At 40.6% G+C, this 120505-nt stretch overlaps 4 protein-coding genes and 2 pseudogenes across 4 annotated transcripts; 5 read left to right on the top strand and 1 right to left on the bottom strand.

The window, feature by feature from the left end:
* Positions 1 to 1227: 1227 nt before the first annotated feature.
* On the bottom strand, positions 1228 to 22997 carry SOCS4 (suppressor of cytokine signaling 4). Its single transcript, XM_008139025.3, has 2 exons — positions 22717 to 22997; positions 1228 to 3070 (listed from the first exon to the last, which is right to left on the bottom strand). The coding sequence occupies exon 2, from the start codon at positions 2976 to 2978 to the stop codon at positions 1653 to 1655; it is 1326 nt and encodes a 441-aa protein (XP_008137247.2). The 5' UTR covers positions 2979 to 3070; positions 22717 to 22997; the 3' UTR covers positions 1228 to 1652.
* LOC103283717 (ubiquitin-conjugating enzyme E2 L3) lies at positions 7107 to 7753 on the top strand. Its single transcript, XM_008139022.3, has one exon. It carries the CDS (start codon positions 7111 to 7113, stop codon positions 7573 to 7575), a length of 465 nt encoding a protein of 154 aa, XP_008137244.1. The 5' UTR covers positions 7107 to 7110; the 3' UTR covers positions 7576 to 7753.
* Positions 15817 to 16611, top strand: LOC103283932 (ATP synthase F(0) complex subunit C2, mitochondrial-like; annotated as a pseudogene).
* Positions 22998 to 23103: 106 nt separating the features above from the next.
* On the top strand, positions 23104 to 78140 carry WDHD1 (WD repeat and HMG-box DNA binding protein 1). Its single transcript, XM_054716051.1, has 26 exons — positions 23104 to 23159; positions 23380 to 23472; positions 32297 to 32408; positions 34983 to 35134; positions 36033 to 36144; positions 36316 to 36366; positions 38960 to 39055; positions 43671 to 43763; positions 44527 to 44633; positions 45128 to 45269; positions 49740 to 49947; positions 52348 to 52535; positions 53838 to 54022; positions 54659 to 54900; positions 55869 to 56006; positions 57517 to 57673; positions 63096 to 63210; positions 63866 to 63997; positions 67376 to 67596; positions 67699 to 67817; positions 69175 to 69231; positions 69946 to 69989; positions 70388 to 70555; positions 72809 to 72930; positions 75285 to 75423; positions 77691 to 78140. Exons 2-26 carry the CDS (start codon positions 23396 to 23398, stop codon positions 77889 to 77891), a joined length of 3378 nt encoding a protein of 1125 aa, XP_054572026.1. The 5' UTR covers positions 23104 to 23159; positions 23380 to 23395; the 3' UTR covers positions 77892 to 78140.
* On the top strand, positions 59875 to 60371 carry LOC103283719 (60S ribosomal protein L18a-like). Its single transcript, XM_054716052.1, has one exon. The coding sequence runs from the start codon at positions 59875 to 59877 to the stop codon at positions 60304 to 60306; it is 432 nt and encodes a 143-aa protein (XP_054572027.1). The 3' UTR covers positions 60307 to 60371.
* A 29615-nt stretch (positions 78141 to 107755) lies between the features above and the next one.
* LOC103283933 (keratin, type I cytoskeletal 18-like) lies at positions 107756 to 109891 on the top strand (annotated as a pseudogene).
* Positions 109892 to 120505: the final 10614 nt, after the last annotated feature.

Below are 120505 nucleotides of genomic sequence, written 5' to 3' on the forward strand. Positions count from 1 at the left end.
AATCCTGAGCCTCATCTGCTAAGAGAGGCGCTATTCTCATAGCTACCCTTCACTGGAACCAAGACAATCTTGAGATCACCGAGAAAAAGAAAATGGTAGAAGATAATGGGAGCAGATTTTCTTGGTTTAATTTTGTGGTAATTACTAAAAATTTATTTTAACACTATTATTGAAAAATGCTATATTTATATTAGCAGCAGAACTGCAGGAAATAGAAATGCTACTTCAACATAAAAGCAATGATATTTAAGAAACATTGTAACTTGGAAATTTGAGTAAAAATTTTTTCAACCTAGGTAGAAAGTTTCCTATTATGGCTAAACTAGCATCAAGAAATTAATTACTATATATAAACAGCTCATCAGAAGAAACAATTGTCTAGGAAATTTATTGTTCATTGATTCTTTAAAAAGAGGGGATAGATAGGATATCACTTCATTTATCTTACATAGGGATAATGGTGTTTCTAAAAATGCTTTCCTGTTCTTGGGATAGTAAATTTAAAATATTACACCTGTTGCCTAGTACTGTTCAGTATGACCATGTAGCTCTTTCTTGAAGCTACAATAAAGACATGTTAATTCTGAAGATAGGAATAATTATTTGAAACTTGAAGATTAAAAATAATATTAAGCTTTCTGAATACTAAGCTCTATGTTCATTCACTTCTTGAATCTTTATTCAAGCTCAATTTAAAATAATGAAAACTTATTTAGGGACCAATGAAAATGTGTGGCTGTTTATAAACTGTAGTATCTCCCCAAGTAACAGACTGAGTTTTTATAAATGAGCTAAGTAGAAGCAACAGTTCATACGTAAACACAGAAAACCCCCCACTATTGTTTTAGTACTTTAGTAACTACTAGTTACTAACAGTGTATCATTATTTTTAAAGCTCCCAGTGAGAAAGGAACAATATTTATGTTTCAGGTTTTAAGAGAGACCTATTAAAGGAATAACAAATGACCATTCCACATTGTAGAAGAATACATTCACCTCCAAAAATGTTATGCTCTCATTTGATTCTTACTGATGAGATTAATCAAATTTAGTAATCCTGCTTTAGAGTTAATATTTAAAATACTGTAAAAACACATCAAGTTAGATTTTAAGCTATGTTGTTACCTTTAACATCCCTATTAGTAAATTACAAGTCAATTACATTAGTATGGATTGTGAATTACAACACTCAGCTTTACTGAAGAATTTGAAAACAACTCTGGAAAGGGGGATGTGGAAACCATATTTTATGTATAGGAATGCCAATGGCATAGGTTAACAAAGCATTTTACATGTAGGAAAGGATGTAGGATTATTTTTAAAGAAAATAACAAAATACAAATTATTAACCGTTTTTACAGTGTCTACCAATTTTCAAATATCTCCGGTTCTTATGCAAATTACAATTAAGAAAAGAAAAAAAAATTAAGTATATACTCTACAGAATAAAAACAAAAACCACTTGGTCAAAAATACCCATTAACCCTTAGTGTGTAACCTTAAACAATTAGTGTATTTTAAGAAAAATAAACAGATCTGGAAGCAAAATTTAGGGCAGAGGCTTATTTCGGACTCTTAACTGCCCTTGTAGAAAAATTCAAAGTAGTATTAAGAAAAATAAGATATTAAATTCCCATGTTCCTACCCTTTACCTAGAATTGTTGTTTTGGTGCATCAATCCTGAGTACTCTAACTTTTGATTTATAGTGATATTCCTTCAGATATAATTTCATAGAAGAAGGAATTGGAAGGGCATCAATGCCATCATAAGTTGTACAGTTACAAATAACTGTTCTGCATATATGCTGTAGGGGAAATGGGAAAGTCCGAATTAAGGGAGTGGATAAAAGTGGTTCAAAGAACATACAGGCACTTGGGTCCTTATAATGTTCTAGGAGCCCAGTAATATCAGGAGAATGGAAGACACAAGGATCATGTGCATCAAAGCTAAAGTTGTGATTCCACTGTTCAATCCTAGCATGAAGAGAACGACTATAGCGTCTGAAACTAACAGAGAATAAATAGTCTTCCTGTGCTGAGTCTCGAAGTAAAAAGGTACCCTCTGGTTTTCCTTCTAGGAGAGCTTCAGCTGCATATTTATCCATAACTCCCCAGTAACATGGATTGTTATTGATCTGAAGGAGGTCTGGTACAAGACAGTGGACATAATCAATCTGGGTGTGGTACTTAGGAGTTGTTCCCAACTGAAGGATTTCTTCATCCATTTCCCATTTGGGTTTGTTTCTTTTCCGGGAACTTGTGCAAAGTGTTGTAATTTCATCATCTGAATCCATATCGCTATCTTCTATACTATTATTTGAAACCAGGTTCATCAAAGAGCCAGCCGTAGGACCACCTCCACATGAAGCACTGTTGGTGGTTATAACACAGGGCTGAACATTGGGATGTGAGAAGCAGTTCACCTCTTCTTCCATGTTTCTCCTTTGGTTTAGCTGACCATCCCTCAATTCACTCTGAGACAAATCTGTGCTTATCAATTCATCTGGTTTGGGGTTTATAGGTGCAGTGTGTCGTTTAATAAAATGCCACCTAAAGGCTAAATCTGATCGAGGTGGGAAAGGACACTTATCTAACATGAGTTCACTGATATGAATTTTTCTTTTAGATGGAAGCCCCGAAGAGTGCCGACTACTACAATTCTTTATTGGGAAGCATTGCCCCACAGCATCTTGCAGTTTCTGTTTAAGAGATCGGCCTAAAAATCTATGCCCACAAGAATGATCTAAATCCAACTCGATGGATGAACAGCTGTGCTTTCTTTCTTGGCTCTGTAAAGGAACTTCAGTTTTCTCTATAACATTTACTGTTTCAGCATCTGAAAAATTTTCACTCTTTTTTGACCAAGATAACTTCTTTCCACTCCACACATAACCATCCTTTCTGTCAGCACTTCTACTCCGACTAGTTTTGGGCCTGACATCTAAATTTTTACTATTACTTTCACTATTTTCTGCCATTTTAATAAATTATCCAAAAATTCCAGTGTTATAAATACTGCTTTTTCAATTTTTCTGGCAGGAAGTTTCTTCTGGGCACTTTCTGGATGTACCTAAGGGGAGAAAAAAAATCATTAATCATTTGTCATTCACATTATATAGTTTACATATTAAGACCCAATTATACCCAAGATGAAAAAGCATAATTAGTACACGAAAAAGATGCCAAGCCTCCTCTATTAGCCAAAACATATGCTCAAAATGGCTATAATTTCTAGTCTTGAGGTACATCTTATGCCAATCTCTTTTCCCCTTATTTTTTTATTTCACAGCAGACCAGTGAATAGGTTGTAAGAGACACTGAGAAATCTGTGAGCTGGTGTTTGAAGTCCACTACCCTGTATAGTTTCTTCACTTCCCTCCCCTTGTTTTTATTCCTATTTATTGAAAACATGAAGTCTTAAGTTATAAAGAAGTTATTAAATTATCACCACTGAATAGTACAAATGCCACATAGTATTCCCAATGCAGTTTTTTTTGGGGGGAGGGGGAGGAAAGTTTCCAATTTTTATTTACAAAAGACACAAATAATAGCCATCATGCTTCAGATCACTCTGAGATAACCAGTGCTATCAAGTTCCAGCACGCCCAAAAATATTTTTTTAGCTATTTTTCTCCCGGGAAATGAAGAATATCCACTGAAGTTATTATTTTTTTTAAAATATATATTTTATTGATTTTTTTTTACAGAGAGGAAGGGAGAGGGATAGAGAGTTAGAAACATTGATCAGCTGCCTCCTGCACACTACCCACTGGGGATTTGCCCGCAACCAAGGTACATGCCCTTGACTGGAATCAAACCTGGGACCCTTTAGTCTGCAGGCTGACTCTCTATTCACTGAGCCAAGCCAGTTAGGGCTCCATTGAAGTTTTGAAATGCTAAAAAACCCCAAAAAGAAATAAAAAAGGAAGGGAGTTAGGAAGGAAAAGAGGGAGGGAAGAAAAGAAAGAGAAGGAAATAGAAAAAGGAAGAAACTAAGGGAGGGAGAGAGGAAGAGAAGGAGGAAGTCTGACCCCCATTATGACTTCCCAGTTTCCTTGGGATTCAGAGGCCCTGGTTTTGAGAAACACTTATTTAAGTCAGAGGAGTCTAAGTATCTTCTCAGAGTAGGATAGTTATTTTCCTTTTCAAAATTGGACAGGCATATGCCCTTCTATAGAGCTTCTTAATCTATCCTTCTGATGGGGAAGGATTAAATATGTGCTGAAGAAATCTTCTAGCTCAGGCAAGCTCCTAACCACAGTCTTGGCTAAAGGTGAAGTTTTTTGGAGTTGGAGTGGTGGTATTTGGCATCAGCTGAATTTTAGCGTCTACCTGCATTTTGGTGCCACAAGCTTTCGGGGAGGAGACATCAGGCCAACTTGAGGCAAAACGAAGTTAATCACTAATCACCTTGACAAGGTTGTAATCTGCTTGAAGCCAGGGACTCTATATTCTATGTCAGTTTTTTCTCCAATATCACTACAGAAGCTGGCACACAGTATAAATGGATTGATGATAATGTATTAAAAACCATGAAGTACTATAAACCGCCTAATGAAAAAAAAAATCAAATTAAGGTACCTATGGAAATGGGCAATACACCCATTTAGATGATTCATGTTTAATGTTCAAGTAAAGACTTTAACAATTGACAAAACTCCAATAATCCCAATGAAGTTTTGTCAACTGATTTCAATAACTGGTCAACTTCACTATCAATCTAGGCAGTTTTTGGAAAATACAGAATCGGACAAAAATTTGTTATTACACACACACACACACACACACACACACACACACACACACACACACGTATTCTTCTTGATAATTTTGACAAACAAGCAGATACATTTCTATGGGGCAATGCCTTTCCTATGAAATTGGCTAGATATACTAAAATTTACAATGTAAAATATTGAATTTTATTAAGACTAATGCTAATGATTGGTCATAGATGAAATTTACTTAATTATTCTTAGGTGGAATAAGATTTAAGTCCAGAATTGGGGGGAAGGGTTCTATAATTTCAAATGTTTTGAAATTAAAGTTGAGTTTTGTGACTAAGAAAATCAATCACATTCAACATTCTGGTTGTGATTAAGTTTCTGATTATGTCAGAGGAACATCAATAATCCCAGCAGTTAAGTAAATGTTTAGAGCCACTTGAACCCCTTTAAAGCAATCGGGTTTGAAACAAGCATCTGCAGTGGCATATGATTGTCACAAGCTTAAAGTGTGAACTGATGACACAAATTTGCTATATAAAGTACTGCATTTCTAAACACTGAATAGCATCTAATAATTATACCTATTGTTTTGATTTAGTAAATTCACCGATATATAATCATTTAAAGTCCATAGGGGAAAATATTTAAAATCGATTGAAAGAAACATCATCACTTACATCACAAACACCAAAATTATACTCAACAGTATGCTTTGGCTGTTCATAGACTAAATTCCACTAAACAAAAATAAACAAGCAGAAGCAACAAAGTAAACTGAAGAAAATGAAGTCACTGGTTAGAAGAGACACTTCTGTCTGTTACTGCCTAGGAGCTTACACTCTAATATATTTTTTAAGATAAAAGATAATAAAGGAGGCCCATGAGCGGCAGAAATAAGAGACCAGCACCTGCACAGCCATTAAATTATGACTCAGGGCAAATAAATAAATAAATAAAGGAGTGCCACGCAGATATTTTTTGTTAATATTACATAATTTCAAATTTTTAACTCAGCACAAGAATGTGGAAAACATATCATTTAAGGTTTGAAATGCTTTTTTTTACTTACTAAAAAAGTACTAAAATAGTTTATTAAATAGATGACCATCTCTATTCCACTGGGTGTGAGCTCTGTCTTGCCTCCTTGCTACCTCAAAATTGTGTCAGTTCTACATCACAGCTAAGCTCTCTAACCTCTATTCTTTATTTTATTTTTATTTTAGAGGAAGGGAGAGAGAGAGGGGGGGGAAACATTAGCCAGTTGCCACCCACATGGGCTCCATCAGGAATATGAACTGCCACTTTTTGGTGTTATGGAACCATGCTCCAACCAACAGCCACACCAGCCAGGGCTAACCTCTATTCGTGATAACATTTCCCACCTTTACCTACTTCAATTTTTCTGTGCCTTTAAACACAACCAAGTTTTCTATAAAATCTTTTAGTGATTATAATGCTTCCTTTGGTTATAACTGCTGCTTTCCATTACTATATTTCTTAATGAGTAGTGTAACTTGATTTCCCCTCGAAATGAAAGCAGCTGCTCCCGCCCCCTATAAATGAGAAATAAAAACACAAATCTTGTTCAATTAAATTGAAAGATATCTGCTACAGAACGTGTGGGTAGAGAACAGGGTGGAAAATGGGGAACTAGGTTGAAAATCTGCATGACAGCAATTAGATCTCTATGGTTCTTACTCCGTCCCTTAGAGTAGATGAGATATTTGGAGAAACTGAACCAGAGAGGTGCGGGACTTTGGATATCAGACAGCAAGGGCAGAGGAGAGGCTTCGGACTGAAATTAGAATGAAAGTTCCTCGTTCCCTTAGCAGGGAGAAACAGAATGGCCAAAGAGAAAAGACCTATAGTGCTGCTATCTGGGAATACTCGAATAAAAAGCTAGGTGGCCAGCCAAACCTGCGGTGAACCTCACCAGTCCACAAGCCCCGCCTACTCGCATGCAGCTTTTCAGGCATTGCTGTGCTTCATTCACTCTAGAATGTGAATGCTCACAGGTTATCAGTTTTGAAGAAAGCCTGTAACATTAACAACGGAGACTAAAACATAAGGAACTTGGAGAAGACAGTAACCATAAAAGGAGCAGAAAATAAAGTTGATTACTTCCAAATTAAAAGAAGGTATTATTACACCTAAGAATGACTAAGAGAAGGTGCAGGATAATCAGAGAATAAAGGGTTGCAAATTAAAATCACGAATGCAGAAATAAAACACTCAATAGGAAAGTTAGAGGATGAGTTGAGAAAATAACAGAAAATAAGAAAATAGTGGTTAAGACAAGAAAGCTAAAATTAGATGATCAGAAAGTGCAGGGGCCTCAGCCGCCCGCAGTGCACACTGGGAAAGCAACAGCACCAGACCCAAGATGGCAGCCAGCAGGAGGCTGATGAAGGAGCTTGAAGAAATCCGCAAATGTGGGATGAAAAACTTCCGTAACATTCAGGTTGATGAAGCTAATTTACTGACTTGGCAAGGGCTTATTGTTCCTGACAACCCTCCATATGATAAGGGGGCCTTCAGAATCGAAATCAGCTTTCCAGCGGAGTACCCATTCAAACCACCGACGATCACATTTAAAACAAAGATCTATCACCCCAACATCGATGAAAAGGGGCAGGTCTGTCTGCCAGTAATTAGTGCTGAAAACTGGAAGCCAGCAACCAAAACCGACCAAGTAATCCAGTCCCTCATTGCACTGGTGAACGACCCCCAGACCGAACACCCGCTTCGGGCTGACCTGGCTGAAGAATACTCTAAGGACCGTAAAAAATTCTGTAAGAACGCCGAAGAGTTTACAAAGAAATATGGAGAAAAGCGACCTGTGGACTAAAATCTGCCGTGATTGATTCCAGGGAGTGTGAGCAGAGACCCTGGGCAGCGCATTCAGACACTCTGCCAAGCAGGACTCTGTGGAATATGGACACGGGCCACCACCTGGCGTTCGCTTGTGGCAGTTACTAACTTCCTACAGTTTTCTCAATCCAAAGTGGTCTAGGTAACCTGTAAAGAAAGGATTAAAATTTATTTAAGATGTTCTAGTTCTGCTTTCTTTGTTTAAAAATCACTGTTTTAATCTAAAAAAAAAAATTAGAGGATCAATACAGACATTTCATAGAAAATAACAAAATGTAGGGGGGAAATTATCAAAGAAACTGTATTAGAAGAACATAAGCCTCTATAATGAAAGAGCCCATTGAGCACTCAGTAATGCTGGGGAAAAATACATGTTAAGTTACATTATTCTAAAATGTTAGAATCCTTTACGTAAAGAGATACTAAAGCCTTCCTACCTTATAGGTAACAATACTGTACTGTATACTTAAAAATTTGTTAAAGAGGATAAACCTCATGCTAAGTGTTCTTACCACAATAAAATAAAATAATAAGTAAATAACTAAATAAAAGTAGCCTCCGCCCCAGTAAAGTCTTCATGAGGGAGAAAAGTCCTAGTCAAAGGACTAAATAAAATGGCCTTTGGTTTCTCAACAGCACCCCTGGCAGCTAGAGACTAGTTTCCAACCTTGAAGAGATAACCAGCCAAACAATCACATATGAGGATAAAATAAAAACATTTTCAGATGTGCAAAGTACCAAGAATTTTACCTCATATTGGATAATGTGCTCTTCTAAAATTAGGGTGTCAAGTCAAAACAAAGGAAGCAACACAGGACATTAGATATTTAACATAGGAGAGAGGAAGGTATTCAGAGCTGCTAGAGAGCAAGTCATTCATATATACACACAAGGACAATAAGGCTCCAAGGTGGAAAATCTTAAGTGAAAAAAATAGAATTGACTTTTGTAAAATTCAATTGAGAAGCAACAGAAAAAGAATTGGGTAATTACTGATTACAGAAAAATTAAAACATACAAGAAATAAAATAGAATTATCAAACATATGGCTCAGCAGTGAATGATATTTATAGTCACCAAAATTGTGATATAACTATAATAAAAGAATGGTAAGAGGAGACTAAAATAGAGATAAATCCTCATGTATCACAAGAACTCATAAGATAATGTCTAATAATTGATGAATCAAGAAAGCAAAGTATAAACATTTAGAAACATAAAATAAATAATCAGAAAAACAGTTAAATAATTTGAAAGTAAATGCCTTTGGGATGGGCAGGAGAGAAGTGCAGTGTTGAAAGCTTATCTAAGCCTTTCAGCTTAATTTAATTTTTAAGCTTGGTGCATATGTCATTTTGATGAAATAAATGTAAAGTAATTTATACTCACTGTGAAAAATCCAAGGTAGAGAAAATTGTAAAGAAAAATGTAAAAACTATCCATAATCCTACCATCCAGTAACAATTTTTAACATTTTCAGTATCTCTATCCATGTATATGACAAGGAAGCAGTTCTACAACACAGTGACAGCAGGCATTAAAAATATGGTTTGAGTCCAATTTATTTTATACTAGCCTTATGACCCTGAAACCTTAGTTTCTTTGTAAAGAAAAGGTACTGATGCTATCTATTTCACTGGGCTGCTGGGGATTAAATGAAATCCTACCTAATAAAAGAGTAATATGCAAATTGACTGCACCTTCGCTATGCCAAGACACACCCACCAGCCAATCAGGGCGAGTATGCAAATTAATCCAACCAAGATGGTGGTTAATTTGCATATCAAGACAGCGTAGGAAGAAGCCAAGCGCTGCAGAAGGGGGCGAAGATGTGGAGAAGCAAGCAGGCAGGGCTGGCCGGCGGAGAAGGGAGGCAAGCAGGCAGGGCCGGCAGCAGAGAAGGGAGGCAAGCAGGCGGGGCGGGGGAGAGCGGGGCGGGGAAGTCCCTGAATCTTCCTGCAACGGGCTACTAGTAATGTATATAAAGTACTAAGCTCAGATTCTAAATGTGTTATGTATTCAATAAATGTTAACATTTAAAGCATCTAGGCAAATTTTAGACTCATAATGAAGAAATCACACAATATCTGTCTCTAGCCCAATGCAAACCATAGTTTATGAGCAAATATAATTTTTGAAAGGATAACTATTCTTCAAAGTAAAAAACAGTCAATATGCCAGATACTGAAACTCAACAGACCATAAAGGCACAAAGCAATCTGACATTTTCTCCCAGATAACTACACATATTTACATGTTAACATTACAGGTTTACTTTGGCAAGGCTTACCAACTTGTATATAGTAGGTACCAATCAATCAAGTATCTCTGAATTTTAGGTTAACCATTCTTACATGTGCTAGTGCTGCAGGTGTCCATAAAATAAAGTGAAAAATATCATTACCTTAAATTTTCCACATATTTACCTGTACTTAAAGAGTTAATGCACAGAAAATCTTTTATCTTTTGCATCTAAGAATTATAGCCTTATATAAATTTTACAGGGCCATTCTTTTGCTAGAAAACTGAGTTCATGCTTCAGAAGTCCTACTTTTTAAAACTGTTATGGCAAAAAGTGATTTGACAAGACATAGCATATCAATACATGGGCTAAAATGTCACTTAATGTTGTAGTTTTCAAAGTGTGAATAACATTTATTTTCAATTTATATTTCTCTAAAAGTTAGACAAATTAAAATTTATAAATACTGGATATATGATTTGCAATGTTCCAATCACTCATTGTCAGATGATGCGCTGTTTCTGAGGTAAGATTTGGAGTTTCAAAAAGCTGAGGACTTGAGTTCATCCTCTCCATTTCTTTATTCACTTTTCAGTGTATCACAACTGCTTGCATGTTGCTGAATAGATTTATGGAATATGTAATCTTAAATAAGAGAATCTTTATAATACTTTGTAAATAAACATGATTATGGAAATTTTATAACACACAAGGTTTGCTAATTATCTCAGGGCAAAATATGTAAGTTTTGAATTTTTAAGACGAGTTATACAATTTTCTTTTACAAAATGACAAGTGTTCTAAATTTGATGAATTCTACTGGGATAACAGCTTTTAGAAGCTACTTAGCAGATCTATTAAGAAAGAAAGGCTAGCACAAGACTTCGAAGAGGACTCGCTCTAGTGACTAAGGAAGACCCAGAAACTTCCTGACCACCTGAACCACATGGCTGTATTGGAAGCACCTGAGAGGCTGAGGTAATGCTGGTGGCTTGCATCATCATGGGATAAACTTTGACAAATATCACCCAGGTTACTTTGGGAAAGTTGGTATGTGGCATTACTTAAAGAGGAACCAGAGCTTCTACCCAACTGTCAACCGTGGTACTGGTCAGTGAGCAGACACAGGTAAATGCTGGCAGAACAAGACAGTAGCTGCTCCTATCATCGATGTGGTGAGATCAGACTATGACAAGTTCTGGGAAGGGAAGGCTCCCAAAGCAGCCTGTCATCCTGAAGGCCAAGTTCTCCAGCTGTAGAGCCGAGGAGAAGATTAAAGGTGTTGGGGGCGAGGTGGTGGGGAAGTGTGTCCTAGTAGCTTGAAGCCACACTGAAGGAAATTCACTAAGTGCTCACAAGTGCTTTTCAAAAAATAAAAAAGGCAGAACAAAACAAAACTGATCACTTCATGGTACAGGAAACATCTTAATTACTGAGACAGTAACTGTTTTTTTTTTTTTATAATATATTTTCTTGATTTTTTACAGAGAGGAAGAGAGAGGGATAGAGAGTTAGAAACATCGATGAGAGAGAAACATCGATCAGCTGCCTCTTGCACAGCCCCTACTGGGGATGTGCCCGCAACCAAGGTACATGCCCTTGATCGGAATCGAGCCTGGGACCTTTCAGTCCTTCTAATTTGCAGATTCCCTCCTAAGTGGCTGGTGGGCATAGAGGAGTGATGGTTAATTTGCATGTTTCTTTTATTAGTGTAGATAATACAAACAAACCCATAGATATAAGTATTACTAACACCGGACATAAAAAATGAAAAGATGTTAAAAAAAATTCCTCTTTATTTACAGACTAGAGGCCCGGTGCACGAAATTCGTGCACAGAGGGGGGTTGTCCCTCAGCCCAGCCTGTACCCTCTCCAATATGGGACCCCTCAAGGGATGTCCCTCTCACAATCCAGGACTGCTGGCTCCCAACATCCCTCTCACAATCCAGGACTGCTGGCTCCCAACTGCTTGCCTGCCTGCCTTCCTGATTGCCCCTAACCACTTCTGCCTGCCAGCCTGATCACCCCCTAACCACTCTGCTGCCAGCCTGTTTGCCCCCAACTTCCCTCCTCTACCGGCCTCGTCACCCCTAACTGCCCTGTCCTGCAGGGTTGATCACCTCCAACTGCCCTCCCTTGCAGGCCTGGTCCTTCTCAACTGCCCTCCCTTGCAGGCCGGGTGCCTCCCAACTGCCCTCACCTGCTGGCCATCTTGTGCCGGCCATCTTGTGTCCACATGGGGGCAGGATCTTTGACCACATGGGGGCAGCTATATTGTGTGTTGCAGTGATGATCAATCTGCATATTACTCTTTTATTAGATAGGATAGAGGCCTGGTACAGGGGTGGGGGCCAGCTGGTTTGCCCTGAAGGGTGTCCCGGATCAGGATAAGGGTTCCCTTGGGGTGTGGGACGGCCTGAGCGAGGGGCCTGTGGTGGTTTGCAGGCCGGCCACGCCCCCTGGCAACCCAAGCGGAGGCCCTGGTATCTGGAATTTATTTTCCTTCTACAATCGAAACTTTGTAGCCTGGAGTGGAGCCAAGCCTGGGGCTCCCTCCAAGGCCGAGGCCGGCAGCCATTTGTGTTGGGGTTATAATTGAAACTTTGTTGCCTTAAGCGGGTGGGCCTGGCCAGGGTGTGCGGAAAGCTTTGCTTCCCCTGTTGCCGGCGGCAACCCTGGCCTGCTCTCTCAAGCTCCATTCTGCCGCCATTTGTTTGAATTTGTTTACCTTCTATAATTGAAACTTTGTAGCTTGAGTGGAGGCTTAGGCCTGGCAATGGCAGGCGGAAAGCTTGGCTTCCTCTGTTACCTAGGAAACCTTGCTGTCTGTGGCTGTAGCCATCTTGGTTTGGGTTAATTTGCATGCTCGCTCTGATTGGATGGTGGGCGTGGCTTGTGGGTATGTTGGGAGGTATGGTCAATTTGCATATTTGTCTATTATTAGGTAGGATATAATGATTCATGCACTGACAATGAAGAAGCAGCAATATGATCGCTTTATGGTAGTCTTGTGTAATTGATACCATTACTTCATGGTACCCTAGCCTATACACTAATGAATGAACTGTTATAAAATTTTTATGGCATACAGTATTACAGTCATATTCATAGTACAGTATTGGAAACATTGTTAGGTATATTTTAAAACCACTTATGATGATAGGCTGACAAACAGTTTCTCCAATTGTGAGAGAGGCATGCTGAACAGTAACGTGATTATTGGAAAGTAAGTTATAAAGCAGTTAGAAAACTAACGTATTATTAATGTTATGTTAAGTATCATTCATCTATGCCTATGTAAGGACAGGCTACCCCCTTCACAATACAAGTTTTGCACATGATGTTCTACACAATGAATATTTAGGTAATGATGATGCACAAAAACGCCTCAAACAGCCAAAACCGGTTTGGCTCAGTGGATAGAGCGTCAGCCTGCGGACTGGAGGGTCCCAGGTTCGGTTCCGGTCAAGGGCATGTGCCTTGGTTGCGGGCACATCCCCAGTGGGGGGTGTGCAGGAGGCAGCTGGTCGATGTTTCTCTCTCATCGACATTTCTAGCTCTCTATCCCTCTCCCTTCCTCCCTGTAAAAAATCAATAAAATATATAAAACAAAACAAAAAAAACGCCTCAAACAATTCTAGCCATACAGTAGAGTTTCACATGCATACACAACAGATAAGTTAATTAACTGTACAACATGATTATTTATTATTCATTAAGTGAAAGTGGAACATCTTAAAGATCTTCATCCTTGTCTTTAGGTTGAGTAGGCTGAGGAGGAGGAAGAGGAGGGGTTGGTCTTACTGTCTCAGGGATGGCAGAGGCAGAAGAAGTGGAGAAGGTGGAAGGGGAGACAAGAGAGGCAGGCACATTGAGTGTAAGTTTATGAAAATACATTGTAATTTCTGTCAGATATTTTTGCTTTTTAATTTCTCTAAAAATATTTCTATAAGGGACCAAACCTTCTCCCACCATTTGCTTTAGTTTCAGTGTCCGTATCATGAAGGGTCCACGTCATAAGAGGTCAAAAACCACTTTGAATAATCGAAACCCTCTTTCAGATTGTCTAATGTCCTTTTGTTTTCTCGTGTTGTTTCTTCTACATCTTCTTCCTCATCATCCGGTTCTGGTTTGAAAACACTCATCTCCATCAAGTCATCTTCTATTAATTTCTCTGCTGTGGTGTCTATTAGCTCTGCATTAAAAATATGTTCAGGCAGATATTCTTTCTCCTCAATTACTTTCTTAATGGCCTCTGGGAACTTGTCTGTCTCTTGGTTGGCAGAAGCTGCTTTTCCTGTTATCTTGACATTTATTAGGCCAAATCTCTTTCTAAAATCATCAAATTATTCTTTGCAGGCATGAAGTTCTCTAGCTTTAGATCCTTCACCTTCCTTTTGCTTTAAGTTATGACTGCCCTTTTTCTCAAATCATATTAGAATCTATAAGTATGTCTTTCTTATTGCAATACTACATAAAAGCTGCATTTTCAATACAAGATAAAAAGGTATCTCGCAAAAAGTGCAAGATTTTCATGCTTACTGGTGTAAGCAGCAGCTACAGCTTCAAAATTTCATTTTCTTTTTTTACAATGGTCCTTATACTGGATTCATTTCTTTTGAAATGGTAGGCAACCATAGCTGCAGACCTCAACCTATGATACATAGCAAGCAATTCAACTTTTTCTTATTTATTTATTTAATATATTTTATTGATTTTTTACAGAGAGGAAGGGAGAGAGATAGAGAGTTAGAAACATCGATGAGAGAGAAACATCCATCAGCTGCCTCCTGCACACCCCCGACTGGGGATGTGCCCACAACCAAGGTACATGGCCTTGACCGGAATCGAACCCGGGACCCTTCAGTCTGCAGGCCGACGCTCTATCCACTGAGCCAAACCGGTTTCGGCTCAACTTTTTCTTTTAATGTCATGACTTTTCTCTGCTTCTTTGGAGCACTTCCAAGATCACTAGTGTCACTTTATATGGGTCCATGTTGTTAAGGTTTATGGTATTCCACTAAATATGATGAAAAATATCAAGAACCATGAGAGATCAGTTCTTACTGTGATACAGAATTTACTGGAGAGACAAACTTATCACAGTGGGATGATTAGCATCACACAGCCTTTTAAGCAGTTATTCACAACAATTGACCTCACTACAATAGCAACAGAAAGTGGCTATGAAATTATTACAGTATGTACTGCAGTTAGTTTTATGCAATTATGACTTAATACTGCATCTTTGTTTGTTTATATTTCTCTCCATTGTGAATGGCATCATGTATAATCTGTAAATGTTTGTGAGTGAATGTTTTAATTAATTTTAGCTTTTTAAAATAGACATGTGTATATTTTATGGTAGTATATGTTAAAATAGACTATTATCTATATATATTTTATGCACTTATGACATCCCTAACTTTTTCTTAATTTTTCAATTTTTCTAGGCTACATGGTTCATCTGTGAGTTCTTCCAAATTGTTACAAATCTCCAAAAAATTATCCAATATATTTATACAAAAAAATCCACGTGTAAGTAGATCTGTGCAGTTCAAACCTGTGTTGTTCAAGGGTCAACTGTGTCTCCTTTTTTCATGCTACCAGGGCTCATGGGCATTAACTGGAGTTATTTTTGTTTATTTTTTATTTTAGAGAGGAAGGGGTAAGGGGGGGAGAGAGAGATAGAAATAGTTATTTGTTGTTTCATGGCTTCACTAGTTGCTTCTTGTATGTGCCCTGACTAGGAATCGAACTCACAACTTTGATGTATTGAGATGATGCTCTAACAAACTGAGCTATCCAGCCAAGGCAGGAGTTAACTGGATTTTTTTAAGAAAAGGACTCATTGATTAGTATTACTGTGCCCTCCTTCTCCCATTTTCTCACTTACTTTCCTAAAAACAGTTTGCTTTTATGCAAGGTTCCAAGAGGTCCTTCAGTTAAGAAACCTGCTTAAGAGGACACTCAAAATGGTGGCGGAGTAAGTAGATGCTACACTAACATGCCTCTAGGACGAAACTGGAATAACAACTAAAATACAGAAAAACCATGCTGAATACTAGCTGGAGAGAACCCTGATAACCAAGGATGGAAAGAGGAGATCACATAGAGACTGGTGGAAAGTGTGGAGGCACAAACGTGCTGAAGTTCTGGAGGGATATCTCAGCTGTGGGGACTTCCCACTGAGAATTCTGGGGTCTAAACCTCAAGGTGGGCTCCCCAGCCCAGAGCACCAGAACTGAAAAAGGTACCCACATAACATCTGGCTGTGAAAAGCAGCAGGGTTGCTCTGTCTTCTCTGCACTGGGAGCAGCTCCCCTCATCCACTGAAAATACATGCCTGCACCAAGTTTGTCTCCACCCCCTCCTTGGTCAGGAGCGCCTCTCAGCTGAGCAGGTCAATGTCTGCAGTGGTGCTGAAACGACCAGAGACACTGTGCCCTGACCTTGCTTATTTCTAGCCACAGCTTCCAAACCAGTGCCATTTCAAGGGACATTGACACAGCAGCCAAGTTCATTGGGGTTGGGGCTGCCACAGTAGGGGTGGCAGGCTCTGGGCCTGGAATTGGGGCTGTGTTTGGGAGCCTCATCATTGGTTATACCAGGAACCCTTCTCTGAAGCAACAGCTCTTCTCCTACGCTATTCTGGGCTTTGCCCTCTCAGAGGCCATGGGGCTCTTTTGCCTGGTGGTGGCCTTTCTCATCCTCTTCGCCATGTGAAAGAACTGTCTCCACCTCCCATAGTTCTTTTTCCCGTGTCTTGTCTTCCCTGTATGTTCCCTTTCCTATACCTCCCTAGGCAGCCTGGGGAAAGTGGTTGGCTCAGCGTTTGACAAAAGGAAGACAAATAAATACGGTATTAATAAGATGAGAAAAAAAAAAAAAGTAGCAGGGTTGCTGTCTGCCAGTCAGAGATAGCCTCTTAAAGGGCCAACACACAAAATTTCATGTGCAGCCACTCACCTTGGACTCCAGCAGAGGGAGAGAAGAATGGACTGGAGCTATGAGAACAGAAGCCAAGGATGGGGGTTCTGGGGTTAGACATCAGGAGGCAGACACACTGATTTCCTGTGCTGAGTCATTCTCTCATGCTGCAGAGGACATCTTTCTCCAGTGGACCTTTGTTATCTAGGTGGTTTTTGACTGGGAGTAAGGCAGTTGCCCCACCCTATTGGAAACTCCTTGCCCCATCTGTGGAGTTTCTGAGGCCCATTGTGAAACTAAGAATAACAATCAGCCTGCAGAAGGAAGCAATTACCCCACACTGTTGGAAAACCTCTCACCCCAACCAGTGGCCGATAGCCTGAGGCTAATCAAAACTGAATACAATCAGACTGCAGGCAGAGGAGGATCTCTGGAGGATTTGAGTCTTTGCCTGATCTCCTTCTGGGCCCGGGGCTAGGAAAAGCAGACCATGGTGTACATCTTGGTCCTTTCCAAAGGTAGCCAGCCCCAGCAGAGGGAGCCACAGCTGTGGATTGCTGATAGCTCCAAACAGGATACCCAGGGCCAGTCAGAAACAGCGTCCAACACTGACCTGCACTGGAGATTGGGAGGCGTAGCAGATCTACCCAGTACATCGTCACAAACCCAAATAGGCAGCCAAAATGGGGAGACAAAAAACAAGCCCCAAACAAAAGAACAAGATAATTTTCCAGAAGAACTAAATGAAATGGAGATAAAACATTTATCACACATAGTTCAAAAATAATGATGGCAAAGATGCTCAACAGCATAAGAAAAGATATAATAACTATGAAGAATGACACAGCAGTAATAAAGAATACAGTGGAAGGAATACACAGCAGATTAGGGGAAGCCAAGGATTGGATCAGTGAATTGGAAGACAGGGTAGAAAAAAATCGCTCAATCAGAGAACCAAAAAGGAAAAACAATAATAAAAAAAAAAGGGACAGTTTAGGGGAGCTGTGGGACAACATAAACTGTAACAATATTCACATAATAGGAGTACCGGAAGGGGAAGAAAGTGAGCAAGGGACAGAGAATGTGTTGGAAGAAATAATGGCAGAAAACTTCCCTAACCTGGTGAAGGAAATAGTGACATGAGTTTTGAAAGCACAGAGAGTCTCAAGCAAGAAGAACCCAATCAGGCCCAAGCCTAGACATATCATAATTAAAATGCCAAAAATTAAAGACAAAGAGAGAATCTTAAAAGCAGCAAGAGAAAAGCAACTTGTTACCTACAAAGAAGCTCCCATAAGGCTGTCAGCTGATTTTTCATCAGAAACCCTACAGGCCAGAAGGGAATGGCAAGAAGTATTCAAGGTAATGAAAAGCAAGGATTTAAAAACCAAAATTATTGTATCCAGCAAGGTTATCATTCAAAATAAATAGTGAATAAAGAGCTTCCCAGACAAAAAAAGGCTAAAGGAGTTTGTTGCCATCAAGCACTGCAAGAAATGCTAAAGGGACTACTGTAATGAGAAGAAATATATATAGAGAGAAACAAATGGGACTACATAAAATTAAAAAGCTTCTGCACAGTAAAAGAAACCATTAACAAAATGAAAAGGGAGCACACTGTATAGAACAGTAATGGGCAACCTTTTGAGCTTGGTGTGTCAAACTTCGCCAAAAAACTGAGCATAACTCGGGTAGTGTGTCACTTTGAGGAAAAAACATTATTTCGCAAATGTTTCATCCTCAGGAGCAGCAAATGTTTCATCCTCGGCAGGCGGCCGCCTCTGCGGCTGCGTGTCATCAGAAATGGCTACATGTGTCAATGCTGACATGCGTGTCATAGGTTCGCCATCACTGGTATAGAAGAACGTATTTGGCAATGATACATCTGATAAAGGGTTAGTATCTAAAATATATAAGGAACTCATATAACTTAAAAAAATGAAGACAAACAATCCAATTAAAAAATGGGCACAGGACCTATATAGACACTTCTCCAAAGGGGAAATACAGATGGCCAAGAGACATATGAAAGAATGCTCAAAGTCACTAATCAGTAGCAAAATTAAGATTAAAAAAGAGATGAAATAAAGGTTACTTATATATAAGGCTAGAAAATCTGCACAAAAACATACTTTAAAAAACTGAGGCTAAAGAGACTTCAGCGTTTCTGAAATATCATAAAGCACTTTACTGGTATATTACTTCTGATAATAAGCTATTTTTAAAAAGTCTTAATATTTAAAAATTTTAAAAATATTATGGATGTATATAAGTTCTGTAGTTTTTGCAAACTAACTTAGTAATAGATTTCAACAGAAATAGAAGGCAAACTTCTTTTTTTTTTTTTTAATTTTTTTTTTAATATTTTATTGATTTTTTACAGAGAGGAAGAGAGAGGGATAGAGAGTTAGAAACATCGATGAGAGAGAAACATCGATCAGCTGCCTCTTGCACACCCCCTACTGGGGATGTGCCCGCAACCAAGGTACATGCCCTTGACCGGAATCGAACCTGGGACCTTTGAGTCCGCAGGCCGACGCTCTATCCACTGAGCCAAACCGGTTTCGGCAGGCAAACTTCTTTTAAGTTATTATAGATTACTAGAGGCCCGGCCAGCTGATGGGGCCAGGTTGGCCAGGGGGAGGAGATGTGGGTGGTTGGCTGGGCTGCTCTGCCTCTGATTGGGGTGGGGGGATGATGGGGGCAGGGCCAGCTGGGGGGGGGCACAGGCCCCCTGGTGGAACTCCCTGTAGCAGGAAAGATTTGCATATTAGCCTTTTATTATATAAGGATTCTTTTCATTGCTTTATAATAATTACATATGCTTATATTTACGCTTGGGAACAAGTTTTACCTACAACCTAGTGAAAGGTGTCTATAGACTTAAACAAATTGCTTTAATGTCTTGGTATGCTTTACTAAATTCTAAGTTTTATGGCAATAGTTATGATTTGGAGAGCAGTGTGGTAAGACTACCTTGGATTAGAAGGTAAAAGACCTGGTTTCTATTTGTAGCTCTGACATCTGGTAGGAGTGTGACCTTGGACAAATTACAAACTTTCTGAGTCTCAGTTTTTTTCATCACTAAAACAGGGATTATATCTGTCTTGCTGTCGTAAGGGTCCAGTGTCAATGTAACAACACAAGACTCAAATACTGGCTGTTTTTAGACAGCAGAGCTAGGTAGCTAGGAGCAGGACTTCTACTGTATTCCCTTTTATATCCTAGAAGGTTTGTACACATGCAAGTATTATTTACCCCAAAATTAAATTTAAAAGGCTGGTGAACCCGGCCGGTCTGACTCCATGGTTGAGTGTCGACCTATGACTGATCAGGGCCCATACCCAGGTTTTGGGCTCGATTCCCAGTGAGGGGCATGCAGGAGGCAGCCCATGGATCGATGATTCTCTCTCATCATTGATGTTTCTCTCTCCCTCCTCTCTCTGAAATCAATAAAAAACATATTAAAAATAAATAAAAAAGACTGGTGAGTTTTAGGGTACATTCAGATATATAAAAATCTTCAGATTTCTAAACTCCCTTCAATGTCTTTTTTTCCCTTAAATATATTTCTATTGATTTCAGAGAGGAAGGGAGAGGGAGAGATAGAAACATCAATGATGAGAGAGAACCACCGACTGGCTGCCTCCTGCACGCCCCCTATGGGGGATTGAGCCCACAACCCAGGCATGTGCCCCTGACAGGAATCGAACCTGGGACCCTTCAGTCCACGCCCTATCCACAGAGCCAAACCAGCCAGGGCCCTTCAATGTTATTTTTTCAATTATTATTATACTCTCTTTCACAGGATCAATGACTTTTATATGAAGTACATATTTTGTTGAAAAGGTATATTTAAAATCCTTTCCATAAGACAATACTAATGTGCCTCTTGGATAAACTGACTCTAACACTGTGATATTATTATTTATGTAGGTAATACCACCATCAGTCGAATGGTAATATATTCATGTTTTCTCTTCCTATTGCCCTTGAGACCAAAAATATTTGTGAGCCTAAGGGTACTATGAGTGGTCACAACAGAACAAAGCTAAATAACTTCATTGCAATAGAATCTGACCTTGGCATCATTTTCAATGAGTTCATTCAGCTACCAACTTCTGTGAGACATGCACTATTAATGATAAACACATCTATTTGGAAAATTTTGATAGCTACATCAGTGACAGACAACTACATTGATTTCTTTTTTAAAAGCCATGTGATCTTAAATAACCAGAAATCTTGCTAACATTTAAGTTACACACATTTCATTATTGTACTATCATCTTGTACATATTTGAATGTCTGTTTTCCTCAGGAAGACCATGAACTCAATGAAGACATTAAAATTTGCAGGCATTTGACTGAAACAGAAATGTAAAAACCCACTAGCAAAAACAAGATTACATCCTTTAATATTTGAAAAATTTTACAGGATAATGACTTAAACCGACTCCATTTTAAATGAAACCATCAAATGCCCACCCAATACACATTAATAATAATTAGTTTTATACATCCATGAATATCTCCTATATACTTTAGCAGTTTGGTGGAGATAGGTATCATTTACATTTTGGGGATGAGAAACCTGACAATCTGGAGAAGTAAAGGAGCATATTCAGGGTTTAATCAAAATTAAAGCCTAGGGCTGTTTGACTGTAAGGCACAAGCTCTTTTCATACATGTGAAATTTGTAAGGGAAATTTTTTTTTTTTATCCTATGAATCAAATGGCTTGATTGCTAAGCAAAGCGAAATGACAGAAGTGTGGACAGCATTCACATTTTTAAAGTCAAATGGTATTATAGACATTATAGATAGGGCATTTCATAGCTATAATTATTGTTCCAATTTCCAAATTCTTCTTATGCTGAGCTCTGAATAGTACTACACTGAAATCTCATCATGATTTATTCAGTATTGAGATGAACAATGTCAGACTTCAGCTTGACCCCTACTGTCTATCCAATGATGTTTACTCTGATAAAAAAAATTGTTTTTTGTAAGTCAGTCTATCTAAAAAATTCAGATGAATTGTCTCAGGTACCTTTCACTTGGGAATTCAACAATAGGTTGGTTAATTTCACACAAATCCCAAGTTCTTTTTCAGACAATCACTCTTCCTCTTCATTCACCTATCAAACCTCAGTATCTAGCAAGCCTATTTGGAGCCCCAGTACTCAAAACAACCCTTTACACAATGCCACCACAGTAAGAACAATACCACGGTGTCTTAACTCTGTGTTTGCAGCCTTACCAAATGGAACGAGATAGAAGAACAATAGGGAAATCTCTACAACAGAAAAACGTCTCACTTATGCCTCAACAATGTATAACTGAGGCTGTGTTGGGGAACACACACACACACACACAAACACACACACACACACGCACACTTTGTGAAGGTTTTCATCAGAGACCGGTCTACTAACATGGAGAACGTGAAGACACAAGCAAAACGTAAACTTAATGACCAAGACCTTAGCAAAGATTGAAAGGACCGAAGTATTCAACAATATGCTTTAGTTCTAGCTCCTCTTTTAGATCCAAATGCGCACTTCAGTGAACTTTAAGTGGGGTCTGAACAAGGAAACCCAACTTTCTTCTTCAGGGATATATGTGGAGTCCCCAAGACTAGGCGTTAATGTAGTCGCCATACCTCCAGGGGCCGAAAACTGTGATTAAAATTTCCCTCCTTCCTATCTCTATAAAAATGACAAGGTGAGGTGAGGGTGCGAAGGATGCCAAGATTAGAGGCTTGAGAAAGGTCTCGCCTTCCTCTTTTCTAGAGAAGATGCCCAAAGATGCCATTCTCCAGCCGGGCGCCACGGACTGGACCCGTTCAGGGTCGCGGATGTGGTCGCACGTGAGAAGAGCCTGAAAGGTCGGAGCGGTCCCCAGTCCCCAAGGCCAGGCAGCAACCACCCTTCCCCCACTCACCGCTCCGAGCGCAGTTTAATTGGGGCTGTCCGAGTAACAGCCGCCATCACCATCGCCATCAGTCTGGGTGCTCGCTGAGGTGGAGAAGGGAGGCCCAGCCACTCCTGCACCTCATGTAGGTCTTCCAAGGCGGTTGCCTTCCTGCAAGCTCCCACCTCTCGGCGCCCGGTTCCCGTCTCTTACGTCGCGGTCACCGCCTCCGTCTGCTCCCCAGATGCTACCCCCACTTCCGTGTTGGGCTCCCTCCCTTTCTTCCTCACGCCCCCGGCAGCCGGCTTTTTCCTAGCAGTGACGTCACCAGCCCGCGACCTTGAGTCGGGATTAGCGCCGGGCGTGGGCGGGCCGGCGCAGGCGCAGTGTGGCGAGCGCGCCGGAGCGCGGGAAGCGTCCGGGCGCCGGTGGTTGCCTCTCATTTCTGCAGTCCCTGAGGCTCAGGCACCTTGGTGAGTCCTTCCTCCCGCTTGTCGCGCCAGAGAGAAGGGTGTCCTCTTCCAGGATTACTGTCTGACAGACTCTCCCTTTTTTTTTTTTCTGTTTGTGCCACTCGGGTGGGGGAAAAGGGGCTGCCGAGAGCATGCCCGTGGGGAGGCTAACCCCCTTCTTCCCCAGCTCCCCGCTCTTTCTTCTTTAAAATAATTACTAGATTTTATGAAACATTTCCAGGGAGGTGAAGGAAAAGATGCCTGCCACACAGAAGCCGATGAGATACGGACATACAGAGGGACACACAGATGTCTGTTTTGACGACTCTGGGAGGTAAAGTACTTTGAGAAGCAAAAATCCGTTTCAGGTGTAAATATTAGAACATTTATCCTTATATGTCATATAAGCAGTCAGCCTGACTCGTATAAATATAGAGAAATAAGGTTGAAATATAGAATGGCACACATATTCTCCTTAGATTTATTCTTCTATACGGACTGTCTTGGTAGTTTAAGGATATAAAAAAAAAAGTTAATGAGTGTAAAATCTTGCTTCTAGGGGAATTGGAAAGATGTGGGCTTTCCTCTGTATTTTACCTTTGTTCAATTCCTCACAGCATCTCACGTCACTGGTTATTTTGTCAGATTGGTAGGTGCCTAGTTGTCAAATTCAGTGGCCCTTTCTATCTTTTTTGTATTTTATCCTCCCTTGGCTTTGGTGATGCTATTTCCTTTTTTGTTGTTTTAAACTTTTCTGATGGCTTTTCCCCCCTCTAATTTATTTCCTCTGCTTAGTCCTTATGGTGATATTTTCCCAGGGTTATTCTGGTCCCACCCCCACCTTCTTGTTTTAAATCTTCACCCAAGGATATGTTTTCATTGATTTTTAAAGAGAGAGGAAGGGAGAGAGTGACTGAGGGAGGGAAGAAGAGAGTTATGGGAAAGGGGGGTGGGGTGGGACTTGAACCCACAACCTAGGTATGTGCTCTGACCGGAAATCTAACCTGCAACCTTTTGGTGTAAGGAGGACCCCCTCAACAAACTGAGCCACCTGTCCAGGGCTATTGTCCCTTTTATCTTTCTAAATCCCATTCCTATGCAGCACTGTCTAATTCTGTGGCTTCCTCTGTCACGTCTATGTTGATATTTTTCATTGAAAAAATGTTTACATGGCTATTCCACTGAGAGCTAGAGATACAATAATGTTAACAAAGCACAATCTTTTCCTTCATTGACTTTAAGGTCTTTTCAGATTGACACTGAGCACAAATTAATCACATAAAATAAATGTACATTGAGAATTACACTTACAAGTATTAAATGATATGTGCAATGATAAGCCTAAATGAAGGGGAGTTGATCTAGTTTGAAGAGGCAGGGAAGGCTTCTCTGAGGAAGTATTTCTTTTTATTTATTTAAATTGATATTTGAGGGAGAGATAGGGAGAAACGTTGATTTGTTGTTACACTTACGAATTCCATGGTTGATAATTACTAGTATATGTGCCCTGACGGGGGATTGAAACTGCAACCTTGGTCTATCAGGGTGGTGCTCTAACATGAGGAAGTGTTTTTTGAGATGAGATCTGAAGACTGAGTAGTAATTAAGAAGTATAAAGAGATAGGTGGTGGCAGTGGGGTGGTGGTGTTGGCCAAGGAAGAGGGAACACCATGTGTAAAGGCCCCGTGGGAATAGGGACTGTGGTATGCTCAAAGAACTGAAGGAAAGCTAGTGATGCTAAAATGTGGATAGTGTTACAGAGATTGACATGAGATGAATTTGTGAAGGTAGGCATCCTATCGAATGCCTTTTGGGCTTTATTAAGGAATCTTGACTTCATATGGTAGGAAGGTACTGAAGATTTGAAGCAGAGAGGAGATATGATCAGACTCTTGTTTTTTTTGTTGTTGTTGTTGTTAATCCTCATCAGAGGATATTTTTTCCATTGATTTTTAGAGAGTGGAACAGTGGGGGAGGGACAGAGAGAAACATCAATGTCAGAGGAACACATCGATTGGTTGCCTCCCTCATGAGTCCTGTCCAGGGCCAGGGATCAAGCCTGCAACCAAGGTACAGGCCTTTGACCGGAATTGAATCTGGGACCCTTCAGTCTGTGGGTTGACGCTTTATCCACTGAGCCAAACCGGCTAGGGCCAGACTCTTGTTTTTGAGAGGATTCATGGAAGAAAAGCAGTAGGAGTGGATGCAGAGAGACTATTGGAAGGTATCTGTCTTAGTCTGGTTCATGTAATGGAAGCTCAGACTAGAGTAGACATGGGTATGTAGAAAACAGGATACATTCAGGAACTCTTTAAAAAAGGAAATCAGCCCTAGCTGGTTTGGCTCTGTGGATAGAGCGCGTTGGCCTGGGGACTGAAGAGTCCCGGGTTCAATTCCGGTCAAGGGCACATGCCTGGGTTGTGGACTCAATCTCCAGTAAGGAGCGTGCAGGAGGCAGCTGATGATGATTCTCTCTCATCATTGATGTTTCTATCTCTCCCTCTCCCTTCCTCTCTGAAATCAATAAAAATATATTTTTAAAAAAGGTGAAATCAACAGGATGGATTGGATATTAAGGATAAAGAAAAGGGAGGTGTCTAGGATAACATCTGCGATTCTAGATGGGGAAGTAATGGTGCTATTCACAGATGTTTAAAAAGCTTGGAGAGGAGCATATTTCAGAGGTAGAATGGGGGTGGAGATTAAGTTTGCTTTTGGATATGATTTAGTGTAGGATGTCTTTGAGATATTCAACGAGAGCAGTAGACAGCTGAGTAAATGTGTCTAAAGCTCAGAGAAGAAATGTGAACTAGAGATAAATCTACATCTTTAGCTGATGCCTTCTGGAATTCAGGATTGAGGTCTTGACTGGAAATCTAAATGTGGGAGTTGTCAATATAGAGATGGTATTTAATGCTATGAACTTGGATGACATCACCTAGGGAAAGAATTAATGTAATTAAGAAAAAAGATTCAAGGGCTAAGCCCTGGAACAATTAAAAATATTTAGAGATCAAGAAGGGCTGGCAAGGAAAATAGAAAACCAAGATATAAGAATGATGTCTAGAAGCCTAATAAAGTAAGCATTTTGAGGAGGAAATAATAAACTATGTTAAATATTGCTGGTGGGTCAAATTCAGGACTAAGAATTCACCATTAGCTTTAGTGACGTGGAGGACATGGATGATCTTGAGCTTTTCTGTGGAATGGTAAGAATGAAAACCTTGCCCTGGACAGGTGGCTCAGTTGGTTAGAGTGTCATCCTGATACTCCAAGGTTGTGGGTTTGATCTCTGGTTAGGGCACATACAGGAAGCAACTAATGAATGCATAAAAAAGTGAAACAACAAAATTGATGCCTCTTTCTTCCTCTCTCCTTACCTCCTTTCTTCTTTCTCTCTCTCAAATCAATAAAAAAGAAAAGAAAAGAAAACCTTGTTGCAGTAGAATCAAGAGAATGGAAAGGGAGGATTTGGATTTAGTGAGTGTGGCATTCAAAGAATGAGGGTAATTGGGTAGGAAGGTGGGGTCAGGAAAGATTTTTGTTTTGTTATAAGGTGAGAAAGATTACAGCATATATATGAATGGAGATGATCCAAAAGAGAGGGATAACTTTATTTCATAGCAGAAAGGGGAAGAATTGCTGGAGTGATGTCCTGATTAGGTGTGAGGCTATTCTATCAGGTACTAGTGGGAGAGATTGGCCAAATGTAGGAGGAGCATGGTCAAATTCATATGTGGAGGGAAGGGGCTTCTATAAGGGATGGGGAGAACATGTGGACAATTTCTATAGATTGCTTCTGTTTTCTCAGTGAATAGGACATGAAGTCATCAGTTGAAAGTAGGGAGGAGGTGGAGGTTTGAAACAAGAGAAATAGTTATGAGAGAGATAGTTAGAAGAGATGGAAAATTGAATGAACCAGGGAATATAGTTGGATTGCTGTGCAGCACTAAACGCCTACTTCAGGTTAATGGTCATAAATTTAAATCGAGACATATAACTCGGTTGTTTTTTTCAGCCTTATTTAGTTCTGCAAGTGCAAATTTTTTTTAATAGGCAGAGAATTGGATATAACCAAGGTTGGGATTTTGCCTGGTAAGTATGACAAAGTCAAAGAGGGGCCAAAGGGTTTGAGGGTAATGCAGAGGAGTGATTTTAGTAACAGACTATGGAATCTAAGCCAGTTTAGGAGGGATGTGAGAACTTGAAAGGAGAGACAGTGAAAAGGTAGTTTCATTAGATTGTAGATCCTAATTAGAATATAAAAAATTGTTGGAGTTAGGATATTAAGGGTGCCAGGTGAAAAGATAAGTGATGAGTATGATTGAAGTTGAGATTGTGGAGTAGTTACTATATTGGTAAAGACAAAATCTAGTCTATCACTGTGGGAGTCAGATGGGGCAGAGGGCAAGATCGAGTATCAAAGTTTCACCTAAATGGGTGTTGAAAACACTAAGAATAATGATAGGAATAGTGTTAGAAAATAACAATGAGCCTTGTGCTACAAATTCTTAGGGAACTAGGGGGATTTCTCTTTAAGAATCTATAGGTGGTCTGATGGCAGTTTCACATTTTTTAAAAATTTTATTTTTAAAGAGAGGGTATGACAATAGAATGCAAGTGGAAATGCATGAAATGCATGGAAGGCCTACCTCTAGGCCCCAGAGGGATGTAGAAAAGAAATCAGCCATCGCTTAAGAGGGCTTAAGAGGAAGCAGTGTCCTTAGAGGAATGTTCAGAAAAAGAGCTAATGACATAGAAATTTTGCTGGTTCCTGACCATGAATCTCATGAGGCCCAATGGTAAGGTTAGGGAGGGGTGGTCTGATAGTGAACAACATTGCTCTGTGAGGATAGAGAATCCAGATGGTGAGAAATGCCTTTGAAATCATTGCCTTTTTGTAGTTAAACATGTGCTAAGGAAGATAAAGGCATTAATAGAATTTGTCCTGGTTCTCAGAAACTTACAGGGGATTTCTTAATTTATCATCTAAACTAGGACACCTTTGAGAATGAGGATAAGGATTTCAAGAGAATTGCAATTAAAATAGTAATATTTTGAATTATTTATTGATTAGCAAATTATTCTGTTTTGGTTTATAACATTTCTATTCAAAAACTATTTCAAAACAAATTTTCCTAAAAAACATTTGTGACATTTAACATTAAAAAAGTCTTTTTACATTGATAATCTAACATTAAACGTATAATCTAGCCCAGCCAGCATGGCTCAGTGGTTGAGAATTGACCTATGAACCAGGAGGTCATGGTTCGATTCCCGGTCAGGGCATATACCCAGGTTGTGGACTTGATCCCCAGTGTGGGGCATGCAAGAGGCAGCTGCTCAATGATTCTCTCTCATCATTGATGTTTCTCTCTCTCTCTCCCTCTCCATTCCTCTCTGAAATCAATAAAGATATGTTTTTTAAAAATTATCTAAAAATTTGAGAAGTATGGCTTCTGTCTTGATTGGTATATTATCACAGCTTAATTGGGCATAATTATGAATTATAATTCAAGTTCCAAGTACATTTGTGTTTTATAGATTGGTAAGAACATTGTTTTTACAGTATTGTGCTCTGTGAGAATGTATATTGTTACTATAAAAAGTAAGAATTTTATCTTTAGCTTTGAACTTTTTAAATGAAGTTTGATAGAATTCCTAATAATGTCAGCTGTTTCACTTTCAACGTAATGAACTTACAGAAGCTGTATTTTGTTTCCATAAACTGAAGGGAAAACTAAACCATTATTGGAATTAATCTGACTCACTTTCTGTTTCAAAACTCTGATGACATTGATGTAAAACCAGTATCATTTAACTGTTTGAAAAGCTCTTTTACTAATGGAAACAATACATTAACAGCTATCATTTCACTTTTCATACTTGCACTAGAAAACTTAGAATGAAAAATGAACAAAATTGATTTAGAACAACGTGTTTTATGTGTGTGTGGGGTTTTTTTTTTTAAATCCTCACTGGCAGATATTTTTTCACTGATTTTCAGACAGAGTAGAAGGGGGGCGGGGGAGAGAAATATCAATGTGAGAGAGAGACATCGATTAGTTGCCTCCCGCACTTGTTCCTATTGGGGCTAGGGATTGGCCCTGCAACTGAGGTATGAGCCCTTGACCAGGAATAGAACCTGCGACCCTTCAGTCCACGGCCAACACTAACCAAACCAGCTGGGGCTGGTCATTTGTCTTAATGCTGCATTGTCTAGTACAGTAGTTACTAGCTACTTGTAGCTATTTAGATTTAAATTAATTAAAAGTAACTAAATTAAAAATTCAGTTCCTAAGTTCCACTTCAATTGCTCAGTAGCCAGATGTAGACCATTTCCACCATCAGAAAATTCTGTTGAGCAGCATAGTCATGATTGACAAGACCATGACTTGTCCATCATGATCAAACTCACTGGCAACTACAGAACATGGTTTTCAGGCAGTCTGTGGACTTATAAAGTAGATGCTGATGCTTCTTCAGGAGTTGTTTATCTTCTGACTTTCCTGTGGTTGGTGTTGTCACTATAGGCCCCATGGTAAATGTCAACTAAGATTTTGTTCAAGTTACCCTTTTATTGTCAAACTAGAGGCCTGGTGCAAGAAATTAGTGCATGGGGGTGTGTGTCCCTCAGCCCAGCCTGCACCCTCTCCAGTCCGGGACATCCCTCTCACAATCCAGGACTGCTGACTCCCAACTGCTCGCCTGCCTGCCTTCCTGATTACCCCTAACCGCTTCTGCCTGCCAGCCTGATCACCCCCTAACCACTCCCCTGCAAGCCTGATTGATGCCTAACTGCTCCCCCTGCCAGCCTGATTGCACCTAACTGCCCTCCTTTGCAGGCCTGGTCACCCCTAACTGCCCTCCCCTGTAGGCCTGGTCCCCCCCCAACTGCTCTCCCCTGCAGGCCTGGGTCCCCCCCAACTGCCCTTCCCTGTAGGCCTGGTTGCCCCAACTTCCCTCCCCTGCTGGCCTGGTCACTCCTAACTGCCCTCTCCTGCAGGCTTGATCGCCCCCAACTGCCCTCCCTTGTAGGCCTGGTCCCTCCCAACTTCCCTCCCCTGCTGGCCTGACCCCCCATAACTGCCCTCCTTTGCAGGCCTGGTTCCTCCCCACTGCCCTCCCCTGCTGGCCATCTTGTGGTGGCCATCTTGTGTCCACATGGGGGCAGCCATCTTTGACCACATGGGGGCAGCCATCTTGTGTGTTGGAGTGATGGTCAATTTGCAATTACTCTTTTATTAGATAGGATGCTTGAGGAACAGACAAATTTAATATTTAATTTTTTATTAAACATGTACTTGAAGTATTTTTCTTCAGTTCATTGGTACTGAAGTGTTTTTGTTTTTGCAAAAATTTAAAAAGTATAGCCAATAATAAAATTCGTATTTTTATTTCTACAGTAAATGACAAAAATACTGTAGGAAGAATGTTTAAACTACTCTAAAAGCTCTTCAAAAGACTACTTAACTGTTTCCTGCATATATTTCTTGTTAATTCCACTGTACTTTACAATTATTTCCCACTGGCCCCACCAACTGGCATCTGCAACTTTGTATATCTCCTGTGGCTGGTAGACCAAATAGTTGGTAGGGACAGAAATATGAAATATTTCTACCATCACCACTGGATACTGAAAAAAAATCACTTTCCCTAAGGACTAATATTTGGCCTTACTTTGGTTTTTATCAGTTAATACTTGTTATCCTTGAAAGGAGGTGTTAACTTGCATCAAGAAAGGAAAGGAAAGGGGGAGATGAGTTATCTTCAGTTGTCTTTCAGATTTACCTATGTGTTAAAGTAAGAACTCTATTCATTGTATTTGTTACATTACTAAACAGGATCATGACAAAAGCTGGAAGTGCAAAGAAGAGATCTGTCAAACTCACCCCAACCAATTTTGATGCAACTAATACTAATCAAGAATAAATGCTAAACGAGCTGGATGCATAAAACAGGAATATCCTGGGGAAACTGATACTTATGGTCCTCTTATTTCCTATATAAGGGAGTCCAAGCTTCTCACTCTGGCATTAAGGTTATCCTAAATAGAATAATCCCAATCTACATTTTCTGTCTGTTTCTTGGACTGTCTGCTCTAGGGAAACTCCCACAAGCTTTACTAACTTCATATTTTGGTTCATGTGTTTTGTCTGTTTGAAACTGCTCTTTTCACCAATGTCAGCGTATCCTACTTGTCCTTTGACTTACCAGTGTAAATACCACCCTTCTGATTTTCTAAGTGGAAATTAATCTTTTTCTTCTGAACATCCACAGTTCTTTTTATGGCTCCTCTTTGCCATTTTTCATGTTATTTTTATATTTCATTGGCTTTTGTATGTGTAGATAGGACACGTACTGGATAAATAAAAGCACTTGCAAGACAATATGTAAAACTAGAGGCCAGGTGCATGAAATTCATGCACTTGCGGGGGGAGGGGGGGTGTCCTCAGCCTGGCTGCGCCCTCTTGCAGTCTGGGAGCCCTCGAGGGATGTCCAACTACCACAGAGGTGGGAGAAGCTCCCGCCACCACCGCTGCACTCTCCAGCCATGAGCCCGGCTTCTGGCGCACTGAACACCAGGAGGCAGCTCCTGCGTTGAGCATCTTCCCCCTGGTGGTCAGTGCGCATCATAGCAACCAGTCATTCTGCTGTTCGGTCGATTTGCATATTAGTCTTTTATTATATAGGATAAGATTTGAGAGCTGTAGGTAGTCATTTGCATAATCAGTTTTGGATAATTGAACTCTTGCATCCATTTATTTATTCATTCCACAAACATTTATCAAAGTTCCTATATAATAGACTGCTTTGTGCTAAAGACACAATGGTTAGCACGGGAGACCTGGTCTCTGCTGTTACAGAGATCATATACCATCTTTCTTTTGTATTTTTTTTTCACATACCATCTTTCTTACATTATTACAAATAAAGACTTATGCCAAGGAGGAACTAAAGAGAACATTAAACTCACCTTTTACTTTACAGTATAGGAGTTTAGCAGTCTTTGTTATTGAGGCTTATGAATGTAAAAATGAGAAAACCTATTATCTAATATCTCGATTTTATTAAAAAAACACCCACCTAAGTAGCATTCTAAAAAAATCGGCCTGAAAACAGGGTGACTTTTTTTAATGAGTGTGTTTCCTTCACAGTTGTATTGTGACTTGTGGAAGTGATGGTGATGTGAGGATTTGGGAAGACTTGGATGATGATGATCCTAAGTCCATTAATGTTGGAGAAAAGGCATATTCATGTGCTTTGAAGGTATTAAAAACAATTACAGCAACTGATGTAAAATTGTACTGCCATGTGCCCTGACCAGGAATTGATTCTTGACTTAACACCCTATTTCCAAATAAGGTCATTCACAAGTATCTAGGCTTAGGACTTAGGCATGTTTTGGGGACCATGATTCAGCCCACTATAAGTACTATAGTCAGTGCTGAAATGTTTTATTTAGCTTTAGGAATGGAGTTTATGGGACTTCATTGAGATGACAGTAGCAAATAGCCATGCAAAGTTAATAATTTTATAGTGTATTTCATTTAAGACATAATTTCTTATATTCACACTTTTTTTTGATTCAGTAATACAGGAAAGTACAGTTAGATGCTTTATTTGAGAACAGATTGGAGAAAATATCATGCTCCAAAATAGTGAAACTGGATGAATCAACATGTTTTTGGATAGCAGTACTTAACTCTTGCATAGTATTTTAAAGTGTCAGAGCCTTTTAACAAAAATATGGAGATGTATGTGGAATTATCTCCATTTTATTCTTGGAAAAACCAAAGCTCAGAGTAAGGTCAAATGACATAGTAGGGAACACAATGGGCTAAAGCTCAGGTCATCCTCTGCTGGGTTCCATTCCTCCCAACTCACCTGGGAGAAGAGTGGTCTGAGCAGATCCTGACCAGAGCCCTGATCTTTTGGACCAATTTTCTTTTTCAAACTTTCACTAATTGACAAAGTACTGAAAGTGATTTGATTTCCCAGTAGACTTGTTAGAAAATGACTTCAATTCTATATTCAGATCTTTCAGGTAAATGAGTACAGTTATATACTTTAATATTAATAGAGGGCTAGTTAACATGTTGTTAAAGAGTTACCAATATTCTTCATTACTGCTAAGAGTACTTAATCAGTACTTTACTAAGAAATCTGTCTGTAAGAAAAGCACAGCCAGGTTGATGTGCACATGTGAATAGTTGGTGTATCTGATGCTAAGAACACTTAGCATCATCAGTGTTATCTTGAATTGGTTATAGTTTTTTTTGTTGATTCTCTTCTTGTTTTCACATTTAGATTATTGTCAGCTTTGCTTTAACCTTATGAATTTATTGTGGATTGTTTAATTACTTGCAATAGTTATAATGTAGGCATAAATAGTACTTTTCACTAGTCTTCCAGTAATTGAACTTGATAAATGTATAATTACAGTTCAAATTTGAAACATCTGTACTGTTATTCAATGTATGCATTCTCCCAAATTTTGCGTTTTGGTAACATGTCATTGTTATCATCAAGTTCAATTTCCACTGGAGTTGAAGCAGGTGCTATAGGTAGGCTGAGGGTCCTAAATATGCAAATATGGCTGAGATGTATTGCTATATGATAGAGTATATTTATTAACAAACTTGAGTAGTTTGTTTCTTTTAGTGGTTATCATTTAATGGAAATTAATAAATTGACCATATAATTAATCAAAACTTCTATTGGGTTGGTAGGCTATGATTTAGTATGTTGTGACTTAATCTCTCTTTTTGAAAAGTAATCAAACTATAGTACTGGGGCAGATCCTTAACCTTTTATGACTCTTAGCTAAAAACTCTGCAAAACAGTGGTATCTGTTGATCATTTAAGAGCCTGAAATTTTCTGTGTACTTAGTTGTTTTCTTTTTTGTTAATCCTCACCTGGGAATATTTTTCCACTGATTTTTAGAGAGGGTGGAAGGGAAGGGGAGAGACAGAGAGAGAAAAACATCAATGTGAGAGAGACACATCGATTAGTTGCCTCCCGCACACGCCCAGCAGGGATTGAGCCTGCAACTGAGGTACGTTCCCTTGATCGGAATGGAACCCATGACCCTTCGGTGCATAGGCTGACACTCTAACCAGTGGGCACACCGACTAGGGCTAAAATATGTTTTTATTGCTTTTAGAGAAGGTAAGGAGAAGAGAGAAAGGGGGGAGTGGGGGAGAGAGAAAGAGAAACATCAATATGAGAAATACCGGTTGGCTGCCTCCTGCGCTAGCTGCAACCTGGGATTGAACCTACAACCTGGGTATGTGCCCTGACCAGGAATTGAACTGGTAACCTTTCAGTACACAGGATGATGCTCAACCAACTGAGCCACATCAGCTAGGACTATTCAGTGTTTTTGAGGTGCTGTGGATTCTGCATTTAGATTTTATCCTATTCCAGAAAGACATGTAATGTAAATATTTTAGTTTGGAAACTATAGTGTGACCCTTGTGGCTATATCTTCTAATATGCTCATCCCTCACTCAGACTAGCTGTGTTTTCTATGTCTTTTTTTAAAATGACACTCGGAACTCCATAAAAATACTAATTAAATATTTTTCTTAACCAGAAGTAAAAGAAAAATCAGAGGCTAAATGTTTGGCTGGTGAAGTTTTCTAAAGGTAGCAAATAAGTTTTTCTTGCTAATATACATTTCAGGAAAATTGTGCATTGATAATTTTTTTTGACATGTGCTATATTTATAAGGTTGTTTTGTTTTTTGGTTGTTTTTGTTTTTAAGGATTTTTAACAATGGGGAGATTCCCGATCAATTTAGATTTGTCTTGCCAATATTTCTTTTATTTTTCTTTTAGAGTGGAAAATTGGTCACTGCAGTATCTAACAATACTATTCAAGTCCATACATTTCCTGAAGGAGTTCCAGATGGTATATTGACTCGCTTCACCACAAATGCAAATCATGTGGTCTTTAATAGTGATGGTACAAAAATCGCCGCTGGATCTGGGTAAGGCTCTTTGATATCAGAAAAGGAAATAATTCTGTTAGAACAGAATGGCCTCATTCATTGCTTTCAGATTAACATTTTCATGACTCTTTGTTTGTTCACTTAATTTTTGTATTAAAGTCTTTAACTAGTAAAGGTTTTTGATGGCAAACTTGTGCTTGTGAATTGTGATATGTATATTGCTTTGCAGACAGTCTATTTAGTAAATGATGAAAAAGATTGGTAAAAGATGATAATGTGATACAAAATTTTAAAAATTATTTCAGGTAGAACTGGGTCTGTACAGTCAGGATTTTTGTGGTTTTTCTTGAGGTTTATCTGTCATAGGAAAAATATGTAATTGGTAAGTTGCCAAGGTGGAGTGAAAGGTACAGGTCTTTTAAAAATGGTTGTGACAGTAATTATATTAGCAAATAATAGAAGTCTAAAATGTAATTATGGAAACCACTTATGAAGTATTTGTATTTCAACATAATGGGAAATCTGGACTTGTGTTTTTAGCATCTTTATAGAGCAAAACAAAAATGTCAGTCATTAAATCTGGCTGTCAGACTTCACAAGTTGCTTTAAAGAATTATGAAGTTTCTTGTGATTTTGAAATAGCTTTTAGGAGACTCCTTTTTAAAAAAATATATTTTTATTGATTTCAGAGAGGCATGGAAAGGGAGAGAGAGAGATAGAAATATCAATGATGAGAGAGAATCATTGATCGGCTGCCTCCTGCATGTCCCCTACTGGGGATCAAGCCTGCAACCCAGGCATGTGCCCTTGCCCAGAATCGAACCCGGGACCTTTCAGTCCGCAGGCCGACGCTCTATCCACTGAGCCAAACCGCTAGGGCTTAGGAGAGTCTTTTGTATTGGCATTTATTCATGTACATTACTCTTATTGTTCATAGTGACTTTCTAGTCAAAGTTGTAGATGTGATGGATTGCAGCCAACAGAAAACATTTCGAGGACATGAAGCCCCTGTTTTAAGTCTTTCCTTTGATCCTAAGGACATCTTTCTGGTAATAATTTTCCTCCTCTCTTTTTGCATTTTTCTTTATTATGTTTAAAATTGTAAGAGAATTAGAAAATTTCATCCAATTGATAAAAGCCATTTTGATATATTAATCGAACCAGTTTCCATATAGTATATGGCTGTAACTGCAGAGAAATCTATTGTTTTATTCCTGCAGGCATCAGCTAGTTGTGATGGATCTGTCAGAGTGTGGCAAATTTCAGATCAGGTAAACTCATCAATTTGAATTTAAAACTTTTGCCTATTTCTGTAATATATTGAATGTTATATATTACTAGAGGCTTGGTGCACGAAATCCGTGCACTTGGGGGTGGTCCCTCAGCCTGGCCTGTGCCCTCTCACAGTCCGGGAGCCCTGGGGGGATGTCCTATTGATGGCTTAGTGGGCCTAAGCTGTCAGTCGGACATCTTTAGCATTGCCACGGAGGCGGGAGAGGCTCCCACCACTGCCCCTGTGCTTGCCAGCTGTGAGCCTGGCTTCTAGCTGAGCGGTGCTCCCCCTGTGGGGGCACACTGACCACCAGGGGGCAGCTCCTGCATTGAGTGTCTGCCCCCTGGTGGTCAGTGCGCATCATAGTGACCGGTCATTCCACCATCCTGTCATTTTCATATTAGCCTTTTATTATATAGGATATGCTGTAGATGAGGCCCCCTAGAACCATAAGAAATGCAAAAAATTCACTGTTAACTCATTCTTGAATTGCCCCCACTTAAAATCAAATTGTCCCCCCCCCCGCCCCTCCTATGGGCGTGTGCTGTACCTTGGGAACCACTGGGCTTGACACTTTTCCTCTCTGAGCTTCATTTCTGAATACATATGCATATACCATGGGAATTGTAATCTTCTCCGCCTACCTCACTGGGTTGTCATGAGGAGGTTCTGAGCTAATAAACCTAGAAATGTTTCATCAAGTAAGTGATGTCTAAACAGGAAGGGATTGTTATTTTTAAGCCCACGGGTACCCTTGCAGGTAGCAGGTGCTGATTAAGGGAGGAGGGCATGATTGTTTCCTGGGACTGTAGCTATGGAAGCTTTGCAGAGGGTTCCGCAGGCCTCGGAGGGGCAGGCTCTGGCCAGCAGCCCTGTAGCAGTGGTCATCCCTGGAGGCGCTGGCCGGGGGGCGGTCAGGGTGGGGAGGCTGGACGGGGAGTAACTGTCAAACCTCCCTGCTTGGCGCCATTCTTTAAATTGTATTCGCAGCTGTGCGTGCTCAGGGCGGGGCTCCAATCTCCTGGAGCAGGGCGGGGCCGGGCCAGGGTGGGGCCAGGCAGGCTAGGAGGGCGGGTTCAGCTTGTGCCCCTGGTAAGGTTCAGTGCGCTTCTGCTGTGGAGAAGGCACCACTGCTGTCGGGGGGGGGGGGGGGTGGGTCTGACCCTGGGGGGCTGCTCAGGCCTGCCTCCACCTGGGTCTGGAGTTGTAGGGAGGAGAGGCGTGCCCGGCCCCAGCAGAGGCAGGCGCTGACAGGTCATCATCGGCGTGCTATTGTGGGCGCCCCTGGCGGGGGTGGTGGGGGAAGAGATTGGGAGTCGGAGGAGCCGGCTGCGGCTACCCCCGATGCTGGGTCTTCTCCCGGTCTAGTCAGCCTCCCCGCCCTCCTGGGAGTGCGGGGGCTGGGGTAGGGTGTCCGTGCAGGGACATTGGAAGAGCTCCCCGTGGCCGCTTCCTATTCCTTCTTTGCAGTCTGGGCTCCTGTCAGGCACTCTCCTCAGACCCCTGGGAACTTGGCTCCAGCCGCCCTGCCCCTCCGTGGCTCCCTGTAGCTCCCGCCCCACTCAGCTCTCCCCAGCCATAGGCCTGTCAGGAGGCTGCCAAGGCACCCTGCTGCGGGCAGCGTGGTCTGGGGCAGAGGGTGGGGTGTGGGGAGCAGCTCCAGTAAAGTTTAGTAAATCCTAGGTCGGCGTCGGGATTCGGCTGCAGGGCCACAGGGGAGTTTGCATGGGCGGGATGAAATCGGGCTAGACCCAGAGTCCTGCTCTGTGGCCCCGAAGCCCCGCCTACCCCGTGAAAGGTCATGATGTGATGGCATCCTGGATAATTTGCATATTTCTCTATAATATATATATATATATGTAAATTATATATATAGATATTATTTGGTCCAATTAATAATACTTTTTAATTATTATACAAGCAAAAAATAAAGATAAATAAATAAAAAATCTTTCATCAGGTTGGGTTAGAGTAGTTGTTATGTGAATTCAAATTAAGTGTGGCCCATGCTTTATTTTATTTTTGTGTCCCAATATCTAGATCCCAACAGATGGCAGTTGGTTTGTAAATAATTTATAATGACTGAGTTTCCCTTATTGACTTATAAAACCTAAAAATGAAATTTTCCTGTAATTGAGTAAAAATGCAATTAGTCTTCAACATACTTTTGCATTAGATTATTATGGAATTTGACCATAAAAACAGTTACTAATGTTACTCAAAAGAAACTAAAGAAAAAGAATTATTAATTTGACCAAATTTATTTTTGTAGACACTTCAAAATTTTAATGTAATAGTTTTTTTTTTTGCGAGTGTGTATATGTATGTTTATTCAATGAGTATAGTTTACTTATTTTACATAGGAAATGTTTCTTTTAATCTAATTACTTAAAACTTGAGCACTTCATACCTCTGAAAGACTTAAAAGTAATTTAGATAAAACAAATATTGTCATAATTAGATGAAAGTGATTAACTTGCCTTTTTTTCTGAGCTACATATCAATTTGAAGAATCCACCTATTAAATATTCAGTTCTGCATATCTTTTGGAGAGAATTTTTATAAAGGGAAGTAATTTTTTTTTTTATTAGACATGTGCTATCAGTTGGCCACTGCTACAAAAGGTCAATGATGAGATAAATGCAAAATCAATCTGCAGACTTGCTTGGCAGCCAAAAAGTGGGAAGGTAAGTGACTCTAATTTTCATCCTTTTAAAAAATTATTTGTTTCAGTTATTAACAAGTTTGAATGTGAGAATAGTTTTTTTTTTAGAAAAAATTTTAAAACTTTTTAAAAATATATATATTTTATTGGTTTTTTAAAGAGAGGAAGGGAGAGAGATAGAGAGTCAGAAACATCGATGAGAGAGAAACATCAATCAGCTGCCTCCTGCACAACTCCTACTAGGAATGTGCCCGCAACCAAGGTACATGCTCCTGACCGGAATCGAACCTGGGACCCTTCAGTCCGTAGGCCGACGCTCTATCCACTGAGCCAAACCAGTTAGGGTGTGAGAATAGTTTTTAAATTGTAACTATTTTATTTGGATTATAAATTTTTGAGCCCCAGGCCAACTAATTAAGATTGAAATGCTTTGAGAAACATTTCAGCTTTTTAAAGAATCTTTTTAAAGAGTACATTTTGCATGAATGAATGACTTCTATATTCTTTACATCCATGTTTAATGGAGACAGTCTTATTACATCCACTTTTACCACCAGTACTTAACATTTTGAAGATGTACTGTACCAGCAGATACAGTTAGACACTAGAAAGCTATGAGAGGGTTTGGATGGAGGAAGGAGAATGCTCATCTGCAAATGAAATGCTTGCATATAAGGAAATTCTAAGAAAATGAACTGGGAAAGTTGAGTAAGGGAGCTGTAAGCAAAATTAATATTCAAAAACAATAACAGCTTGGCCAGTGTGGCTCAATGGTTGAGCATTGACCTATGAACCAAGAGGTCACTAGTTCAATTCCTGGTTAGGGCACATGCCCAGTTTGCGGGCTTGATCCCTAGTCGGTGCATGCAGGAGACAGCGCTTGATGTCTCTCATCGATTTTTCTGTCTCTCCCTCTTCCTTCCTCTCTCTGTAAAATCAATAAAAACATGAAAAAAAACCCACACAGACCAATAACAATCCTATATATAAACAATAGCCATTTAGAAAATATAGTGGGCGAAAATAAAACTGTTATTTTCAAAAAACTTTTGTATCAAAAAAGATAAAATAACCAGGTATAATTTTGTAAGAAATATGATGATCTATATAAAGAGAACTTTATCATACTAGCAAGAGGACTCAAAGAGGGCTTATTAAATAGAAAAGTATATCCTAGTCTTAGAAAGGAAATTTTTTATATAAGTAAAGATTTAATTCTTCCCTAAATTATTCTATAGTTTGGACAACATTAAAATATAAAATATCAGTAATATTTTTGGGGAAATCAGACAATGCTGATTCTAAAATCCATATGGAAAACTAAAGTCTTAAAAAAGAAAAATGATGGAGTCTAACCCAGTCAGATATAACATGATGCTATAGGAGTTGAAAGTTTGCTACTGAATGACTAGACAGATACCTATTAATCAGAAATGGATCCAATATATATGGAAATTTAGTGTATGGTAAAGGTAGAGAAAAGGAGATTTAGTAACTGGATTGGCAAAGGGCATAAATACCAGGAGGTGAAAACCATTGAGGATGACCATCTTGGAGACTGCCTACCACATGGTGAATCTGCTTTATTCTTTCAACTTTTCTGTATGTGTGAAATTTTTCACAAAAGCCGATTAATAAATTTAATATAAAAAGTAAGTATTTTTGTATGATAAAAAATATTTCAGAGCCAAAGGACAAATGACAAACTGGGAAGTTTGAAACAATATGACAGAGAGCTAACTTCATCTATATATATAAAAAGCCAGGGACTAGAACGCCGTAACAATCAGAACAACCAGTCGCTATGACGCCCACTGTGGCCAGTGAGGGGCCGGCCACCCAACCTCCCGTGGCCCCTCCCCCAGGCTGGCCCCACCCCTGATCAGCCTCTCTCACCCTGATGGGCCCACAGCCCCTCCCCCCCGCCTGCTCTGCCCCTGATTGCCCCCCCCCCTTTACCCCAATAGGTGGTAGGGCTGGCCAGCCAACCTCCTGCAGCCCCTCCCCCTGGCTGGGCCCACCCCCAATGGACCCCCCACCACCATGATCAGCCCGCAGCCCCTCCTCCCTGCCGGCTCCACCCCTGATCACCCCCTGCCTACCCCAATAGGGGGCAGGGCCAGCTGGCCAACCTCCTGCAGCCCCTGCCCCCACCTGGCCCCACCCCAGATCAGCCCCCCACCCCAATCAGGGGCAGGGCCAATGGCCAACTGCCTGCGGCCCCTCCCCCTGGCTGGCCCTGCCCCCGATGGGCCCCCCACCACCCCGATTGGCCCACGGTCCCTTGCCCCAGCCAACTCCGCACCCAACCCCCCAGACACACACCAATCCAGAGTGAAGCTGGCTGGCCAACCTCCCACGGTCCCTCTCTAGGCCACTGACCCCCAATCGGTACACCCCCCCCCACTTGGGGGCAGGGCCGGCCAGCCCACTTGCCCATAGCTCCTCCCCATGACTGGCCCCGCCCCAGGTTAATCTCCCCGCCCCAATCAGGACTGGGGCCTGCTGGCCAATCACCCACGGGCCCTCCCCCTAGCCAGCCTGGCCCTGATCGGTCCCTGATCGGGTCGGGCCAGCTAGCCAACCTCCAGCTGTCTCTCCTCCCAACAGGCCTGGCCCCAATCCACCCCGATTGAGGCTGGGCCAGCCGGACCCCACCAGTGCATGAATTCGTGCACTGGGCCTCTAGTTAATATATAAAGAGTTCTTATAAATCAATAGGATCCAAATAGAAGGATGTGGGAATACCCTTTTAGTTGCTAAATGGGATGCTGCCTAATTCATTAGATTTATGAATCACTTAATAAAGCTAATTAGGTCTTCAAAAAAAACAAGATGGACAAGGACATGAGCAGATAGTGTACAGAAATGTGAAAATACCAGGTGTATCAGTTAATAATGCGGATTTTGTAATCAAAGAAAACACGATCATTTCAAGAGAAACATCAAAAGTGCTTTATCCAAAGTAATGCCCATCACTAGCTACACATTTCCCCCATCTTTCAGGTAATTTGTGGATATCGTCCCAGTAGAACTTTTCTTGTTTTGAGGCAAACCATTCAGAGACCCAATTTTCCACTTCTTCATTTGTTTAGAAGTGCTGCTCAGAAAGTGTGTGTGCCATCCATCAGAACAAGTGGTAATCTGAAGGAGCAAGGTCTGGTGAATGTAACGGGTGGGTTAATACTTCCCAGGCAAGATCTTTTAACGTGTCTTTAACTGGTTTTGATGGTACGTTATCATGAAGCAAAATTACTTTGCTGTGTCTTCTGGCCCATTCTGGTTGTTTTATGATCAAAGCGTGATTCAAATTGATTATTTGTTATCGGTAGCAATCAGTATTAATGGTTTCACCTGGTTTTAGAAGCTCATAATACACCACACTTTCCGGATCCCACCAAATGCATTATCTTCTTTCCGAATCGATTTGGCCTTGCAGCCGATGTTGATGGTTGACCTGGATCAACCCATGATTTTATGCATTTGGGATTCTCAAAATAAATCCACTTTTTATTGCCAGTCACAATTCGATGCAAAAAAGACTTTCTTTCATGCCATTGAAGCAACATTTTACTGATGACTTTTCTGTTTTCCATTTGTTTTTCGTTCAGTTGATGTGGCACCCATTTTCCTTCCTTTAAAATCTTTCCCATTGCTTGTAAATGATCGGAAATTGTTTGCTGAGCAATGTTTAATTTTTCTGCAAGTTGTTTTTGAGTTTGACACGCATCTTCATCCAAGTGCTTGTAATTGTTGATCTTCAAACTTTTTCGGTTGACCTGGACGTTCTTTGTCTTGCACATTGAAATGATCACTTTTAAAGCGTTTAAACCAGTGTTCACAAGTATCTTGAGATGGAGCATGTTCACCATAAGCTTCCTGAAGTATACGATAACTTTCAGCAGCACTTTTCTTCAAAATAAAGTAATGAATTAAAACTTCCCACAAATGCTTTTTTTTGGCACAGAATTTGACATTTTCAAGCATAAAAATATCCATGATGTTAACACCTTCAGCAAGTTTGACATATGACGTTTTGAAGCTTGCTGTCAATACAACAAAATAGCATACATATCAAATTGCATATATATCAACATATGTGTAACTCCATCTATTGAAAAAATCCGCATTATTAACTGGTACACCTGGTATATGTAACCTTTCATACTAAAAAATACAAAATGAAGCTATAGTGATAGTCTGGTTTTCACATACAATATAGTCAAAGGTCAAAAGTAACATGAAAAGAGTATACCATTTTAAATTTTTTCTAGTCTATTTCTTTGGAAGAATATATAGGAAAATACATTTCCTTTTCTTAAGATTTTCAAGTATTCTGGCTCTATTTCTTCTAGTAAATGAGATGAATTTTTTGATCCAAAGGGCTTAGATACCTTAAAAAGTAGTATTAAAAACGTAGTAACAAGCATTCTGTTTTTCAATGCAAGCAGTGGAGTGACCATCACTCATTCTTTGCTTATCAAAATTTTAAGTAATTTTCTGAGTTTTGTTAGTTGTCAGTTAAAATACAAATTTGCCCTTATGTTTTGTAAGCTTGGGATGAATTTTCTGCCTTTTTTCTCTGTCAATTTAATTTAATGTAAACTTTTGTTTAATCAGTTTATCTTTTCTAATAGTTGCTAGCAGTTCCTGTGGAAAAATCTGTTAAGCTATATAGAAGAGAAACTTGGAATAATCTGTTTGATCTTTCAGATAATTTCATCTCTCAGGTAGGTTTTATAAGTGACACTTTCAGTAGGCTAAAGGGAATATTTCATGCATACTTTGCCTAAATACAGTTGTAGTTAAATATTGTTAGAAATGGAGAATTTCAGTCTGTTGTGTATGTGTCCATCTTCTTCCCCTTAGCCTTTCTTCACTTAGCCAATAACAAGACAGTTTTTCTTTGAGAAACTTGATAAGAAAATCTTTTAATTTATAAGAAGTCAAATTTAACCCTAACATAGTATTAGAAGAAGCTATTCTCATGTTAGCAGTATTTGACCTTTATTTTTAAGTGAGTTTTACTGAGATTTATGATCATAGACTCTACAATTTTAGAGCAGGAAAAGTTTTTGGTCTGTATTCTCTCTCTCTCACTTTCACTCTCACACACCCATTTTGCAGTTAAGGAAACAGAAGCCCAGTAGTTGAGCAATGGCTTACTAAGGTTCACTTCACTGACTACTTCTCTTTATCTTGGTAGTGACTGCTAACAGGATACCTTGTGTTATCTCTCTTTCCAGGATAATAACTTTTTTTTAGATTTTCCTTTTAAAATTGTGCCAGTATAATTTTCTCATGATAAATTAATAGCTGTTTATAGTAGTTGAAAATTATTGAAAAAGAAAGAAGTAAGCAAGCTTTGTTTTCAGACCTAATTAGAAGTTACCTGGAATATATTGAATAAGGGTTATACAAATGTGAATTTGGTAAGGTAAGTGTTTAGTTTCAAATTATACAAAATTGTCATTTATTGTTTTTTCTTTATAGACCCTCAATATAGTAACCTGGTCTCCTTGTGGGCAATATTTAGCTGCAGGGAGTATTAATGGTTCAATTATAGTTTGGAATGTGGAAACCAAAGATTGCATGGAAAGGTATGATTCAATGTATCTTTTTTCTCTTCATTGCTTATTTTAATTAGGCTTTTGCTTGTCTTATGAAACATTTCAAATTTGTAATTATTAGATTATCAAAATGCAAACAAAAACCTACTAGTGTGTCAAAAGTCATTTAACCTTTTTATTTATTGACTAGAGGCCCGGTGCACGAAATTCATGCACTTGAGGCGGGGGGAGGAGGGTTCCTCAGCTCGGTCTGCGCCCTCTCACAGTCTGGGAGCCCTGCAATTGATCGCCCCAAAGAGGTAGGCCCTGCCCACCCAGCCAGGGCTCCATGATGGATCATCCCTGCAGAAGGAGGCCCCACCCACCTGCTGCAGTGCCGCCGTGGGGTAGCCTGGGCCTCCCTCTTCGGGGCAATCGTGTATAATTATTACCATTTAACCTTTTCTAACTAAAATTTACCTAAAGAAATGTATAATTTATATTTTTCTTGACAGTGCCTTAAGAACTTACTTTTTAATTTTTAGGGTGAAACATGAGAAAGGTTATGCAATTTGTGGCCTGGCCTGGCATCCTACTTGTGGTCGAATAGCTTATACTGATGCAGAAGGAAATCTAGGGCTCTTGGAGAATGTTTGTAACCCCAATGGAAAGATATCAAGCAGTAAGGTAATAAGTAATATGGTAGAACAGTTTCTTGAACATCTTTCTGTGGTTATATGGATTTGGAAAGCATCACAAACTACATTACTTTCTTGGAAAATTACAATTCATGTAACTATATTAGATACTCAGTAATGATTCTGTAATAAAGAAAACTGTTTAAACTTGTTTAACCTAATGTTTCCCAAATATATTTTACTAAGAAGCTGTTTTTTCCCCTTTATATAGTGCCTGTTATTATCCCTTGACTTTCTAAGAAACACCTTTGTGAAATACTGTTTTTCTATCTAGGTATTTTCAGGATTGTTAGTTAAATACTTTCTTGCTAAAAATTATTAATCATCTTTTGAGCCTTCAGTGTGTTGTAATGTTTTTGCTAATAGAGGTTATTTACCTTTAATTTGTAAAAAATGCATTATCTGTGAAGCATAATATGAACTCCAGTCCCGGGTGAGACTCTGGGAAACCAGACTTATTTGGGGGGAATCTGGACTGTCAGGAAAAGAGAAAGCACACTGAGACTCAGGGGAGCTGCGGAAGGCAGAGGTCCGGAGACGTGAGCGCGCAGAGAGGACTGACTGCTGAGTGCACGGGCGGCTGAGTGTGCAGCTGGCTTTCTACAGCGGGAGGGAGATGGAAGCTCCCGACTGCGCTGAACTCCAGTTCCGGGCGAGTTTCTGGGAACCCAGACTCATTCGGGGAGAAACTGGACTGTCTGGCAGCGGGCGAAACTCGAGGGCGGCTTTCTCTCAGAGGTGCTTGCAGCGATTACTAAGGAACACTGAAACCCAGGGGCCTCTTAGGGCAGGGCTGATGGGAAGCCAAGGCTGTCTGCTCAGCCCTGAGACTCCGCCCCACCCAAGCTGAGCACAGAGGCTTTTGCAATTTTGCAAGTCTTGTCTCATAAGGGTGTCTCCAGCACAGAAGTTCTCCCAGCGTAGACACAGCTGATCCTCACAGCCAGTTGGCCGGGAGGTCAATTCCTCCCAATGATACCAACAACAATCAAGACTTATCTACAACAAGGCTGTGCACACAGTCCACAAAGGGGTGCACCAAGAGTATCCACCTCAGGTAACGGGAGGCTGAGCCACTGGGCCCTATAGGACACCTACCACACAGAGCTACTTTACCAACTCAGGGAAGCAGCGAAAATGCGGAGACAAAGAAATAGATCACAAATGAAAGAAATGGAGGAAAGCAAACGACTGGATATAGAGTTTAAAACCAGGATTATAAGGTTTTTCAAGCATTTCCTAGAAAAGGTCGATAAATTTAGCGAGACCCTCGAGGATATGAAAAAGGACCAACTAGAAATTAAGCATACACTGACTGAAATAAAAAATATTATAGAGACCTAACAGCAGACTAGAGGATCGCAAGAATCAAGTCAAAGATTTGAAATACAAAGAAGCAAAAAAAACACTCAACCGGAAAAGAAAAAAGAATCCAAAAATATTTGAAGATAGTGTAAGGATCCTCTGGGACAACCTCAAGTGTACCAACATCCGAATTATGGGGGTGCCAGAAGAAGAGAGAAAGCAAGATACTGAAAACCTATTTGAAGAAATAATGACAGAAAACTTCCCCCACCTGGTGAAAAAAATAGACTTAGAAGTCCAGGAAGCGCACAGAACCCCAAACAAAAGGAATCCAAAGAGGACACACCAAGACACATCATAATTAAAATGCCAAGAGCAAAAGACAAGAGAGAATATTAAAAGCAGCAAGAGAAAAACTTAATTACCTACAAGGGAGCACCCATACGATTGTCAGCTGATTTCTAAACAGAAACTATGCAGGCCAGACGGGAGTGGCAAGAAATATCCAAAGTGATGAGTAGCAAGAACCTACAACCAAGATTACCCAGCAAAGCTATCATTCAGAATTGAAGGTCAGATAAAGAGCTTCACAGATAAGAAAAAGCTAAAGGAGTTCATCACCACCAAACCAGTATTATATGAAATGCTGAAAGATATTCTTTAAGAAGAGGAAGATGAAGAAAAAGGTAAAGATAAAAGTTATGAACAACAAATAAATGTCTATCAACAAGTGAATAAAAAATCTGATGAACAGAATAAACTGGAATATAATAGAATCAGGGGCATAGAGAGGGAGTGGACTGACAATTCTCAGGGGGAAAGGGGTGTGGGGGGTGCGGGAAGAGACTGGACAAAAATCGTACACCTATGGATGAGGATAGTGGGGAGGGAGGTAAGGGCAGAGGGTGGGGTGGGAACTGGGTGGAGGGGAGCTATGGGGGGAAAAAAGGAACAATTGTAATAATCTGAACAATAAAGATTTATTAAATTAACCCTTTGCACTCGCTTGCTTTTTTCTCGATTCCTTTATTCTAATGCTAACCGTGTCGAGTCACAATCGACATCCGAGTGCAAAAGGTTAAACAAAAAAATAAATACAAAGAGCTCCCAGAGCAAATGAAGCTGAAATATATTCATTTTTCCAGAAGGAGAAAGAGGAGTTTGAGGGAAAACTGGCTCAGTTTAGGAAGGACCACCCTGATCTAGTCTGGAACTCCAAGAAATCTGTTGTCCTCAAAAAGAGCCCAACCAAAGCCCAAAAGAACTTTTAGGAAAATGTGAAAGTGAAGTTTCCCCCTGAAAACTATTTTTTCTGAGAAGATAAAATTCCATGGAGAGCCCAAGAAGCCCCCATGAAGGATTTGTGGTCGAGTAGGGAACTGCAAGGCCTGCCCGAGCACATGGTGGGAATTGGCAGACACTGCAAGGCCTGCCCGAGCACATGGTGGGAATTGGCAGACACTGGCAGCACATCCAGCACATCCTCTCTATATAAGGAGCATTATAAGAAGCAACTGAGGAGCTGCAGAAACAGTACAAGGTGGACCTGGATTACTGGCTCAAGAGTACGCTCCTTATATAGAGAACCTATACTAAGCATAAGAACATGAACATGAATGGAGGTCCAGACGCCAAGATCATCAGGACAGATGTGCAGTCTCCATCAGCAAGGATTCTAAGAAAGGCTTGGAGTGGAGTAGGGTCGCCAGCTCCAGAGACAGAATCATCAGACTATTGGGGGCCATTCTCATGCCTTACAGGGATCAGGAGAAAATAAGGGAGATGGGGAGAAGACAGAGGCAGTTGTTTCTCAGACTCCAGCAGGGCGATGAAGATGAATATAAGGGCAGCAGCTCCAGCTCATCTCCCTCAGGAGATGCCTCTGACTCAAACTCCCAACTAAATGGTGGGACGGAGAACTTCCCAACAAAAGTCCTTGGCACTGCCATCACATTAAAGGGCTCTTTTCCCTGTCCCTTATCGTTTTCTTCCTTCTTTCCTTCCCTCCTCAAAAGAAAATAGGACTTGTTATAAAGGAGAGATCTTGTGCAAGACCTTCTGGCTTTCCTCTATTCCCCAAGTCCCCAGAGAAATCCATGCACTTAAGACTCTTGAAATAAACAATGATATTTGGACTGTGGAGGGTACACTGGATTGGATTGAGTTTTCTGACGTGAGAAGTTTTGCTCTCCTCACCTGCCTGCCCGAAGTAGTAGGGACACCTATGAGCCAATGACCCTTACTTTCTCTCAGGACTCTTGCAGTGGAACTGAGAAAGGGAAGGTTTGATTGATTAGAAGTAGGATAGTTGCCTTTAAAAAAAATTGGGGTTTTTACTTCAATTGCTACTGTGGACAAAATTTATTTATCAGATTAATTTAAAAAGATGGCAAAACAAAAAAAAATTAGAAAAGTCTTTAGCACAGTGCTTTATAAGTATTGTTATGAATAGCATTTACATGGTCATAATAATGTAAATACTATTGATCCGACCAAAATGAGAATATGTCTATATTGGGAAGATTAGGGTAGGAGAATAGTGTGCATGTATACATGGGGATAGAGGTGGTTGGAAAAAGGCACCAAATCCTCCCCTTCCCTAATAGAAGGCAGTTAAAGTGATCTCAAAAACTGTTTACATTTAATACATGTTATGTTTGTATTCCTAGGAATCAATGATGAACTCTGTTGAATTTCTTTGTTTTTCTATTGGTTCTATTCTGTTTACTTCTATAAGCATCAAAAAACAAACAAAAACAAAACTAGCCTTAACTGAGATAATTTAGAGCAAATATATCTTACCTAAGTAGTATTTTGTTCAAAATAAAAGTAAATGAGAGAATGTCATAATTAGGGACTTGTAGGTGATTTCTTCTCTGGGGAATGACTTTTGGGGAATAAAACTTGCCTGGTATTTGGGTATATGCACACTCTATTCCATATTCCTGGCCCATTCATAGACTACAAGGCATTTAAGATAAGGACTAAGTCTTATATAAATGTAATCCTCATAAATACACTTACTAATTAATTAATCTTATCAGGGCATTGCTTAATAGAATTTATAGGTACATGTTAAAAGATTGCCTTTTGAGTAATTGAGCTTATCAAAATAGTTCACTAATATTTTCTCATTTGTATTCATTTGTTCAAGGTATCTAGCAGAGTGGAAAAGGATTACAATGATCTTTTTGATGGAGATGATACAAGTAATGCTGGTGATTTTCTAAATGACAATACAGTCGAGACCCCCTCTTTTTCAAAAGGGATTATAAATGATGATGAGGATGATGACATCATGCTGGCTTCAGGTCGTCCTAGACAGCGAAGTCACTTCCTAGAAGATGATGAAAACTCAGTTGGTATGAATTGACTTGTAGATATGATGATCTAGCCTGCTGATTAATCTCAGTTTTTATTAAAACTTTTATTTAAAGTCAATGAGCTAAGTTTTTGCTTTAGCAAATTAAAAAGAGAAGAGGAAATTAACCCCAAGCAAGCAGAAGAAAGGAAATAATAAAAAGCAGAATTCAATGAAATTGTCAATAATAAAACTATAATAATAAAAAGTCAATTAAATGAAAAGCTATTTCTTTGTAAAGATCAATAAAATTGATAAATCTCTATCCTGACTGATCAAGAAAAGAAAGAGAAAACACAAATTACTGATATAAGTGCTGAAAAAGGGTTCATCACCGTAGATCCTATAGATCTACACTATCCAAAACGGTAACCACTAGCCACATGTGGTTATTGAGCACTTGAAATGTGGCTAGTTTAAATTAAGAAATGTTAAGTGTATAATGCAACCAACTTTTCAAGGATAGTATGAAAAAAAGAACATAAAATATTTTAATCATTTTTTACATTAAGTACATGCTAAAATTATATTTTAAATGCAATATATTATTAAAATTAATTATCCATGTTTTTAATTTTTAAAATATGGATACTAGAAAATTTTAAATTACATTTGTAGTTCACATTATGTTTATGTAAGTCAGCACTGTTATTAATATAATAAGGATAATAGCATATTACTAGCAACTTTTGCCCATAAATTCATCAAGTTAGATAAAGTGGACAAATTCTTTGAAAGATACAAACTCCCAAGTTAACTCAAGAAGAAATAGATAACCTCAATAGTACTATATCTGTTAAAGAAATTGAGATTATAATTAAAAACTTTCGAATAAAATGCCTGTTGTAACAACTTACATACTATAGTAATACCTTTGAATGCTAACAAGTAAAATGCCAATGTACAGTGGTAAATTGTGCTGCATTTAAATCATATTGAGTTTATAGAATAGAATCATTTGCGAATGATTTGGTCTCAAGAGCTCATTGTACTGCTATATATTGTTTTTGCTGGAAGTTTATGAAGAAAAATCAGTCCCACACAAAAATGTAGTTTGAAAAGGAAGAAGTATTTTAATAGCCTATTTAAATATGTGTGGATATTCTTCTTTGCTACTGTACCAAAAAACTGAACACATGAAAGCTTCTTAAATATTATTTGCAATGTAAAATCTGAAAACTTTTATTTTAAATTTATTGATTTTTGAGAGAGAGGAAGAGAGAGAAATACCTATTTGTTGTTCCACTTATTTATGTATTCATTGGTTGCTTTTTGTATATACCCTCACCGGAAATCAAACCTACAACCTTGGCGTAGCGGGGCCATGCTCTAACCAACTGAGCTTACTCAGCCAGGGCTTGAAAACTTTTCAATGAACTTTTCAACCCTATTACATTAAAATCTATTGGTCTGCCCTAGCTGGTTTGGCTCAGTGGATAGAGTCGGCCTGCGGACTGAAGAGGCTCGGTTTTGATTCTGGTCAGGGGCACATGCCTGGGTTGCAGACTCGATCCCCAGTAGGGGACATGCAGGAGGCAGCAATCAATTATTCTCTCTCATTATTGATGTTTCTCTCTCTCTCCCTCTCCCTTCCTCTCTGAAATCAATATATATATATTTAAAAAAATCCATTGGTCTAACTTGAACTTTGAATTGATCTTTTACCATGTTTGATTTTGTAACATGCATTGGTAATTTGGTAAATACTGGCTCACTGAGGTTTTTGGACCTTCCTAATATGAATGCATTATCCAAAATATATTTGTTAGTATCATCACCAATCTCATCAGAAGTTTTTAAATATTGGGAAGCAGTCAAGCTCATGGTGCCACCGATACAAGTTTTCCAATATTTTGATTTTTGTTTGTAAGCTCAAATTTTATCATTGGCAACAAATTCTGTCAGTTATTTATTTTCAAGAAAATGTTTGCCAAAGACCCAGATCTGCATAACTATAGTTTATCTGGCATTCTTTTAAGTAAAAATGGTGTTTCATGAAAAAAATCAATTCAGCTTACAACTCAATTGCTCAAATGCTTTATTGTTGAGACAACCATCATATCTATGTACACTTCCTATTTTAACACAGAGAACATTTTTAAAAAATTTGTGCAGTGATCAAGATTTAATAAAATTATATTTTTGCTGTAATTGAGTGGTGGTTAACAATGCATTGACCACTAATAGATTGGTGCCCCTGCCTTGATTAATGCTAAAGCACCAGTAGTTTTACCCTCCATTGCTTTTGCACCATCACTGCAAATGTTAACAAAGTGAAAGAGGTAAATAGCCTGTTGGTGTTACTAAGTTTGACCGAAAAGGTTATTAGATTTCATTATGCTTTTATTTTGCCAGGTCATTGGTATTTATGGTTCTCCAACTATAATCCTTTGTATTTTAGATATTACATTGCTAAAAACTGGTTCTAGTCTTCTGAAAGAGAAGGAGGAAGATGATCAAGCAGACAGCATTTACAACCTACCACTTGTAACATCCCAAAGGCCATTATATGATGGGCCAATGCCAACTCCCCGGCAAAAGCCATTTCAGTCAGGTTCTACACCCTCGCATCTCACCCACAGATTCATGGTAAGCCTTGGGTCTACACTGAACTTTTAAATAGTTTTTCTCACTTTTAAGCATTTTATCTCACTATAGCTAATTAGTTTGGTAAAAAGTATTTTTAAAACACTTGATTTTTTAAAAATATTTTTAAAAAACTAGCCCGGAGCACTCTGGTTGATTTTAATTTTGTGGTTGATTTATTTTACGGTTATCTCACAGCCTTAGTCTTATTTCAACTTTATTTTTGAAAATTGTGTTAAAATTTTGCTCTGCAAAATGATATATAATGAACCTAAGTAAATGTGACTCTAAATCTTGCGATACCTCTTGGCTATACTTCTAAATCTTATTTCACATATTATGTTTGTTTTTATATAGGAGATTATACTGACTCCAAAATGCTGGTTAGAAAATATTTTTTAGAAGGCAGCTTTTATAGTATATTATGTGATACATCTATGAAAAAGTACTATCTGTCCCCTTCCCCCCCTTCCCCCACCCCACTGGAATGTAAACTCCCCCAGGATAAATATTTTTCTATTTTGTTTACTGATAGCACTTAGAACCGTGTATGGCACAGTAGGCATTAAATATATATTTCCTGAATGGATGAATGAATATTAATTTTTTGTCTTAAGTTTGAGAGCTAAAAATGTTTAATATTTCACTTTGTTCATTATTTGAGGTTTTCCACTGAGAACTTTGCTTGTTGTCTTTTTTGAAAGGTATAGGCCTGGCAGAAATTTATATGTAAATATTAAAGGTGACATTTTATTTTAATAACACTTTGTGTCAATAATCATTATGAAATAAATCTTAATTTTTGGTTGTCAGCTGTTATTTATATAAAGTTATATTTGTGGTAGAGGAAAGAAAACACTAGAGCCTCTTAAGTCTATAGTGTACATCAGTGGAAGATAAGTTTCCAAAGTAAAATTGATTTTTGTTGCTTTAAAATATACATATTTATTACTATAATATAAACCAGTTATTTGGAACAAAAAAAATTGCTGTCATTTATAAAAAGTGTTTTTTAAATGACCGTAATGTAATTAAAAATATTAAATGAGAAATATTCTATTTCCTAGTAAATTTGTGTTATATGTACTTTCTTCTCTTGAAGATAGGAATAATTAGTTATTGTAGCTCTGATGTTTACTATTGTTACCTGAAATTATTTAGAGGTAGATGAGCTGTGGTTGCTCCTATAACTTAAACCCTGATGTAAACTGAATTATAATATTTGTTAATTTGTACCACTTTAGCCTACTGATTCTCACAGTGTCGGTTTTTCTTAGACTTGTATTTAACCTTACATGTTTGTAGATGTGGAACTCTATTGGAATCATTCGCTGCTATAATGACGAGCAAGACAATGCCATAGATGTGGAGTTCCATGATACCTCCATACACCATGCAACACACTTATCCAACACTTTGAATTATACAATAGCAGATCTTTCCCATGAAGCTATTTTGTTGGCATGTGAAAGCACTGATGAACTAGCAAGGTAACTTTGAGATTATTAGGAAGCATTTGTCACCGTTGAACTGTTAGATACAGTTGTTGAAATTCAATACAAAAAGTTAATAAAACAAAATTATACCTTTTATAGCGTGAAATTTCAGAATGAAGAGTTTAGTATAATTACCAGCCCACCCATAATACCCCAGAACATGTCTGTTTTTGCCTGATTATCCCCCCATGTTACATTCTCTAACTACCTGTCAAAGTGACATGACCTGATTTGTAATGCAAGACATATGGAGCTGTATTTTTTTTTTTTTTACAAATGTAAGCTCTCTTCCTTTTTTAAAATTTGGTTGTGATTTTTGTATGTATTTACAACCTAGGATCATACTCTGCAGATTTTAGCCTTCTTTTTTTGTTTTTCATTTAACATTACGTTGTGAGCATTTTCCTGTATGTTTAAATATTCTTCAGTAACTTGACTGTTAATGGTTTTAGTATAGTTTATTTTAATTATATCTCATAATTCCTTTCTTAAAGACATTTCCTGTACTATGTGTGTATAACAGAAAAATAAACTACATATTTGGTTTTGTTACTGGGTGTCATGATTAGTTATATATATAAAATATCTAATATGAAAGTTTGATTGTTTCTATCTTGTTTTCATTTTCAGCAAACTTCACTGCCTACACTTTAGTTCTTGGGATTCAAGCAAAGAGTGGATAGTAGACATGCCCCAGAATGAGGACATTGAAGCCATATGCCTTGGCCAGGGATGGGCTGCTGCTGCCACTAGTGCCTTGCTCCTTCGATTGTTTTCTATTGGAGGTGTTCAGAAAGAGATCTTCAGTCTTCCTGGGCCTGTGGTGTCAATGGCAGGACACGGAGAACAGCTTTTCATTGTTTATCATAGAGGTAGATTTTTTTTTCAGTCTTTTATAATTTACCATAACCTAAAGTAAATGGAAATCACTTGAGCTTTTTTCTTATTTTATTTCTTTTGGATTATATACCTCCTTTTGCATTTATTTTAGTTATAGAAGAACTATATTAAGGAGAGAATTTCATGGAAGAGTTTGGTTAATTACTTCTATATCTTAAAAGAATTTTCAGAGTTTAAATGCCTCAAAAACTAAACTAACTCTAGTCTGATTGACCAAAACAGCTTTGAATGTGATTTTTTTTTTTTAAGTTACTGCTTTCTTTTCCTCACTGCATATTCTCTCTTCAGTCCTGGATTATCAAGGTTACCAATGATTTCTTTATGCTTGTTTTTTAAGAATAATTCTATCAGAAATACTTTCTTGTCTTGACTTCTGTGCCATTACTCTCTTGATTTCTTTTTCCTCACTGATAGCTCTTTCAGCTCTTTTACTGGCTCTTCTTCCTATACTGACCCCTGGAATGCGCTAGGACTTAGTCACAGTCCCTCTTCTCTAGTACTCTCTCTTTTTTTTTCTTTCTAGTACTTTTTAAAAAAAAATACATGTTTCTGTATTGATTTCAGAGGGGAAGGGAGAGGGAGAGAGAGGTAGAAACATCAATTATGAGAATCATTGATAGGCTGCCTCCTGCACGCCCCCTACTGGGGATCGAGCCCACAACCTGGGCATGTGCCCTTGGCCAGAATCAAACCTGGGACCCTTCAGTCTGCAGGCCGACGCTCTATCCATTGAGCCAAACTGGCTAGGGCCCTAGTACTCTTTATGTCAGAAACTTTCAGTCTTTTGACTGCTTAGCCATGATAAGTACTACATTCTAAGTATATTGCTATTCTGAACATAGGAAATATAACGGAAATAAAAGTCTCACGGACTTTTGATTTTTTTTTTAAATGGTGGTTGCAACTCTAAAATTATATTTTATATATTTTTTTTTACAAGGAACAGGATTTGATGGGGATCAGTGCCTTGGAGTTCATTTGTTACAGATGGGGAAAAAGAAACAACAAATTCTGCATGGTGATCCTCTTCCTCTCACAAGGAAATCCTACCTTGTATGGGTTGGATTTTCAGCTGAAGGCAAGACAAATTCATTTATTTATATTAAAGAGATTTTTCAAGAAGAAAGTTGTTTCATGGTTTTTTCTCCAATTAATTTCTTTATAGATAAATTGTTTAAATTTATTTATTTCATTATGTTGGCAAAACTGGAACTGAGATTGTTAGGCAAGGTAGCCATTGTTTAGGTACAAGGTCTCTTTCGTGAGTGTTCTGATTAGAAAACTTATAAAGAGGAAGTATATTTTTCTGAAAGTTTATTAACAGAACAAGGAGGAGATACAAATCAATGGTAAAGTTGTGGCTATTCCAGCAGGTTCCACACAAAAATCAGGAATTTTCTATTGCTATACTGTCTACTATAGTAACTCCTAGCCACATGTGGCTACCGAACACTTGAAATGTGGCTGATCTGAATTAAGATGTGCTGTAAGTATAAAATACTCCCCAAATTTTGAAGACTTAGTTAAAAAGAGAACATAAATTGTCTCAATAATTATTTTATATTGATTATATATTAAAGTGATTATATTTTTGGTATCTTGGATTTAATAAAACATAAATTAGAATTAACTTCACTTTCCCCCTTTTTCTCATGTGACACTAGGAAATTAAAAGTTATACTTGTGCCTCACATATTTCTGTTGGATAGTGCTGCTGTAAACTCATTTAGTAGTGGCTATGACAGATGATTTGAAGGATACTGATGATTACCTTATTTCAAGGAGCCTGCTAATCCTATTTCCTGGCTTAAATATTTCTATTAGTGGAGATTCTTGCCCTTCAGTTACATCATTAGAAATTCCAGTTTTATCTTTATCAACCATTTCTGGATACACTTTCTGTTAGGATATTATTAGTCATTTATGCTTTAATAATGTGACCATGAATAACTTCCATTCATGTATCTTTTTTTCCAGTTACCAATCAGATCTAGACTCAGGAAACTGCTGTTTGCGTAGTGGGAGGGCTGTGAAGTCAGAAAAGAAAAGGGGTAATTAGGGAACTTGCTGTGTACTTCCTGAGATGGGAGCAGACTAGGTGAGAAACAAGGATACTTACCTTGGAGATGAGGGACAGAACGGTAATAAGCCCAAGAAAGAAAAAATAAAGAAGAGTACTAAAAACAGATTCTCTGTATCCTTACCTTGTCTCAAGTTTTGGTATTTTTCCAAGTCGCTCTTAACCAGGGAAGCTTCAGATATAAGTTTAATTTTTTTTTTTACTGAAATTGGCTTTTGAAAATATTGCTATGTTCCAGCAGATGGCATAGTTTTCACTGAAACTGTTAGTTTTTTCTCTTTATCTGGGTAAATTTCAGTCATATCTTAGGCTTCCCCCCCCCCCCCCCTTTCTTCTATTAGGTTTCCCTCTATGTGGTTAATGAAATTTTGTGAGAAAATAAACTTGGATTTTTTACCTTTTTTTCTCTTTACTTTTGAATTACAAGTTGAATCATTGGTATGTGTATTTAAAATAGCATTTACTTAAGAAATATGTAGCAATGATTTGTTTTTCTATTGATGTATAGGTACCCCCTGTTTTGTGGATTCAGAAGGCATTGTTCGAATGCTTAACAGAGGGCTTGGGAATACGTGGACTCCTGTATGTAATACAAGAGAACACTGTAAAGGAAAATCTGATCACTACTGGGTGGTTGGTATCCATGAAAATCCCCAGCAACTGAGGTGGGCTATTAGAAAATGCTTTTTAAAGTGTATTTTTATTTGTCTTTCCCCTTCGTTCATTTATTTGCTTTCTATATTCACTAAATTATGGATTTGCTTATATTCCCTGTGAAGTTTTCAAATATTTGCTTGACTTGGAACTTATTGGAAAAAAAAATAGAAATTAAGTTTATTAGTGTGGCTATAACATAGAGAGGTGAGTTCTGGTTAGACATCTCACTTTATCTGCTACTGCCTCTAATTTTTAAATATGATTTAGAATTGGATGCATATAATGTAGCTGCTTTTTGAGATTTTTTAGCTTAATTATTGCAATTGATGAGAGATTTAATAGTTTACTGCAGGTGTAAAATTTTCAGTCCATACAGTTCCCATTCAATATTGTGTTGAAGATTTCCTCTTTTTTGACACCTGATATCTTCTTGGTGTAAGATTGTCAATGATATGTAAGTACTTGGTGAACAAAGAGGTTTCTGCTTTCATAGAGCTTATAGTTTGGGGAGACAGATAACAGAAACAACTAAATATTAATTACTACTTGGGATAAATGACATTAATTAATCTGAGCCTGACCCATGATAGAGAATAATAGAAGGGCATGTTTTAAGTGGAGTGATCACAAAAGATTTTTTTTTTTTTTAGGTTTTATTTATTTTTATTTTTATTTTATTCTTTATTGATTTAAGTATTACATATGTCTCCTTTTTCCCCCATTGACCTCTCCCCGACCACTCACCCTCCCCATCCCCCCCAGTGGAGGTAGTATTTAATATGAAACCTGGAGGCAAAGGAGTCTGTTATGGAAGAACGGGGTGAAAAGCAATTCATTTAGAGCAAACAGCATATGCAGAAGCACTGAGGTCAGAAAGAACTTTATGTATTTGAGGAATTGAAAGGATCTAAAGTGGCTAGCATATAAGAATCAAGGGGTAGCCGAAACCGGTTTGGCTCAGTGGATAGAGCGTCGGCCTGCGGACTCAAAGGTCCCGGGTTCGATTCCGGTCAAGGGCATGTACCTTGGTTGCGGGCACATCCCCAGTGGGGGGTGTGCAGGAGGCAGCTGATCGATGTTTCTCATCGATGTTTCTAGCTCTCTATCCCTCTCTCTTCCTCTCTGTAAAAAATCAATAAAATATATTAAAAAAAAAAAAAAAAAAGAATCAAGGGGTAGTGGGGGCATAAGTCCAAGATGATATCAGAAAGTTAGACACATGTTGCATTATAGTCCATGATAGAGAAGTTTGGATTTTATTTGAAGTATATCAGGAAGCTATTCAAGGATTTTATCCCAGGGAATGGTGTAATCTGATTTATGCTATAAAAAGGAATATATGATGGTAAATGTATTGGCAGGAGTGAGACTAGAAATAGGAAGACCAGTTTTCAATAAGGGGACTTACCCCTTCTGGGGATGTTTGGAAATGTGGAGTATTGTTTTTAGCTGTTAAAATGATAGGGGTTACTCTGGCATTTAGAGAGCTGGGGCCAGGGTTGTTAAACATCTCCTAGTGTGTAGGATGGTCCTTCTCAACTACAAATTATCCCAAATGCTTTCAGTGCCTTCTTTGAGAAACACTGAGGAAGGTGTTGTCATCATCTAGCTGATCTGAAACAATGGCTGGAACTAGTGTGGGGATAGTGGAAATGATGAGAAACAGATGCAAGAAAGAAACAGTAGAATTTGCTATTAGATTGGGGATTGGAAGTGAGAGAGAAGAATCAATGACATCTATATTTCTAGTTAAAAGCAACTAGATGGATAAGGGATATGAAAGTGAATTCTCTCTTGGGTGTGTTAAATTTGAAATGCAAAGTATCTAAAGGTGCTATCAAAAAGGTGTTGGATATATAATTCAAATTCAGAGGAGAAATTTTGGCTGGAGATATAAATTTGGGAGTCATCAGAATATAGAAGGTATTTAAAGTCATAGTAATAAATTAGATGATTTAAAGAAAGGCGGGGGGTGGGGGGGCGGGGGGAGTCTCAGAACCCAACCCTAAGAAATTCCAACATTTAGAGGTTAGTATTAGAGTAGGCACTTTTGCATGGGGGAAAAAAAAGGATTAGCTAAGCAAGTAAGAGAAAAATCATCTGAAGAGGGTCATGTAATAGACACTCTTAAGTGGAGACTATTTGAAGAAAAAGGCAATAGTGTGGAGACACTTCCTTTTGTGGGTGGTGGCGAAGCAGAGTGAACCCCATGAAGGCCTCTAGCACGCTTCGATATTACAAGGTGGTGGGGTGCTGCCTGCCCACCCCCAAGTGCCACACACCACCCCTCTACTGCATGAGCATCTTTGCACCTAGCCACGTTGTTGCCAAGTCCCGCTTCTGGTACTTTGTGTTTCAACTGAAGAAGATGAAGAAGTCTCCAGGGGAAATCGTTTACTGTGGGCAGGTGTTCAAAAAATCCCCCCTTCGGGTGAGGAACTTTGGCATCTGGCTGCGCTACAACTCCCACAGTGGCACCCACAACATGTACCGAGAGTACCTGGACCTGACCACCACAGGCACCGTCACCCAGTGCTACCAAGGTATGGGGGACCGGCACCGTGCCCATGCCCACTTAATCCAGATCATGAAGGTGGAGGAGATTGCAGCCAGCAAGTGCCGCCATCCAGCAGTCAAGTAGTTCCACGATTCCAAGATCAAGTTCCCGTTGACGCACCAGGTCCTTCGTCGCCAGCACAAGCCACACCTCACCACCAAGAGGTCCAACACTTTCTTTTAGATGCAGGGTCTCTCTGTCCCTTGGTCTGCCCAAATAAACTCTTTGGGGGAAAAAAAAGTCAGTAGTGAGAATGGGAAATAAAAATGGCTCTCAAATATATATAAAAAGATAAATACCAATCAAAACCAAAAAGAGAATTCTCTTTTTACTTACCAAATTGGATAACACTTTTAGTGTTGGTGAGGCTATGGTGAAATAATCACATTTATATGTTGGTGACTGAGTACACATTGGTTAAAATCCCCATGGAAGGCAAATTGTTAAGAACTACCAGAATTAGAAATGCATATGCCCTTTGACCCAATAATTCTGCTTATAGGATTTGTCCTATAGATATGCTAGTGCTTGATATTTAACGTATGATCCATGGACAGCATCAGCATTGTTAGAATTGCTGAATCTCCCATCAGACCTACTGAATGAGAACCTGCATTTTAACAAGATCTTTAGGTGATTTGTGTGCACATTAAAGTTTAAGAAATACTGTTTCAAGCAAATGTGGGAAATGAAACATGTAGAAGATATCCTACAGGGAAGGATACTTACTATTAGCAAAAGATTGGAAACCTAAATTTCCTTTAGAATAGAGAAATAAATTCTGTACATTTATATACTAGAGTACTATGTAACTTTTTTAAAAGGGTGAAGCAAATTATATTGTGATAGTGACATGTATCCAGAATATATAAAGAACTCTTACAGCTCAAAAAAAGATTCAGTTAAAAAATATGCAAAGGATTTTGAATAGATGTTTCTCAAAAAATATCCTAATATATAAAGAGCCAGGGGCCGTCACTACAGAAATGACTGGAAGGACGACCGAACAGCAGGCTGTGTGGGGCGACAAGGCCGGCAGGGGTATTAGTGAGGGACGACCAAACGACTGAACAGCAGGCTGCGTGGGGCAACCAGGCCGGTGGGGTGGGGCAGTTTGGGGTGACCAGGCCAGCAGGGGGGCATGGGGGCAACCAGGCTGTCAGAGGGGGACAGTTGGGGGTGACCAGGCCAGCAAGGGGGGGCAGTAAGGGGTGGCCAGGCTGGCGGGGGGGACAGTTGGGGGCGACCAGGCTGGTGGGGGGGCAGTTGGGGACAACCAGGCCGGCGGGGGGTGCAGTTAAGGGCAACCAGGCCAGCAGGGGGGGACAGATAGGGGCGACCAGGCCAGCAGGGGGGGCAGTTAGAAGCGGGCGGTCAGGCAGGCAGGCAGGTGAGCAGTTAGGAGCCAGTGGTCCCAGATTGTGAGAGGGTTGTCCGAGGGGTCCCAGATTGGAGAGGGTGCAGGCTGTGCACAAATTTCATGCACCGGGCCTCTAGTATATATATAAAAAGCATATGAAAAGATATTTAGCATCATTAGTCATTAGGGAAATGCAAATCGACATCAAAGAGATACCACCTGACATACACTAGGATGCCATCATCCAAAAAAACAGAATAACAAGTGTTGGTAAGGATGCAGAGAAATTGGAATCCTCAACCATCACTGGGTGGGGATGTAAGATGGTAGATTTGGGCAGTTCCACAAAAGGTTAAATGTAGAGTTACCATATGACCCAGTTGTTTCTCTCCTAGGTATATACCCAAGAGAATTGAAAACACATCCATACAAAAATTTGTAATTGAATGTTCATCATAGATTCATTCATAATAGCTAAAAAGGGGGAAACAATGCAAATGTCCATCAACTGAGGAATGTAAAAGTTGAATGTGGTATATCCAGACAGTGGAATATTATTGGGCTCCGTTGGTTAGTGTTGTCCCATACACCAGAAGGTGGCGGATTTGCTTCCCAGTTGGGTTGGGTTGGGTTGCGGGTTCGATCCCCCATCCAGGTGCATACAAATGGCAACCAGTCGATGTTCCTATCTCTCTCCCTTTCTCCACTTCTCTCCCTCTCTCTCTCCCCATTCTCCTCTCTCTGAAATCCATGAAAAACATGTCCTTTTGGTAAGGATTTTAATAAAGAAAAAAGGAGGAAGAAAGGAAGGAAAAGGAGTTAAGTCAGGGAAGGGATTATTTAATTGGGGCGATTCTAGATCACTTTTGTAATCTTGTGGCAATAAATTCAGTAAAGAGGGTGAGGTCGACAATGTAAGAAAGGTAGATGAATGAAGAAATGCAACCCTTAAAAAAATAAGTGACCTGTTGAAAATAGGAAAATAAGACATTTTAAGGTATGAGAGGGAAGAAGATAGACAATTGCAGATACATTTGGCAGTTGAAGGGTGACAGGAATTCCTATCTGATGGCTTCTGTTGTGTTGGCAGATTATAAAGCAATGTCCAGGGTATTTTTTAAGGCGGTGATTAGCAGTGTGGGAAGTTTGAGAGAACATGGTCTTAGGAAATGCAAATCAAACCTAGTAGAGAGCCACAGAGGAATTGTTGACTAATATTTCTGTCTTACCTTTTCAGAATCTCCAAATATTCCATTATGGATATTTTTATTACCAGATGGAGTGTGTTTGTTATTTTTTGCATGTTATTCCCAGTTATTTAGTAATTTGGATGAAAGAATTCACATTTTTATCTTAAGATGTTAAGTTTCGAACCTATAAGGATTTTTACTGTTCCATCTAATGTTTATTCAAGCAAGAGGGTTCATTTTGTTAATGAATGCCATTATCTTAAAGAGGTATATTTAATTTAATATTACAAGTTTTTATGGTGAGACCTTTTCTTTACTGACAGGTGCATTCCTTGTAAAGGCTCTCGGTTTCCTCCCACCCTTCCACGCCCTGCTGTAGCCGTATTATCCTTTCAGCTTCCTTACTGTCAGGTTGCAACAGAGAAGGGACAGATGGAGGTATGTGGAAATCTTGCCTTGACACTCTACATTGGATATTGCACTGCCTATGACACAGCCATTTAAAAATGATCTTGATGACCAGTGTTGAGTATTCATTACTTTATAAATAAATAGATAGAGGTAGCAGAGAGGGAGGGGACTGCTTATGATCACCAGGGCACCTGATTGCCATCACTGCTGCCAAGGACTTTGTGAGGTAAGTGGGTGGTATCCTCAGTGCCTCCTTGTGTAAGGCACTCACTGTCAGGGTCGGGCAAGTCCCGAGGGGGTGTGCCTCCATACATTTTTGTGCCATAGGCACCTGGCTTGATTCACCCTAGTCCTAGCCCTGCATCGTCAAAAGTCGTTAGAAATCTTGCAATTAGTTATTCTAAACAAGAAGCAAATTGGCTTCTAAAAAACTAGTTTACCAAGTCTCTGAGCATTAACTGTAGTAGCTAGGAAACGGTTTAAAACATTCTGTTTTCTCTGCCCCCCTTTTAAGGATAGGATATAAAGTCAAGCCATAATATTACATTAATTAGAATTGGATGCTATAGAGATGAGTCTTTCAGAAAATAATTTATTCAGAAGCTGATGTTAAGATAAATATTTAAACTTATCTGGTATTAAGTGGTAGTTGACTCTAAGCAGTTTTTTTTCACTTTTATAGGAACAGTTTTGGCGTTCGGTTATGTTTCACAACCACCTTGATTATTTAGCTAAAAATGGTTATGAATATGAAGAGAACACTAAAAATCAAGCAATAAAAGAACAACAGGAACTTTTACTGAAAATGCTTGCAGTAAGTCAAATAAATATACTGATAAAATGGAAGTTAAATATTTTTCTAAGTTTGAATCTCTTAAAGGTATGTGAATTAGCACTGAGTTCCACAGCCTAGAATTTTTAAGTTGTATCCGGTGGTGTTTTTCTCCCTTAAAAAAGTTCAGTTTTCCAGTTGACATTGCATTTAAAATATTTAAAACATTACCCTGTATCTGAGGTTATAGGCAGTAATAAACTGTTCTGGTGCAACCTCCCTTTTTGCTTTTACCAACCACACTCTGTTTTAATGGATTCTGCAGTGATTTTGATGCTTAATAATATTTGAGAATCAGGACCTCTAGCTCTTGCTCTTATCCTGTGCAACAATGTTTCTAGACTTTTAAACCTCCAAGGGTGGGCAGTCTTCAGAACTTTCATAAGGCTTTTAGATATATCTATTTTTTGTCATCCTCTTACTGTGTATATCTATAGCCAGTGACCATATTTGGTGCCTGGGATATTTAAGTACTTTTACTTTTGGAGATAAATTTGGTTTATGGAGAGGAGTATAATATAATTTCTTCTCTGCTCAACTTGTACTAGGCTATAAGCCCCTTGAGGGCAGGGGCCATGCCAGGTACTCAATGGAATCTAATACACAGTAGACTTCAGTATTTCTTGAGAGAGTAAATGGCCCAGACTTTTCATTTTAAAGTTGAGGGAAAAGAGTTATGAGGGAAAAGTGATATCTAAGACTTCAGAGCTAATTGTAACTACAGTCTCCAAAACATGGTATTCACTACTGTCACCGCTATGCAACACAGCCTTGAATTTAGTACTAAAGAAATTTAATTCGTTTATTGTAGAGTAAGTTTTGTTCCTTTTGTGAAAGAACAAAAGTGTCATTTGTGATTTAGGCACTAGTAACCTTTTCACTGTCTCTAACACTTTTAAGGAAACGTTTGATTTGATTACCAATTAGTTTTGTTTCCTCTGGAACAGTGTTTCTCAGGAGGCTACTAGTAGCTTTGGGGGCTGGTCTTTAACATTCTGGTCCCTGGCAAATACCTCTTCAACCTAGTTACTGTGAGAATCTTACTACAACAGGTCCTTAAATAACATCATTTCATTCAATGTCAATAAGTTATAACTGATGAGAAAAAAAATATCAACTCCTGGCAGGGGCCGCTAACTATGTGGAGTTTGCATGTTTTCCTCATGTCTGTGGGAGGTATTCTCCAGGTACTCCAGTTTCCTCCCACATCCCAAAGATGTGCACGTGAGGTGAATAACATGTCCACATTGTCCCATAGTGAGTATGGTCGTGTGGGTGAGTGCATCCTGTGATGGAAGGGCATTTTTCAAGAGTGGATTCCCTCCTTGTGCCCTGAGCTACTGGGATAGGCTCTGGCCACCTGTGACCCTGAAATGGAATGGTGGATTGGCAAATAATTATCTTACTCATTTTTATTCATCTTTCTTAAATATATATATAACACACATTTATTTCAATGTTTAATATTAGAACTGTTTTGGGAAGTTTGGTAAAACGTTTGTGACCAGAAATATGCAGTAAGAACTCAACTCCTGTTTATATCAATTAGCCTATAGTAAAATTGGGTTGTTATACGTTCTTTTTAAAATAAATATATTTTAATTGATTTCAGAGAGAGAAGAAGAGGGAGAGAGAGAAACATCAATGATTAGAATCATTGATAGGCTGCCTCCTGCATGCCCCCTACTGGGGATTGAGCCTTAAACCTGGGCATGTGCCCTGACCTCAAATCAAACTGTGACCTCCTGGTTCATAGGTTGATGCTCAACCACTGAACCACATTGTTATAATTATTTAAAGTTGCAGTTTCTAGGAACCTATCAGCCATGTTAAATGAGGTCTAAGCTGTACTCCCTTTTATTTCTAAATGCCCCCCTGAGACAGTGTACCACCCTGAGAAGTACTGCTTATAGAGAAGTGATACTAGAAAACTTGAGAAGGACTTGCAGGTGAATATCTAAATTTTCTGTTTAATGAGTCAGACATGTGACGTCTAAGTAACAAAATAGTCCTTCTTCCTTATGAATTATGAGACCCTTAGTAGTCTTCGAAATATTAATTTTTCTCACATTGTACTTGAGTTGCCTTACTTTGAGTTGTCAAAATTAATGCCAAAAGAAAACTAGTCAGTGTTTTTTAAGAGATGTTAAATGAATGCCCTTTGTTTTATATTGTTAAACTAGAGGCCTGGTGCATGAAAATTCATGCACTGGAGAGGGGGGTCCCTCAGCCCGACCTGCCCCCTCTCACAGACCAGGAGCCCTCAGGGGCGGGAGGCGACCTGGTGATCAGGGGAAGGTGACGCCCCCATCACACCTCTGCTGCTGCCACTGCTGGAAGCGCAAGCCTCGGCTGGCCCAGGTTACCTGAGCCTCGGGCGGCCCTGGGTGGCTGGGCAGCTGACATCCATGGCTTGCCTGTGCTTCGGGCGTCGGCTGGGCAGCCGACATCCGAGGCCTGTCTGCACCTCGGGCTGGCCCTGGGCAGCTGGGGGGCTGCGGGGACTGGCGGACTCTGGAGGCAGGCACGTGGAGCGGCCAGACCTGCCTGGGGACGGGCCCAGCCGTGCCGCACGCCTGCTGCCCAACGGGGCTGAGGGGACTGGGCGCCTCCATCTTGTGGCTGTGGGTGCCACAATCTTTGAGGGTGTGGCAGTCAATTAGCATATTCCATCCTTATTGGCTGTGGGCGCCACCATCTTTGTGAGGGCTTGACAGTCAATTAGCATATTCCTCTTTATTAGATAGGATATAAAAAATAGAGCAAGGTGTAAAGGAAGTTGTTTGCTAATTTGGAGGTTGTATAATTGTTTCTGGTAGTTTGAGATCATAGACAATCACACTTTAAAACTATTGGGTAAATCTGCTTGCCCCCACCAAATTCATTTAGTAGTTTTTGTGTGCCAATTCTAGGCAAAATAGTAACAAATAAATCATTTACAATTTATTCCTTCTTTGAATTTGCTACCCTATTTGGCAAGGGTGGGAAAACAAATTTAGGAGAACCACACTTGAATTTTAAATGAATCTCTTACTTTCCTTGCAATGAATAGCTTAAAATGATATGCCAATCTAAGCTACTATTGATTATAAAATGCACTATTGTTTTATTCATTTAAACCACTGAGACAGAAAAAAATGGCTGCCAATTAAACTCTGACCTACCATGAATTGTAACACATTTCCCAATTTCAGAGATGTTAAAATGTGTAAAAATGTGCATTTTAGAATCAATGAGATACGGTATCTAGAAAGCTCTTTTCTCAGTTTTACTAGTAGTTTCATTCCTTTATTTTTACTAGTAAAAAGTTTAACAACATGATTTGATTATTTTGTTGTTGTTTTTTTCTTTTGGGGCTAGCTTTCCTGTAAACTGGAGCGAGAATTTCGTTGTGTGGAACTTGCTGAACTGATGACTCAAAATGCTGTGAATTTAGCCATTAAATATGCTTCTCGTTCTCGGAGATTAATATTGGCCCAAAAACTTAGTGAATTAGCTGTAGAGAAGGCAGCAGAATTGGCAGCAACCCAGGTGGAAGAGGAGGAAGAGGAAGGGGATTTCAGAAAAAAGCTGAGTGCTGGGTAAGAAATATTCAGTTTGTTTGAATTTTTTTTTTTTTAACCAATCTGAATATTAACTTGGTCTTTGCATATAGCTCTTTATTGAATAATATTGTCTTTTAGTTACAGTAATACTCCTACAGAGTGGAGCCAGCCAAGGTTCAGAAATCAAGTTGAAGAAGAAGCAGAAGACACTGGGGAAGCTGATGATACAGAAGAAACATCAGAAGAACCTAAGCATGGTAAGATTTTCAAAGCAATTTAAAGATGAGAAATATGTGTGGGGTTTTCCCTACTTTACTTAGCTAGGAAAATTGAATACAGTAGATCCCCCTTATCCATGGTTTTGCTTTTTGTGGTTTCAGTTACCCACAGTCAGCTGCGGTCTCAAATATTAAATGGAATATTCCAGAAATATACAGTTCATACGCTTTAAATTGTGTCATTCTGAGTAGCATCATGAAATCTTGCACTGTGTGATCTATCCCACCTGGGATGTGAATTACCCCTTTGTCCATTGTATTTACATTGTATATACTACCCACCCCTTACTCAGTCACTCATTTATTAAATCAACTGTGGTATTGAAGTGCTTGTGTTCATGTAACCCTCGTTTGACTTAATAATGGCCCCAAAGCACATGAGTGATGCTGGCAATTAAGATATGTTAAAGAGCCGAAACCGGTTTGGCTCAGTGGATAGAGCGTCGGCCTGCGGACTCAAGGGTCCCAGGTTCGATTCCGGTCAAGGGCATGTACCTTGGTTGCGGGCACATCCCCAGTAGGGGGTGTGCATGAGGCAGCTGATCGATGTTTCTCTCTCATCAATGTTTCTAACTCTCTATCCCTCTCTTCCTCTCTATAAAAAAAATCAATAAATATATTAGAAAAAAAAAAGATATGTTAAAGAGAAGCTATAAAGTTCTTCCTTTAAGTGAAAAGATAAAAGTTCTCAACTTCATAAGGAAAGAAAAAATTGTATGATGCTGAGCTTGGTAAGATCTCTGGTAAGAAAGAAAAAGAAATTTGTGCTAGTTTTGCTGTCACACCTCAAAAGTGCAAAAGTTATGACCATGGTGTGTGGTACGTGCTTAGTTAAGATGTAGTGGAAGACGTGAACAGAAAATGTTCTGGCTAATGGCAGCATGTTGTACTAGAAAGCATTGAGTCTCTGGAAGACTTCAGCAAGGATCCCAAGAAGAGTGACCACATTCACATAACATATTACAGCATATTGTTATAATTATTTTATTATTATTGTTGCTAATCTCTTACTGTGCCTAACTTATAAATTAAACTTTATCATAGGTATATACAGGATAAGGCAAAAGTAGGTTTATAGTTGTGAATATGCAAAACAGAGTTTATTCTTTTATTATTTGTTAATAATTATATTATTTTCCATACAAACAACTATACACCTACTTTTGCCCACCCTGTATGTGCTAGTATTGATTTCAGGCATCTACTAAGGGTCTTGGAATGTATCCCTCATGGATAAGGGGAGACTGCTGTACCCATACTTTTTCAAGACATCATGTTGATTGTAGAGGGTGACTTTATATTCCCATTTATATTGTATTACCTAATTATTCCATAGGGCAGAACCCGTTTTCCAAAAGTGCAAATTCCTCTGATGTGCCAGCTGTTAAGTCAGGTAGGAAATATTTGTAATTTTGTAATATCGCAAAAACTTTGTAAGTAGACTAAAGTGATACATCTCAAATAGACTTTACCCTTTAGGGCCTCGTTTTTAATGTTTTGTTAGTTCGTTTTTTTGTTGTTGAAAAGTATCTACCAGATTTGGCTACATAGAGTTTTATTGATTTCTTAGCAAGAACAGATTCTGTAGGGTGGTTAGGAGGGCTGGAAGCCATATTATATTGGATGTTGGAACATATGAGCAGTGAGGAAATGGGAATAGACATGTAGATAGCTCTTGAGAAATTGAGCTGATGTGAGGAGGTGAGACAAAGTGGTGGCTGGAGGGGATGTGGGGTAGAGAGTTTGTATTTTGTTTGTTTAAGTTGGGAAACTTGAACATCCAATAAAGGGGGAAAAGAAGTCTAAAATGGTGTAGCCATTATAGGACGAGTTTCTTGACAAAGCAGGAGGGCATGAGATTGAAAGCACAAGGAGAAGAATTACTAACCTTAGTTAAAATAAGACACCATTCTTCCATGATAACAAGAGAAAAGGATAGATCTACATGTATTGGGTTGGTATAGTTCCCATCTAAAAGCTTTTATTTTGTCTTGGAAATAGGAAGGAGGTTATATAATACAGATTAAAATATTTCATTTATTATTATAGAAGTCAGATGTCTTCTGTGTTTTATCACTATTAAATACAGGTTTCTTTCTTATGAAAGGTGCAGTTACCTCCAGTAACCCAGGACGAGTAAACCCCTTCAAGGTAAACTCTTTCCAGTAATATTTTCTATTTAAATACATTTCCATACAGAGAAATATTTCAGACCACCTGATGACCCTCCCCAGATTGGAGGCATTAAAGACTACAGCAGATCTTTGTGATAACAAAGACAAAAGCAGTACAGGTTCACACTTGGGCTATAAGGTATATTTTCTACATATCTTCTAAGTGCCTATTGTTTTGAAAGATACTCCCTGCTTTTCTTGGGGATGTGGTATTTGGGAATATGTGGATCAATCTTAATTTGGGTTGTACCACATGCACTCAGTTCCAAAAATGAAACTACAATATAAACTTAACTGAAATTTTAAGGAAGAATAAATTTATTGGGATTCTTTTATTTCTTTAAACATAAAATGCTTATCCAAGTTTGCTCTTAGGTATCGGCCAGTTCCAAAGAGCCAGCCATTTCAGTGAACTCAGGACGTTCTAATATTTTAGATAATATGAACAAATCATGTAAGAAATCTACTGTACTTAATCGAGCTACAAACGATGAAAAGTCTCCAGTAATAAAGCCTCTCGTGCCAAAGCCAAAATCTAAGCAGGTACTGTTTCAACTACCCACATCTGCAGAGAGCACAACATCTGTTTGTCTTACTTTTTGTCTGTTTGTTCACTGTTTCAGGAGGCTCCACTTGTTTATAACTGTTTTTCTTGCCATTTAATCATTTTTTATGTTTCAATTATGGTTGACATACAATATTCTATTAATTTCAAGTGTACACCCCAGTGATTAGACATTATATAACTTACTAAGTAAGCATCCCGATAAATCTCGCACCCATCTGACACCGTACATAGTTATTAGAATATTATTGACTATATTCCCCATGCTACACTTTACAGCCCCATGACTATTCTGTAACTACCAATTTGTATTTCTTAATCCCTTCACCTTTTCACTCATCCCCCTAATCCTTCTCTCATCTGGCAACTGCCAAAATTTTCTTTGTATCAGAGAGTATGTTTCTTTTCTGTTGCTTGTTGATTTTGTTTTTTATTCAATTGTTGATAGATATGTATTTATTGCCATTTTGTTGTCCGTATTTTTTATCTCTTTTTGTTGTTGTTGTTAATCCTCACCCAAGGACATTTTTCCATTGATTTTTAGAGAGAGTGGAAGAGAGGGGGAGAGACAGAGAGAGAGAAACATGGATGTGAGAGAGATATTGATTGGTTGCCTCCCACACGAGCCCCTACCAGGATTGGGGAATTGAGCCTGCAACAGAGGTACATGCCCTTGATTGAAGTCCAACCCGCAACTCATCAGTCCACAGGCTGATGTTCTATCCACTGAGCCAAACTGGGTAGGGCTATCTTTTTTTTTTTTCTTAAAGAAGACTCTAATATTTCATATAATACTGGTTTGGTGGTGATGAACTCCTTTAGCTTTTTCTTGTCTGGGAAGCTCTTTATCTGACTTTCAATTCTAAATGATAGCTTTGCTGGGTAGAGTAATTTTGGTTGTAGGTTCTTGGTTTTCTTCACTGTGAATATATCTTGACACTTCCTTCTGGCTTATAAAGTTTCTGGTGAGAAATCAGCTGACAGGCGTATGGGAGCTCCCTTGTAGGTAACTCTCTCTTGCTGCTTTTAAGATTCTCTATTTGTCTTTAACCTTTGGCATTGTAATTATGATGTCTCTTGGTATGGGCCTCTTTGGGTTCATCTTATTTGGGACTCTGCACTTCCTGGACTTATATATGTCTGTTTCTTTCACCAGGTTAGGGAAGTTTTCTGCCATTATTTTTTCAAATAGGTTTTTAGTTTCTTGCTGCCTTCTCATTCCAGCAACTCCATGATACAATTGTTGGTATGTTTGAAGTTGTCCCAGAGGTTTCTTACTCTGTCTTCGTTTTCTTTTCTTTTTTAATTCCTTTTTCTTTTTGCTGTTCTGATTGGGTGGTTTTTGCTTCCTTATATTCCAATTCACTACTTTGATTCTCAGCTTCATCTACTCTACTGTTCATTCCCTATAAATTATTCTTCATTTCAGTTAGTGTGTCCTTCATTTCTGTGGGGTTTTTTTATGGTTTCTATGTCCTTTTTCATATTGTTGAAGTTCTCACTAAGTTCCTTAAGCATCCTTATAACCATTTGTTTGAACTCCAGTTTGCTTGCCTCTATTTCATTTAGTTCTTTTTCTGGAAATTTTTGCTGTTTAAAATTGATTGCCTAGCAAAGGCAGAGGTTCTCAATTCTGGTTTTGCTTCAGAATCATTTTTAAAATATATATCTATAATAATAAAAGCATAATATGCTAATTAGACCAGACAACCTTTCGGATGAAGCTGGGGCTGTGAGGGAAGCCCGGGTCCTGGGTGCCTGCCGGTGGCCAGAGGAAAGGAAAGCCTATTCTTGCACGAATTTCATGCATTGGGCCTCTAGTATATATATCCAGACCTTGGGGATTCAGGCATCCATCTTTTTTTTTAATTTCCCACATTTTAATGACAACTGGTGTAATACCTGGCTCTACTCCTTCCTTGTTCTGTATTCTTATTTTACCTCCCAGATTTCATTCCATATTTGTTATCAATAAATAGATCTCTTGTGTATCTTTTCCATCTCATATAATTTTATTCATTTAGAAAACATGGAATTTGAAAATATGTGTGTGTGTGTGTGTGTGTGTGTGTGTATACTTATTTTCAGTTGAGAACTTCAGGACTTTACATGTTGGTATAAGAATTCTAAATAATTATAATAAATATTTTTCCACATTTTCCAAAACTTGTTTGTAACATATAAAACCACACTAGGTTTTGTTGCAGAACTCATTATGTTTATTTTTACAGGCATCTGCAGTATCCTATTTCCAGAAAAAGACTTCTCAAGCTGAGGAAGTGAAAGCAGAAAATCCTAAAAATTCGTCATCTGAAACCCCAGCTATGTGTCCTCAAAACACTGAAAACCAAAGGTTAGTACATAGAGAAATTTAGTATTCTCAAGTTAAAGTCTCCCAATAAAAGACATACAGAAGCAGCAATACAAAATTATACAGCTGTTATTCAGTATTATAAATCACACATTGACACTGGTAGTGGACATTCTGAATACTTACTAACTTTAAGAAAGTCACAAATACTGATTTATGTATATTTACATTGCTTACTAAAGTATGCTTTTATAAGTTGGATGTGTTTTAAATTGTAGAAACATTTTATTAGGACACTATAGTTAGTTATTTTTATTTTGTTTTTTTTATTGATTTTAGAGAGAGAGGGAGGAAGGGAGAAAAAAAACACATCGATTTGTTGTTCCACTTATTTATACATTCATTGGTTGATTCTTGTATGTTATCTCACTGGGGATCGAAATTACAACCTTGGCATATCAGGATGATGCTCTAACCCATTGAGCTACTTGGTCGCTGCCTATAATTAGTTCTTTAAAAAAAAAAAGATTTTTATTGATTTCAGAGAAGAGGGAGAGGGAGAGATAGAAATTGCAATGATGAGAGAGAATCATTGATCAGCTGCCTCCTGCACACCCCCTACTGGGGATCAAGCTGGCAACCCTGGCATGTGCCCTGACTGGGAATTGAACCCTGACTTCCTAGTTAAAGGGTTGACGCTCAGCCAATGAATTACACTGTTGAGGCAGTTCTTTTTTTAATAGATAAATAGTTACATGGAGAAACATGGTTAAAAGAAGTGTAACAAAGAATAAATCTTTTTCCTATCTACCCATTTCCTCTCTCCACAAATAGTCACTGCAACAAGTTTATTATATTTTATTATATAGCCTTCCAGAATTAATCTATGCATGTACAAACACTTATATTGGTCTATTTTTATTTTTATTTTTACATTTTACAGAAATGGTAGCATACACATTCTTCTGTACATTACTGGTTTTCACTTAGCAGCTTTTGCAAGTCATTTCAGATTACTACACAATGTTTCTTTTACCTTTTTTACTAATTGAATGGATATATCATAATTTACTTAGTTCTCTACTGGTAGAAAAAGGTCTTTTGCTAGTATAAATAGTACTGCAATGAATAACTATATGAATGTCATTTCTCACATAGACATATAGCTACAGATTTCTGTATGGTTCAAGTTAATGTGCACTTGTAATTCTCATAGATATTGCCAAATTGTTCTGCATTGATGTTTTATCATTGTACACACACCAACAATATGGGAGTTCCTGTTTGTACACATCTTGTTTCTCCACCCTTGCAATACATTACCAAATTTCTTGATCTCTGTTATGCTAGAATTATTTAAGATGCATTGGTTAAAATGAAGAAATCATCATTTTATTTTTACTAGTAAGTGTCCCATTTAATCACTATCTTATGTTAACCAGTTTAATTCGAGGGGGAAGCTATGATTTTTATTTTTCCTATTTTGCTCTGAATTCAGTTTAGATATTAAACAGTGAATATTTTAAGATTCAGGTTTTTTATACTAATAACTGGATATACAGAAAAAGTACTCAATAAATATTAACCTTTTGCACTCGGATGTCGAGCGCAAATTACTCTTTGAATGTATCAATAGTTTGAAATATAAAAAAATCCAAATAAATAAGTTTGTATGAAAAGAAACCAGTTTTTTATTCTACTGCCGCACTTTGTAAAATCTGGGGTATTTAAAAAATTAAATCCCAAGTAGAATAAAGGAATCGAGAAAAAAAAGCAAGCGAGTGCAAAGGGTTAAATGTTTGCATTAAACCCTTACTTGTGAACTAAAGGCAATTGTGTTGGATGAAATCTAATAAAATTGACAAGTGTGCTGTGTCCATGTTTTACACGATGATACAAGAAAGGACCCACACTCCCAGATCAGACGTGAGAGCCAGGATAAGAAGGTGGCTAAGGAGCTTGAGGGAAATCTTAAAGATTGCAAATAGCTGGTTTGGGAAATGGAGAAAGAACCTACCAAGACTACATGGAGTAATTTTGCTGGGCCAGAGAGACCTAAGTGTGATTGGAGACCTTGAGCCTGTCAACATTAAAAAAGAGTTGAAAGTGCAGAATTCATGGTTGCTGCATGAATTACTCACACTTGGAAACCAGTACAATTACAAGTGTACATTAACTTTCAATGACCTTACAAAGAAATTTTCAGTTCATTATTCCTGCAGTCTCCAGGCAGTTTTAAGTAATATGTATTAAGAATATTAACAAGTGTAATTGTGTCTCTCTTACTTTATACAGTGATGTAAAGAGTAGTGTTTGATTACTAACCTGAAAAATCATAAAGCACTTTAAATTGTGTCTCAAATATAACATTTTCTTACATGATTATGATCTTGTAGGCCAAAGACTGGGTTCCAGATGTGGCTGGAAGAAAACAGAAGTAATATTTTGTCTGATAACCCTGACTTTTCAGATGAAGCAGACATAATAAAAGAAGGAATGCTTCGATTTAGAGTATTATCAACTGAAGAAAGGAAGGTAAGGATATTTTGCTGAGATTGAGATCTTAGTGAATTCACAAGTTTTAAAGATTCTTATAGAAAATACTTTTTTCTGTTTTTGAAAATTGAATATATTTCAACAAACTTTGAATAGAGGAATTTAATAACTAAAATGTCAGCATGGAACTGACATTTGCATATATAGTAGTTATTACTTACTGCTAATGATTAATTTGGGGGCAGGTATATTGTTTACATCTGTATAAGTTTCTGCATATTATAAGTTAGGGGAATATCTCAAGAAAAAGTGCATTAGTTATAAATTAAAAGCAAATAAAATTAGTAAGTAAAAATGAAATTAATCACATTTTTAGACTAGTACTTTAGGGCAAGCATGTCAAACTCAAAGGCTAACAAAGGCCAAATAAACAAGGTTTAAGCTTATGTGGGCCGCAAAAAAACAAGCTTCAATTTTCATAGAAATGTAGGTTCATTTCAATAGAGACATGCTGAATACAAAGGGCTGAAATAAATGAGTAATTGTTAACATAAAATAATAGAATATTTTAATAAAAATTAATATTTTTTCTTGAACATTAACTTACCAGAAACTGAATAACTGCACAAATTTATAAGTGTAACACAAATAAACCTATTTTTCTTGTTCTCCAAAAGCAAAATATTTTCTGTTGCGCACACCAAACAAGTCAATCCAAGACTAATGATGTGACAATCAGCTGCTAAAATATTCACTGCTGGTATTAATGGAGAGAAATGGTGCGCCTGCGCGTAAGACGTGTAAGGAAAATGAATGCAACACGATTATAGTAATTAGTCATTAGCAAATGTTGTAGTTTGTTATTAATAATTATGTATAACAGGATATTGTAAAAATTAAATTATGAAAGTTTTATTAAAACATTTCTTACATACCGTTATATTGGCTGGGCCGCAAAAAGATTCGTTGTGAGTCACATGCGGCCTGTGGCCTTGAGTTTGACATGCTTGCTTTAGGGTCTTGTATGCAGAATTTTTATAAACGTTATTTACTTACAGTGAGAATACTGCTTTTGGTGTTCTTTTTGAGCCTTTCACATGGAAATTAGAACAGGTTGCTTGTACCTAATTGCTCCTCACATGAATTTCTGCATCTGAAGGGAGACTGGGAGCAGCTTTCTGTTGCAATGGGAAGGAATGTGTGTGGTGTATCCATTAAATCCTGGGACTTCACTTTCCCAGGGATGGCAGTGTGCAGCATGGGCACCTAGGGACATAGATTCTTGCCTTGATAAACTTGGTTTTATGGATAAAGGTATTGCAAAATGAGGAAGCTAGGAACTGGTCTGACCAACTCAGGCCTCATTTAAAATCTTGTCAGCAACTTTGTGTTTCTCATTTTTTTTAGGTATTTATAAAAGGATAAAAATTCTAAAGAATTAGGTAAAATGGCTTCTGAAAGCAACTTGGCAAAAGTTGTAATTGTTTTTGAATACTTAGAATTGTAATCAATATTTTTAAGATAAACCTTAAACATTTACATACATCTAGTTTGCTCATGTGAGAAATTCTACAGCTCAAAGGGTCCCTTTTCTACAATAAATAAGAGGGGAAGAATATAAAGTAGGAGGAGGAGGAGGAACTATTAAAAATTAAGAGAGATTTAAGAGACAGATGAAATGAGTCATAGGGATAAAGAACAGAGTACTGATTGCCAGGAGGTGGGGCCTTGGTGAGGAGTGGGGGCAACGTGATGGATCCTTGTGGTGACAGAACTGTTCTGTACCTTGAGTGTGGTACAGAATACATGAACCTTCATGTAGTAAATACATGAACCTACAATAGAATTGAACACATTCACACATCCAAGTAGAAGTAAAAGGGGGTTGCCCGTGTTCATATCCTGGTTGTGATATAGCACTATAGTTTTTCAAGATTCTACCGTTAGGGGAAACTGGGAAAAGGGTACATGGGATCTTTCTGTATTATTTCCTATAACAGCATGTGGATCTACAATCTCAAAATGAAAAGTTTCATTTTTAAAAGTATTTTGCAATTAATATGATTAAATACAAGCTGAGTTTAGATTGAAACGTTATGGAGGTAGAATGTAAAATTTTTTAATGTGTTCTGCAATTAAGTAATAAGAAATTTCTTAATGAGAATGCTTAACGATTAGCTTAACAATTCAGGTGCTAGTTATACTACTTTATAAACAGGAATGTTACTTGGGAAAAATAAAAGTATGTTCTTCCTATTTCTTTGTTACTAAGTAAAAATCTTTTCTCCTCCCATATTTTTACAAAGGCATGGACTACCAAGGCCAAAGGTGGAACTGCAAGTGATGGAGCTGAAGCAAAGAAGCGAAAACATGTGGCCGACGAAAGTGAAGAAACTGAACACCAGGAAGAAAAAGCAAAGGAGAATCTGAATTTGCCTAAAAAGCAAAAACCTTTAGATCTTTCTACGAATCAGAAACTGTCAGCTTTTGCATTTAAGCAGGAATAGAGTAAGGAAGTGGCCTTTGGAAAGTAATGGATTTTTTATTTTATTTATCTTTGATGAATCTGGACTTGAACCTTTTGCACTCGGATGTCGAGTGTGACTCGACACAGTTAGCATTAGAATAAAGGAATCGAGAAAAAAGCAAGAGAGTGCAAAGGGTTAAAAAAGTCTTTAGGAAACTCTCTATATTTTTAAAAGAGTTTAAAGAATTGTTTGCTTTTATAAGATAATAGTAATTATATTATTATCTTATCCTGTGGTATTTGTCTTTCTGATTGGCTTATTTCACTTTGTCATTTGGTTTGATGGTGGAGGCAGCAGGGGATGTGTAAAAACTATCATTTCTACAGATTGCTCTGACCCCCAAATAGAGGGCCATTTAGAAGCTTTGTGATTGTGGTCACTGACTTGAGGCCACTAGCATGTCCCAGTGTGTTTATCCTCAGAACCACCAAAGGCAAGGTCTGAAAACCTGAGCATGGAAACACCTTGTAGGGATTTCCTCTTTTGGTTATCAGGGACTGCTCCCTGTTTATACTGGACCTGGTGGGCCATGGTTTTTAATATGGGCCCTAAACATGTAAATACTTTTGTAGATGAGATGTTTTGTTTTGGAAATTTCTTCATTTGTGGCTTTTAATTATCTGCATAGCCTAGTTTTTTTTAAAATAAAACTTTCACATTTTCATATTTAACTTGTTATGGCCTTAACATTGTATTTCCATGGGATAGAAATGTTTTTAAAAAATATATTTTATATTTATTGCCATCATTTACTCCGTCAGCCCCATCCTGCTATACATCATACACACGAAAGTGAAGAATTGAAGTTAGTGTTTTGATAGTCTGCAACCAGCATGATGTGCTCCTGGTAAGGTACTCTGCTTATGAGCATCAGTGGTACTTTTCTAAGCAAGTCTGAAGCCTTGATAAGAGAGTAGTTAAAAAATGAGAGAAAATGTTTGTTTTATTTTGAGAAACAAGACTTAATTATTTCATACTATTTTTGTTATTATTCTAAGCAGAGCTTAATATAAATACAGCCACTTAATGAGGGCAAGGTACAGGGGTGGGGATGGGTGAATAGTAAAATAAAATCAGGTGGTTCAAAATTGAGGATAGTTTTATAGGTTGGAAGGAACAAAATATGATGAACAAAAACAGATCCAGAGACAGAGAAGCATCGATCAGACTGTCAAACCTCAGAGGGAAGGTAGGGGAGGGTGGGGGTAAGGGGGAGAGATCAACCAAAGGACTTGTATGCATGCATATAAACCTAACCAGTGGACACAGACAACAGGGGGGTGAGGGCATGAGTGGGGGGGGTGGGCAACGGGGGGATAAGGACACATATGTAATACCTTAATCAATAAAGAAATAAAAAAAAAAAGAAAATGTAGATATATAGGAGCCAAAGGATATTCCTTATCTCATGATGATTGAGGTTTGGAAGGAATACATTTCTGATTTTTTAATTAGTATCTAGTATTGGGAGACATAGCACCAGGTTTGAAAAACCACTGCAATATCTACCAGCTAAATAACCTTGGGTAAGTTTGCCCTTGTCCAATCATCTATAAAATCTCATATATATAAATATAAAAGGCTAATATGCAAAGTGTCCCCTCTGGAGTTCGACCTGGAGACCAGGAGTTCAACTGCTCGCTATGATGTGCGCTGATCACCAGGGGGCAGCGTGGAACAAAGGAAGCCCCAGCTTGCAGCTGGAAGGCCCCAATTGGCCCTGTTCGCCGGCCAGGCCTAGGGACCCTACCCATGCATGAATTTCGGGCACCGGACCTCTAGGGGTATAATAATAGTATCTACTTCATAGGATTGCTGTGAGAATTAAATAAGATAAAAGCACTTAGTTCTTGGCACATAGTAATATCCTACCTAATAAAAGAGTAATATGTAAATTGACCGCACCTTAGCTACGACCAAGCCACGCCCACCAGCCAATCAGTGGAGGACGTGATATGCAAATTAACCAACCAAGATGGCGGTTAATTTGCATATCAAGACCGTGGAAAGAAGCCAAGCGCTGCAGAACAGAGCAAAGCTGCGGAGAAGCAAGCAAGCAGGGTGGTGGAGAAGGAAGGGAAGCAGGCGGGGGTGGGGAGAAGGAAGGGAAGCAGGCGGGGCGGGGGAGAGCGCAGCAGGAAGCCCTATTGCAGGAATCTTCCTGCAACAGGCTACTAGTTTAATATAAATGACAGCTGTTATCATCATAGTGCCTATTTCATCTTGCTTTGTCATTTGGTTTGATGGTGAGTACGATTTGATTTCAAGATCCTCAAGTAAAGGTTTATTTATAATACTTTGGAAAGCATGTTTGTAGACATATATATTTTGTTTTTATTTCCTCAACTTACTTATTGTGCACAGTGTATAATACTTAAGGATATAATCCTTGAGTATTCTATTTCAGATCCGTAGGAACCTGATAATACCAAGGGTTTGCAAAAGGTTATTTTCATCCTCTACTTTTATTTGGCTGAAGGGAGGTTTTTCTGTTGACTTGGTTTAACTTACAAATCAGAACATTGAAACCAAGATACCATTATCCTGTATAAGATTAAATCTCTTAAAAAAAAAAAAACTTTCGCTGAAACTGGTTTGGCTCAGTGGATAGAGCGTCGGCCTGCAGACTGAAAGGTCCCAGGTTCGATTCCGGTCAAGGGCACGTACCTTGGTTGCGGGCACATCCCCAGTGGGAGGTGTGCAGGAGGCAGCTGATCAATGTTTCTAACTCTATCCCTTTCAATTCCTCTCTGTAAAAAATCAATAAAATATTTTTTTTAAAAGTTTCAGGGAATTGGGGCTTAATGTAGGAAATGGAAATAATTTATTACCACCATCATGATTTCAATAATTCTGTCTATTCTGAGCTTAGTATGTACTGTAGAAAATTGTCATAGCTTAATTTTATTTGCCAGTAGCAAAAGCTTATCAAAGATGAAATTATTTTATAGCTTCACACTCATGAAAAGGGCATTATCTAATTATTCCAGAGAGCACGTGAGTGAGCACTGGATTATGCCTGCCAGCTCTGGTAATCTACAGCCTCTCCTATCAGTGCAGCAGCCTGTGGTGAGCCACTGCCACAAACGTGGAACAGATCCCTTTAGACAAAAGGATGAGACCCATCCATGTAGAAATCTTCTTAATCGGTGGCTGGTTGTCTTGTGGACTCTTTTGTTTTCCAGCTGCTTTATTATAGAAGGACTAGGGGCAGGGTGCATGAAATTTGTGCATGGGGGGAGGGGGTTCCTCAGCCCGACCTGTACCCTCTCCAATCTGGGAGCCCTCAGGGGATATCCTACTGACGGCTTAGGCCTGCTCCCCGTGGTTCTCTGCTCTCTGCGGACCTGCCTGCTTGACGCCATTGCCGGCCCTGGTGTCTGCTCTCTGTGGGGGCCTGCTTGCCCTTAGCCGCCAGGGCCAGGGGCAAGCAGAGCCCTGGTGTCTGCTTTCTGGCTCACCACCGCAGGGGCAAGCAGGGCCCTGGTGTCTGCTCTCTGTGCCAGCCCTACGGGGGACTGCTTGCCCCTCACTGCCACAGCCAGGGACAAGCAGGACCCTGCTGTCTGCTCGCTTGCTGTAGAGGACATTCCCGTCCCGTCCCGCCCCCAGCCGCGTGCACGCACCGTCTCAGAGCGCCTGGGTCCCGGGGATGTTCCTGCCCCGCCCCGGCTGCTCTGCACCTGCGTATGTAGGCCCGGAGTAGCTGGAGGGTCGTTCTGGGATCCCAGCTACTCCTGGCCTATGTGCAGGCCTACAGGCTCAGAGCAGCCCAGCTTCCAAGGACGCCTGTCCCCAGAACGCAGGCTGCTTGGTACTGGCGCGCGCGTAAGTGGCTGCGGGGTGGGAACATCCACCACGTTGCAATGGCAACATGGTGGATGTTCCTGCCCTGGTCCCGACTGCTCCACACCTGCACACGTAGGCCTGGAGTGGCTGGGGGTTGTTCCGGGACCCCGGCTGCTCCGGGCCTACATGTGAGCCTGCAGGCTCAGAGCGGCCTGGCTCCCGAGGACACCTGTCCCTGGGACGCAGGCTGCTTGGTGCCGGTGCGTGCACAAGCGGCCACCCCACCCCCAGCCGCTCTGTGCCTGTGTATGCAAATTAACCCGCCATCTTTGTTGGGTTAATTTGCATACTCCTGATTGGCTGGTGGATGTCCCAGAGGTACGGTCAATTTGCATATTTCTCTTTTATTACTGTAGATATAATTTCCCAGTTTTTTAATTTTTTTCTTTCCTTTTTTTCCCTTTTTTTAAAATTTCTTTATTGGTTATAGTATCACATAATTGTCCTCATCCCCCTATTCCCTTCCCGAACCCCTCCCCACATATGCCCCCACCCCCCTGTTGTCCATGACCACTGGTTAGGCTTATATGTATGCATACAAGTCCTTTGGTTGATCTCTTCCCCTTTCCCCCACCCTCCCCTGCCTTCCCTCTGAGGTTTGACTCACTACAGACTGATTCATTTGCCTCCCAGCAAATAACCATTATGGCTTGTCTCATTTTCGGTTCTTATAAGTGTATTTCTTGTAGCACATGATCTCACGCATCTAAGGGAAATAATGAACAACATAAGCTGAAGAACAAAAACAGACCCAGCTATAGGGAAGCATCGACCAGTTTTTTAAATTTTTAAACTAGTGGCCCAGTGCACAGATTCATGCACATTGAAAAGAAATTAACTAGAAGAAGATATTTTAATATCGCTATTCGCCCTTTCTCTATAATAGAAGTGTCAACCAAATTCACAATCAACAATGACAGGTGGAAATACGCATGCGATTGGCGCCAGCGAGAGCTTTATATATATAGATAAACTTGCTTAATTAGACCTGCTTTCTGATTTAGCTAAACTTTTTCCAGCCCAGTGAAGCACCCCAACTTCTCTTTCAGGTAATTGTCAGCAACACAGCAGTAAATATCAACACGAAGCAGATTATTATTGTAGATCACTCAGGGAGAACAAAGGGTGAAATATTTAACTGTAGCAGTGTTTGACTATATTCTGTGCAGTGAGAAAACCTGAAGTCATTTTCAAGTTCCACTATTTCTTCTTTTCAGTCGGGTCAAGATTCTAAACTTTCTAAATCCTATTTTCCAGCTAATGAAGAGAAAATAGGATTCCAAGAAGTCTCCTATCTACCCACTTCAGAATTTCTGTGAGGATCAAATGAGATGAAAACGCTTCACAGACATTTGGTGAAAGTGTAAAATGTTTGCACCTAGCTATATAGCAAGTCATATTCCTGGGCTGAAGACACTCCAAGGAGGCTAGTCACTAGGGAGAGGAAGCCAGGCGTTGCTACCTGATGTCATTACCTGGTGCCCACAGCTACCGTTTCTGGGCTGGGCTGGGCTGTGGGCCACATTTTGCTCCATGGGGTCTCGGCAGCGTTGGCTGCGATTTGGTGGGGTATTGCTCCAGGGTGGTGGCGGGGCCTGTGTCCCACTTGGAGGAAGCCTCGTGTTGGTTGGTTAGCGCCTGGTCTGTGGTGCCATTTCTTTGTAAATAGCCAGTGCATGTCACAGCAGCTCCTGCATTGGTGGTCAGTGTGCATCATAGTGACGGGTCGAATGGTCGGAGAGACACTTAGCATATTAGCCTTTTATATATATAGACTAGTGCCCCAGTGCACAGATTTGTGCACATTGAAAGGAAATTAATTAGAGAGTGGCTGGCATGGCGGGACTGGTTGAGACAGGCCAGACACGCCCTGGAACAAACCTCCTGTGGTCACTCCCCAACCTGCCACACCTGGGGTAGGACCGCAGCTCGAAGGGCGTCTGTGGAGTGAGTGGGATCCCCTGGCAGATGGGGTCCCTTGGCCTGGCCTGCAGGATCGAGCCAAAACCAGCTCTCCGTCACCCCCCGAGGGGTCCTGGATTGTGAGAGGGTGGTTTGCAGGTGATGAACCCTGGAATCGGGTTCCCTCCTCTCTGGTTCCAGAGTGCATCACCCAAGAACCGCCGCTGCCAAGTCACCGCAGCTCAGCAGCTCCTGCGTTGAGCATCGGCCCTCTGGTAGTCAGTGTGCATCATAGCTACCAGTCAGACGGTCGCTTAACCTTTTATATATATAGATCTACAGCAAATTTCAGATAGTACAATGAATATAGGTATTCCCTTTATCTAGATTGACTTATTGTTGACATTTTCCCATGTATGCTTTATAAACAGGGTCTTTTTTGAACCATTTGAAATATGCGTGATGATACTTCACCCCTCATGTATCCCCTAGGACAGTGATGGCGAACCTATGACACGCGTGTCAGCACTGACACGCGTAGCCATTTCTGATGACATGCGGCCGCTGAGGCAGCTGCATGCTGAGGATGAAACATTTGCTGCTCCTGAGGATGAAACATTTGCGAAATAATGTTTTTTCCTCAAAGTGACACACTACCCGAGTTATGCTCAGTTTTTTGGCGAAGTTGGACACACTAAGCTCAAAAGGTTGCCCATCACTGCCCTAGGAACATAGACAGTCTTTTACATGGATACTGTATGTTCATACCAGAGAAATTTAACACAATATTGTTGCCTAACATGTTTCATATTAAAATTTTCCCCAAAGTGCCCATTAGCTCCCCCCCTCCAATGTAAGATCAGTCAAGAAGTACATACTTTTTAATACAGAAAAGAATGAGGAAAAAAATCATCCCCAATTCTAATACACAGAGATAACCACTGTTAACATTTGGTGTATGTCATTAGGCTTTTTTCTGTGCATTCCACACCCACCCTACTTAAGTGTGAGTCCTAATTTGTACTCCATAGCGATGTTAAAAAAAGAGAACAGCTCGCCCTGGCTCAGTTGGTTGGGTATCATCCCATGCACCGGGGGGTTGCTGGTTCGATCCGGGTGCGCTCAATCCCTAGTAGTGAGCATACAGGAGGCAGCCGATGATCTATGTTTCGCTCTCACATTGATGTTTCTATCTCTCTTCCTGTTCTTTAAAAATCAATTTTAAAAATCTTAACAACAAAAAATAACTCAAACCTAAAATTTAAAGTGTGGCCTTTTTCCCTGGAGGTGTGCTTGTGGTTGATACCAAGTTCTACACTTTGGGACTGAATGGTAAAGGGCAAAAACTGATAGAATAGAAAATAAACATAGCTCAGACGGCATGGCTCAGTGGTTGAGCATCGACCCATGAATCAGTTGGTCATAGTTCCATTCCTGGTCAGGGCACATGCCCGGTTTGCAGGCTCCATCCCCAGTGTGAGGTGGGCAGGAGCAGCCGATCAATAATTCTCTCTCAGCATTGATATTTCTATTTCTCTCTCTCTCTTCTCTGAAATCAATAAAAAATATATTTTTTAAAAGAAACATAATGGAATCACAAAGCCAAAAGTTTTTTTTTGACACACTAATAAATTAGAAAAATATCTGGCAAGATTATTAATGATAAAAACACAAATAAGTGATATTAAGGATGCCAAGGAATTTATTAACTACAAATGGTACCGATTTTAAAAAGGTAAAAGGCTGATGATGGTCAGTTTTATGTGTCAACAGGCTAGGCTTCCATTGCCAGTTATTCAGTCAATCTCTAACCTGTGGATTGCTGTGAAAGGATTTTATAGATTGTGTTAAAATACATAATCAATTGACTTTAGTAAGTAAGGTTATCCTAGGTAATATGTGTGGACCTGATTCAATCAGCTGAAAGCCCTTAGGAGCAGAACTGAGGCTTCCCTGAGGGAGAAGAAATTATACGTGTGGACAGCAGTTTCAGCTCATGCCTGAGATTCCCAGCCTGCCCGTCCTGAATGTCATTGGTTTAGACTCAACATCCAACCTCCACCATTGTATATCAATTCCTTGTAATAAATCTCTTAATATATATCTTATACTAGTTCTGTTTCTTTGGTTGAATACTGACTAATTCAAGACTTTTAAATAATTTCATGACAGACTGGAAAATTTTCATGAAATGAACAAGTACTTAACAAAAAAACAGAACTTATTAAAACACTCAGAACATCAAAAAGACTAAAATACTTAGGAATAAATTTAATGAATAAGTATAAAACTTATACTTTGAACTACTAAGCATGTTGAAAGACACAAAAGAAGACCTACATAAATGCAAAGGCTTCTCATGTTTATGGATCGGGGAACTTAATATTGTTAAGATGGAAATACTCCTTGCAGGAAGTGACAAGCTGATCCTAAAATTCATATAGAAATTCAAGGGACCCAGAGTAGGCAAAAACAATTTTGAAAAAGCACAAGTTGGAGGATTTACACTTCCCAGTTTCAAAACTTACTATGAAATTATAATAATCAAGATAGTGAAATACTGGCATGAGAAGAGACCTATAGATCAATGGAATGGAATTGAGAGCCCAGAAGTAAACTCACATTTACAGTCACCTGATTTTTGACAATGTGGCCAGGACATTTTAATGGAGAAAGGATAGCCTTTTTGATAAATGGTGCTGGGATAACTGGATACATACAAAAAAATGAAGTAGGACCCCTATATCATAACATATCAATCCCAAATGAATTAAGACCTAAATGTAAGAGCTAAAACTATAAAAGTCTTAGAAGAAAACATAGGCATAAATCTTTGACCTTGGATTAAGCAATGGTCTCTTACATATAACTAAAAGCACAGTCCAAAAAAAAAAAAAAAAAACACACACACACCCAAAAACTAGATGAAGCCAACATCAAAATTAAAAAAGTTTGTGCTCCAGAGAACACTAACAAGGAAAAAAGACAACCCACACAATGGAAAAAATTGTTTGCAAGTCATATCAGATAAGGGACTTGTATCTAGAACATGTAAATAACTTGCAACTCAATAGTAAAAGGACAAATAGCCCAATTTAAAAATGGGCAAAGGACTTAAATAGGCATTTCTCCAAAGAGGATACAGTACAAATGGCCAAAAAGCACATAAAAAGATGCTTAATATCTCTAGCCATCAGAAAAATGCAAATCAAAACCACAAAGAGTTAATCACTTTGTACCCACTAGGATGGCTATAATGGAAAAGATGGACAATAACAAATGTTGACAAGGATGTGGAGAAACCAGAACCCTTAGACATTGCTGGTCAGAATGTAGACTGTTGGTTTGGCAGTTCCTCAAAATGTTGAACAGCTATCATATGACCTAATGTTTCCATAACTAGGTGTAAACCCAAGAGTAATGAAAACAAGTCCACATAAAAACCTGTACATGACTCTTCAAAGCACCATCCTATCTAATAAAAGAGTAATATGCAAATTGACCATACCTCCGCTATACCCACAAGCCATGCCCACAAGCCATACCCACCAGCCAATCAGGAGCAAATATGCAAATAAACCCAACCAAGATGGCTGCGGCCACAGAGAGCAGGAGGGAGGCTTGGGTTTCCCCGGCAATGGAAGAAGCCAAGCTTTCCCCCTGCCCTTGCTGGCCTCCACTTAATGCTACAAAGTTTCAATGATAGAAGATACATAAACCCAAATAGAAATGGTGGCAGCCATGGAGCTGGAAGAGCAGGAAGCTTGGGTTGCCCCTGGCGATGGAGGAAGCCAAGATTCTGCAGCCCTGGCTGGCCTAGGCCTCCACTCCAGGCTACAAAGTTTCAATTATAGAAGATACATAAATCACAATAGAAATGGCTGCTGCTTTGGAGAGAGCAGAAGGCTTGGCTCCACTCCAGGCTACAAAGTTTCAATTGTAGAAGAGAAATAAACCCCAGATACCAGGGCCTCCGCTTGGGTTGCCGGGGGGCGTGGCTGGCCTGCAAACCCCCACAGGCCCCTCACCCAGGCCACCCCATGCCCCAAGGGAAGCCCCACCCTGATCCAGGACACCCTTCAGGGCAAACAAGCTGGCCCCCACCTGTGCACCAGGCCTCTATCCTACCTAATAAAAGAGTAATATGCAGATTGACCATCACTCCAGCACACAATATGGCTGCCCCCATGTGGTCAAAGATCCTGCCCCCATGTGGACACAAGATGGCCACCACAAGATGGCCAGCAGAGGAGGGCACTTGGGAGGGACCAGGCCTGCAAGGGAGGGCAGTTGGGGGTGATCAAGCCTGCAGGGGAGAACAGATAGGGGTGACCAGGCTGGGAGAGGAGGGAAGTTGGGGGTGACCGGGCCTGCAGGGGAGAGCAGTTGTGGGGAAACTAGGCCTGCAGGGGAGGGCAGTTAGGGGTTACCAGGCCTGCAGGGGAGGGCAGTTAGGGGTGATTAGGCCTGAATGGGAGGGCATTTAGGGGCAAACAGGCTGGCAGGGGAATGGTTAGGGGGTGATCAGGCTGGCAGGCAGAAGTGGTTAGGGGCAATCAGGAAGGCAGGCAGGCGAGCAGTTGGGAGCCAGCAGTCCTGGATTGTGAGAGGGATGTCCAACTGCCTGGTAGGATCGGGCCTAAACGGGCAGTCAGACATCCCTCAAGGGGTCCCAGATTGGAGAGGGTGCAGGCGGGGCTGAGGGACATACCCCTGCCCCCATGCCCGAATTTCGTGCACCGGGCCTCTAGTTATTATAATAGCCAAAAAGTAAAAACATGCCAAATGTCCAAGTGAGAATTGTTAAACAAAAGGTGGTATACCCATACAATGAGATAGTATTTGGCCATAAAAAAAAAATGAAGTACTGATACATGTTACAACATGGATGAACCATGAAAACATGCTAATTCAAAGAAGCCAATCACAAAAGATTATATATTATGTGATTTCAACAATATGAAATGTCTAGAATAGGCAAATCGATATTTAGAAAGTATAGTGGTGATTGCCTAGGACTAAGGATTATAAGGAAAGGGTGAATGACTGCCAATGGGTTCAGGGTTTTTTTTTGCTAGTTTGTTTGTTTTTGTTTTTGAATAATGAAATGTTCTGGAATTAGATAGTGGTGGTGATTGCACAACTCTGAATTTACTAAAACCACTAAGTTATACACGTTAAGTGGGTGAATGTATGATATGTGAATTATGTCTCTAAAAGTTGACCCAATTAAAAGAAATAGAAAATCTAATTTAAAAGTTAGTCTGTATTTAAAATTCTTCTCAAAAAGAAAACACCAGGCTGAATGAATTTGGAGTCAAGTAAAAATCCCAATTTTATACACATTATTGAAGACAGTAGCTGTCATAATCTCAATATCAGAACCTGGCAGGGTTAGTTGAAGAAGGAATATCATAAACCAGTCTCACTCATAAACACAGACGGAAACTCATAAGTAAAAATTTTAGCAGGTAAGATCCAAGATTGCATTTAAAAAGGTACTATTTAGTTACCCCATTCACTCAATCCTAAAATGCCATGTTTTAACATTAGAAAGTTAGTTAATGCTGATTAAAGGACAAAATTAGAGTGTTTTTGCATAAGAGCAGGTATCTTGTTCAAAGGGATTTGGGCCTTTCTGTTTTTTCCTATCACTTTATGGAATTAACTTTGTATGTCACTAAGCCATGCCACCCAAGGGCTAAAGTATTTTTTTTACAGAAAAGTATTTTTATTAGGAGGATAATATAAGCATAAATTTAAACTACTGCAAAACTTGTTAAAAGGTAGTAACGCTATTGTTCTTTTCATTATAAATAGTATTTCACTTAATAGGTTTATGTCTTCTGTTTTCTCCTGGTATGGTTTTCTATTGTAATTTATGTGTCTCTCTATTGTAATCGTGGATACTTGATTCCTCACCAAGAAACCCAGGTTTTTGGTGAGGTGAGTGCCATAGTCGATATAGTGTGAGCTTTGGAGCTGGTTTATATACTGCCTCTACCACTGGAGCGGTAGCTCTGAGAACCCCTTCGTCTCTCTTGACTTTCTGTTTCCTGTGGTCCTTCTAATACAGGTGACAGTAATTTTCTGTTCATACCTTCTTTTCAGAGAACCGCATAGGCCACATCCCCAGGAGAGCCACATGTTCCCTGCCATCACTTTCCCAGGTGCACTAGAAGTCCAGGGGTCCAAGCTCTCTCCCAGAACTCTGGAAATGGACAACAGACGCAGAATCAGTTCATCTGAGGAGCTGAGCTGCGTAGGCATGTAGAGGTGAGTGCTGTGGCCATAGCAGGGGAAAGCTAACGCTGTGGGGAGGCAGAGAAATGAATGAGCAAGAAAACCCGTCCAGTGAAAGTGGGGAAAATTAAAAACAGAAAAGTTGTCATGTCAACATCAGCCACGTTCATGGCTCTGATAACAAAACCTCTTCTCAAAGGATGGAGAGCTGGCACTCTTATCCTTAAAGAATAGTTGGAGCAGATTAATGGCAAATAAACTGCTTTGCAAAAATAAAATGTTTTGCTGAGGGCTGGACCTGGCCCTCACAGAGTTCCTCTTTGAAGACAGCTGGATGGGAGTTGATATAGATGGTTTTGCTAAAGAGGGAGGAGTATTAATGTGGTTCAATGAGATAGAGACTTTTCATGACATCATTTGACCCTTAAATTAAAGGTTATAGCAGCTGATTAAAAATAGCTAGGAATGCCAACTATAATTTTAAAAAAATAGTAACTGGGTATATTTAGAATAAAGAACTCTTAAACTCAGTATTAAACAATAAAACAGATAGTCCAATTAGAAAATGAGCAAAACCCAGACATTTTACTAAAGATATACAGATGGCAAATTAACACATGAAAAGATGTTCAGTAGTTTTTTTCCCCATTAAAGAAATGCAAATTACACTGCAGTGAGATATCACTATATACCTATCATAGCAGCTAACACAAAAAATAGTGATACCACCAAGTGCAAGTGAGGGTGCAGAGAAACCAGATCACTCTTATTGCTGGGAATGTAAGATGGTACAGTCACTCTAGAAAATAGTTTGACAGCTTTTTTTAAAAAACTATAATGAACTTACCATATAACCAGCAGTTGCCCTCTTAGGCACTTATCCCAGATGAATAAAAATTTATTTTCACACAGGAACTTGTTGTACACGACTGTTCATGGCAGCCTTATTCTTAATAGCTCCAAACTGGAAAACTACCCAAATGTCCCTGAAGAGCTAAATGGTTAAACAGACTGTGGCACATTTACACCATAGTGTACGACTTAGCAATAAAAAAAAAACACACAAAAAAAAACTCGATACACGCAACAAGTTGGATTAACCTCAAGGAAGTTATCCCGAGTGCAAAAATCCAATCAAAAGGATGTTTTGATTCCATTCCACTGCATGATTCCATTCATGTCATGTTCATGAAATAATACAGAGATGGGGAAAAGATTAGTGGTTACCAGAGTTAAAGATGGGGAGGGGAATCAATATGACTATAAAGATGAGAAGAGCAAGTTTTATGATAGTACAGTTGAGTATCTTGATTATGGTGGTGGTTTCATAAGGCTTTACAGGGATAACATTGTATAGAACTACACACACACACACACACACACACACACACACACACACACACACACGTCTGTCTGTACTGGTAAAATCTGAATAAGTTGTATAGATTGTTCCAATGTCCATTTCTTGGTTTTGACATTCCACTGTAGTTGTGTAAGATGTTAACACTGGGGAAAGCTGGGGGTAAAGAGGGGATCCTGCAACTGGCAATGAAAAACTCTAATGTGGCATTTATAGCTGTTGGGAGAAAAGTTATATTCCTGACTCACAACTGGGTTATAAGCTCTTCAAGAGCAGGCCTGTTTTTTTGTTTATTTTGTTTTTCTTCCTTTTTTTGGGTTGTTGTTTTTATCTTCAGAGCATGGCACAGTGCCTCTCCTAAACAAGATAATCAATATGCTTCTCTTGTTGACACTGATAAAGGATTCTGAGCCCACAGCTGGGTAATTTGAGTGACCTTTGTCAATATATAAAGAGAAATACTCATCACCATTTTGAAATTATTTCGTGATTAGTTTCTAAAAGAATATAGGGATAGTAAGAAAAACGTTTTATTAGAAATGTTAACAAGAATTTAAGCACAATAAACCTTCAAATAAATACTGGTGCACAAACAATAAAAGAAAGATTAAAGAATACCATTATGCTTTTTTTTCTTAACAAAACAAGATGGTCCAGGTTCTTGCCAAAAATATTGGGTGATGATGTGCTTTCTGTTGAATGAGTAACAAGATAAAAAGTACCACATTTTCTTTTTATCCATAGAAATACATGGACCACTTATTGATTCTTGAGTCCGAGAAAATTCATCTACAATATCATCTGAAAACTTATAATCAGGTTTCATTTATATGAGTAATTCAATCCTCCATCCTCATTATTAGAGTCTAGAGTGTTGGTATCTGTCTCTTTGCATTTATCTTCTGATTCACCTAATAATTCTGAAATATCATCCTGTCAGTTTGGATGGATGGAAAATGAAAAATTCTGAATTCTTAACTTGTCCTATGAAACCTTAAAGCAAACTATGAAAATAGTTTCTCAAGTCTTTTATTCCTTCTTGAAAAAGGATGCAATACTTTGGGCGGTGCAATAAGAAAACTGAAGGATAACAATGTGGTTGGTTTGTGTGTGTGTGTGTGTGTGTGTGTGTGTGTGTGTGTGTGTGTGTTTACCATTGCATCATCCTTTTAGGTGATTCAATTATTTTTTATGTTCTCATTATTTAATTATTCCTCTTTAAAATGAAGCGGGGGGAAAATGGAAGAATATGATAAGTGATGAAATGGCAATGAAAGCATGAAAAAGGAAAATTAAGATCAGTAAGCTCCCATAATGTATCTTAGATAGATTTATAAAAGTGTTAATAGAGCCACATGTTAATCGCCAAGATAGAATGATTTTTATCCTATTTTTAAATTAAATTTTCTCTTTGTTCTTAGGAAGACCTCTAAGAAAAAAATTAAAGTGACAAAATCATACTCCTTACAAATAGTTAGAACTGCTCCAAAAAGAATAAATGTTTTCAGGTCCAGTGGAGCCTGGAGGTATCCCACAAGTTAATGATGAGTTTATTACTAATTTGTTTTGGATAACAAGGTTACAGAGACAGATGCTGTTGGTTGCCCACCTAACAGCCATTCCCCTCTATTTACTTATTCATTCATTCATTCATTCATTCATTCATTCATTTATTAAAATATTTTTATTGATTTCAGAGAGGAAGGGGGAGGGAGAGAGAGATAGAAACATCAATGATGAGAGAGAATCATTGATTGGCTGCTCCTGCACACCCCACACCGGGGATTCAGCCCGCAACCCGGACATGTGCCCTTGATCAAACTCGAACCCGGGATCCTTCAGTCCTCAGGCTGACACTCTATCCACTGAGCCAAACCAGCTAGGGCTCCTCCATTATTTAATTTAATGGAACCTTCATTTTGTTTTGTAAAAGCAACATGCTAATTGAAATTAGCCACGCTTCTTTGCCAGCGGCTGGTCCATGGGTGGCTGTGTTCTAGCCAATGAAATAAAGGAGAAATTTCCAGGGTGAGGTGGGGGTGTGGATTTCTAGAAAGTGTTTTTCACTGACAAAGAGAAGTGAGAGGAGACGGTTTTTATCCCACTTTCCCTGTTGTGTTTAACACTTTATGCTTGGAGCTAAACAGCCATCTGTGTCTGAGAGTGGAGACACTGACATGTTAAGAATAAGGAGAAAGTTGAAGAGCCTGCGTCCTTGATGACATTACTGAGTCCTGAGCCATGCCTACAATGTCGCCACCCCATCGCCGGCAGACCTCTGGTTGAGTGGAACAGTTAGCATCTGCATTGTGTAAGCTGTGGTTCTCAACCTCGGTTGCACCTGAGAATCACTCTCAATGCCTAGGCCACATCCCAGACCAATGAAATCAGATCTCACCAGGTGGAAGCCAGGTTTCCCACGCAATTCCAAAGTGCAGGAAATTTTGAGAACCATCGTTCAAGCCACTTTCAGTTGGGTATTCAGTTTCTAGCAGAAAAAATCCCCCCAAAAAAACCCAAACATGTTTTTTCTATGTAGTAGTTTCTGATTGAAAATACTTATTTTCAGCCAGATAAAACTCATCTCCAAAAATGGTGAAAAGATCAGAACCAGTTTGTTTTCTCATCAGCTTTGATTCACCCATCTGTGAAACATTCATAACACTGCAGTTAATTTCCACAAATACTTGGATGACTGGCTGGGACAACTGTGCAGTAGCAGTTGTGATGCTAAAAATAAGAACACACCCAGAATAATAAAGAAACATGGTTTTGTGCGGCTCTGCAACGCTGTTCCACTCACTCCCCTTGTCTTCATTGTATAGGGAGAGATTCAGGAAGAGCCACTCCAGGATGTACCTCGGTGATATGCAGATTATTTTGAGCTACAGGCAACTGGACCCTGCGGACTCAAGAGAAACTTATCTAGAGGAATGTGAGTTAGAGGCCTTGCTCATAATAGGGTATTATCAGAGATAATCTATCTATAGGGCAGGGCAAACTACTAATTACTGAACGTGTGCTCTCCCAGCAATGACTTTCTAAAGCCTCAAGGTGCCTTACCTCATCCCTAGCTCAGAAAGTCACATCTACCTCATTTCCCCTTGCTGTCTCTGAACCTCTCATGCATGTGGAGTCTCTGACTCTCTGATGTAAGTGCAGGTTCCCATACATGTGTAGATATTAAATGTGGTCATTTTCTCTTGCTAACCCGTGTCATGTGTGTTTGATTACCAGTCCAGCAAAAAGAACCTTGAGAGTAGAGGAAACTTTCTTCCTCCCCGCAGTTGTAATTTCCAATTTGATTCTTTAATGCTGTTGTTTCTGGCAGAATGGTGGCTGCCAGTCTTACAGGCAGCAGTGTCTCTGCGTTTTCCAGGTGTAAAGTAATCAACCCCAGGGCACCAGGTGACTCGCTCATGAAGAATTGTCCCATCAAGATCATAAACATCTGCTATATCCCTCACATCTGTGTGCTTATTGAGAGGATAGCTGTAAAACACAAACTAACAAAACAAACACAGGGCATGGCAAACATTTTTATTGCTCTACTGTTCTAAGACTTGTGTCTGAAACTTGTCAAGTTGCTGAATTATTGACCACAAGGTTTTTTCCCCTTTGCCTCTAGAGATCCCATTAAATAATAGGAAGAGACATGAAAATAGAAAGCAAATAAATTCACAAAATCAATAATGAAGTGAGAGGGGTGAGGGACATCCATGAATGAGAGAATTTAATAAATTTAGGGGTGGGGGAAAGATGCCCAATGAAGCAAGGCAGGAAAACTGTACTCTAGACCAGTTCGTGTCTTAATCGGCCTAGAATCACCCAGAAATCTCATTAGACGGCAGAATACGATTCAGGAGGTTCAGGGTAGGCAAGAGGTTCCGCATCTCCAAGCTCCCGGGTGATGCCATGGAGGCTGTTCCGGTCTGGACCACACACTGAGGAAGTACCAAGGGAGGAAACATGAGGAGGGGCTGCAGCCCAGAGGAGGCACCGGCTGCCTTGTGGAACCTGACAGAGGCTTCAGGGCAGGGGCGAGATGTGGGGCTGGAGCCAAGGAAATTAAGTCTCTTTCAAGTCCTAGGAACTCCTTCCCACGGAGTCCAGACAGGTGAGAGGAAGCGAGCTAGTACTGTGGCTCCACAGCCTATTCATTGCGGCAGCATTCCAGTCCAATCTTGTAATTTTTCAGTAGAAGTCAGAAATCTAGAATTTATGTAAAATCTCCTGCATTTGTTTCATTCTTGGCAACTAATGAAAATAGGCTGCTCTAAAGAAAGGGAGCAGCACGTTTTCTAGGGAGAAGCAGGGCAGCACATTCTGAAACTTGAAGGGTTTCTGCATGCCCTCAAAGCCTGAGGAGGAAGGAGAAAGCCGCACAGAAAACGTGATGCCAGGGCAATGGCTGACCAGGAAGTAGCAAGACGTGGGGAAAACATGCAGATTGGTTAAGGGATTTGGTGGAGAGAAAAGATAGAATCCCCATTTCTATTTGACGTGGGGAAGGTTCTCCACCACGTGACAGGTTGTCATGATCCTGGCCCTGTGAAGACTCCTAGCACGCTGCTTGCCCTAGCACATCATCATGGAAAGTCAGTTCTTACTAGTTTTCCATCGTGTAGGATGAACTCATAGACAAATTATGTGTAGAGGGCTGCCTGGGAAGGCACATGGGCACTTTCTTTTAATTATCGTCAGCTGAACTCAGGGCGTAGGCAGAGCCATGCCCTGGGTACATGCTTCCCCAATGAGGCTGGACATGTTGTCAGCTTGACCTTCATATTAGCCCAGGTGTCGGCAGGGGCGGGCCTAGATATGTAAATCCAGTAATGCTAGGGCCTAGTTAAGAATGCAAATAAGCTCCTTTGACCCTATAAAATAAACCTTTTGTGTGGCTCAAGGTGCTTGCCACCTCTCCATCGGAGATAATGGCGCCCATCTAGCTCCCAGCTTATATTTCTATGTCTGCCTCTGGTCTCTTTCTTTCTTTAATTTCTTAATCCCCAGCTCCTCCACTCAGCAACCAGACTGTTTCCTTTTTCATGCGGGACGTGGAAAAGAGAGAAACAGCCCCCCCCTCTCCCCCCGCTACACACACATTTGGCACCCGAACAGGGACTGAGTACGGAGGGAAGTAAGCAAGGGGGTCACTCCCACAAGCATGTGCACACAGATTTAAAGGAATAAGGTAAGGGGAGTGTATTGTGAATTGAATTGAACTGGCTAGGTGTAAAACATTGGGTAATCCTTATAAGTTAAGACTATGTTCTTGATTTCTTTCTTAAGTTTTGTTGTTGAAATGTGGGAAAAGGTTAGGAAGCAGTTGCATGTTGATTCAGCACAGGAGAGTTTAAGAATGTCTAAATGGGATGTGGCCATGGCCTGATAGCTGCTGCCTCCCCGAGCTGTTCCTGCCACTAGTTAAGAGCCTGCCTGTTGGAGGCTAAAACTACTTGAAACCAGGTAGAAAAGGATTAAAGGAATTTCTCAGCAACTGCAAATAATTCTTTATCTTAAAAAATCTTTTTCTTTCCTTAAAAATAAAAATATATACAAATTGAAAAAATAAATAAAATAAAAACAGTAGATGCCAGACCATTACTGAATCTTTCCCCCAGAGCAAGCAGGATGTGGGGGAAGGGAGACATGTGCCAATCCAATATGGAAACCCACTCTCCCAGTGTGGTAGTTTGTCTCTTTTCTCGCCATGAAAAGTTTTAAAAATTTAGAAATATGTCCGGGATTTCTGTGCACATGTAAAGGGAAAAGGCCAGTTTAAAAAACGAGTGCACATAGTTTTTTGAGCTAGGCTTGACCTTTTGCTGTGTACAGAATAAAAACTTGAGACTGTTTTTAGCTTAAGAAAAATGGCGGATTTGACCAAAAGGAAAGAACACAGGCTAGTTCCAGCAGCAGATTGGCATTTCCATAATACAGAGTTTTTAAAATGCTAATGAAAAGTGTTAAAAATTTAACCTCAAGGCCTTCAAGACATAGAATTTATCCAAAATAAATGCCTTAAAATAATTGAAATTAGATTTAATACTCAACAATTATTGAAAAATATATTATAAAGATCAAGTAGCCCAGATAAAGACTGGCTACGACCCTTGTTAATGGAGGAAAGGGTAGTGGCCCTTCCCCTGGCATTCAGGTAGGCAAATTCCTGCCAGCAGCCATCTTTAAAGAAGAATGTGGTAATTTACATTTGATTAGACCAAACCTGTTTCGCCATCTTGGCAGCTTAAAGATGTTTACATTGATTACATAATAATAAAAGTTAAATATTTAGATATTTTGAAATTTGCCTCATGAAAGATTTAGAGGACAGAACTTAATCTAATTATGTTTTTCTAGAAATATATTCTTAAAAGTATAAAGGGTTATTAACAAAGAACTGCTAGTATTTGACTTGCAAGCTCTGAAAGTTAAAAGTGCAAATTGAATTGGGAGAAATTAATTAAATATCTAAAGTATAACTTGTTTTTGAGAAAATAAAATGTGTTTTCTCCTAAATAATTAGAATTCAACATATGTCACTTTTTGGTCTCATTTAAAAAAGGAGGATTAATTCATTTATCCAGTTTAAATTTAATTGATATTCTTTAAGATAATTTAAGTATGTAATCTTTAAAACATATATATATATATTTGATATATATATATATATTTGATCTTTCCAAGTGTATTTCAAGGTTTTGAGAGTATCTTTTAGACATTTCATTGGGCCCCGAAATGTTACAAAAGTCTATTCTCTCTTAAAAGAAATATTTTTTTAATTAAACCGATTGATACTTGGAATCGCATGGAAAGCTTTATCAAATAAAAATTAATTAATATATTTTACTTATATATATTAAATGTTATGAAAGTTTTCGCCTGTAAGAAGGGCAAAAACAATGTATTTCTTAAATATAGCCAAAATTTTCAACGGCAGTAGAATTTCAAGAAAGACAAAAGCCTCAAGCAGCCTGCATTTTTGAATCAGCTGGAGGTGGGAAACTGTTTATGCTTTTAGATTAGACCAATAAAGTATCAAACCTACAAGTTTTTTTTTTTTTTTTAAATATATATATTTTATTGATTTTTTACAGAGAGGAAAGGAGAGGGATAGAGAGTTAGAAACATCGATGAGAGAGAAACATCGATCAGCTGCCTCCTGCACACTCCCTACTGGGGATGTGCCCGCAACCAAGGTACATGCCCTTGACCGGAATCGAACCTGGGACCCTTCAGTTCGCAGGCCGACGCTCGATCCACTGAGCCAAACCGGTTAGGGCAAACCTACAAGTTTTACTGAATAAGTTTCTTTGCCTTTTTTAATTAAAGATACCTACTTAAGTTACTTTATAAATTAGCTTTTAAAATATAATCAAGGTCTCATATAAATTAAGTTACATGAAAAGCCAATGTTTTTATAAGTAATTGAATCCTGACTCGTAGCCGCCTGCATTTTTAATTAAGCTAGAGGTGGGGCAACATTTTCGGCTTGTGAATTCAGAAGTAAATTTGCTTTATTTTTAAAATGAAGATACCTACTTTAATTACTTAAATAAATTAGATTATTAAATTATAATCAAGTTTTCAGCTAAATGAAAAGCCAATATTTTTAGAAACAATTCTGGTAAAGACCAGAAACAGCCAGTGATTGTCTGCAATGTGATTTCTTACTTTTAAAAGAACAGATTGAGCAGCCGCCATGATGGCCACATGTCTTACCACTCACGTGGCTTGCTGCTTGCCATCTTGAAATAACAAAGGCCAACCCCCTTTCTTTGAATAAGCCAATGTCTTTATAAGTAATTTAAATAAGTCTTCTATGAAAGTTAGTTAAGACTTCCCATGATCCCTCTGTATATGCAAATAAGCCTAAGAGGATACTTTAAAAATATAATTATAAATTTAATAAAAAGGAGAAATTTAAAAATTTTGAATTCTCTTTCACTAATGTTTACAATGTAAACTAAGATTGTTGATAAAGTATTAAATCTGATAGTAAATTAGTAGTCAATTTAACTGCAATGAGATTTCTTGTGACAGACTATTTGGATATATGAGCAAAAATTAGCATCCTTGTGGATTGCTTGTTGTAAAAAGAGAGACAAAGATTCTTAAATGAAGCTCTCTGTGTCCTGAAAATAATTCTGGAAGGAAATAAAGAGATTTTCTTTCAAATGTTATAAGGATTGTAATTGTAAGCCTATATATTTGGCTTCTTAAACTAAGGTAAATAATTTGTGTCTTTTTTCCTCTCTGGTAAATTTTATGTAAAATTAAAAGGTTAATAGCAGAAACTTAATGTTACTTATTGTCCATAATCTAGGACAAGTGAAGTTAAAAAATAAGATTTATTTCAGATTAATTTAAATTGGCTAATTTAAGTAAGTGAGTATTCATAAAAACTTAATTTTACTGGACAAAAAACTGTTCCTGAAATATTAACAAAAGTGTTTATTGATGGTTCATCTCATAGTAAAATTGCTAAACATGCTATGAATCCAAAGCAGTCATATTTCTGTGTAAAATTAAAAGGTTATCAAGACTGCATTAAAATTTTTTTTACAAAAGTCTCATTATAATTAAATAAAAAAAGAAGGTTAATAGGATAATATTCTGTAAGAAATATCCTGTAAATAAATTATATCAAGCCTTAATTGCTTTAACATTTTTATTCTAAATTTAATTTTTCATTAAGCTAAAGGAAAATAATTTGGACAAAAATCAAAAGGATCCCAAGTCTAATTTGTGGAAAAGATTTCTACATTAACCTTTGGTCAAGAATATGTTTATATTTCCAGAAAAGCTCATATGGATTCCTGCAACAACGGATCCCAGAGAGGACCTGATAGGACTACTACAGCCACAGAATAAGCAGTGGCCCACAAGAACAGAGGAGAAATAGTCCAGAAATAAAGATGGTGAAGACGCCTTGCCATGCTAGCAGTCAGCACCTGTGCGTTACTGCAGGTTGCCCAGGACCAAGGGCAAGGAAGGTCGGTGTGCACGCGCTTCCAGATCATATGTGCACACCCTTCTGCATAGAAGTCAATGTTTGATGTTTTGTGTTCTACCAGGACCCGTGACTTGAGGGGCTTGCTTTATTTCTAACACAGGGAATAGTATTAACTGCCACATTAAAAGAAATGTTATACCTCAGGCATTAACCATTTTTACAGATGGATCCAGTTCTGGAAAGGCTGGATCTACTGCAGCAGGGGAGCAAAGGTCCTTCAAACCCCTTATATTTCAGTAAAAATACAAGTTCTTATTTATGCCTTAACAGATTTTACTACAGAGCCCATCAACCTATAGTAATAGTGCTTATGTGGTATGACCAAAATTATTGAAACAGCTACTGTAGGGCACACTAATTCAGAGGAAAACTTTTCATTTAATTTTCAGCCTTTAAAATGTTATTAGAGAAGGACAATTTCCATGTTTTATTGGAAGCAATGTCCTCAGTGTGTTATCCACCTTTCTGTGCCAACTTTAGGGGTAAATCCCTAGGACTTAAACCTAATCAAATCTGGTAAAATGAATGCCACTCAATAGTGGAAAGAGCCAATCGTACTCTTAAAACAAAAAAGGGGGAGACAGATGTTATGTGTTACTTCAAGAGAAGCTCAGTAATGATTTTTATACTTTAAAATTTTGAATTGTGATGCAGAGGATCGTACAGCAGGTGAAAGGCATCAGGCCTCTTGTACAATAGTCTCCACCAAGTCAGCTAGGTGGAAGGAAGCATAAACCAAACAAGAGTTTTATCAGATTCAGTAATAATGTGGGGAAGAGGTTGTGTTTTATATCTTTCCAGAAGAAGCTATGCAGCCAATTCGGGTGCCAGAGCGTTACGTCCGTCACCATAATGGACCCAGAGAAGCTCCTGTGTCCCTTCACTCAAAAGGACTGAGAGTTGTCTGATGACAGCAAAGCAGAAGAAGAAGAAAACTGAAAGCTACGCAAGGAACTGAGGTGCCAACATGGAGTCATCTGAAGAAGTTAATGACTGAAGAGCAGCAGATTGTGGAAAAGCAAGAAGTTGAAGCTACTTCTTCAACCATGTTCCTGCTCATACTAGCATCTGTTAGCTGCCAGTCTTCTGCAAAGTCTTGCGCAGCCAAGTCCAAGGACTCTGAGTAAATATACACCAGCAGCAAAAGAGACTCTTTCATTTAGTAGCTAAAAATGTTAACATGTCCATAGTGTTGACTTCTCTCTATTGTTTTGCATTGGCATTGTTTTATTATTTAATAGCCAGAGTTTTGCTCTTGACATTCAAGTTTTGAAAATGATAACATGTATGTAGTTTAGTTTTTGCATTGGCACTGTTTGTAATTGTTTTAATATTAGAGCTTTATTAATGTTTAGATTTTACTTTTATTATAGTAGCTTAAAAAACAAAAAAGGGTGAGATGTAGAGGCCCGCCTGGGAAGGCACATGGGCATTTTCTTTTAATTATCGTCAGCTGAACTCAGGGCACAGTCAGAGCCATGCCCTGGGAACATGCTTCCCCAATAAGGCTGGACATGTTGTCAGCTTGACCTTCATATTAGCCCAGGTGTCGGCAGGGGCGGGCCTAGATATGTAAATCCAGTAATGCTAGGGCCTAGTTAAGAATGCAAATAAGCTCCTTTGACCATATAAAATAAACCTTTTGTGTGGCTCAAGGTGCTTGCCGCCTCTCCATCAGAGATGATGGCGCCCACCTAGCTCCCAGCTTATATTTCTATTTCTGCCTCTGGTCTCTTTCTTTTTTTTTTTTTTTTTTTTTTTTTTAAAATTTCTTTATTGATTAAGGTGTCACATATTTGTCCTCATCCCCCCATTCCCATCCCACCCCTCTCCCCACGCAGGCCCCAATCCCCTGTGAACTTAACCGTTGGATAGGCTTATATGCATGCATGCAGGTCCTTTGGTTGAACTCTCCCCCTCCCCCCCACCCTCCCCCTACCCTCCCCTATCCTCCCTCTGAGGCCCGATAGTCCGATTGATGCCTCCTTACTTCTGGTTCTGTTCTTGTTCCTCAGTCTATGTTGTTCATCATTTCCTCTAGATGAACAAGATCAAATGTCACTAGATATATACTAATAAGAACTGAATGTGAGACGAGCAATAATAGTTATGCTGACAGGCAAATGAATCAATCTGTAGCGAGCTTCCCCCTGGACCAACAGTTCTTTTGAGACCCAATTTCGATGACCAGTAGTTCCTTATGTGTACATGTCAGCACTGACCCCTCAGCTCTGGATGGTGGACAAATGGTGGTAATGGAGGTCCGACTCCCTCTGGTTTGGTCTCGGCCGAACCCAGGGGCACGGCGTCACCCGGACTAAGGGGCACGTGGCCTCACCCATACCCAAGGGGCGCGTGGTCTCACCCGGGCCTGGGACCCAGCCTCACCCGGATGGATCCAGGGGCGCAAGGCCTCACCCGGACCCAGGATCTGGCTTCACCCGTACCCAGGGACGCTTGGCCTCTCCCAGACCCAGGGGCACGTGGCCTCACCCGGGCTTAGTTTCACAAGGCCTCACCTGGATCCAGGGACACATGGTCTCACCCGGACCCAGGGACGCTTGGCCTCTCCCAGACCCAGGGGCACGTGGCCTCACCCGGGCCTAGGTTCACGAGGCCTCACCCGGATCCAGGGACACATGGTCTCACCCAGACCCAGGAACGTTTGGCCACTCCCAGACCCAGGGCCACTTGGGCTCACCCGGGCCTAGGTGCACGAGGCCTCATCCGGATCCAGGGACACATGGTCTCACCCGGACCCAGGGACGCTTGGCCTCTCCCAGACCCAGGGCCACTTGGGCTCACCCGGGCCTAGGTGCACGAGGCCTCATCCGGATCCAGGGACGCATGGTCTCACCCGGACCCAGGGACGCTTGGCCTCTCCCAGACCCAGGGCCACTTGGGCTCACCCGGGCCTAGGTGCACGAGGCCTCACCCGGATCCAGGGACACATGGTCTCACCCGGACCCAGGGATGCTTGGCCTCTCCCAGACCCAGGGCCACTTGGGCTCACCCGGGCCTAGGTGCACGAGGCCTCACCCGGATCCAGGGACACATGGTCTCACCCGGACCGAGGGATGCTTGGCCTCTCCCAGACCCAGGGCCACTTGGGCTCACCCGGGCCTAGGTGCACGAGGCCTCACCCGGATCCAGGGACACATGGTCTCACCCGGACCCAGGAACGTTTGGCCACTCCCAGACCCAGGGCCACTTGGGCTCACCCGGGCCTAGGTGCACGAGGCCTCACCCGGATCCAGGGACGCATGGTCTCACCCGGACCCAGGGACGCTTGGCCTCTCCCAGACCCAGGGCCACTTGGGCTCACCCGGGCCTAGGTGCACGAGGCCTCACCCGGATCCAGGGACACATGGTCTCACCCGGACCCAGGGATGCTTGGCCTCTCCCAGACCCAGGGCCACTTGGGCTCACCCGGGCCTAGGTGCACGAGGCCTCACCCGGATCCAGGGACACATGGTCTCACCCGGACCGAGGGACGCTTGGCCTCTCCCAGACCCAGGGCCACTTGGGCTCACCCGGGCCTAGGTGCACGAGGCCTCACCCGGATCCAGGGACACATGGTCTCACCCTGACCCAGGAACGTTTGGCCACTCCCAGACCCAGGGCCACTTGGGCTCACCCGGGCCTAGGTGCACGAGGCCTCACCCGGATCCAGGGACGCATGGTCTCACCCGGACCCAGGGACGCTTGGCCTCTCCCAGACCCAGGGCCACTTGGGCTCACCCGGGCCTAGGTGCACGAGGCCTCACCCGGATCCAGGGACACATGGTCTCACCCGGACCCAGGGACGCTTGGCCTCTCCCCGACCCAGGGCCACTTGGGCTCACCCGGGCCTAGGTGCACGAGGCCTCACCCGGATCCAGGGACGCATGGTCTCACCCAGACCCAGGAACGTTTGGCCACTCCCAGACCCAGGGCCACTTGGGCTCACCCGGGCCTAGGTGCACGAGGCCTCACCCGGATCCAGGGACGCATGCTCTCACCCGGACCCAGGGACGCTTGGCCTCTCCCAGACCCAGGGCCACTTGGGCTCACCCGGGCCTAGGTGCACGAGGCCTCACCCGGATCCAGGGACACATGGTCTCACCCGGACCCAGGTACGTTTGGCCTCTCCCCGACCCAGGGCCACTTGGGCTCACCCGGGCCTAGGTGCACGAGGCCTCACCCGGATCCAGGGACACATGCTCTCACCCAGTCCCAGGAACGTTTGGCCACTCCCAGACCCAGGGCCACTTGGGCTCACCCGGGCCTAGGTGCACGAGGCCTCACCCGGATCCAGGGACGCATGCTCTCACCCGGACCCAGGGACGCTTGGCCTCTCCCAGACCCAGGGCCACTTGGGCTCACCCGGGCCTAGGTGCACGAGGCCTCACCCGGATCCAGGGACACATGGTCTCACCCGGACCCAGGGACGCTTGGCCTCTCCCAGACCCAGGGCCACCAGGGCTCACCCGGGCCTAGGTGCACGAGGCCTTACCCGGATCCAGGGACACATGGTCTCACCCGGACCCAGGGACGCTTGGCCTCTCCCCGACCCAGGGCCACTTGGGCTCACCCGGGCCTAGGTGCACGAGGCCTCACCCAGATCCTGGGACGCATGGTCTCACCCGGACCCAGGGACGCTTGGCCTCTCCCAGACCCAGGGCCAATTGGGCTCACCCGGGCCTAGGTGCACGAGGCCTCATCTGGATCCAGGGACGCATGGTCTCACCCGGACCCAGGGACGCTTGGCCTCTCCCAGAACCAGGGCCACTTGGGCTCACCCGGGCCTAGGTGCACGAGGCCTCATCCGGATCCAGGGACGCATGGTCTCACCCGGACCCAGGGACGCTTGGCCTCTCCCAGACCCAGGGCCACTTGGGCTCACCCGGGCCTAGGTGCACGAGGCCTCACCCGGGTCCAGGGACGCATGGTCTCACCCGGACCCAGGGACGCTTGGCCACTCCCAGACCCAGGGCCACTTGGGCTCACCCGGGCCTAGGTGCACGAGGCCTCATCCGGATCCAGGGACGCATGGTCTCGCCCGGACCCAGGGACGCTTGGCCTCTCCCAGACCCAGGGGCACGTGGCCTCACCCGGGCCTAGGTGCACGAGGCCTCACCCGGATCCAGGGACACATGGTCTCACCCGGACCCAGGGACGCTTGGCCTCTCCCAGACCCAGGGCCACTTGGGCTCACCCGGGCCTAGGTGCACACGGCCTCACCCGGATCCAGGGACACATGGTCTCGCCTGGACCCAGGGGTGTGTGGGCTCTCCCAGACTCAGGGGCGCTTGGCCTCGCCCGGGCACGGGATCCAGCGTCATCCGGGTCCAGGGGCACTTGGCCTCACCCGGACCCGGAGTCCGGCCTCACCTGGACCCAGGGGCATGTGGCCTCACCTAGACCCAGGGACGTGAGGCCTCACTTATACCCAGAGGCGTGTGACCACACCCGAGCCCAGAGGCGCGCAACCCCGCCCGCACCCGGGTCTCAGCGGGGCCCCGTCTTCCCGATCCCAATTCCTGCCGGTCAATCCCCTCTCAGCAATTCCCCTGGCCATCCTTCCGGAGCTCCAGTATGGCTGCTGCAGAACTCGTCGGGCGGTGGCTCGGCGAAGCTCCGGTGCACCCGGTGCATGGCGGTGGGCCAGTCTGGCGTCGCTGCGTCGGCCCTTGGGTCTGCATCGGTGGCCGGTCGCCGAGCATGCGCACCTGGCCGCTTCCGGGGCGTTGAGATTCTTGACGGACTCAGAGGTCAGCAAGCGCGGAGTCTCCCACCCCATGTCTCATAGGGGCTCGTCTGTCCGTGCTTGGCTGCCAGTGGAGCCGTCCCCTCAGCCGGAGACCGCCAGGGGAACTGCGCCAAGCACGTTCCAGGCCGCTGTTGTATCGCCTGAGCCATAGTTCTTTTGTGTCGCCTGAGCCGTAGTTCTTAAAGTGTGGTCTTTGGGTCATCGGCATCAGCATCATCCCACATACCCCTCTTTTATTCTAGTTGTAGAGCATCTACTCAGCCAGCCCTATGGTGGTCTTGGATGGTGTCTGCTCTGCTCTCTTGTCGTAGTCTCAAAGTTGTTGTGGTAGGCAACAATCAGGCTTCCGCCCTATGCCTCCATCTTGGTCCTCCTTTGTATAGTTAAGTCTTGATTGTTGTTGGTGTCACTGGGGGGGCTCTCTTTGTCTATAAAGGAAGAGTTGCTGTGCATGAGACACGTTTATGGGCCGGGTCTTGGTGCAGCAAAGCTTTGGCGTTCACTGAATATTCCCGTTGAATGTGTCCCTTATGCACGTGGTTGAAATCTGGTGTCATCTCCCACAGACCACTAGATGCCCTCGTTTCTGGGTCTCCAATGGGGTGTAGATCAGCTACTGCCTTAGGCACTCAGCAAGGATTACAGCAAAAACTGTAGTTTCTTCCTCCTGTCTGAGTGGCCCTGGAGCAGTCCGACTAGAACAGCAGATCATCTGGTCCGCTGCCAGAGGGCAGTCCACCCACATGCATAAGCCGTTGCTTGGGGCGCAGGTGTGCCTGCAAGACTTGCGGGGCAGGTCTTCAAAACGTGCGGGGCGGGTCCCAGGGCGGGGCGGGGTCTCAGGGCACCAACAGGCCATGGTGCGGCGAGCCGCGATGGCTGTGAGTCTGGTCCTTCTGCCTTCCACGTATCTAAGTCCCTTCGTTCCGCACTCCAGCGCAGCAAACACTGATTGCTGGGCGCACCTCTGCAAGAGTCCCGCCTCTCCCCGCAGGCATCTGGGTCTCCCGGGGTTCACCAGAAGATGGGTTTCAGGGTGATGGAGAGCTAATCTCCCTTAGGTTTGGAACAAAAGCCCCTTTCCCCCGCCACCAGCCAGACCCACGCACCTCCACACCTCATCCCCTCCGATTTCGCTGGGTGCGAGGCAACAGAACAGCCTTTAACCTCCGCCGCCATCTTTTTCAAACTTCCCGATTTGTACTTCTTAATCCCTTCATTTCAGTCAACTCTACTGAAGTCTAGCGCCGCCGGGAGGTGCACGGAAAGGGCGCCCGGGCCTCCGTCCGGTGCGCGGTGCGCGCGTCCCGCGGAACCAGGCGCACGAGGGCCGCGCGGCTGGGACGGGCGCTAGGCGGCCGCCGAGCTCCAGGCACCGCCATCGCTGTGTTCCGGACGTCGCCGCCGCGGCGTCCCTCCAATTTATACTTCTTAATCCCTTGAATTCAGTCAACTCTACTGAAGTCTAGCGCCGCCGGGAGGTGCACGGAGAGGCGTCCCCAGCGTCCCGGGCCGGGCGGCCTGCGGGGGCGGCGGAGTTGCGAAAGTTAGTGAGTTTCCCAGGGTTTCGCCCGGAATGGGGTTCAGTGCAATCGGAGCCCTGGTCTCTTTCTTTGATTTCTTAATCCCCAGCTCCTCCACTCAGCAACCAGACTGTTTCCTTTTCCATGCGGGACATGGAAAAGAGAGAAATAGCCCCCTCCCCCCCTCCCCCAATTATGGACATTAGAAGGGTGGTTATAGAACAGAATGAAAATGTTATAAATGGATTGTGTGAAAGTAAGGGAACAGCCTTTAGGTGAGGGGAAGGAATTCGAGTGCTAATACCCTCTGCTTACAGAGGGGAGATCAGTTCACTTTCTATGGAGGCTGGAACAAAAGTTGAGACTTGAGTATGTTGATTGAAGATGCAGAGGGGATGAGTAGAAGAACTAATAGTGATGTCACTATGGCAGAGAGGGAATAAATGGGCTACATTCGTGTCTTTCATGGTAGAAGGTTAAAGCTAAATGTCCAAAGTTGATTAGTAAGAAGCAGAAGTAGAAGCAGATCATTAAGAGATGTGCAGGTTTGAGAAGAACCCAAAGCAACAAAGATTGTTTAAAAGATGTTGCCTTTGAAAAGCAGAGCTGAGGGTGGAACTGTGGCTTTCCATCGAAAGAACATCTTTTCTATTTGGTCTTTTGACCATTTGTGTGTATCACTTTGATTAATTATAAGTGTGTATGTGTGTTTAAAAACACATGCTGAGCTGTAAATTACAGGAAATAAGTACCATAGAGAACATCCTGGTTCACATGAAATAAGTGCTTGTAAAGAAAACATGTGAACTCATACACAGGATTGAGTGACTTAAAACAGTGAGAGAGAGAGAATGACAAAGCAAGCGTGGGAAAATGTTAACATTTACAAGATCTCTTAGAAGGGTATATGGAAATTCTTTATGCTATTTTTGCAAATTTTCCTTAAATCTAAAATTATTTCACAATATAATAATAAAAAAAAACCAACACTGAAAAATCTAATAGCTTTTTCACTGTGGCTCAAACCTGAGTCTTGGCCTCTTACCTTCCTTCCTGAACAACAAGAGTTTCAGCACTTGTTCCAGTGTCTCCACAAACTACTGGACTGTGGGATCCTTGCAGTCACCCAGACACCAGGCCCCACAGGATAGTAGCAAGGCCAGCATCTGTGCAGGTGCTGGGGGCTCAGGCTTCCAGATCTCCTCCAGTGTGCGGGCTGGCTGGGGGTCCAGGAGCCTGGCTGCAGGGATGGCTGGGTGTCTGGCGGGCAAAGGGGACATCTAGTGAGAAGGAAACAATGCAATGCCTGAATGACCTCCTACTTGGAGAGGCCAAGGAGCCTGGAGGCTGATAATTGGAGACTGGAGAGCGACATATGGGAATACCTGGAGAAGAAGGGACCCCATGTCACAGGCTGGGAGCATTATTTTAAGATCATTGAGGACTGGAGGGCTCAGGACTTTGTAAGTTCTGTAGGCAATGTCCATATCGTTCTGTACATTGACAATGCCCGTCTTGCTGCTGATAACTTCAGAGTCAAATAAGACACAGAGCTGGCCATGCGCCAGTCTATGGAGAGTGACTCAGTGGGCTCTGAAAGGTCATTGATGACACCAATATCATTCAGCTGTGGCTGGAGACAGAGTTCAAGGCTCTCAAGGAGGAGCAGCTCTTCATGCAGAAGAACCACAGGAAAGGAGTAAATAAATGGTCTACAAAAACAGATTGCCAACTTTGGGTTGACTGCGGAGTTGGATGCCCGCAAATATCAGGACCTCAACAAGATCATGACAGACATCTGGGCCCAGTGTGATGAGCTGGCTCAGAAGAACCGAGAAGAGTTAGACAAGTACTGGTCCCAGCAGATTGAGGAGAGCACCACAGTGGTCACCTCGCAGACCGCTGAGACAGGAGCAGCTGAGATGACACTCAAGGAGCTGAGATGTATGGTCCTGGCCTTGGAGGCTGACCTGGCCTGGATGAGGAATCTGAAGGCCAGTGTGGAGAACACCCTGATGGAGGTGGAGATGCGCTATGCCATCAGATGGAACAGCTCAACAGGGTCCTGCTGCAGCTGGAGTCAGACCTGGCCCAGTCCAGGGCTGAGGGGCAGCACCAGGCCCAGGAGTAAGAGGCCCTGCAGAGCATCAAGGCCAAGCTGGAGGCTGAGAACACCACCAACCTCCTCCTGCTGGAAGGAGAAGACATCAGTCTTGGTGATGCTCTGGACAGCAGCAATTGCATGCAATCCACCCAAAAGAACACCACTGCAGGCTTGTGGATGGCAAAGTAGTGTGTGAGGTCAACAATACTAAAATTCTGAGGTGTTAAGGCAGCAGAGGTAGGGCACCCCTTGGGGAGGCCAATAAGAAGTTCAGAGATCATTGAACATTAAAAAAATAAAAAGGAAGTCCAGTAGTTGTGTTTTTTTTTTTCCTTTTCCCCATACAAGGCATTTTATAACAACAACAAAAAAAAAAAGCTTACAGTTGTTAAAATTCAACCTAGTAAATTTAAATATTTAATTGGCTTTAGTTAAGCAATTCATGAATCGGGCAGCATCCCATCTGGCAACTAGAAGGGCTCCAATGAATTATACAAAATGGAAGGACTTTATAACCAGAAAGAGGGTGGGACTAAGAAATTAAAGAGTGGATTGTTTCAGGCAAGGACACCTTCCCACAGGGGAAGGCAGAGGGTCTTATCAGGCAGATGACCTCAGTGGTGTTGATCAGGAAATTCCAGGCTGATTATGTTTCGGGGAGAGGTTGAACTGCAATTAGATCAGGTATTTAGGTTTGACACTATTGTGGGCCTGTGGTTTTCCATTTAATACATCAAATTGTGTGGAAGCAAAAGGGGTGCTGTAATAAATCATAAATTCCTAACTGGGCAGGTCATGGTGGGTAGTCACGCCCCAGGCCTGTAACTTCTTCCGCTAAAGATTTGTAAGCCAGACCTGTCCATTGTTCTTGTGCATCTTGGTGAGCACACCTTTGAAATCCCAGAAGTAATCCTCTTGTCCAGACCTATCAGGCAAGCACATAATCCTGTGAACAACCCTCTACCTTACTTTCTCCCACTTTCATGTGATCTCCCTTACTTTCCCTCCTGGAGTATTTGAGCTCTTATTTCTCAGCAAGTGTCATCAGCTTTGGCTCAGGTAAACTCATAAAAAGTCTCTGCGGGTTGGGATGTTTCTTTTGTCAACAGTACACAGGGAAACTTTTAAAAAGAGATACAGTAAATTGATAACAAGGCGGTGAGATTATGGGAGACTTTAATCTCATCAAAAACTATCATTTCTTTAATGAAGAACTGTACCATTATTACAAATATATGTTCGCTTAGTAATCACAAAAAACAACAACGATGTAATGAATGTTATAGTAAATGTCTTGCCTTTAGGGATTCAAATAAGAAATATATATTTTTTAAAAAATCAGACTTTGAGTGGTAAAGGGAATTTAAAGTGAAGAATATTTACACTTAAAACATGGAAAATTCATATACTGTTTGCTAAATGGTTTGGCAATAACTCCTGACTGTTGATTTGCCTTAAAGATCCTTGCCAGCCTACTCCCAGTGGAAAGAAAAGAAAATGTCAGGGCAAACCCATGTGCAGGAAAAATCAGGTATTTCCTGTGCTTTTCCTGATCGTCAACAATAGTTGTTGAGGATTCATTGAGGAATTACTCCTTTTTTTTTTTCAGGTTAGAAAACCCTGGGAATAAATATTTTCTGCTCTGATTACATAGCACAAAAATACCCACCCAATTGCATTCAAAGAGACTGTGGTGACCTCAGTGGATGGCTCTTTGCTCAGCATTGTAAAATCCCAAGAGAAAAACGATGTATAAACATAACATTTGCTTATTTCCCTTAAGCAAGCATAATCCTAATATTTATGGAAGGTTGCAAGGAGCCACTTGATACAGGAGCCAAGTGACCATAAATGACAGAGGAAATTCACCTGAATTAGTTCAAGATGTGTGTTGCCAGGAAACTATGTCCAGGGGCAAACAATCGTATTGATCCCTGGGAAATGGTGACACTAAGTGAACAGACAGGTGCAGCCACATAAACACCATTTAGGCTTTTTTTTTTTCTTCCCTTAGAAAGATGAAAGGCTTGCTCGTATTTTGTATTAAAACTGATAGAAAGATTTGGAGGAAAAGAAAGAATAGGAATGATTGTTTTCTCTAATCATCATATTTATTATGACACATTTACAAGGTCCTTTGCGTATATTCTTTTTAATTCTCATAACAACTTTTCCCTGTTTGCAAGTGAGGAAATTGCAGCCCAGAGAGGTTAAGCATTTCCCCAAGGTCACACAGTAAAGCATAGAGTTGGGATTTGGAACCCACCTCTGTCTGAATTCAGCAGCCTGGACTCTTTTCATCATAGCTGCCAAGTGATCATTTTGTGTGTGTGTGTGTGTGTGTGTGTGTGTGTGTGTGTGTGTGGTCAGAGAAAAATATTCAAATAAAATAAATAACAAAAAGAAACTCCTTTGTGGGTGGGTTCCAAAGGATGTTGGACATGGCTTTAGATCTGTTTTTGTTCAAGTACCTCCAAAAGAATTTTAGAAATATATGTGGCCCTCAACCTTCCTGTGCCTCACACACACGCATTGTTAGGTTGGTAACTACAGGTTTTCTAAGATTAAATAATTGTAAAGATGTAAATTGCAGTGTATTTTAAACACTGACTTTAAAACAAGGTCGTGACAGCATTCTAAGGGTAGTCAATGGAATGTAAATACTATAGTTCTTTGTTCCCTACCACCATCTAGTTATACAAATTATTGAATAAGCTCTTTCTTTCCTTCATTTTTCTTCTTAAACTTTGTATTTCCATTTCTCTTTCCTCTACAGAACTTTATTCAACTTTTATATTTGGAAGTCTCTTATTGATTGTCCATGCCAAGCCTTACTATAAAAAGAATTTATATATAAATTTAAAAAATATTTCCTGTGACTATAAGGCTCTACATGTTTTCCAAGTTATTCTGGACGGAGTTATCTTTCCATCATACAATGTATCACAACAAAATGAACATGTCACAAAATTAGATAAGTATTAACAGAACAATTTTATTGGAAACCTATTTCTTTTTCTTTTTTAAAATATATTTTATTGATTTTTTTACAGAGAGGAAAGGGAGAGGTATAGAGAGTTAGAAACATCGATGAGAGAGAAACATCAATTAGCTGCCTCCTGCACACCTCCTACTGGGGATGTGCCCGCAAACCAAGGTACATGCCCTTGACCGGAATCGAACCTGGGACCCTTCAGTCCACAGGCCGATGCTCTATCCACTGAGCCAAACCAGTTTGGGCTGGAAACCTATTTCTTAATGACAGTACTGGTCCCCCACCTTCCTCACTAGTTCATGTAGCTGTGGATGAATATTATTTACTGCTAGAATGAGACAAGATTCAGAGTTAATTCTTCTCCAATTTTTGATTTTATAGATACAAGCACTAAATAGATGGGTACAGGAAGAAGTTTAACAACAACTCAAGATTGTTTACCTTGCATCCAAGTTATACGGTGAAAAAAACGATCTATCACAAATTATCTTAAGTGACAACATGATTAGATGTTGCTCCAATTTTGATGAAAGCAAATAATCGAGAGCCACATAACTTGCTTAATGCTCATTCTCTCTACACAGATGTGATTTGCCCCTTTGCAGGATGCCTGGGGCAGTGTAACATAGAAAGATATTCAGATACCCGAGACAGATTACTTTCTTATGGTAAAGTCAGAACAGGGCAGCTGTGAAAGGTGAAGTGGGGAGGAGACCTGCCACACACAGATTGCTATGGACAAGAGTGCTGGTGGGCACTGACAATATGGAAATTGGTGTGCATCCTACTGGAATTTGGCTGCATCCTGGGGTCTTAGGGCCAGGTGACAGGTAGTAGACAAATGGTGTGTGAAGGAAAGTGTCAGGGTAAGCATCTGGCTCATGGCTGTCAATCCTGGGTCTCTGAGAGCCAACCAGAGGTCAGAAGGTAGCGCCTCCATTCTATTTCTCCTGAGGCAGGTGCTACATTTGGAAAAAGAAATTACTGACAACTTGACTGTCCTTTTCCCCCTGGGGGCTTGGAATGGTGGGTTGGTCCAGCTAGGGCTTCAAGCTGAACAAATTCCTGACATTCTGTGAGTAAAAACCAGTTTCTTCCTCTGTAAAAGGGGAGTAACAATGGACAAAGGGATACAGGAAGACCCAGAATTTTCTGCCGCACTAGTCAGTATAGTAACCAGCAAACGTTCATGCTTTAGTGTTATAATAATAATAAAAAACATCCTTACAATTTTTTTAAAAAAGCATCAAACATAAATTAATCATCCCTATAGAGAGCCTGCCTCCATGGGACCATGAAGCTTGAATCCGGAATCACCTTCTCACAGGTAGGAAGAAGAAGAAATACACAGCAAGACAAAGCAAAACTTAAAAACCCAAACTCATCAGGCAATAGCTGCTATCACAGAACCCAAAGTTTGGAGTGGAGATGATGATGAAGAGTGAAGAAACATACACTAAAGCAACATTAAGGTGTGGCAGTTAAGAGCTAGAACACTTGCAATAATCCTGGCCCAGCCACTCACTAATTCTAATTACGTGATCTTAGACAAATTACCTTGTTACCCATGCTCTCTGCATCTACAAAACTATTATAATAAATTCCCACCTACAGACCATTACAATAATAACCCTATTATAGGGTTGTGGTGAGGATTAAATCAGTTAATGTGCTTGGCACATATAGAGCATTCAAGAAATGTTAGAAAAAGTGCAGAATTTGTAAGTGTTGTTGGGAAGAAAAGTGTTAGTTACAATGGTTGTCTCACAGTTTTGTCTAAGAGCTATCAAAGTCCAACATAATTATTTAATCAATCTCTAAAATGTTTACTTTCTTGGAGCAAGGCATGATAAATTGGCAGATAAGCAATATAAATTCAACAAAACCATGGCAATTACCTATGTACATCTGAAGTGAGACAAGAATAGGATAAGATTTTCCCTTTATTAGTTATTGTTTGTCAAAAATAGTTTATATATCCTAGCCACCATGAAAAATAATTGGAATTATTCCACTCATTTATGTGGCTAGGGTAGAATGTCTTTTATAATGTAAAAAGTATATATAAAGGATCATTTTTCTTACCCAGTAAGAAGTCTTGGGGTGTCACAGCTGTTCTAGAATGACTCAACAATAATATCAATAACCCAGGTTCCATCTCTCTTCTTACTCTGCTATCATAGTGATGATTGAGGTACAGCAAGCAAATTATAGCAAAGAACTGTTTGACCAAATGCTGTGCCTTGCCAAAATGGGGCCACTAGCTTTTCGATCTCCATCTAGTGGACTTTTAAAGCTCTGTCCAAACACTTACTAGCAGTTTCCTATTTTACTTGCAGCATTCTGTTATCATCGTAATCAGCTGGCTAATAAAGGGAAGAAAGCAAAGGGGATGCCAGACATTATAAACATGGTCATCTGGGCAGCTGCACTAGGAAGCCACAGCTTCTCGCTCCCCAGGGAACCCAAGATGCATTCCCTGAAAATCACTGGGGGAAGAGATCAAACTATAGGGGAAGAAGGATGCATGTGCAGCGAAGTTGGGGTGATGTAGGGAAGGTGCTTGCCTGTCAGTCTAGCCTGGGGAACAATGGCTTGGCTAAGAGGTGGGCCCCATCAGAAGCTTGCTATACCTTGGAAAGTTTAAAATCCCCAGAAAAAGACTTCCCTCCTTTCCTATTCTCTTGCTCTGCTCCTGTTCTCTCTTGCTCTGTGACCTTGGACTTGCCCGTGGGCTCACCTATTGTCTCTCCATATCCATGTGACCTTATGCAGCTGCATGGCCCCTGGCTGTGTGAACCCCACATGCAGGATGCTGGACTGAACTGTACTTGAATGTGGAGCAGAAATTCTGGGCAGTGGCCTTCCTTCTGGCCCCGCTGAAGACAAGATTGGACTTCTTCCATGCAGGATGGATGGAGATGGGACCTTGGAGGGGAACTCCCTTATTTTATATTATCCATAAAGCTTTCCATAAACCCCTTGGGGGCTCCAGGAAATTCCTTTCCTCACAGCACTCCAAGAATTCCACTTACAGGTACCAAATGATCTATCAGTTAGGAATTGTGTTTGGCTGCTAATGACAGGGACTCAAACATGAGTGGCTCGGTAAGTTGCTGCATTTTTCTCAAGTCATGGGAAGCCTGGCAGGAGGTGGTCCAGGGCTGGAAGGGAGGCTTTGCTGAGTCACCTGGGACTCAGGACCTTCATATCTTTCTGTTCCATCCTCCTGGGCATGGGCTTGTGGTCTCCTGGGCACAAGATGGCTAATGCACTTCGAGCATGGCCTCTGCACTCCTGGCAGGAGAAAGAGGTGAAGGGCACAAGGCACCTATCAGCTGAGCACCTATCTACACCCCTTGAAAGGCCTTTCCCAGAAGCACCACCCAGCGACCCAGAACTCATTGTACAGAACCATGTCACATGACCATTGCAGCTGCAGGGAGCTTGGAAAATGTGTTTTTGGCCAAGTCCAGGCATATTGACTCCGTGGAGTAAGTTGGAGATCTTTCAGTGAAAACAACAACAACAACAAACAGAAAGGGAGAGAGAATAGGGGGCGGGATCTAGAAGTAACTGCCAGAAACGAATGGTCCATCCAGTACAGGGCTGCATCTCGCTATATGGCACCTTCTAAAGAGAGGTCACGGCGGGCCTCTGAGGTGTAATCCTGCAAAGGACCAATGCTGGTCTTGAAACAGCAGAACATTATAGATTCCCATGCATCTTTTTAGATACCTTTTCTGGAAATAAAGATATTTTCCATTTATATAGGATTCTTTCTCTGGTTATTTAACAAGTTAGTGGGATTTTAAAATGTATTAAAATGGTTTCAGATCCATCACTGTCATGAATGATGTTAGGAAACATTTGCCAGAAGCCAAACATTTGAACAGCTTTAATCATGGCATCAGAAAAACTACTATTACAGTCAGGAAAGAACTGCTTGATGTGTGACATTAAAATGCAGTTCCCCAGGCAACTGAGAGGGAGATACATTCGATGTCAACAGAGCTCCCGTGAATTGCTAAGATCTCACAGAATTCGCAACACCTTTCACTTATTTTTCATTGACAGCTAAATTGTCACTTGAAAGCATCTGCTGACTAGAAAACAAATCCTCCACAGTACTCTGGATAAACTAGGCTTCCTCCAGAAATAGCTACTACTCCAATTGTGGAGGAGATCAGGGAGAAGGCATGAACAGTGGAAATGTGCGGATGGGATGCACAGCCTTGTCATCACACATGGCTGTGTTGGAGATGGTGCTCTGTGCAGATATATGTTGCTCAGTGTGGGATAATCTTTGTCTCCGTTGATAGAGTGCTGCCCCCAGGTTCTCATCAGACATGAGTTTGACAACCTCTTTTTTTAAGAGGTAGAGTCTTACATAAAATCTTGTGCTAGTCGTTACAATAGCTAAGATTTGGAAACAGCCCAAGTGCCCATCAACAGATGAGTGGATAAAAAAGCTGTGGTGCATTTACACAGTGGAACACCTGACTCAGGAATTGACTGAAATCCTAGAGAGAATCAGCTCAAAGTGAAAGCATTTGAATAATTACATGAAACTTTAAATTCCTCCTTCTTGGCTTGGATTCTCAACCTCCAGACGCACATCCGATTTTTTTTTTTTTAACAGTGCAGACTTCCTTCATTTGAAAGAATTTGCACTGATATTATGAATCATTTCAGTTGATTCGCACATCAATCGCATGAAGTAGATTATAGTCCTCATTTTACAACAAAAATAGTGAATGTGGGAGTTCAGTGATATGCCCCAAATAATGGAGTTTATATTAGATGGAATCTGGATTTGAACCCAGATATTGGGTCTGCAAAGCCCATGTATTTAACCACAAAACGATGCCGAACCCTTGACAGACGCTATGCCCACCCCATCCCATAATGGCAGGCCTACTGCACAATGCACTTGCAGATTACAGGTTCATATCTGATTTTAGATCCAGTATCAAACAGGGGAAATTGTCTCTAGAAGGTCTTCTACCTGTGCCTACTGACATGGACAATGTTAGCTGGACTGTAGATGGAAGAGGCTTGTTGCATTTTTCAGTGGGTGTGCAGGTGGTCCTGAGCCAGGGCAGCAACTGAAGGAAAGGGTCCCAGGACCGCAGCCTCACTTCCAACCCCATCTCCAAGTAGATTGAAGAATGCTTGTTTTCTGGTTCTTCCTATGAATTCCACATCCTCTGGGTGGAGACAGCATATGCTGCCTTTTTTTAAAAGAGCTAACCTGGAAACAGGAACTTGGATTTTGCCCTCTCTAAACGTATTTCCTGTGCTATAATTAACACGATTTACATCCAGAGAACAAACACGGTGAATACAGCCTTCCCAGAGTGGCAGTTACCTGATTGTGGACTCTGGCCATCAGTATTCGATCTTCAGTTGGGGTTCCGTGTGGCTTATTCTGTACTTGGAGATTTAATGGGATTTATACCTGAGCTTACCCTATAGAATGAGAACCACATACAGTTTATTGGGTGGGTAACCATGAATACCACGCAGTGGCTTTCTAATATGAAATTCCAGTCTTCACTAAAGGCTGGCTGAAACCCTTTGCCAAATGACATCATAACCAGGAATGCTATTTTTAATAGAAACACATTCACTTGATTTAAATTTAATAGAAAAAAAGTCATCTGGAGCAAATATAAAGGGTCGATTTGGAAAAACCTGTATTAGTCAGGGATCTCCAGAGAAACAGAACCAAACAGGTATACAGTTGCCCCTTGGGATCCCCAGGCAACTGGTTCCAGGATGCTCAGGTTGTGTGTGTTTTTAAAATATATATATATACTTTTATTGATTTCAGAGAGGAAGAGAGAGGGAGAGAGAGATAGAAGCATCAATGATGAGAATCATTGATTGGCTGCCTCCTGCATGCCCCACACTAGGGATTGAGCCTGCAACCAAGGCATGTGCCCTGTCCGGGAATCGAACCGTGACCTCCTGGTTCATAGGTCGATGTTCAACCACTGAGCCACACCAGCTGGGCTCAGGTTGTGTTTTCCAAGTTTATACATGTTTGAGATGGTGTGTCCTTATACTTGAAAGCTTTCTTGAGTGGGTATAACTTACGTTCCTTAAAGCTGTAAAGTTGTCTTCCCATGCCCCCCTTTTTTGGGCAATGGATGTGGTTATGGAAAAATTGGAGGCTATGCCCTTACTCTCAACCCCATTTAGGCAATTGGTTGTTTTGTTTCTTGCCTGGATGCCTGAAAAACTCTATCCTTGAAGATGTCTTTATCCTTGGAGTTCATCTACTTTGGTGTTAAGCATTCTGTGTCAAATTTTTCTATAGCATATTGTTCTAAAAAACTACACTGAGTGGCCAGATTATTAAGATCTCTGAACGCATAATAATCTGGCCACTCTGTGTGTGTGTGTGTGTGTGTGTGTGTGTGTGTGTGTGTGTGTGTGTATTAGAGGCCCGGTGTATGAATTTGTGCATGGGTAGGGTCTGGCCAGCCTGGCCAGGGGGAGGGGACATGGGCGGTTGGCCGGCCTACCTGCTGGTCGAACTCCTGGTGGAGGGGATAATTTGCATATTAGCCTCTTATTATATAGGATATACACTGAGTGGCCAGATTATTATGCATTCAGAGATCATAATAGTCTGGCCACTCAGTGTATATATATTTTGCAAACTGTATTTTTACTTTTAAGATAAATGTTCTTTTTTATTGGAATATAATTCATACACTAAAAAATTTATTCTTTTTAAATATGCAGTTCAGTGGTTTTTACATTTTTTAAATTAAGTTTATTGGGGTGACATTGGTTAAAGTGTCTTTTAGTATATTCACAAAGTTGTACAGCACTAATTCCAGACATTTTTCACTACCTCAGAAAGAAACCCACACCTACTAGTGGTCACTCCCTAATTCTCCCCCTCCCCCTTCACACACACAACCTGCCCTGGCAACCACCAAGCCTCTTGCTGTCTCTATGCATTTGCTTGTTCAGGCATTTGATATATAGAATCACACAATATATAGACTTCTGCATTTGACCTTTTTCACTTAGTATGATGTTATAGGATATATTAGTGCTTCATTTTTGTTTGTTAGTCCTCATCTGAGGATATTTTTTCCATTTATTTTTTTAAAGAGAGTGGAAGGGGGGAGGGAGGGAGGGAGGCAGGGAGAGAAGGAGGAAGGGAGGGAGGGAAGGAAAGACAGAAACATCGATGTGAGAGAGACACATCGATTGGTTGCCTCCAGCAACCGCCCCTATCAGGCCGGGGAATGAACCTGCAATCCAAGTACATGCCCTTGTTTCCTTGACCAGAATCGAACCTGCAATCCTTTGGTGTGCAGGCCAATGCTCTAACCACTTAGCAACACCATTCAGGGCCAGTGCTTCATTTTTATAGCTGAATAATATCCTAGTATATGTATATATTATACCTCATTTATCCATTCCTCAGCTGATGGACACTTGGGTTGTTTCTACTTTTTGGCTATCATGAAAACAGTGCTATGAACATTTATGTACGAGTTTTTGTGTGGACATAAGTTTTCATTACTCTTGGGTTTCTACCTGCTTTGAAATTGCTGGGTCATACAGAGAACTCTATATTTAACCTTTAAGGAACTGCCAGACTGTTTTTAAAAATATATATTTTTATTATTGACTTCAGAGAGGAAGGGAGAGGGAGAAGAGATAGAAATATCAATGATGAGAGAAAATCATTGATTGGCTGCCTCCTGTATGCCCCACACTGGTGACTGAGCCCACAACCCAGGCATGTGCCCTGGTCGGGAATCGAATCATGACCTCCTGGTTCATAGGTCGATGTCCAACCACTGAACCATGCCAG

Source organism: Eptesicus fuscus, chromosome 5 (genome assembly GCF_027574615.1).
Source record: "Eptesicus fuscus isolate TK198812 chromosome 5, DD_ASM_mEF_20220401, whole genome shotgun sequence".
Classification (NCBI taxonomy): domain Eukaryota; kingdom Metazoa; phylum Chordata; class Mammalia; order Chiroptera; family Vespertilionidae; genus Eptesicus; species Eptesicus fuscus.

Excerpts from the sequence above, each read along its gene's own strand:
- SOCS4 (XM_008139025.3), bottom strand. The coding sequence starts at position 2,978 with ATGGCAGAAAATAGTGAAAGTAATAGTAAAAATTTAGATGTCAGGCCC.
- LOC103283717 (XM_008139022.3), top strand. The coding sequence starts at position 7,111 with ATGGCAGCCAGCAGGAGGCTGATGAAGGAGCTTGAAGAAATCCGCAAA.
- WDHD1 (XM_054716051.1), top strand. The coding sequence starts at position 23,396 with ATGCCTGCCACACAGAAGCCGATGAGATACGGACATACAGAGGGACAC. Across the intron at positions 32,409-34,982 it reads CATATTCATGTGCTTTGAAG|AGTGGAAAATTGGTCACTGC; the intron begins GTATTAAAAACA and ends TTTTTCTTTTAG. Across the intron at positions 36,367-38,959 it reads TGTGGCAAATTTCAGATCAG|ACATGTGCTATCAGTTGGCC; the intron begins GTAAACTCATCA and ends TTTTTTTATTAG.
- LOC103283719 (XM_054716052.1), top strand. The coding sequence starts at position 59,875 with ATGAAGGCCTCTAGCACGCTTCGATATTACAAGGTGGTGGGGTGCTGC.